Here is a 144,179-nt window from a genome sequence, read left to right as displayed (position 1 = left end):
GATGAAACGGAAGAATTCTCAAAAGAAATTCCAGGAAGTAGGACAGCCAACGAATTGATCAAAACCATTTTAAGCAATATAACTGAACAAGAATTTAGAATAATAGTCATAAAATTAATTGCTGGGCTTGGGAAAAGCATTGAGGACAGCAGAGAATCTATTGCTACAGAGATCAAGGGACTAAAAAATAGTCATGACGAATTAAAAATGCTATAATGAGGTGCAAAATAAAATGGAGGCAGCCACAGTGTGGACTGAAGAGGCAGAGGGGAGAATAGGTGAATTAGAAGATAAAATTATGGAAAAAGAGGCAGCTGAGAAAAAGAGAGATAAAAGAGTACGAGGGGAGAATTAGAGAACTAAGTGATGCAATCAAATGGAACAATATCCGTATCATAGGAATTCCAGAAGAAGAAGAGAGAGAAAAAGGGGCTGAAGGTATACTTGAACAAATCATAGCTGAGAACTTCCCCAATCTGGGGAAGGAAACAGGCATTGAAATCCAAGAGGCACAGAGGACTCCCTTCAGGCATAACTTGAATCAATCTTCTGCATGACATATCATAGTGAAACTGGCAAAAACACAAGGATAAAGAGAGAATTCTGAAAGCAGCTAGGAATAAATGGGCCTTAACATACAAAGGTAGACACATAAGAGTAGTAGCAGACCTATCTACTAAAACTTGGCAGACCAGAAAGGAATGGCAGAAAATCTTCAATGTGATGAATGGAAAAAATATGCAGCCGAGAATCCTTTATCTAGTAAGTCTGTCATTCAGAATAGAAGGAGAGATAAACATTTTCCCAAACAAACAAAAACTGAAGGAATTCACCACCACTAAACCAGCCCTACAAGAGACCCTAAGGGGGACTCTGTGAGTGAAATGTTGCAAGGACCACAAAGTACCAGAGACACCACTATAAACATGAAAACTACAGATATCATAGTGACTCTAAACCCGTATCTTTCAATAATAACACTGAATGTAAATGGACTAAATGCTCCAACCAAAAGACACAGGGTATCAGAATGGATAAAAAAACAAGACCCATCTATTTGCTGTCTACAAGATACTCATTTAAAAAAATTTTTTTTACATTTATTTATTTTTGAGAAACAGAGTGAGACAAAGTGTGAGCAGGGGAGAGGCAGAGAGAAAAGGAGACACAGAATCTGAAGCAGGCTACAGGCTCTGAGAGGTCAGCACAGAGCCTGATGCGGGGCTCGGACCCACGAACTGTGAGATCATGACCTGAGCCGAAGTCAGACGCTCAACCGACTGAGCCACCCAGTAGCCCCAAGAGACTCATTTTAGACCTGAGGACACCGTCAGATTGAAAGTGAGGGGATGGAGAACTATCTATCACGCTACTGGAAGTCAAAAGAAAGCTGGAGGAGCCATACTTTGATATCAGACAAACTAGACTTTAAATTAAAGGTTGTAACAAGAGATGGGAAGAAGGGCATTATATAATAATTACAGGGTCTATCCACCAGGAAGAGCTAACAATTATAAATATCTATGCACTGAATTTGGAAGCCCCCAAATACATAAAACAATCATAAACATAAGTAACCTTATTGATAAGAATGTGGTAATTGCAGGAGACTTTAATGCTCCACTTACAACAATGGATAGATCATCTAGACAGGGAATAAATAAAGAAACAAGGGCCCTGAATGATACATTGGATCAGATGGATTTGACAGATATATCTAGAACTCTGCATTCCAAAGCAACAGAATATACTTTCTTATCGAGTGCACGTGGAACATTCTTCAAGATAGATCACATACTGGGTCACAAAACATCCCTTAATAAGTATAAAAGAATTGAAATCATACCATGCACACTTTCAGATCACAATGCTATGAAACTTGAAATCAACCACAGGAAAAAGTCTGGAAAACCTCCAAAAGCATGGAGGTTAAAGAACACCCTACTAAAGAATGAATGGGTCAACCAGGCAATTAGAGAAGAAATTAAAAGATACATGGAAACAAATGAAAATGAAAATACAACAATCCAAACCCTTTGGGATGCAACAAAGGCAGTCCAGAGAGGAAAATACATCGCAATCCAGGCCTATCTCAAGAAACAAGAATAATCCCAAATACAAAATCTAACAGCACACCTAAGGGAACTAGAAGCAGAACAGCAAAGACACCCCAAACCCAGCAGAAGAAGAGAAATAATAAAGATCAGAGCAGAAATAAACAATATAGAATCTAAAAAAAACAAAAATCAAACAAACAAACAAAAAAAAAACCAGTAGAACAGATCAATGAAACCAAGAGTTGGTTTTTTGACAAAATAAACAAAATTGATAAACCTCTAGCTAGGCTTCTCAAAAAGAAAAGGGAGAGGACTCAAATAGATAAAATCACGAATTAAAATGGAATTATTACAACCAATCCCTCAGAAATACAAGCAATTGTCATGGAATACTATGAAAAATTATCTGCCAACAAACTGGACAACCTGGAAGAAATGGACAAATTCCTAAACACCCACACAATTCCAAAACTCAAACGGGAAGAAATAGAAAATTTGAACAGACCCATAACCAGTGAAGAAATTGAATCAGTTATGAAAAATCTCCCAACAAATAAGAGTCCAGGACCAGATGGCTTCCCTGGGGAATTCTACCAGACATTTAAAGCAGAGATAATACCTATCCTTCTCAAGCTGTTCCAAAAAATAGAAAGGGAAGGAAAACTTCCAGACTCATTCTATGAAGCCAGCATTACTTTGATTCCCAAACCAGACAGAGACCCAGAAAAAAAGAGAACTACAGGCCAATATCCCTGATGAATATGGATGCAAAAATTCTCAACAAGATACTAGCAAATTGAATTCAACAGCATATAAAAAGAATTCTTCACCAAGATCAAGTGGGATTCATTCCTGGGCTGCAGGCTGGTTTAATATTCACAAATCAATCAATGTGATACATCACATTGATAAAAGAAAAGAACTATATGATCCTGTCAATCAATGCAGAAAAAGCATTTGACAAAATTCAGCATCTTTTCTTAATAAAAACCCTCGAGAAAGTTGGGATAGAAGGAACATACTTAAACATCATAAAAGCCATTTATGAAAAGCCCGCAGCTAATATCATCCTCAATGGGGAAAAACTGAGAGCTTTCCCCCTGAGATCAGGAACACGATAGGGATGTCCACTCTCACCACTGTTGTTTAGCATAGTGGTGGAAGTTCTAGCATCAGCAATCAGACAACAAAAGGAAATCAAAGGCATCAAAATTGGCAAAGATGAAGTCAAGTTGTCACTTTTTGCAGATGACATGATACTGCACATGGAAAACTCGAAAGACTCCACCAAAAGTCTGCTAGAACTGATACGTGAATTCAGCAAGGTTGTAGGATACAAAATTAATGTACAGAAATCAGTTGCATTCTTATACACTAATAATGAAGCAACAGAAAGACAAATAAAGAAACTGATCCCATTCACAATTGCACCAAGAAGCATAAAATACCTAGGAATAAACCTAACCAAATATGTAAAAGATCTGTATGGTGAAAACTATAGAAAGCTTATGAAGGAAATTGAAGAAGATATAAAGAAATGGAAAAACATTCCGTGCTCACGGATTGGAAGAATGAATATTGTTAAAATGTCAATACTACCCAAAGCTCTCTACACATTCAATGCAATCCCAATCAAAATTGTACCAGCATTCTTCTTGAAGCTAGAACAAGGAATCCTAAAATTTGTATGGAACCACAAGAGACCCCAAATAGCCAAAGTAATTTTGAAGAAGACCAAAGCGGGAGGCATCACAATCCCAGACTTTAGCCTCTGCTACAAAGCTGTAATCATCAAGACAGCATGGTATTGGCACAAAAACAGACACATAGACCAATGGAATAGAATAGAAACCCCATAACTAGACCCACAAACGTATGGCCAACTAATCTTTGACAAAGCAGGAAAGAACATCCAATGGAAAAAAGACAGTCTCTTTAACAAATGGTGCTGGGAGAACTGGACAGTAACATGCAGAAGGATGAAACTAGACCACTTTCTTACACCAGTCACAAAAACAAACTCAAAATGGATAAAGGACCTGAATGTGAGACAGGAATCCATCAAAACTCTAGAGGAGAAAGCAGGAAAAAACCTCTCTGACCTCAGCCGCAGCAATTTTTTACTTGACACATCCCCAAGGGCAAGGGAATTAAAAGCAAAAATGAACTATTGGGACCTCATGAAGATAAAAAGCTTCTGCACAGCAAAGGAAATAATCAACAAAACTAAAAGGCAACCGATGGAATGGGAAAAGACATTTGCAAATGATATATCAGACAAAGGGCTAGTATCCAAAATTGATAAAGAGCTCACCAAACTATACACCCGAAAGACAAATAATCCAGTGAAGAAATGGGCAGAAAACATGAATAGACACTTCTCTAAAGAAGACATCTAGATGGTCAACAGGTACATGAAAAGATGCTCAACGTCACTCCTCATCAGGGAAATACAAATCAAAACCACACTCAGATATCACCTCACACCAGTCAGAGTGGCCAAAATGAACAAATCAGGAGACTATAGACGCTGGAGAGGATGTGGAGAAACGGGAACCCTCTTGCACTGTTGGTGGGAATGCAAACTGGTGCAGCCACTCTGGAAAACTATTTTGAGTTTCCTCAAAAAATTAAAAACAGACCTACCCTATGACCCAGGAATAGCACTGCTAGGAATTTACCCAAGGGATACAGGAGTGCTGATGCATAGGGGCACTTGTACCCCAACGTTTATAGCAGCACTCTCAACAATAGCTATGTTATGGAAAGAGCCAAAATGTCCATCAACTGACGAATGGATAAAGAAGATGTGTTTATGTATACAATGGAATACTCCTTGGCAATGAGAAAGAATGAAATCTGGCCATTTGTAGCAACGTGGATGGGACTGGAGAGTGTTAGGCTAAGTGAAATAAGTCAGGCAGAGAAAGACAGCTACCATATGTTTTCACTCTTATGTGGATCCTGAGAAACTTAACAGAACACCAGTGGGGAGGGGAAGGGGGGAAAAGTTAAAAGTTACAGAGAGGGAAGGAGGCAAATCATAAGAGACTCTTAAATACTGAGAACTGAGGGTTGATGGGGGGTGGGGGAGAGGGGAAAGTGGGTGATGGGCATTGAGGAGGGCACCTGTCAGGATGAGCACTGGGTGTTGTATGGAAACCAATTTGACAATAAATTATATATAAAAAACTAATAATTTGTGCAATTTATAAATAAACAGTGTAAAGTACTATTCTATATAATTTACAACCATGAGTTCATTTAATCTTCATAACAACCCGACGGGGAAACCAATGCAAAAGTTAAGTTTGTTTCTAAGAGTCACATATCTAATAAATGGACGATGCAGAATTGAAACTCAGGCAGCTGAGTCCTGAATCCGAGAAACTAAAGGCTTAAGCAATCCAAAACAAACAAACCAACCAACCAACAAAGAAAAAAAAAACACAGGTAAACCACAGGTCTGGTTAATATATTTCTTTTTTTTATATAAAAAAGTATCAAATTTATTTCAATATCTAGTTCCGTTTTTAAACTAAAGCTGGTGGACAATTTTTTGTAATTTAAAATTTATTATCAGAGGGGAGGAAAACATTAATAAGCTATCATATACTGGCAGCAAATAAAATTACTGGACTATGCATTTGTAAAAGCCTGTTTAATAGTAAAAAGTTCCAGTTATCTACTTAACTAAAGGAAAGATCCTTTAGCTCTTTATTTCTAATTTTAACACATATCTCATTTTGACATAATTTACCTTTTTCATCCAATTACTGGTATGATGGCCAAAATTTTTCCAAATGTTAAACCTTTCTTTACCACTTATGAGTTACGACTTAACTATTACTTTTTAAGAATTCCTTAAAAGAAATTTGAAATTTTAATTTTCACCATGAACCTGTTTCATCAGAAAGCAGAATATCACTACTAGGTAAGTTAAAACAAAGAATGGAATTAAAACACAAAAATGGCATCTATATAATGAGCAAATTATCTGATAAGACATTTTAACTACTTCACATTTCTACTTAGCACAAGAAAGAGTAAACTGGTTCCAAGGTAACACAATGTTTGGCATTTTTACTGCAAGCTTTAAATCATAGTGTTATTCTACTCAACAAGACATCTCTAAGAAAATTGCAGTGTTCATAAGTACAAAAACTGTTATATCTGGTAGGTGGTATTCTATATAGTCAATAAGAGAATTCTTTATAAAATTAGATTTTAAAAAATGCAGAATGTCTGATAATTATCTTAAAGGTTAAAATGAAAAAATGCAGAACACAAAAAGTCATTAGTTAATATGTGGCATTGAGAAAGCCAGAATGATTCTATTCCAAGAAATAAGCAATAATGATAAAAGATAGAATTAATATACTATATGCCTTTTAAGCCAAAACACACTTTTCACCTCAGGACAGTTTTGATTTTTACATTCTTAACTCCTTTCGTCCAGAAAGGGCCCCATTCTAAGCCATTATTTGAAAAGAATTCATAATGTATAGTCATTTCTCTCCACAGGATGTTTTCGTTTCAGTACATAAGCTGCAAAATGGCAAATGACTAAGTCAGTTATAAAGAATTTATAGAATAAATGCCAATTTACAATAACTGTCAACAGACTTCTACACCAAAGCCTAAAAGTTGCAGTAGTAGAGGTCACAGCTAACATGATCCTTCCATGTGCTCAGACTTCATTGACTACAAATTACTGTCATAAAAATCAGAAAAGAAACCTCAGTGGGTCCTTCCAGAGCTGCTTAATTTTCCAAGTGATTTTTCTCTGGTTATAGAGCCTGTTCATTCCTTCAATCCTTCTTTAGTCGTTTAGCTTTTGCAATATGTTCTTGACGTTTTTGTTTCTTCTTTTGTTCCTTTTCCCTGGCTTCAATCATCTTGGCCAATTTCCAGGACAGTATAGCACTTGCTAGAAACAATGGAGTAAGGGCCAAAATAACCGTTGTAAGGAAGCCATATGGGTCCTTTGCAGCCCATTCCACAACATACTCAGCCCAAGCCTTTATATCAAACATCTTGGTAGCGTCTTATGTTTGAGTAGTTATTTCCAACTTTGTCCTGCGATTATTAGTGAGCCAATCACAATTTCAGATGACCCTTGCTTGTCTTCTTCTTCTTTAGCTCTACCATATACTTGTGAGAGAAGATTTAAATTCTATATACTCCAGGTCGGAAGCCCGGTTCATAAATTTCTGTATAGCTCTTGGCTTTACAGCAGGACAAATACGGGCATGGATTTGAGGTGTGATTAATGTGAGTGTATATATGTTCCTTAACTTAGTTTCAGAATACTCAACTTACCAAGTGATAGTCTATGTATGGATTTCACTAATATGAAAGAGTTCAAAGAGTTAAACACAAAGGTGTACAGCATAGTCTGATATAAAGCAGCAGAGGCAACAATTGAGAAGAATCAAAACTTTCATTAAAAAAAATGTTTATTTACTTATTTTTTTGAGAGATTGAGAGACCGAGAGCAAGCAGGGGAGGGGCAGAAAGAGAGGGAGATACAGAATCCAAAGCAGGCTCCAGGCTCCGAGCTGTCAGCACAGAGCCCAATATGGGACTCAAACCCACCAACTGTGAGATCATGACCTGAGATGAAGTCAGATGCTTAACCGACTGAGCCATCCAGGTGCCCCAAGAAGACTCAAAACTTTAAAACAAGTAGTCCCAGGCTCAGCCAAGAGTAGAGAACAGTGTTTCCTTTTTTTACCCCCATGAAAAAGTAGTCACTTGCTCTTTCTCCAACAGACGGACGATAGATAGATGGCCAGGTAGAAGATAAACAGATAACACACAGATGACCCTTACTTCCTCATGCCACCCAGATTTCTCTTCTGTTCTTTTTCTCTCCCCCAAACGGGATAACTTCAAGCCTGAGTTCATGAATGTCTCTCTGGATACCTGCAGTGTCCGAAATAGTAGCCATGAACCACAAGTGGCCACATAAATTAATTAAAATAAGCAAGCTAAAAATTGAGTTCCTCAGTCCATTCACTACATGTGGCTAGTAGCCACTGACAGCACAGATATGGGAGCTGCTCACCACCATAAAAACTTCTGCTCTAGAGAAAGACGGGAGCCACTGTCAGTTCTGTCCCCTGAAAGTGGTACTGACGCATCTTTTCTGATTTACTCTATTTTTGTGTCATCACAGAGCTACACAATTAAGTTTAAGAAACCATCTACTATAAACATTGAAATTATTTGGCAACATTTACTTTATCAGACATTTCGTTCAGTCTGCCAACATTCCCTGATCAAAATCATTGGCAAGATTCCGTGGATTTTTTTTTTTTGCCTTGCATGACATCCTTCCAAGTAGCTAGAAGTAGAGAGTTTAATATATATACTTCTTTTAATCAAAGAAAATACAACGCATAGCTTATTGTTTTCTTTACCTAAAAGTTTCATCTAATGTCATGCATTATTAGGAAAACATCACCTTTACCATTTTGTCTATCCTGATATGTGCTCACCTCACCTTGTCTCTCAGAATTGTATCCAAATGCATCAAACATTTTCTGTATTTAATTTCCATAATATTATATCCTTAGTAGACTGGCAACAATTAAGCCACTGAGTCAGCAACTAATAAAATTTAGACATGATCATTTTTCCATAAATATGGGAAGAGTTCCTCCATAATCTCTTTTGCTAAAGTAAAGTGAGTTATAATATCTGTTAATATTTTCCTCCATCAGATACTTACTTATCACTTACTATATGCCTGATAATGTATTAAATGTGCCCTCAAACTTCTTACAATACAATTAAGCTAAAATTACTAAAATAAAAAAGTGGTATCTGTTGCCCTTTGAGTTCCCATAGGATGAAGATGCCTGCCTAAATTCAAATCTCTGCTCACTTTCTCCAAAAACCACACAGATACAAAAAGGGAGCAAATAAAACCATCCATCATCCATGCTTACAGAATAACTGGGAGACAAAGATTGTGACAAATTGCAACTTATATGTAAGTAGGGTAGAAGCATCCAAAGCTTCTTAGAGTGGAGAACCACTCTAAGGCTGGGGCCACAGCAAAAACAAGGAGGTGAGAGTGGGATACAGAAGCAACAGAATCCACCAAGATATAACATCACTTTCAGAAGAAGAAAGTTCCAGCAGGCCTGGAAAAATGCCAGAACAGAGATAAGACCTGCTGGATCAGAGCACTGGCTCCGAGAGAACTGAAGACAAGGGGCAGAAAAATGCACAGGAGCGGATGCAGCAGTCCTGGAAGAGGTATGGCCTCTGGGGGAAGGGAGGGCACTTGGCCCCCCGGGGGGCATCCCTTGGAGGCCAGGTGGTAAAGAGAAAGTAGCAACAAGTGTTGAAATTAAGGAAAACTAAGAAACCAAAGAGAATCAGGACGAGAAGACACACCAACTTGCTTCTCTGTGGAGAGAAAATTGTACTTTCGGTCCAACAGAATAAGGCATTCTCAAACCAGAAATGTTAGTGAACCGCTCAAATCTCTCACCTCTGCACAGGGAATCAAGGTGATACAAAGTAACTTTAAACCTGTAACAGTCCAGAGAACACAGTCCTCATGAGCCTTCCCTTAGGAATCTACTAGAGGGTGAGCTTCATCCAGTCAGATATGAGTTGAGAAACTTCAGCAAAAAGACCTTTGGTGAGCACTGAAGATATTCAACATCTATACCTAATTGCAGATTTAGGACTACAATAAAGGTGGGGGAAAAGATTAAAGATAGAATATACCTGTTATATATTCTGCCAGAATTTAAAAATGTAACTAAAGACATGGGAGGAGAAAAAAAGGGGAAAAAAAGGAAAAAAATGAAACACATTTTACTGTGTTTACACAGTTTACACAGTTTTACTATGTTTACATTTACTGAATACTGAATAGTGAAAAGAGGATATTGTTTTAAGCTGACAAATCAGTTAGCGGAAGCCTAAAAAAGGAATTAAAGGGACTAAGGTAATAAACGTAATCATTAGGAAAAAAAAAGAAATGTTCCTAAACCAAATTAAATACTCTGTCTACCCCAGACCCCTGATAAAAGAAAGGCAAGGAAACAGACCACATGGTGAAACATAGTATCTAAAACAATATATACAGTAAATATAAAAAAATAATAAGAGTTGATTACTGATGTGACCAAACATCTTAGTCACATTAATACATATAAATAAGCTTGATTTACTTGTTAAAGAGATTTTCAGATTGACTCACAAAGTAAAGCCCAACTCTATGCTACATACCATCAACATAACTTAAAGAGGTTCAGGAATGTTAAAAATAAAGAGTTGGACAAAATTTTATCAGGCAAATATAGGTAATAAAAATGCAGGGTGCCCTAGGATCCTTGCAGCCCCGCTGGCATGTCTCAGGCTGACTTTGACAAAGCTGGTGAGGATGCTAAACACCCCAAGACCAAGTCAGCAGATAATGCGATGACGTTCCCCTACAGCCGCTACAAACAAACAACTGCAGATGACACAAACAGCGTGGCCTGGGCTGTCGGATCTCAAAGGCAAGGCCAGGTGGGATGCCTGGAATCAGCTAAAAGGGACTTCCAAGGAAGATGCCATTAAAGCATCAACAAAGTAGAAGATCTAAAGAAAAAATATGGAATATAAGCGACTGGATTTGGCTGCCAGCAGTGCATTTCATTTAAACTAATACAATGCCTTGTTTTTCTACTACTGCATACGACATGAACTAATGAAAATAACCAGTTAACCTAGATCCTGAAGACTGTACAGAATATGGCTCTAACAGAGTACAGCTGAAATGGTTATTGACCTTTGCTGAGTAGTTTTTATCTATAGATCTAAGGTGCATCTGTTTCAGTAAGTAAAAAAAAAAAACAAAAAACTTTTTTTAATAAAAATAAATTAATGCAGGGTTGATATCTTGATATTGGACCAAGTATAAATCATCACAAAAAGCATTAAATGAAACAAGGAAAGACATGTTAAAATGATAAAGGTCATGCTTCATAACAAAGATAGTATTTTTAAATAGCCATAAACACTACCACCACATTTATAAAACAGAAAGTCCAGGAAATGCCAGGAGAGACAGTCAGAAACAAAATAATAATAGAAGACTTTAATGTATCAATCCCAGACCAAGAAAATCAAGTGAATAAAAATAAAGGAAGGATATAAAACACTTTTCACACCATGAATAAGGGTGATCTTATGAAGCTATATTGAATTTTACCACCAATAACAATTTACATACCTTTTTCTCAAAGGCATATGGAAGATTCACATAAATTAATCATGTTATATCACATAGAAAACCTCATTTTCATAATACAGACATAATTCAAATGACATTCTCTGATTAGAGTATAATATTAATAGAAATTAATAACAACATTTCTAAAGTGTCTTTTCTAGCTGAAAATGTAAAACTTGCTACTGAACAACTCTGGTAAAGGAAAAATGCTAAATTAAGTTTCAGAATTTCTTTTAAAAATAATAATAATAAAAACAGAATGTATGGGATATGATTAAAGCTGCGACTGAAGAGGAATTCATAGCCTTAAACACTTACATCAATAAAAATAAAGAATGAAAAGAAATGAATTAAAATCCCAACCTGAAGTCCTTGGGAAAAACAAAGACACAAACGTTGTAAAGCACAAGAAAGGAAATGGTAAAAATAAAGCAGAAATTAACTATCAGAAAAATATTAGAATTAATAAGTTAAAATGCTGTTTCTCAGGAGTGGAAATCACTTGGTAACTTATTTAGGGATAAAAAGCAGAGGCGGGGAGGCATGCCTGGGTAGCACAGTCGTTTAAGCGGTTAAGCATCTGACTCTTGATCTCGGTCCAGGTCATGATCTCACAGTTTGTGAGTTCAAGCCCTGCATCAGGCTCATGGTGCAGAGCCTGCTTGGGATTCTGCCTCTCCCTCTGTCTGCCTTTCCCCTGCTTGTGCTCTCTCTCTCTCAAAATAAATAAATAAACTTAAAAAAAATTTTTTTTAAAGGGTGGGGGGGGAAGCATAATACACACAATAACAAATAATCACTGAAAGAGAAGTAGTTAAAACACTAAAGAGACTATTTTGTACAGTTCTATGCAAATAATACAGAGATGAAATAGTAATTTCCCAGTAAGTTTAATTGATCAAAATTGATCCCATTAAATATAGGTGGCTTAAGTACACTAACTTCCATGGGAAAAAAAAAAAAAATAGAAAAAATTATAAAAACCCCACCTCCTTAAAAAGGCCTCAGGCCCAAATGGCTTCACAGGAGAGTTCTACCAAACCTACAAATACCAGATAATTCTAATTATGCTTAAATTCTTCCAGAACATAGAAAAAGAAAGAATACTTCCAAACTTTTTTTTTTTTTTTTTAATAAAGCAAGTAGAACAGGGCTAATTAAGCGTAATGAAGATACCAGAAAAGCATAGTTGAATTACTTACCACTACAAACATAAGACATTAGACATTGTTCGTTCCCAGCCCCAAGGCTTGGGAAGGGATTAGTAATGGAGAGCCCTGAGGTCAGCTGCCCACAAGCACTAGGTATCTACACTGCCCTTGTTTGCCCTGCTGGGGATACCTGAACCAGGTGTCAGTTGCTGCAGGCACAGGGCCAGCCTGGCATTGCAAATTCCAAAGGAAATGAAGGGAGAAGATTTTTTTTAAATGTGGTATTTATTTTTGAGAGAGAGAGACACACACACAGAGCGTGAGTGGAGGAGGGGCGGAGAGAGAGAGGGAGACACAGAATCCAAAGCAGACTCCAGGCTGTGAGCTTTCAGCACAGAGCCCAATGCAGGGCTCAAACCCCTGAACTGTGAGATCATGACCGGAGCTGGAGCCAGACGCTTAACTGACTGAGCCACCCAGACGCCCCAAGGGAGAAGTTTTTACTTTAGCCTCCTACAACCAGGCTGAGCTGCCTCCTGCCCCAGGCCAGTGCTACAGTTCCACATGGGTTCAAACCACTCTATCTCCCTCATCCCTCAACTCAGGGGTTTCTCATGGTTTCCTCCATTTTTCCCTCCCTTGTTCCTCTGGGGTGGATTTGAGAAGGGGGAAGGGAAGAGCCAGCAGTCCTACTAGGTCCACCTCTTGGGCGGAACTGAGCTCCAGCAGAGAAAGGACATTTGATGGGTTTGACTAAAACTCAGAATTCTTGAAAGGATGTGCTGGAAGATAAAGCTAGCAAGTAATTTCAAAATTATGAAGGCAGTGAATGATCTGATTTGGGCTCTAAACTAGATTTGGTAGATCCCTGAATGTTTTCCAGCAAAGGAAGACTTATTAAAACAGTGTTATAGAAAGATCAATCCAGTGATAACCATTTAGGGGGATGTTGCAGTATCTAGAGTCCCATCCTAGTCAAAGTACAGGCCCCAAGCCAACAGCATCGGCCTCACCGGCATCACCAGGAACTTGTTACATTGCAGACTCCCAGAACTATGGAGTCAGAGTCTGCGTTTTAATAAAATCTTCAGGAAATTTATGTGTACATTAAAGTATGAGAAGCAGTGCCTTGGGCATCATAAAATACCAGCTGAAAAAAGAAGAGTTGGATGCAGGAAAAATTGTATTTAAAAGATATGGGTAAGGTTAGAGAAGACAGTAAGGTTTCAAGATTGGGTCGCAGGGAGTGTATGAGACCTGGCCCCAAGAACAAATTCATAATGACGTTGACTATGGTTAATGGCTTACAGCTACATCACCACCAATTTTCAAAATAATCTAAATTGTTAAATCATAGTAATATTTCAATTTGGAAAAAAATTAGAAATCCTGCTATTACTCCTTTGACTCTCGAAGATTTTACATGGCTTATGTTTTTAATGAAACTATCCATCTGATTTTCCATTTTCTTTCTTACAGTGTGGTAGATTTAGAGTCTTTCCCCAAAGTTCCCTTTGTCACTAACCTGGGCATTTTTCCAAGCCCAAAGATAGTAGTGAAAATTATAGGCTCTTCCTACATGCTTTTCTTTTTTAAGCAACTAGAACTGGGTTCCATATTAGCAAGCCTCAATCTTTCCCTATTTGTAGAGGTTTTTTTTTAAACATCTCCTTTTTTTTTAAGCACCTTCACAGTCCTGATCAAAACACAGAAGACTTCTTCAAAAGGAGCTAAATTCATTAGTGTGCAATTAAGGAAGTTGGTTTATATGGTTTATATAATTTCTTACTGAACATGCATGCAGCTTTGTAAATATCATGATAGAGAAATTTGAAAGCATCTTAAACAGTCAAGTGTTGAAAGAGCTACTCATTAATACAGAATGTCAATTTAGTTAATATAATATAAATAATATAGAAATAACAATATAGAAATAGAAATCATAATCAAGATAAAATGAGTCCCTCTGTGAAATACGAATGTACCACATCACCCTCAGCATGTTTTACCTCTCTGTTAAAGTTAAAATTAAGAAAATGCAGTTGTCTTCAGTAACAATCTGGCTCATTAAAAGCCTAATATGTCTTTTAATAATAAAATAAAAATAAAAGTATTAAAAATAAAAGTATTAAAAATAAAAGCACTCTTCATTAATTGGAATATATCACATATACAAATATAAGCAAAGAAGCATATCACCTTCAGATTAGCAATAATTTAAAAAAAAGTCTCAGTGCTGACAAGGATGCAACAAAATAGATACTATTTACATCAAAGCTGGGAGTCTAAATTACCACAAACATTTTAGAAAGAAATAAAAAATTATCTGTTAAAATGAAAATGTCACGTACTTTTGACCCAGGAATCCTATTTTACTTTTAATATAGCTAACCAAAAAAAAAAAAAAAAAAAGCATCATTGTAGTGGTATTTCTATAGTGATGTTTATTGTAGTAGTATTTATAGTGATAAAAATAAAAACTGCACAATCAGCCCTCTGACACCCTCTCAATCTGAATAGATACCAGCCCTCCAGCTGTAAACATCTGTTGGAAACTGATAAATATCAGCTGTTTTTAAAGTTTAAATATGTTGACTCATTATATCTTTAAAAGAGTTCAAATATTTTACGTGAAAATGTTACACTACATGGAATCTAATATCCCACTAATGAATTTACCTTTGGCAAACGATTCGGTTGTCCCTAAGAGCCTAGCTGCTAATGGATATGGCATATTTATGTGACAAGAAATAATACTAACAGTAGAATTTAACTGATTTGCAAAACAAACTGTTTTCACATACAGAACAAGAAATATATACATCTACTCTACAGATATTTATTAAATGCCTCCTACTTCCCAGATACTCCCCTACATTCTGAGCATGCTGCAAAACAGATTTGATGCTGGCTTTCAAGGAGCTCATGATCATGAGCAAGACAGACATCAATCAAATAAACAAACAGGTATGTACACAATTAGAAATTGTGAACAGGATGCTATGAAAGAAAGTAATAAGGAGGGGTTTCATTCTATAGATTAGGAAGTTGGGAATGTGCACTCTGGGAAAATGACATTTCATCTATTAGGGTTGAGAAGTCAGCCTTACAAAAGTAGGGAACAAGTCCTCCAGGCAAGTCAAGAAGTCTCTTATTTATTTATGAGACTGGCTTATTTTTTTAAAAATGAATCACAATGTCTAATTGGTACTTCATTAAAGCTCAATATTTACTTATTGAATCCAACCATGGATGCATGCTATTCCATCTCTCTTAGCAAAGGGCTATGTGTTGAATTTTGGCACAATGGGGCACGTGAGAAAAGCTAAAATATTTTGAAAGTGAGTACCACATATTTATTTGCAACTAACACACCGATTATAAAAGGCCTAAGGCATACATACAAAAATTGACATAATTAAACATATATGCAATTAACCCTTTATAGAGCTGTGTTTTTATGGCTCCTGTCTCTTCTTTCTACGTGTCCATAATAGTCATAGTTCAAAACCTTACTCTCCATATCATCTCTAACTACATGGAATGATTTCCATCTGGGAGAAAGACTTGTGAGGGGTCATAGAGGTCTGAATCAGAATGAGTGAGGATCCTGTGCAGTTTGAAAAGTATTCCCCAGTTCTAGGGAGTAGATCCTTTTTCCCTTCCCTATTTAAGAATACATAAGGTTTTATGATCACTGTCATGGAACTCAGTTCAACAAGTAGAGCATTCATTGTGTACATCCCCATACCATACCCAGCTCTGTAGGGGAATCCAAAAGCATGTTTTGTTTTGTTTTTGTTTTATTTGAGAGAGAGAGAGAGAGAGAGAGTGTGTGTGTGGTGTGTGTGTGTGTGTGCTTGACAGCAGGGGAGGGGAAGAAGGAGAGGGAGAGAGAACGTTAAGCAGGCTCCATGCTCAGAGACTGTGAGCTCATATCTTGAGCCGAAACCAAGAGCTGAATGCTTAACCAACTAACCCATCCAGGCATCCCCCACAGCATGTTTATTCTCAGCTCACTACAAGACATGTTCCATGGATCTTTGGAATCTGGCCTTCTAGTTACATTATTCAAGTGTTACTTTTCCTCTCAGACCTATTGTTAGCTAAGCTCTTTTGACCACAACTTCCTTTTATCTATCTTCTCCCTTGGCATTGGCACAAATGCCATAACCACAGTCCTGGACACTTTGCTTTCCTGGCTCATCTTCCTCTCTTTACCCTCTACATAGCTTTCCCCAAAGTTTCATAATTGGCCATTTAATGTGGGGTATCTCATACCCACTTAAGAGTCTACCATCAAGCTCAGATGGGTCCCAAATCCTTATCTGTGGCCCAGATCTCTCTCCATACTCCACATTCTGATCTCCTATACTCTCCTCACATGACTTGGATGCCTTACAGACAGCTCATGATAGACCCAGACACTTTCACTTTGCCCTGGTTCTGTTCTTCCTCCTTCATTTCCTGTACTCACAAAGACTCCTTAAACCATTCAGGATTCTAGAAGTGATCCTAGTCTCTTCCCTCCTTTTCACCTTCCATATCCAATTGATCACAAGATCCTAACAGTTTTGCCCTCTTTATATCCCTCCATTCTTCTCCTTCTCTCCTTGGTTAGACTCTTAGGTCTTGCATGGAGAAATTCAACAGTGATTTTTTAAGCTAGTCTCTGCCTTCCCTTTCACTGTCTCCGCAAACCACCCAATGTATCCTCCATAATTCCATCAAAGGGGCTGTGTTAGAATATCAAAGTACAGTATTGGGGCACCTGGGTGGCTCAGTCAGTTAAGCCTCTGACTTTGGCTTAGGTCATGATCTCATGGCTCGTGAGTTCAAGCCCCATGTTGGGTTCTGTGCTTACAGCTCAGAGCCTACAGCCTGCTTCAGATTCTGTGTCTCCCTCTCTCTCTGCCCCTCCCCTGCTCACACTGTCTCTTTCTCTCTCTCAAAAATAAATAAACGTTAAAAAAATTTAGAATATCAAAGTATAGTATCAAGTTAAATGTAGTGTTTAATGACAACACTAAAAGGTTAAAAAATTCAGGAAAGAGAAAAATATATCCATTTTCCTCCCCATTAACTCCCTCTGAAAGCATTAGTTTTCTAAGAAACAAGGTCACTTGAAATATCTCCCTTGTGAACTCACCAGAAATTTTAGCCAAAAAATCCTCATCATTAGGATTGGCTATTTATAAGGGCAAAGGAAGTAAATAAAGAGCACAGACAGGTATGTTTCAGGACTAGTCTCCCCACGAGTGCCCTCACTGGGGTCCTGATAAAATGAGACACAAAGCAGGAAAATTGGAATAGTGACATAGAGTGGCAAAAACAGGTTCCGGGAGATCAGGATTCCACATACAGGGTTTTATCCCAAAGACGCCCTTCAGGTAATTTACCACTAACTCTGTGCTTGTCCTGCTGGTATCACCTCCCACTTCATTTAACTGAGGAAGTTTTTGTTGAACGTGTCTTCTATGCCCTATTGTGAGCACTGGAGGGTAGGAAAAGGGATGTAAAACATAGCCCCTGTCCTTACGAGTCTACATTCTAATTGTGGAGTTAACACATTAAGGCAAACATCCATGAAAATATGCTAAATGAGAAGCTACAAAAATAAATGGTAACAGAAGGTAGGCAAGTGCAGTAAGATGGACAGAAAAAGAGGCTGGAATAGGCTGGGTCCACAGGCGGGTCCTGGTGAGAGGGAAATTGGGCCTGTATTGGTGTTGTTGCCCAAAGATTTTGTGATTTACACACATTTGTGTATGGAGCATGTTAGAAGTGTCCCCACCCCAGAAGGTGATAATGTAGGCCAGAAAAAAGTACATCAAAAATTTATTTAAAAAGCAAACCATGAAGGGCTCTGTAAATGATAAATTTAATTTTTCAGTGGTCAAATTCTCTGCCTAAGGACTGGTGAATCAGGCGGAATCATTTCTTCTGCTCTTTGAAGATCAGTCAGGGGATGCTGGGTTTCACTGCACATATCTGAAGATTTTCTACACCCATTAAGCCCTCCAGCTATAGCTCAGCATTGTGTACCACTGGACATTCGATCTTAAAAGAAGTAAAACACTACCCTCTAGTGTCCAATGAGCAGAACTGTGAAAATTTAGCATGTTTCTTCATATTTTTCAACAGTAGCCAAGGCCTAGGCCGAGAGCAGTATTCAGTATTCAGGTTTTAAATGGGTTTGCAATTAAAAGGACTAGAGCACCTTAATAGGATAAAAGTAAACCCTTCAAGAAATGAAATTCTGAATCAGAGAAGATTAAATTGTTTCAAAATGGGCCTAAAACTCTAATTACTACCATGACTCTGCATTTATGCAAATTTTTCCTCTAAGGAATTCAAAATTTGACTTAAAATCCAGAAACCTTGACTCCTGGTCCAACCCTTACCATGTAGTGAAAGCACATTCATTTAAACTAACTGTTCAGTAGGACATTTATTAGAATCTACCTCTTCTTGGCCCTAGCCACATGTGTTCTTTTCCTGCTCTAAATTCCAATAAGACTTGGGTCTACATTTGTTCAGGTCTTGTTTCCTGGTGGCAAGCAATATTTTTAGTTCCTCTGTGGCCCCTGAGATGGGCATGGTATGTAAAGTGCGTTTAAAAAATGTTTGAATGAGGGGCGCCTGGGTGGCTCAGTCAGTTGGGCCTCTGACTTCAGCTCAGGTCATGATCTCACGGTTTGTGAGTTCGAGCCCCACATCGGGCTCTGTGCTGACAGCTCGGAGCCTGGAGCCTGCTTCGCATTCTTGTCTCCCTCTCTCTCTGCCCCTCCCCTGCTCACATGCTGTCTCTATCTCTCAAAAATAAATAAAGATTTTTAAAAAAATTTTAAAAAAGGAATAGTACCGAGAATTCACAAAAAAGGTACTTGTTCTTTAAAAAAAAAAGTTTGAATGAATGGACAGATGGATATGTGATAGATGGTAAAATAATCACCCTTATTTAAAGAAGAGAAAAAAATAGTATTCGTTGTGCAATTACAAATACACCCACAAAGCTCACTGCACTGGCTCCGAGGCCATAGCATACAACTAATAAAGAATATCAGGAAGGCAAGAATGGCTCCAAATCAAGCCTGGGAGCTACTACTGTACTCTGCTGACATGAGGAATGGATACTCTAGCTCTGTCTGCTCCTTGTGGAGGCCCTCTAAGGATTACACAGACATGTGAGCACAAAAGGAGAGAAGAAATCTTGAGAAAGTTGGAACAGGTACCTCACCCTACTATCCTCAGAAAACACTCTTCAGGGTTTAGTTCAGTTAGAACTAAACACACACAAGTCAATGCTTCCTTGGAGCTGGGTAGAAATGTCATAAACAATGGCTCCTGTAGGCACCACTGAATCAGTCAATCCTTGAGTTTCTGGTTCTGGTTCAGTCACAATTTCTGGTTCAGGCGCTCTGTGGGTGGTGGCTGGGAATGGTTGGGTGATGTTGGTGGTTGAAATGCAATAACGCAATAATATTGGATGACTACCTGGTTCAGACTCTTTAAATGCTCTTTGCTTTCTCTTGAAGGAGCAAGCTAAAAAGTGTAAACGTATGCAGTAGGTATGTATACTTGCCCAGAGACTTCTCCAGACAAGCTCCACTTGTCTCCTCCACAGCAAGTTGCTCAAAGATTTCTGCTCTTTGATCTCATCACATGCAAAGATGACACTTCACGTGTCCTTCCTCGATTTCTATAGTTCCCTTAATCCCTCATTTCCACTCCTACAATTCATTTGAAAATTGTGCAGAACCCAACAACTTTTCCTCCATTTTCATCTCAGTTGATTTTAATCAATATTCAACTCTACTAATGTTCTCCTTTTCCTTGAAACTTTTCTTTTTTCTTTTTTTCTTTCTTTCTTTCTTTCTTTCTTCCTTTCTTTTTTTTTTTTTTTTGTGGCAGTTTTATTCCGGTCAATCTTCTGCATTTCTTTCTGATAGTTTCTTTTCAATTCCCAGCTGTCAACTCACAAGAGTTTTTCTTTGGTTCTCACTTCTCTCATATATAAGCTGTAGTTCACATGGCCACATTTTGTATCTCCTTTCTCTGACATTTCCTAGACTTAAGCACATGGGGAATTTTTTTTCTCACCATGCACCTAAAAATAGGGGTTTATCTACTGGAGAGTTAATGGGCAAATGCTCTCTCCACAAAGGGTTATCGCAGGGCCTCTAAAAATTCAATATTGTTCTCAACTATACTTTCTCCATTTTTATTATCACTGGAGATTAAACCCACAATTCTCCACAATAACAACTCCCCTCACAGAACTGCCTAAGAAAATTAGCCTGATTAGACCCCTAAGATCTAACGGATGTTTAATAATACACATATCACTGCATCTCTTTTCTCCTTTAGAATATCAATAGCAACTTTCATTTGGGGTAGAAGCAGATGTTTAAAAAATTGTAGCAAGACAATCCTTTCACTGCTGAAGTAGATGCAGACGTTGCTCACTTCTGCCTTGAATTCACCCATATAACATTGAATTAATGCCGTGTTAAAGGAAACATGTGAGAGCGTACACCTAGTAACTAAGGTCCCAGCTAAGTCTTGGTGGGATAATTTGAAGGGAAACCTGGGCATTAAATAAGATAAGGGGGAAAAATCACATTAAACAAAGTCAGCCACGGATCTATTCTTAGTTTCAGTTCTGTGTTATCAACAGTCCTGAAACCCAGGAGCAGAAGTTCCACGATGACCGCACCTGAGAACTTCAGGGTAGCCCAATGTTGATGCAGTCTTGAACTGGGCAGCAGTTGTCTCACTATATACAGGCTATCATTGTCATTGCTATTTCTCCTAAGTCATTGCATTGCCCCATGCTATGCTACATTTGAGAAGTTCCTGCTTGAACCATGAATCTCTTTCCTCACTCCCAGTAATTTTTTTTTCAGAAAAAATTTTTTTTCACTTGGGCCTTGTATAGCTTCATGTTCAGGATATGTACAATATGAAGGTGACACCTCAACGAAGGACTGATTCCAGAACCCCGAAAGTCTGTGGGAGACGTTACCAAAGTCTCACTCTTCCAAGTCACGATGATAATATATTTTATAGCTAAACACTTGGTGTTTCTACATCAAAAGTTCATCTTCCTGGTATCTGACACTCTGACAAATAATTATGGGTTATTATTTAATTCCATAAGTTTCTACAACTCATAATTTCAGCTTAGGACCTCAGGTTCTATCTCACTTATACACATTCATGATTATGCTCTCTTGCAATGGTTAATTTATCTTAACATATCTCAAGGGAAAAATGCTCAGCACACATTTTTAAATGACTCTATCATAGTAGCATTATTCATAATAGCTAAAAGGTGAAAGCAACCCAAATGTCCATCAAAGGATGAATGGATAAATAAAATATGGTGTATACACACAATGTAATATTACTCAATCTTAAAAAGTAAGGAAATTCTGACACATGATTCAACATGGATGAACCCTGAGGACATTACAAGAAGTGAAATAAGCCAATCACAAAAAGACAAATATTATATGATTCCACTTACCTGGGCTACCTACAGTAGTTAAAATTGTAAAGCCAGAAAGTAGAGTGGTAGTTTCTAGAGGCTAGAGGAGAACCGGAGAGTTATTTTTTAAAGGGTATAGAGTTTCAGTTTTGTAAGATGTAAAGAGTTCTGGAGATGGATGGTGGTAATGGTTGTACAATAATATGAATGTACTTAATTCCACTGACCATGTAAATAGTTAAGATGCTAAGTTTTATGTTATGTGTATTTTACCACAATAAAAAAAATAGGGAAAACCATTATTCTGGTGCCATATCAGTCATCCTGGGACAAGGGTGTCTCATTCCTTCCCAATGCAATGTTTTCTCATCATAATACAGAGTACTCATCTTCTCAAACACCCCACTCACACTGCATAATCCTGGTTCTTATTTCAAATATACTCATTCCAGTGGTGGATGACAGTTTCCGTTAATTCCACCTGGTACAGACTGAAGGATGGCTTACCAAACCTTCAGATAACAAAAGAAAAACAGCAGAGTCCTAAATAACCTAGCTGGTGACCACTTGCCCACCTGGTGTTTATATTTACTCACCTCACTGACTAGCCATCTGTCTTTTGTCTAATGAACCTCAGCCTTGTTAATCCACCTAGCAGCAAATATGTTCACAGCCGGCTCTCATCAAAAGGTGCTCCAGTTTTAACATGGCAGTTTGGATTTGTACAGAGCAGCGGGAGTCCAGATCTATGCTTCTAAGCCACTCTGCTATACTGTCTCTGTGAAACACAAAAATACTTTTTAAAACATAATTTATATTATCAACAATATATTAATACTTTAATTATAATTATTATATTAAAATGATTTGAGAATCACTAAACCTTTTAAAAAGAAAAATCTAAATCACTACGATTAACTTCATAAGGACAAAAATGTGTATATCACATTCAGAAAGCAAACAGAAACAATAACAGTAAATTGACTCCTTTAAATGATAAAGGGTGTGGGTGGGTAATTTATAAAGTCAACTTGAGAAACTCTTTGAGAACTAAAAGGATAGAGGATGTAGTTGAAGATAATATAGAAGTTAAGAGCTTTGCCAAACTGTGGTACATCCATACTTTGGAATACTACTCAGCAATAAAAGGGAATGAGCTGTTAATACTTTCCACAACTCAGATGGCTCTCAAGGGCATTATGATGAGTGAAATAAGCCAATCTCAAAGTCACATACTATTTGACTCCACTTATATAACCTTCTCAAATTACAAAATTATATCAGTTGAGAACAGGTTAGTGGTTGCCGGGGGCTACGGATGGTAAGGGTTCAGGGTCATGACTGTACACAGAGAGGAAGATGTTTGTGTTGGTAGAATAGCTCTGTCTGTATCTTGATGGTGGTGGTGATTACACAAATCTATGCATGGGACAGAATGGCACAGGGCTATGCATACACCCTGGTTTGATACTGTAATACAGTTATATAAGGAATAAACATTGAAGGTATATGGATGAAGCACACAGGACATTTCTCTGTACTATTTTTGCAACACACCGTGAATCTAGAATGATTTCAAACAAAAAGTAAAAAAAAAAAAATTTACTTTTTTCACTAAATGGAAAAGATCCAAGACACATATAAAAGGAAGAAGGGGAAGAAGGAATAATCAGGAAGGAATAGAAAAAAATATGCTAAGACAAATATTTGTTCCTATTTTGAAAGAGCCAATCAAGCAAAATCAATATAGGATAGCCCACAGCTACAAAAATCTTTGAAGTATCTTTGGTTTTCAAGGATAATAAGTGTTACAGGCAGAAACTACAAATAACATACAAAAGGAAAAATAGTTGGGACTTAAAATTACACATTCTTTTTATGATACTAAATTTTAGTAATGCTAAGAGTGATTTCTATGCAAATAGTTCTTAAATTGTGAAGTTACTCAAAAGCTTGTTTAAAATGCATATTCCTGGACCTTATCTCCATAGATTCTGAGGCAGATGGCCCAAGAATCACATTATTTGAATAAGACTGGTCTACTGAGTTATGCAGAGAAAAAAATTTATGGTGATAAAATATTAACCTAGGGTCGTATGGGTGGCTCAGTCAGTTAGGCATCCGACTCTTGATCTCAGTTCAGGTCTTGATCTCAGGGTCATAAGTTCAAGCCTTATGTTGAGTGCTGCACTGGGCGTTATGTTTACTTATAAAAAAAAATCTTAACCTAGCCAAACTTTTGTTACGGTGAGAAGGAATCAGAAAGTGTGAGGCCCCATTGACCCTTTTGGGGGAAAAAAGTACTGATGTCTGAAAAAATACCACAGCTGATCTACAGCTGATGAAAAGAATAAATAAAAACTACAAAATCACAAGAGGTGATATGGTATTAAAAAATTGGTAATGTGTAATGTACCCATTAAGATTATCATTAAATTTTAGGGGTGCCTGGGTTGCTCATTTGGTTAAGTGACCGACTTTGACTCAGGACATGATCTCACGGTTTGTGAGTGCTGACGGCTCAGAGCCTGGAGCCTGCTTCAGATTCTGTGTGTCTCTCTCTGTCCCTTCCCTGCTCTCACTCTGTCTCTCTGTCTCAAAAATAAATAAACATTAGAAAAAAGAAAATATTTAAAAAATAAAATAAAATTAGCATTAAATTTTAATTGGTAGTTTTTAGCACAGCTTTGTTATATAATTAATCTATAAAAAATATTTCTTGGGAAAGAACATATACAATACTAAAAAAGAAAGTCTTAATGTCAAAGAATTTAAATAAATCTTAATTAATTAATTAATACATGTTAGGAGGGAGGAGAAAAGGGGAAGGTAAGTATATGAGTCTCATGAGATCAGTAGAAATCTTGTATTTTCGTCATTGGTTTAAAATTACATATATATACATGAAACTAATGCAACATTGTGCATCAATTATACTTCAATAAGAACTACATATTTTGTATATTAATCTATGTATTTATTAAGTTATACATGTATACAATATGTGTACAATATGTATACATATTATATGTATTTTAACTATGCATATATTAAAGCTAAACACTGTAGAACTTAAAATGAGACAAATGTACTGTATGTTCTACAAATACTTGTAGGAAAAAAATAACTAAAAGGAACAAAGAAAATCTTCAATGATATATAATACATAGGGGAGAAGAAAATGATAAGTATAAACCATAAATTATAAAATAAAATGGCGAAATAAGATCATATGTCACTTTTTATGGTATATGTAAATGACTTAAAAGGAAAATACCATCAGATGGCATCGTAAGGGAAATCAAAGTCACTGCTTATTAAAAGAAGAGTACATATAAACAAAATGACAAAGAAATGTTGGAAATTAAAGAGGTTTTGAAAATTTCTCCAGTCAAAATGAATATTAAAACATCAGAGGAGAAGAGAGGTAGAGAAATTAGAATCAAAGTATCATGTATTGTGGCAAAAACTATGAAATGGGTAGATGTGTAACTATACTATATGTAGTATTTTATAGATGTATAAAAGTCACAATGCACAATGTAAATATAATTATGAACAATCCATATGGTAGAGAAATACATACAATATAAACTATTAAGAAAGAAAGGAAGATTTCAGTTAAAATTTAATGTGGCTCTAATAGATATATCAAGGACATGAAACAGAATTTCAGAAGAATTATAAGAATTGTAAGAAGAATTATAAAATATCATTCAAAGGCACGATTAAGCTTTACATTTATACAGAGAATATACACTTTTCTACAACATCCACAGAACAAATATTAAAATTGTTATGTTTTGATAAAGTAGTATTTTTACTCAACCAGCCCAAAGGGTACATTCTTTCCAGATCTAATGTGCAACCCAGGAGGTTAAGAAGTAATCACTATTCTCCAATGCTTAAAAGTTCTTTCTTAGCCCTAATGCGAGGAGTTAGCCCTGATTCAGTCATTGTCTCCTGAGGGTCTTAGAGATGTACAAATAAAACCCACATCAGCTCTCTATGCATTTTACCTCACTGTACTAGGCCTCCAAATACACCCCAATCCTAAATCCTGAACTTACAAATATTACCCTACATGGCAAAAGGGACTAGGCAAATATGACAAAAGATCTTGACATGAGGAGTTTATCATGGATTGTCTAGGTGGGCCCTAAATGCAATCACAAGTGCTCTTATGAGGGAAAGGCAGAAGGAAATTTCACCACAGAACAGGAGAAAGCAATGTGACTGCAGAGGCAGAGATTGAAGTGTTGTGGCCACGAGCCAAAGAATACCACAGTCACCAGAAGCCAGAAGAGACCAGGAATAAATTCCATCTTAGAGCCTCCAGAAAGAGCGTGGCCCTGCTGACAACTTGATTTCAGTCCAGTGATGATGATTTCAGACTTTTGGCCTCCAGAACTGTGCGTGAATAAATTTGTGTTGTTTTAAGCTATCGACTGTGTGTTTTAAATCACCTGCCACAGGAACTAGTATGCTGACACTCTCATTACGTCCACACAGTTCCTCTCTCTGGGACTCTCAACATATCAGCAATGGTACCATTGTTTTCGTTGTCACTCAATCACCATGAATTTCTCTCCCTCTTACATCTATATCCAAAATGGGGGAGAGGGAGGGAGGCAAGAGTCAATTTTTATCTCATCTCCCTTTGGGGGAAATAAATTAAAGAATATCTCCACAAGAGAAGTACAACTGCATACCCTTTTAAAGTAAAATTATCTCAGTTTGTATTCTTGTCCTCTCTCAATGAAACTGCTAAAAATGAAGAACACATCTTAGCAACCTACAGGCAATGGAGATAAAAGAGATGTCAGAAGAACACAATGCCTAAGTATTTAAAAAAGAGTTCTGGGGGCACATGGGTGGCTCATTTGGTTCAGCATCTGACTCTTGATTTCGTCTCAGGTCATGATCTCATGGTTCGTGGGACTGAGCCCCATATCAGGTTCTGTGCCCTCTCTCTCTCTGCCCCTCCCCCACTTGCTTGTGTGGATGCACACATGTGCACACACCCTCAAAATAAATAAACATTAAAAATTTTCAAAAGAGTGCTGTACTTGTTCTCTTACCAAAACGTTAAATTGCTAATATATTTTGCACCATAATTTTATTTTTAATTAATACTTTTGGTGGAAAAGCAAAGCATTTGATAGATGTAGAGGCCATAATAAAGCCAACTGCCCTAAGAACCATGCAGTTCTTCACGAAAGATTTCCCCCACCTTGATTTACATGGACCCTGTCAGGAGATTCAACATGGCAGCTTCAATGAAAAAGTGGATCCTGTTATGTCCCTCAGTATTGGACCTGGAGGCATATAAAACAAACATTTCTTTTGATGCCAACGTCCACTGTAGGAACAAGTTTGGGCCAGTTCAGTTAATGTATCCATGCTTATGTTTTTCTTTCTCAATTATTTAAAGTCCTTTCAATGCTCTTGAGCAAATAGGAGGTGAACACTGTGGACTAGTCATAGTCTAGCTAGGAAAACAGAAACCATCTCTAGTATTCACAGAAGGAATGGAAAGCACAGGTGGTCCATGGAGAATGGAGAGGCTAAAAGTTACACAGGGAACTGTATAATAAGCCTGGGCATTGGCAATAGCAGAAAGTCTTTACCATCCTTAAGCTGGAGGGACAATGGGAAAACATGCAATTACTAGAACCAAGAGGCCAGGACAGCCCTAAGGAAACTAGGTACATCAGGATCCAGTGAGGCTGGAGCGGCAGAGGAGATAAAGCCACTAGAGAAGCCATCCCAGGCTGAGAGAAGAGAGTGTCTTGATTTCCCCCTCTCCCTTCCCTTGCCCTCCCGTCTCCCAAAATTGACTTAATCCTGTTGCTACTAAGCCAGTTAGGGTCGATCTGCAGGGGATCATCTGTACCCTCCTAGTACAGAGCAGAGCGGGAGAGGCGCAAAGGACAGATCTGCCTGGGCAATCAGGCCCAGGATCAGAACACCCTCTAATGAAATAATTTTATAGTGTTAGATAATGTGAAATATCGTTTCATTCAACCTTTCCATTTTACACGGAGGAAATGAGGTCCAGAGAGATTAAACCATTTATCTAAATGTACACACACAGCAAGCTTTTAAGTCCCAGCACACAGCGAGCTTTTATTAGGATCTAGTATTTATTGTGAAACCATTCTTTGTTTAATTTAAGCCACATTATGAAGTGCGTGGTAGCTGGGCCCATTTCACATTCATTCCCAGTGTATGATTCAGTATTTGGTGCCTAGAAAACACTCAAGAAAATATGCATTTGACTAATACACTGAAAGAGAAAATGTAACCCCTAAGTGATTTAAAGTAGCTTTAAATAATTTCCAATCGAATATGGGTCACTGAACACGTTAAAGAAAGGACACCTTCTAAAACTAGGTCTCTTAAGTGTTTTAAAAGAAAGCACACATTTTCATTGGCTTGTGATGGTTTTCGCTCTCTACCATCCAAACAGCGGCAATGATATGGTCTTTCAACCATCATACCATTCTTTAATTTGAAATAATTGATAAATAAGGCTGTAGAGGTTATACAGAACACAGATATACAAATAAACTAATAAATATTTATATGGTCATGTGTGGGAGGCGTTGCCTAGAGCATTTCCTCCACAGTCATGACTATGGAGCAGAAAAGGAAACACAGGAAAAAATATACCCGAAGAGGGATATTTAAATACTATGGTGGGCAGCTGGGGGAGCGATGACTAATACGGCTGCTAGTAGTGGCTTAGAAACAAAAGATACAAGTTGGCTAGAGACCTTCTGTTTTCTTCTGTTACCATTCCTCTTTAAAGCTAATACTGGAAGGGAGGGAGAGAGGGAAAGAGGGATGGAAGGAGAGAATCAAGGAAGGGTAGGCATTAGAGAGAATGCAAGCCAAAAACCCATGTCTTGCCTTTAGAATATACGTTGTAAGGCTCATCTAGAAGGCAGCATAAGTGGAATTGATGAAGCTTCTACAGTGCTTAAAACTTGACTACTAGTTCGCTTATCCATAGAAACTTAACATGCATTGAACTAATGTAATAACATGTGATGGAAGTCAAAGAAAATACAGTTCAAAGTTTTGGGGAAAAGAAACTATCAATTAATTTGAACTGAAGAAAACCTGAAAGATAAAGAGAGAAAGGCTAAATAAATTCAAAGGGTTTCTTTAGAAATTTGCAATTATTGGGGAATATTGTTTAGGAAGCTTCCTAGGGATGAGTGAAGCTCTGAGCCCTAGTCATTAGCCATATGACCAATGGCTGCTAGTTTAGGGGTGAGTGGAAAAGAGATCAAATGTATAAGAAGGAAGAAAGAGAAGGAGAAAGAGAGAGAGAAACAATTCTGTTTCAACAACACTAGACAAAGCAAAATTCCATTACAACTTGTTGAGAGAAGTCACTTTGAGGAAAGATGTGATGGTAGGTTTGAACCTTCCACAAAGAATCCAAGAAAAACACTGATTTTTTTTTTTTTTAATTTAAGGTTATTTTTCTAGGTGTATAAAATAAAATGAAATTTTAAGTACTTTACATGTTAAGTAAGTTGTTTTCAACAATTTATGTCAATGGATTTGTGTCAGAAGAATATAGATAATGGGATTAAACAGAAGGAAATTATTATTAACACCTCAAAGTGCAGTATAAGAGATGAGTAACTGAAGGCAATTTCAGCTACATCAGAAAGGCTTTCCCTTTTTTTTTTTTAATCTTTTTTAATGTTTAGTTATTTTTGAGAGAGAGACAGAGTACAAGCAGGGGAGGGACACAGAGAGAGAGAGGGAGACACAGAATTCGAAGCAGGCTGCAAGCTCTGAGCTGTCACCACAGGGCCTGACGTTGGGCTCAAACTCACAAACTGAGAAATCATGACCTGAGCCAAAGTCGGTCACTGAAGTGACTGAACCACCCAGGCCTCAAGGCTTTCCCTTTCTTTTCTTATGAATAAGAATATAATTTTATTATCCTATATACAGGCAAATAAACTAAAACAAAATCAGGAGAAAACATTCAAAATTTGCACAAATTAGGATAAATTCAAGTTAAAAAAAAAAAAGCATGTTCATATTTCATCTGAGTGCCAGCTGAAAGGTAAGGGCATTTCTCAGAAGAGAGGCAATATTAAAATTTTAAACTATAGAAGTCTACATTCGAAAGACACATCGGGCACCTGGGTGGCTCAGTCGGTTGGGCATCCGACTTTGGCCAGGTCATGATCTCACGGTTTGCGGGTTCGAGCCCCCCGTTGGGCTCTGTGCTGACAGCTCAGAGCCTGGAGCCTGCTTTGTATTCTGTGTCTCCCTCTCTCTGCCCCTTCCCTACTCACACTCTGTCTCTCTGTGTCTCTCAAAAATAAACATTGAAAAAAACAATTTTAGAAAGATACATCATCATCTATGTAGTATTTTTGCCCCAAATATTTTGTCTAAATGTAATCTTTAAGAAATAATCAGACAAATCCAAATTCAGAATAATCTGTAAAAGGAATAACCTGGACTCTTTGTTAATATAAACACACAAAGTAGAGAAACTGACCCCCTTCCTGCCCCCTTGCATCCATATGGTAGGACTGAATTTCCTCTGCCCTTTGGTTGGGTGGGGCTAGTCCTTGCCAATCAGTGATGAGTAAAAGTAACAAGCCACTTCTCCACTAGAATATTTCATGGTTGAGAAATCCACCCGTCTTCTGTCTTCCCCACAGTAGACTTGTAATTCTCTAGGTAGTAGCTGCCCCATCACATTAGTTCCTGATTAGTTCCAATATATCAGTTCTGAGCAACTAGAAAAAAGATTTACTACATATGATTAATATATTATATTAATAACATATACATTACTATATATATTATCTCCTCAAAAGAAAAGGAAAAAGTTCTGTTTTGTAGAAGGTATTGGTCTCTTTGTCAATCAAATGAAGATAAATTATTCATCAGAATTTAATCTGAGAAGCGCCTGGATGGCTCAGTTGGTGAAGTGTCTGACTCTTGATTTCAGCTCAGGTCATGATTTCCCGGTTCAAGGACTCAAGCTCCACATCCAGTGCATGCTGACAAAGTGGAGCCTGCTTGGGATTCTCTCTCTCTCTCTCTCTCTCTCTCTCTCTCTGCCCCTCCCTCATGCCCTTCCTCTCTCTCTCTCTATCTCAAAATAAAAAAATAAATATTTTAAAAAATAATTAAAAAAAGACTTTAATCTTAAGGAATCCAAGAACTAGAAGCTAATGGACAACATGTAACTAAAGAATAAATTAACTGAGCTTTATTTAGACCAAGAACCATGTAATTTTAGCCAGCTCATTCAAATGCTTTGATTTTTTTTCATGTGTGGATAAGATTACCTCAGGACAACCAGGCCTAAAAGAAAGATCAAACCCTTGACAGTCCTTTTACTTAAAGTGAAAAATTACCATGTTACTTGGATTATTTATTTATACTCCCACCTTATTTCAAAAAAGACTTAAAGTAGATTCCATATTATTATTTTATTAACACTTTAAACATCCCTGAGTAAATCTATGAGGATTTTAGAGTTTTCCCATAAAACAGAGTATTTTAAGCATATTGTAGAATTTATTCACTCATGACTTTTATACAAACTGAAGTGAACATCTCTTCTCTAGAATCCCATAATACTTAGAAAGCATAGCAACAAAGAAAGAGGAAGATCATATTTAGAGGAAGTAGGTGTTTTCTGATGCCCTGTCCCAAACATCAAAAAAGTTGCACTTACTCAAATACAAAATCTTCAAACTCTGTGAATTAAGGATTATGATTCGATTATATATTTTACATTTATAGAATATGTGTAAATGATATCTTTTATTTTACCAACTGGTAGAAAATATTTAACATTTGTTGTGGTTTTAGTCTTCCAATGTATAGGTACATGATCTAAAACATAAAAACATCACTAACATTATACTATAAGTAAATATCAAAGGTGATTAACTTTAGCCCAATAAATTTTAACCTAATTTTAACTCTTCAAAAACTGGGTAAATATTTGAGAATTATTCCTTTTACAAAATATAATTTTATAGGGTGTTATGAACTGAAAATCTTTTATACTTATGGATTTGCAGAGGTCTTCATAAATATTAAATCATAAATTCTTATGGATTTCTCAATTGTTGAATGTTTCCTTTCATGAGCTATTTGTAAATATTTCACACACACACACAAAATGTTTTGGACAGAGCATGGGCTTCAGAATTAGCCAAGCTAATTCTGGTGCGCTTACCAGTGATAGGGTTTAGGACACACTACCCCAAAATATGGCACCTTGGCATACTGAATATCTTAAGCTGAAGGAGTTTGAGAAAATGGCAGAAGAAGGAAGGTCACTTAGATCTCCCCACCACCTCACCCTTCTTCCCTGAAACAGATCATAAAACTCCCAGGTGTAAGGTGTGTAAGGTATCCTCCCTGTACAAGGAGGAAGGAAGGCATTCTTATCACCAGAGATGGATAATTTGGGGCTGAGAAATCTGTACAAACGAACCTTGTTAAACTAACCCTCATCTTCCTAGTTATTTCTTCACCACTTACTACCCTTAACCCAAATCCCTCTGCCTTGTCAATTCCTCACAAATTGTTTCTTTGTCTAAAGGGAATAAAATCTTCCCACCCTGGTCACGTCAGGTCTTCAGGTACATGTAAAAATTCAATAAAAGACATATGGTTTCCTCCTGTTAGTATGCCCTTGTCACTTTAATTTTCAGACCCAGCCAAGAATCCTCAAGTCCAGGAAAACATTTCTGTCCCCCACACCAGCTTAACTAAGCACATATTGTATTAACCCTGGATAATTTATCTACTTAAATTGAAGAGCTTCATCATCAGCACTTCTAAATTGGGGATAGTATCAACTACCTTTAAAAGACACTGTAAACAATAAATGAGGTTATTCAATTACATCCAGTAAGTTGACACATTGAGAAAAGTGTCCATGATGCAACAATAAAGTTATACAGGTAAAGCACCTACCGGAAATCAAGTATTTGCTAACCAACCCTTACTTAACCTTACCTCAACCCAAATTTCTAATAAATGTACAGGGAGAAGGGAACATTTTAAGAAACTTTCTTCAACGCATATAAAATAGGATATTTGAGGATTCGCTCATCTATCTTAGTCTACAGCTTGTTCCACAACTATTTTTGTGACTAAGGATACCAAAACCAGACATTGCTTTTATCTCTAAATTTCAAGTCAGTTGTTAAAAGTTGTGATTAAACTACTCAAGTAAAGAATTCTAGAGGAATAATGAACACTGGCTACAAATTAAACTGATGATCACATATTCTATCTAGTGATTTGAGAGTCCACTTCTCATTGTACACTATAATTCATGAAAAGAGAGTACACAAACCAAGTACTTAGGAGTAAGAAAAATTCAGACTTAAAACGAGCTGTCAATGTAATGTGCCGTGTTAGAGATGAATAATAATTAAAATGTGCCTCAAGGGCTCTTCCCTCCCCTTTTTTTTCTGTTACAAATATTAAAGAGGAGGGTTTTAGGGGTTTTTTTGATAAACAATTTAATCAAAATGGCCAAATCAGTGATGCTTACAAGAGTTTCCTGTTCTTGACATCTAAGCCTTATTATAATGCTCTATTTCCTGTATCTCCTTGCTTAAATAGAATCATGCTTCAGGCAACTTTTTTATCTGAACTTTTGTGTGTAAAAACCAGAGACTCTTATTGAATTGTTTCTCACTGGCTACTTGATCTTAACAAAGCACTGAGATGGTACTGATGGCCTGTGCAACGGGGTGTCCCAGCCTACCAGTTAGTTGAACACCACACATCCAGCTCATTTGTGTCAGGGCTAAACGCAATTACAGGATTCAAAACTAACACGCAGAACACTTCTCTTCTAAGCAATCCATCTCTGAATTGGTTAACCCTTCGCTGTTTATAAAATAATAACAATGTAGGAAACAAGGATACTACCTAATATGCAAGTGTCCCAAAATAGATACTTGTTTCAAGGTTCATTTTTTTCAGTAAGTTATCTGGAACTTTCTCATGAAGGGAAATAAATTTTGAAAGATGATTATTTTCATCACAGAGCTAAAGTTTGCAATGATAAACAGGAAGAAATAATTGTGACAAAACAGTAACTGAATAAAACATAAATTCAATAAAATGCTATAGAAAAATCAGTGTTTTAAATTTATCCAGATTTAAATGTAAAGAGAATTAAATTGAAATTGAGAACGTGTGGTTTCTAATCTTTGTTCTGCCACTACTACTAATGTCTTGAGCAAACTGCCTGGAATCATATTTGGAAAACATGAGAAAAAGCAACTTTTTTAAATTCTTGAGAATTAATTTTTAGCTCTCCCCTTTGACAACATGATCAGTAACTGATAAATATGAGATAACTATTTAAATTTAACTCAAATTCTTTATGAATTATATTTTCTATATCTAATTTGTATGAGTTCAGCAAATATTTATTGACATTTATTGACATAAATCATAAATTCTTGTGGATATTGCAATTGTTAAATATCTCTTTTCATGAGATATTATGTAAATTTTTGCATGGTGTATTGGACAGAGAATGAACTTCCAAATTAGCCAAGTCTGGGTCTATCAGCTTAACCAAATACATATTGTATAATCTTGGTTGGTTTACTTAAACTGAAATAGTCTTTTTAATTACTTTTTCTTTAAATTCTGGGTCTTTCATATTGTGAATACTGTAGCTGGGAAAAATATTTTAAGATACTTGATAAAAGAAGATATATGATGTTCAGTACCATAAATCATCAGTAAAATACAAATTAAGGGGCACCTGGGCTGCTTAGTCAGTTAAGCATCGGACTCTTGATTTTGGCTCAGGTCATGATCTAACAGTTGATGAGTTCAAGCCCTGGAGTGGGCTTTGCTCTGACAGTGTGAAGCCTGCTTGGGATTCTCTCTCCCCCTTTTCTCTCTGCCCCTACCTGGCTCATGCTCTCTCTCTCTCAAAAATAAATAAATAACCCTCAAGAATTTCTTTAAATATAAGTTAAAATCGGGGCTCCTGGGTGGCTCAGTCGGTTGAGCGTCCGACTTCAGCTCAGGTCACGATCTCATGGTTCGTGAGTTCAAGCCCCGCGTCGGGCTCTGGGCTGATGGCTCAGAGCCCGGAGCCTGCTTCTGATCCTGTGTCTCCCTCTCTCTCTGCCCCTCCCCCATTCATGCTCTGTCTCTCTCTGTCTCAAAAATAAATAAACATTTAAAATATATATATATATATAAGTTAAAATCAAAATGGGATATCACTGTATAGATCAACTAATATTTAAAAATCTGACAGTATCAAATATTGGAAAGGATGTAGAGCACCTGAAACACTCACACAATGCTGATGGGAGAGTAAAATGTTGCAGCATTTTATAAGGCTAAACATACATTTACCATATTACCTAAAATTACCAAGTATTTACTAAGAATAAACAATTGTCCACACAAAGACTTGTCCGTGAACGTTCACATCTTTTCATAATAGCTGAAAACTGAATAAAGCTCCAATATAAAAGCAAATCAATAAGCAAATTGCACCATATCAATTGAATGGAATACTCTTCAACAACAAAAATTAATGAACTAATAATACACTCATTGATATCAGTGTATTTTAAAATCATTATCCTAAGTTAATGAAGCCAGACACAAATAATCACATACTATATGATTTCATTTGCATGAAATTTTATAACAGGAAAACCTATCTCATCCATAACAACAGAAAGAAGATTAATGTTTGCCTGGACTTAGGGATGCAGGAAAATTGACCGTAAAGGTGCACAAGGGAATTCACGGGGGGTGATGGGAATATTCTATATCTTAATTGGCAAGAGGTTATAGGATGTGTATCTTTTTCAAAACTCATAGAGCATGCACTTCAAAAGTGGACTGCCAGCCAGTTTGCCAGGAGCTTCTGAGGGAGTAAACAGCAAATAGAAACTGTGCACATGAGTTAGGCTGTAGGTAGCAACTAATAGTGTTAAGAAGAGTTAACCTTTTTCTTATTCTACTGTATTTAAAGTACAATGAGAAGGACCTAAGTTCTCCTGCTGAGAAATAGTAAAGACTTGATACAAGTCCCACCAGAATGGAATCTAGTCTCTGGGAAAAGATGAGGAAGGAAGAAAAGATTAAGGAAATTGGTGGAGAGAAGAAGGAAAGGAAAGGAAAGGAAAGGAAAGGAAAGGAAAGGAAAGGAAAGAAAAGAAAAGAAAAGAAAAGAAAAGAAAAAGAAAGAAAAAAGGAGGAAAGCAGGAAAAAAGGGAATTAACAGATTCTTTTTTTTTTTTTTTTTTTTTTTTTTTTTTTTTAATTTTTTTTCAACGTTTTTTTTATTTATTTTTGGGACAGAGAGAGACAGAGCATGAACGGGGGAGGGGCAGAGAGAGAGGGAGACACAGAATCGGAAACAGGCTCCAGGCTCCGAGCCATCAGCCCAGAGCCTGACGCGGGGCTCGAACTCACGGGCCGCGAGATCGTGACCTGGCTGAAGTCGGACTGCTTAACCGACTGCGCCACCCAGGCGCCCCAACAGATTCTTATCTAAGGTAAACTTTATTTGGGCTGGCTAGTGACATGATGAGAAAAATTTTTTAATGTTTGCACCACATTCTGGACCTCAAACACATCACTCCAGAAGTACTGTGTAGCCAAAGGGACCACCTAGAAGGTCTGAGCTCCCCACAGCATCAATCCCAGGACCTGAGCTTTCTACTTCTTTAAGGACCATGGGTCTTGCAAAATGAATTGTGAATCATTTAACTACTAAGGACCATGCTTCTCTGACCGTGAATATTTTTATAATCACTGAAACCACTGAAGCAGTTAAATTGCTGCTTTTGAATCTTATCAGCTGACACATCACACACAAAAGGATTTCAGTTAGTAGCATACCAGAAAAGTGACCAAAGATAACCTGAACCAACACAGAATCTTATCAGGATTGTGGGATATTAATGATTTCAGTCTGTTATGTTTTCCATTTCATTTTAACATTATTTTAAAATATACCTTTCCCCATAATATTTGGGAAGTAAATAACAAGAGAGACATATAAAACAAGTATGTACAGTCACATGATACTTAAAGTAGAAAATTTTTCTGAAAGGAATTTCCAACAAGGAAATATTTCTTCTAACCAGAGCACAGAAAATACACAAATTAAAAAATGTACTTGTGGGGCGCCTGGGTGGCGCAGTCGGTTAAGCGTCCGACTTCAGCCTGGTCACGATCTCGCGGTCCGTGAGTTCGAGCCCCGCGTCAGGCTCTGGGCTGACAGCTCGGAGCCTGGAGCCTCTTTCCGATTCTGTGTCTCCTTCTCTCTCTGCCCCTCCCCCGTTCATGCTCTGTCTCTCTCTGTCCCAAAAAAATAAATTAAAAAAAACGTTGAAAAAAAAAATAGATAAAAAAATGTACTTGTTTTCCCCTGTAGCCAAATCAGTGGACTCATGGTACCCTGCTAAACACTGGCTATTTAAGTTAAAAGGAAAAAGTGCACATGATTTATTTTCATTCTCTGACCGCATGTAGTTTGGGATGTGTGTGTGTGTTTGTGTGTGTGCGTGTGCGCGTGCATGAGGGGAAGTATGTATTTTAAAATTATTAGATTGTTCTTATTTTTTGCTCTTATTTTTTACCAACATTACCCAGGTGGAAATTCTATAGGCTTTTGCATGAGATATACTTCATACCAAAAAGTTCTCAGATTGTTATGATTAAATTTTAAAACACACGCACACACACACACACACACACACACACACACACACACAACAATGCACACAGTGTATTTATTCTAGTTGTTGCTACTATTCTACATTTCCAATCCTTAGGTCCGTGGCTTCTTCCTTTCAGATAATTTACATTTTAATTGCAATATGTTTTATATTATTTAATTACCATTTTTTCTGCCTTTTATACTGGAGACATTTAAGGTCAAGCCAACGTCACGTAGGCAAAGACTCTGTATGGGCCTTACTGCACTGTGCTTCCCGCCACATCTGGGTTGAGTCCCTGCAAAGCAAGGTCGTGAGAATGTGGCTGTTGTCCACCCTGCTCCTTCCTAGTCCTTAGGGAAATGCAGGCCATTTTGGACATGAGGCTGAAGAAGGTAGTAGTATTTAGAACAAACACACATGGATTCTTATCATTCTTGCTCATACTATTCAAAAACTACTTTTTATAATAAGGTTGAGTTCCTCACTGGCTGTGTGGCAAGAGGCTACTTTGTTCACACTGATATTTTTCTAGAAAACCTCTTACATAAAGAGTCTTGCGCTGAGAACAAGAGAGGTTCAAAAAGTTGTGAGAAAAAAACATAGGTGAGGAAGGGAAAATGAAAGCAAAATGAAATGAAATTAAAAACAAGTGTCTTTTAAAAAAAGAAAAAGAATTCAAGTAAAAAAAAATGCTTGCTTCATTCTTGTTTTCACTTCATATTCCCATGTGGCTTTCTGTAGAGAGAATCAGCCACCGATAAGAATGAAACTGCTTATTGCAATATATCATTTTCAATTTCATGAAACACTCTCAGTGCTTTATATTTAAAAAAAACATTTTATATCTTTGAAAATTGACACTATTTCTACTTTCTGTCTAGTAATACATGGTATTATATGGTGCATGTAGGTACCTTCATAGTTAACAGGAAGAAAGCATGTAGGAGAAGACAATATTACAAACCAAAAAGTAGTAAGAAATAATAATAAAACTAACTGGAAAGAATGAAATATGGCCTTTTGTAGTAATGTGGATGAAAATGGAGAGTGTTATGCTAAGTGAAATAAGTCATACAGAGAAAGACAGATACCATAAGTTTTCACTCTTATGTGGATCCTGAGAAACTTAACCGAAGACCATGGGGGAGGGGAAGGAAAAAAAAAAAAGGTTAGAGAGGGAGGGAGCCAAAACATGAGACTCTTAAAAACTGAGAACGAACTGAGGGCTGATGGGGGGTGGGAGGGAGGGGAGGGTGGGTGATGGGTACTGAGGAGGGCACCTGTTGGGATGAGCACTGGGTGGTGTGTAGAAACCAATTTGACAATAAATTTCATATTAAAAAAATTAAAATAAAATAAATAAATTTTAAAACAAAAAAAACTAACTGGAATCTATCTTATCTATTTCTAAAACAACCCTTTCTCTCTCTCTCTCTCTCTCTCTCTTTTTGATGTTTATTTATTTTTTGGAAAAAGAGAGAACAGGGCAGAGAGAGAGAGGAGGACAGAGGATCCTAAACCGGCTGTGTGCTGACAGAGCCTGATGCGGGGTTTGAACTCACCAACTGTGAGATCACGACCTGGGCCAAAGTTGGATGCTTAACTAACTGAGCCACCCAGGTGCCTCTCTTTCTTATTTTATTTTGCTCAATAATACATGTTTCTGCTTTATTTCCAATATTAGAAATTGCCATAACCTCCCCTTATCTTACTTTCAATCATCAAGGTCCAACTCAAATCCTACGTAGCATCATGGAATTGGGGGGTTACAAATTTCAGAAGAAACTTAAAATTACTTAGTGTTTCCATATATACTGGTCATGGTTTAGGCCACTGCCCAGGCCCACCTTTAGCTCAAACCACTTTCCTCAACGCTATTCCCCAATGCTTGGCAGAGAAGCCACAGTACCTGATCCAATGATCAGGCTATTGACTGGATGAGGGACTGGAACCTAACTCAAGAAGAGCACATCCCTCTGCTGGCAGCATCCCAGGAGGTGGTGTGGTTCAAAGGGCTGTGAGCAAAGAGCACCTGGGTGGCTCAGTTGGCTAAGTGTCCAACTTTGGACTTTGGCTCAGGTCATGATCTTATGGTTCGTGGGATCGAGCCCTGTGTTGGGTTCTGGGATGGCAGTAAGGAGCCTGCTTCAGATTCTCTATCTCTCCCCCCCCCCCCTCTGCCCCTCCCCTGCTTGTGCTCACTCACTCTCTCTCAAAATAAATAAATAAACATGGAAAAAAAAAGTCTGTGTGCAAGAACTGAAAGCATTAAGTTGAGCATGTCAGACTCACTTCCTCCAGAAATTACCTAGGAGAATTAAGTGTCTAGCTGGTCAGTTGCAAGAGAAGAATGGATAAAGCCACAGAGAGAAGCCAGAATTCCATGAGATAAAGATAAGCTAGCCATGATAGAGAAAGCAAACATCCAGGGCTATCTGGAACCCTGCCAGGTTTCTAGTCCTGAATCCAGTATATAAATTCTTCTAACAACTATCCCTCCCCATTCCTAGGGAACACAAGTTTCTGTTACTTACAAGCAAAATATACCCAGCACCCTTCCCATCCTTCACCGTTGCCTACAACACTCATAGTACATTCCTGCCCCTTGGTCATTTAAAGATTTCTAGTAGAAATTATCACTAAAGTTATCCCAATATATTTCTAGGTGATTAGATTATAACGCTATTTCTTATATTGAGTAAACCCTTAATCCACCAATCTTGTATTCTCCAGCTGTTTGAGCTTCATGAAAGCTCTCATCATTATGATTCCTCCCTTCTGAAAATGTCATCGTTTATCTGTAAATTTTCCAACTGTGGTTTCTGCAGCTGAAAATAATACTCCTCCACGAGTGATGTAACCAACATAGATGGTATGAACTACCACCTTCCTTGTTCTGTGTCGTACATTTCAAGTACTGTTGCCTAAAACGGAAGCAGACTTTTTTCAATGACATTGTTGAATCACTTTAAACTTATTGTTAATTGTAAGCACTAACTTGTTTTGAAATGAGTTTCAAGTAACCCACATATTCCCACCTTACATGCATGTAGTTCATTTTTTAGATCCCAGGTCAGGATTTAGGTTGACAATTTCAATTTAAATCTTTGCTAGGCTAAACTTTTGCGTTTCCAGTCTCCCGTTAAATGCCCCTCACCACCAACCACAGTCTTTGTGATCACTCGATCCTCTGAATTGCTCTAGCAAATAGTTTCACTCACTTGGTGTACCATTTATATTACCTAGTCAAATTATTCTTCTTTTTAATGAAGGTTGTCTCCAAAGTAAAGAGCTGATATACCTCACTCTCACAACCTATATAGTGCTATACACAAAGACTTTACTTATAGTAAAGCAATAACCAAACAATAACAAAAAAGTATATTCAGCGGGTCATACACTGTTTTCTAGTCAGTACCCGTGAGCTTCCTTGTATATGACCAGAGTGGGGCTATGCAGTACAGCCTAGTACATTCTTTCCCCTCTTCATACAGGATGAGTGGACCATCCTCTCGAAACATGACTAGATAATATGTACCTTCAACTTTTAGTATTTGGGATATTTTGACACTTTTTTAGATATATTTCTTTTTTTTTAATGTTTATTTATTTATTCCTAAGAGAGAGAGAGCGTTCACAGGCAGAGGAAGGGCAGAGGGAGAGGGGGAGACACAGAATCCGAAGCAGGCTCCAGGCTCCAGGCTGTCAGCAGAGAGCCCGACGCGGGGCTTGAACTCATGAACCACGAGATCATGACCTGAGCTGAAGCCAGATGCTTAACCGACTGAGCCACCCAGGTGCTCCTAGATATTTCGACTAAACATTTGTAAGACAGACAGTGCCTGTCACAGGTTGACAAGGTCATTTGGCTTGAGTCTTCAATTTGGCTTAAAGAGTCTCAGATTTAGACTTAACTCTAACTGAAGTTATACATACAGTTTCACTAAAGAGATTAAATCATCTGTCACTCAAACAATTTTAAACTCATGTCCCATTAAAACACCACCCCAATGTTACACATTATGGATAAATATATTTTAATATATCCTATAATTACCATATGAACAGCAGAATGGTATCACACTATATTTGGGGATTAAAATCAAAGCATTAATTTGTTAAATGAAAACATTTAAAACCATGTGAAAACTGTGTATCACCAGTTTTTATAATTTCAATATATAATATTGAATATCAATATTATTTTTAAATATTCTGACTGCATTAATAAATGGAGATGAAGCGGGCCTTTCTCAGAAGCCCTAAAGGCAAATGAGCATCATAATCTCATTACTGAAATGTTCTCCTGACAGCCCTTATTTCCAGCCACATTAAACTTATTCTCACTTAACAAGGCTTTTTACTAGCTGATTCCTCTTGAGATTATTTCTTCTATTTGGCACATTTTTAATGAGCAGCAGTAATTGTACGAATCCTTATGCTAGGCTCAGTGAAGAAAAAATAACATCAACAATAAGGACACTATAAATGTGATCCTTCCCCTCAAGTAGCTTACCATTCCCACAGACAGTCCACAATTATATACAACACAAAGTTAAGGAATAGAAATTGCATTTTAGGAACAAACAAAATTACCCAGGACCAGAAAGAAAAAGACATAGGTTAGGAGATGTGGAAAAAGTTTGCCAGCCCCATATTTCTACACTGCGGGCAATTCTGGCTCTACTCACCAAGTTCTTTTTGGTCCCTTTACTCCCATTTCCTAATTTTAACCCCACTAGCCCTTTTTCATGACAAAGTGTATTTCTGGCACACATCACACAGGAGAAGGCAGTGATCCAGCTAGAAGAGGACACGCAGCCACAGCTGTCCCTAACACTTCACCTGCCATGGTCCCACCCTACTCTGCTCCAGTCCTGGAGCTGATACAGTCAAGAGTGCGATCTTGCCAAATCTCTGGTCTTCCTAGGCAGCCTATCCGAGGCATACACAGTATCCTTACTCACAATTTATTTCAACTGATACAGGCATAAAATATGGCAAATGGAACTTTATTAAAACAAAAGAAAAAGAAAGATCAAAACAGGTAAATGAGCTCTTATTCTAGGGTAACCATCATAGATTACCTTAACTAAAATGACTAAAGAGTACGCAGCAGCCAATTTCATGTCTTCACCTCCGTCACTTGAGGGGTGCTTGGGAATATTTATTAATGGGTGATAAAAACTGGCACTATCTGAGGGTCAATCACAGCTTGCCTGCCTATTGTTTCATATCACGTTCACATTACAGTGGGCATGAAGTGACCAAGCTGTAAGAGCCTCTATAACCTCCAGCTTCTGGAGCTTGGGAAATGGTTCTGATCTTACAAAGTAAATATTCTCAACTGCAAGCACGAAGGGTCAAACTTGAGTTTTTATTCCCAGTACAAATATTTTCTCCGTGGAGACTTAAAATTACATTGTGTATCACATATGTAGAGAACGTCAGCACTAGGGCAGAAGATACCAAAAGTGCCCTCAAGGCAGAGTCAGAGATGCAGTTTTTCTGGGTCAGTCCTCAGGTTAATAATCAAAGACCAATGACTCTCTGTGGTAAGAGAAGCAGACCCTGAAGCAAGACATGGGCAACCAGAGCTGAGCAGACACCTACGTACCTAAAAATAAGACCAACATGGGACACAGAGGGAACCTACGACATGTTGACAGAGAGAGTATATATTAGCCAAGGTTCTTATCAGTTTGTAGTGAGGCAAAACTAAAAATATCAGGATCTAACGGCTTCTAGTTTATTACATATGAATAAATAGTAAACTGCCTACATTTATTAATATAGAGTTTAAGCACAGTGAACCCTCTTATTATTCCACAAGGGCCTCCATTAAAAAACCTCTTTAGGGGCTGTTATACATAAATATCTGAATTGGATGAATCTTATTTGACAACTGCAATCACAGTTTTGGTACCCAGAGGAGGTGTGATAATTAATAAGGATTAGACTTGTCCATAAATGACAGAAACAAGACTGAAGTTTATTTCCTTCTCACATTACCTGAATAATCCAGATTGACATATCCAGCAGGGGCTCAGGCCCCTTTGTCTTGTCACCCAGCCATCTTCACTACGTCCAACAGGTGGTTGTTCCAGGATAAAGCTCCAGCTTCAATCATCATGTCTCTGCACTCCATCCAATATGAAGAAACAAAAGAGAGTTAAAAAATAGTAACCTCCTCTTTAAGGACATTCATTCCAACGATATCCTCCTGGTCAGAACTTAGCCACAACCAGCTGTAAGTGAAGATGTGAATTTCATTCCTCTTTCTAGGAGGAATGGTGGCCATGGCCCAGACAAAAATAAGAGGCTCTATCATGGTGGAAGTAGAGACAACAGCTGTTTATAGCCAAATGGCAGTTTCTGATATAGTAACCCAAACCCCCTCCACATTATGCAATTTTGCACTAACAAAGTACTTTAAAATGTCATTATGGATTGAATTGTGTCCCCGAATAAGATATGTTGAGTCTTAATCTCAATACGGACTCAGAATGTGACTGGACCCAGTACCTCAGAATATAACTTTATTTGAAAATAGGATCTCTGCTGGTGTAGTCAAGTTAAGATGAGGTCATTAGGGTGGGACCCAATCCAATATGACTGAGGTCCTTATAAAAAGGAAAACTTGGGGGGCACCTGGGTGACTCAGTCAGTTGAGTGTTCGACTCGATTTCAGCTCAGGTCATGATCCCTGGGTGATCACTAAGCATGAAGCCTGCTTGAGATTCCCTCTCTCTCTCTCCCTCTGTCCCTCTCCCCTGCTCGTGTTTGCTCTCTCTCTCTCTCTCTCTAAAATTAAAAAAAAAATGTTTTTAAAGGGGAACTTGGACAAAGACACAGACATGCATGGACGGAAGAGTCTGTGAAGGCACACAGAGAGAATGTCATGTGAAGATGAAATGTTGGAGTGATGCACGTACAAGCCAAAAAACATCAAAGATTGTTGGCAAACTACCTGGGGTTAGGAAGAGGCAAGAAAGGATTCTCCCCTATTGGTTTCAGAGGGAGTATAGCCCTGTTGATACTTTGATTTCAGACTGTAAGCTCATAGAACTGCAGGAATAAATTTATGCTGTTTTAAGTTACCCAGTGTATGGTACTTTGTTACAACAGCCATAGGAAACTAATACACATAGGTTATCTCATTTAATTCCCACAACTACTGCTATGAAAGAGGTACTGTTTTCTTTCCCCTTTGTACAAATAAAGAAATTAAGGCTCAAAAAACTAAGCAACTTGCCAAGATCCCTTGAGCTTTGGTTCAAACCTAGGTTCTTCTGATTCCACAGCCAAAACTCCTGATCTGCTACACTAACTAAAGAATTAAGAAAAAAAAAATGTGTTTTGGGATCTTCCATTCCATGTCAACTTGGACATCACTAGAGAAAACCGTGAAGTGCTATGCAGACATTAGGTGGTTTTACCACCCCCAAGTGCATTTGTAGCATGATATTGTAGCCTATCTTCCAAACTGGGACACGTTTGAGAATGAAAAAGATGCTATTCATAAGTACATTGGAACAAGAAGGTGAAGCAAGCACTGCCTTGGGAAAACCAGGTCTTACAGTCACACTATTTTTAACTCATTCCTCAGTGTGCCCTCCCCCTACTCCAAACCAGAAATGACAACATAGTAACTTTACCAAATTCTAATAATTACAGTTATAAAACATCAAAAATACCTTAACTATGAAATAATAATAACATGGCACCACAAAAATATTTCTTGATAAGGAGCAATATACAGGTCATAAAAGATAGTTATAAGAATGATTTTGTAAGATGATTAATCCATAAAAAGAAATAATACATCTTGACTATTTAGCCAAAAGTATCTGAGAAGTCCTTCCAGACCTCTAAAGACTGAAGACCTCCATCTCTGGAAAGCTGAACAAGAAAGAAAGCAGTCTACCTTGTTTGAGACTCTGCATATTAAGGTGCTGTTAATAGTGACTAAGCCAGTAACCTAATAAGATGGAGAGTATCAAGCATACATTTTTACAAAAAGATGAAATTGCCTCTCTTCTAGACTCCTTTCCAAGGTTGAAAAAAAAGGAACTTCCCCAAGGATGTGGATTGAAAATTGTTACCTCTAGTCTCACACAAACTTGAGCTGTAACAATGTCAGAAAGGAGTCAGGTTAGTCGACAGAAAAGAACTCTGTAAGTTCGGAATTCTGCCAAGATAGAGGCTTCTCTGATTATTTCCGAGACAGCTAGGTGCTCTTGGAGGTCATCTAGTTTGACTATAACCAAATAATAAAGAAAAGTAATAATCCTCCACAAGCACAGAATACTATTACATAATTATATAATCTGATAAAAAAGCTCGAATTAAGGCTCTCTACATTCCTGAAAGTTTGGCTCCCATGGGTTTTATCTGGGGCTAAGACAGACACAATAGAACTGTCTCTGTGCAGGTGAATATGCACTTACCCTGCACATCAAACATTGTACAATCTGAGTAAACTGCAGGGTTCTAAAACACTAATTGTGTTTACCTCTACATGAGAGGATTTCCAGTCATTCTGTGTTCTACTTTTTCATGTCTTCTCATTGAGAACATAGTACTTTTGAAATTATAATAAAAAATAATACTTTTGAAATTAGAAAAAAAAGGTATTTAAGAAAGATCATTAAAATATGAATAGGGGTACCTGGGTGGCTCAGTCGGTTAAGTGTCTGATTTCTGCTCAGGTCATGATCTCATGGTTCATGAGTTTGAGACCCTTGTCGGGCTCTGTGCTAACAGCTCGGAGCCTGGAGCCTGCTTTGGATTCTGTGCCTTCCTCTCTCTCTGCCCCTCCCCCACTCATTCTCTCTCTCTCTCTCTCTCTCTCTCTCTCTCTCAGAAAAATGAATAAACATTAAAATATGGATAAAGAACTTCCAGTTTCTTTAGAAAACTAGTCTAGCATATAAAAAGCTGGAAAAAGTCAATCCATCTTAAAAACAAGTAAAAGGCTTACCAAACTGAAAAATCAACAACTCTTTAGATCCTTCAGGGAAGTGAGGTCATAGGGCAAACTGATGTCTCCCAAAATTAGACAGACCAACAGACAAATACAGAGAATCACTAACCCCCATGGGAACCAGTGCCAAGGTAGGGAAACCTAAACTATAATTGATGAATTGCTGGAGGCTTAGCATTACATGTCTGAGAGATAAAAAGTCCAGGGAGACCCAGTCATCAGGGGTCCCCATACTTTTGTGAATTTTACCTCCAGGAGCTCAATCAGGTTCTCACAATAAATACTGAAGAAAAATCTCCTCTTGTTTATTGCAGGAGGAGGGGAAAGGAATCATTTTTAAATATTGAGAGCATTCTGTTCTTAACAAGGTCTGCCCTCAGGAAAAGCTATTTAACCAGAGCCTAGCCTGCTATTGTTTTATCTGAGCCTAATTGACCTGGGGGAAAGAAAATAAATAACTCTACCTCCTCTAACCATCCTATCCACCTAAGGGGGAGGGAGTACTGAGAAACACATGTGGAGTTCACAATCCAGAGGTACAGGCTCACTAAAGACATAGACCTACTCATAGAATTATAGAATGCTTCCCCTCCTGCCTCTTCACCATCACATCACTAAAGGCCTATTTATAGAAGTTCCTTTTATCCAGGAAATCATGTCCAGCTATCAAGCCAAAAATTATAAGACCTACCAAAAGGCAAAAAACACAGTCTGAAGAGACAGAGAAAGCATGGAGATCAGACTCTGATACAAAAAGAATGTTAAGATTCTCAGATAAGGAATTTAAAACAACTATAATTAAAATGCTAACAGTTCTAGTGGATAAAGTAGACAACATGCAAGAATCAATGGGCAATATCAGCAGAGAATTGGAACCAAAATGAAATGCTAGTGATAAAAAAGAAAACCCTCTGTAACAGAAATGAATACCTTTAATGGGCTTATTAGTAGACCAGATGTTACTGAGGAAATAATCTCTGACCTTGAGGCTATGTAAATATAAACTTCCAAAACTGAAAAGTCAACAGAAAAAAGATGAGAAGAACCCAGAACAGAATATCTAAGAACTGTGAACAACTATGAAAGGTGTAACATACACATGACAGTAATACCAGAAGGAAAAGAAAGGGAGGAACAGAAGAAATACTGAAACAAGAATGACTGAGAATTTCCCCAAATTAATATCAGACATTAAACCACAGATCCAGCAAGCACAGAGAACACCAAGGAGGATAGAATGCAAAAACTGCAACTAGGAATATCATTTTCAAACTATAGAAAATCAAAGATAAAGTTCTGAAAAAAGCCAGGGGGACAGAACACCTGACCTATAGAGCAACAAACATAAGAACTATATAAAACTTCTCCTTAGAAACTATACAAGCAAGAAGAGAGTGGAGTGAAATCTTTAAAGTATTGAGAGAAAAAAAAACCCTCACCAACCTAGAATTCTGTACCCTGAAAAAATATGCTTCAAAAGTGAAAGAAAAATACAAAATTCAGAGAATTTGTTACCAGTAGACCTGCCTTGCAAGAAATGTTAAAATAGGTTATTTAGAGAGAAGAAAATGATATGTCAGAAACTTGGATCTACATAAACAAGAGAAGAACATTGGAAAAGAAGTAAGTGGAGGTAAAATAAAAACTTATTTTTCTGGCACCTGGGTGGTTCAGTTGGTTAAGCATCTGACTCTTGATTTCAGCTCAGGTCATGATCTCATGGGTTCATGGGTTTGAGCCCTACATCGGACTCCACACTGACAGCACAGAGCTGGGATTCTCTCTCTCTCTCCCTCTCTCTCTGCTCTCCTTCTCTCTCTCTTCCCCTCCCACTCTCTCTCTCTCAAAATAAATAAACTTTAAAAAGTATTTTTCTTATTGTTAATTGATCTAACAGATACTAATTTGTTCAAATAAGAGCAACAATGTATCCAATCATATATGCTTATAGGTGTAATAAATGTATGTATCCTAATGTATAAGTGAATGAATGACAGAAATGATACAAAGGATGGGAGAGAGAAATTAGGATTTTAAGTTATTACAAGGTACTTGCACTACCTATAAATCAATATAGTGTTTTTTAAAGTGGACTTGGATTGGGTGTAAGTGTATTTTGTAAATTCTATGGCAACCACTTAAAAGAGTAAAAAATTAAGTACAACTCATATGCTAAGAAAGAAGAGAAAAGGGAATCATACAAAATTCTCAAATAAACCATAAAAGACAGAAAAAGTGTGGAAGGCAAAAATAAGAACAAAGAACAGGAGGAACAAACAGAAAAAAGCAAATAAATGTGGTAGATATTAAAACAACGATATCACTAACACTTTGAAAATCAGTGAAAAGACAGAGATTGTCAGAGTGAATAAAAGACTTATATTTTGTATACAAGAAACCTATTTCATATATAAATACATGTATAGATCAAAAGTAAATGAATGGCTTGGGCTCCTGGGTGGCTCAGTCAGTTAAGTGCCCAACTTGGGCTCAGATCATGATCTCGTGGTTCACAAGTTCAATCCCCATGGTGGACTCTGTGCTGACAGCTCAGAGCCTGAAGCCTGCTTCGGGTTCTGTATCTCCTTTTCTCTCTGCCCCTCTCTCCTCATGCTCTGTCTCTCTCTGTCTCAAAAATAAAAATAAATAGATAAAAATAAATGTTAGAAAAATAAATTAAAAAAAGTAAATGAATGGTAATATACTATACTAATATTAATCAAAAGAAAGCAGGAGTAGCTATACTAATTTCAACAGGGTAGACTTCAGAACAAGGAAAGTTATCAGGGATAGAAGAGAATTGCATAATGATAAAGGGGTCTCTTCTCCAAGACTCATAACAATCTTTAACATGTATTTGCCTAATATGGAGCATGAGAATATGTGAGGCAAGATAGAACTACAAAAAAAGACAGATAAATATACTATTATAGTTGAAGATTTTAGCTATATCAGAAATTGATACATCCATCAGGCAAAAAACCAGTAAGTACATAGTTGTATTCAAAAAATACAATCAATCAACTGAATATCATTGATGTCTATAAACTACACCCAACAACAGCAGAATACATATTTATCTCAAGCACACATGGAACATTCATCAAGATAGATGACCTTCTGGGCTATAAAACACACCTTAACAACTTTAAAAGAATAGAAATCATACAAGGTCTGCTAACAGACCCAAACAGAATTAAACTAGAAATTAATGACAGACGAACAGCCAGAACATCCCGAATATTTGGAGATTAAACAACACACTTCTAAATAACACATGGGTCAAACAAAAAATTTCGAGAGAAAGTTCAAAATGTTTTAAACTATATTAAAAATTAAAATATAATTTATGAAAATTTGTGAGATGTAGTAAAAACAGTGATTACAGGGAAATTTATAGCACTCAATGCATGTATTAGAAAAGAGAAAAAGCTAAAATCAAACATCTAAGTTTCTACCTTAGAAAACTAGAAAACCAAGTGCAAATTAAATCCAAAGTTGGCAAAAAATAGTTAAAAAATTAAAAAAGAAATGAATGAAATTGAAAATAGGAAATCAATAGAGAAAATCAATGAAACCAAAAGCTGGTTCTTAAAAACACTGACAAAATAAATAAGCCTATAGGTTGGTTAAATAAGAAAAGAGAGAGGGCACAAATTTGTAATTTCAGAAATCAAATTAGCAATTTCAGACATCACTATAAATCCCATGGACATTAAAATGATAATAAAGGAACACTATGAACAACTCAATGCCCACAAATTTAATAACCTAAATGAGATGGACCAATTCCTTAAAAAATACAATCTGCCAAAACTTACAGATGAAATAGACAATGTGCATAGGCCTGTATCTATTAAATAAATTGAATCAATAATTAACAAGTTTCCCAAACAGAAACTACCAGGTCCAGATGGATTCACTGGCGAATTCTACAAAGGATTTAAGGTGGAAATTATACCTGCTCTCTACAATTGCTTTCAAAAAATAGAATCAAAAGAACTACTTTCTAACTCATTCAAAGCCAGCACTGACCTACTACCAAACCAAAGACATAACAAGGAAAGAAAACTACAGACCAATATCTCTCAGGAACATAGATTCAAAAATTCTCAACAAAATAATGAATCATTTCAATATTGTTCAATTAAATATTATTCAATTTCAATTAAATTGAATCCAACAGTGTACAAAAAGAATTATACACCATGGCCAAGTGGGATTTATCCCAGGTGCCAGGCTAATTCAAAATTCAGAAATCAATTAATGTAATCCATCACATCAACAGGGTAAAGAGGAAAAAAAAAATCACATAATGATATGTAAAATAATTACATGGTTTTCTCTTATAATCTATTAATGTGCAAAATTACATTTATAGATTTTTTTTTAGTTAAGCCATCCTTTCATACTTGGGGTATACCCAACTTGGTCATGATATTGTTAATTTTTCATACACTGTTAGCATCAATTTGCTAATACTTTACTTGGAATTTTTGAATCTATATTTTTTAGTAAAATAATGCTGGAATTTTCTTCCTCTTAATGAATTGTATTGGGATTGAGATTACTAATTTTGAGTATGTCACAATTACTAATTTTGCTTAACAAGAAACTGCCACAAACAGTTAAAAAAAAAAAAGGCTGGGAGAAGATATGTACAAAATATGTAACTGACATAAGTTGGCAAGCCAAATATATAAATAACTCAAACAAATCAATAAGAAAAAAAAGACTAACAACCAAAATCAAAAGGGTAGAAGATATAAAATGAAATTCACAAAGAGGACAACCTAAATATTTAATTACATTCATCAAATATTATAAAAAGATTCTCAACTGCACTATAGATTGGGACAATACAAGTTTATACAATAATTATATAGCATTGTAAAACCCATCAGAACAACAAAACTTAAAACAAGGAAACAACAAAGTCCTGGTGTGGTAGACAGTGCAGAAAAATAGGAGTTCCATCTCTGCTGGTAGAAGTGTAATTGGTACAACTAATTTGTAGAGCAATTGGGAATATTTTGTGAAGTTGAAATATGCATGACTTAGTTCCTAACAATTCTACTGCTAGAAAATCTGTCATTCAATATACACCAGAAGGGTGTAAAATGAGAACTTTAACAATCTTAATTAATTATAACAACCTTAACATCTGTCTTTCAGTAGGAGCATGGCTAACCGAACTGTGAGAAATAAAATAAATAAACTGTCCTGCTCACATCTACATAATACATCTTGAAAACTGTATATTGGGTAAACAAACACTAATGCTAGGGGGAAAATAACATGTACAATATGGGACCATCTTCTGTAAATCTTGAAAACACACAAATCAATGTTATTTATTATTTATGACTACAAATGAAAGAATTAAAATATAAGTATGGATAGGAAGATACACACCAATTTCATTAATTAGATGACATCAGGGATGAAGAGAAAGGAATGGGGATGGGCGAAGGGGTTTCTATCGCAATACTAAATGTTTATTTTTGTAGAACATATGACAAAATGTTAACATTCAGTTTGATATAGAACTTATTTTATAATCCTCTTCAGTTTTTTCATGTTTTGAAAATGTTTCTTGATTTTAAGTAAAAGGACTTCTTTAATAAGCATTTGATAAGTACTTGTATTATATTACCACCACTCTTACTGTCCCTCAAACCTTTCTCTATAGGATTCCTTTTGTGATTTGAATATTCCCTGGGACAGTTTCCTCATCTGTAATGTAAGAGTGAATAGGTGACCATGAAGATTCTATCTCATATATTCTAAGTGCTTTCTCTTTCCCATCCTCCTTACACCTCCCACTTCCCTGTTTTTAAGATTCACTACCTGAATCCATCATGAATCCATCTTTTCCACTCTTAAGTCTCCTTTTCCGAAGTCATCAGGAAACATTTGACCAAAGCATGCTCAGTAATCAAGTTTGCTGAAACTCTAGAAAAGTTTTTTGTTGGGTTGGTTGTTTCCCATTTAAAATAAAAGTCCTACATTTTCGTCTGTCCTCTCTAACACAGAAGATGTGTAGGGAGGAGGAGGTGGTGGGAATAGAAAAGATGCTCCATGGGAGCAGGGGTGCTACTGCGTTCTTACCTGGACGTAAGACTCCATCCAAAGAGCAGCAGCTAACTTTGGAGTGGACTAAAATGAAGCCATCGTATCTCTTAGCACAGTCTGGGTAGGGCAGCACAGAACAAACTGTACTTTCCAACTGGAGGTGGGGCGCGGGTGGGGAAAGACTGGTGAGGGGAGAGAGGGCTGCCCAGATCAGAAGCATCCCGTGTAGCATCCTGCCTGAGAAGGAGGGTGCATTGGCTGGACGAGCTCCCAGAAGAAACCATCCGGTGCTGCTGCAGCCCAGAAAGCTCTGGGCTGCAGCCCGCGCCCCCGCTGAACTGCGGAGGTGGGGCCAGGGGCGGCCGCGGGACAGCTCGCTCCCCTCTCCCGCCACGCGGGCCCCCGGATGTGCGAGGTCGCAGGGGAGGCTGGGAGAGCAAGAGTGGGCTTCCCAGGCCCGCAAGCTTTCCGCTTGCCGAGGACTCTGTTGCAGCCATGGGCTACCAGGCGCAGGGGCCCGTCATCCTGCCTCAGGTAAAGCTGGGGACTGGGGCAGCTTCTGAAGCCAGGTCCCTTCCAGTTTCATTCACCCTGCAACAGAGGTCTGCTGCCTTGGGTTTTAGCACTGCAGAAAGCCCTCCAGGAGAAAAAGTTTTACCTTCCTCTGACTTTTGTTTTGTTTTGTTTTTTTCTTGGCAGGCACTTTTCAATATACCCCTTAAATCTTACAAAATCGCATCATTGGCTCCCTAACTGAGCCTGTATTCTGGGATTCCATTCAGCAGTCCGTGAACTTGGTGCAGCTATAATTGGGACATTTTAGGATGGAATTTGTTTACAATGCTCTGTTCCTAGCTGTTATTGTTGCTCTTTATTATTATTATTATTATTATTATTATACGTTATATTATTATTATCCTACTCTCATTATTTTCTTACCGTTATCCTACATTGCATATTTATCTGACACTTTTCTAATATTTGACCTAGTAAATATTTAATTGCCATTTTATATATCAAAATAGAGCAATCTGGATGACAGAGAAGCGCTCGTTTCTGAACATAAGCACAAAGGGAAAACTTGTCGTCAGTCCACAGCTGTTTTTAATGTTGTCAACTCGATTATAGGATCTGGTATAATAGGTAAGTGTTGTTTTATTTTGTTTTAAGTTTTAAATGAAAAGACAAAATTTAAGGCTCTTACTCTGTTGCTAGTATTCACTGATTATTTTTGAGGAAAAAATATTAAGTATTAAAATTGGTAATTTTTTCCCATAAAATCACCTCCTTTTTTTCCAGTGTAACCATGTGCACTTTTATGCTGAAGATGAGGTTCTGTTCACACTCTTTCCTCATTTGAGAGCATCTTCCATAAGTGGCAGATAAAGTTGGAGCTGCATATGGGATCTGCTGAATTTATTTTTATGGGCTCTATGGTCAATTGATAATAAATAAATAATACTATACTTTTTCCATCTTCCTGAAGTGTCCACCATTACTTGAACCACCTTTCTATGACCTATAGTGTAAATCTCCAGATATTTGGAAATATTGAAGGTACATAAGTTTAATGTGAAAACATAATAATCTTGTGAATAATTAAATCATACAGTATTTCCTTGCCTATCTATCTAGAGTTAAAGTACAAACTTATGATATATTAATTTTAAGTATCATTTAATTAATAAGTAGATATTGGTTAAATGAAAATACATAGATTTTTTTTAATGAAGGAGCCAAATAATCAGAATTGAAAGAAATGAGCAGCTCATATTTTCCCAGTTTGAAGCAAGGGGAAAATTCTGACAACATTAGGTGCGTTGCATTAGAGTAGTTAAGGCAATTATTTTTTCAGTGCTTATCATTCTATTTGTTCTTGGAAAACATCCAATTTAAGAAACAGCAAGACAAAACAAAATCCTGCAAAAGTCATTGAGAATACTACTTTTTCCTGTAAAGTTTTGACCTTTTAGTTATAGTCATCATTGAATGTTCATCTGGATTGAGTTACTTTTTTCATCTGTTGCAAGCTGATGTGTCTCTTGATTTTACTTGATTCCATATATAGACAATTCTTTTTGGTGGTACACAGAATAGAGGTAGGTGAGGCAAAGTAATCAAGTAGGGGCAACGATTTGTTTGAAATTCTGCCCCCATGAACCAGAGAGGTGTGGGCAACTCTGCCAGGCAGAATTCCGGAGTTAATTCCTAATGTGAACACTTTTAAGCTGATTCGTGTCAGCAGCATTGAAAAGTGCCTCTTAATTATGTACAGCAGATTTTTTTAAGGAAAAATTTTTCATGGAATAAATTCTTGATGGAAATATTTTAAATACATTTTATCTTAAATATGTATTGTCCATAATCTAAAATTGACCATTTCCCAAAAAATTCATAGGAAATACTTTTATTTAACCCTTCAGCTTTATAGAAAATACTTTTGCCTTCTCATTTTTTTCTCCTTTTCCTACATGGTTACCATTTTGATTCTGGCATTAGTCTTTCCTCATATCCCCTTTCTGTAGCCTTATTACCTTCTCTGCTTTCCCAGCTAGCACGAAAGGAAAGCTTTAGGTCATTACTTTCCACATATTCAAGGTCACATTCCCCTCACCCTGAAGTGAACATTATTTGTGTGAACTGGCATCTTGCTGCTTTCTTATTCTTATTCTGTCACCTCATAAATTTGCTTTCTTGACATGTCCTTAGCTTGCATTTTATTCTGAAATAGTATTAACATACTAACATTTGAGTAGCCTTGTGCACTGTTTACAACCATGTCCTGTAAATATGTCACTTTATGAGCTTGTTATATATAGGAATTGGGGGGAAACTTCTAAATTTCTGTATGTTTTATTAATGTGATGGGTGGGGCATTTTATGTTTTTTCCAGGATTACCTTATTCAATGAAGCAAGCTGGCTTTCCTCTGGGAATATTGCTTTTATTCTGGGTTTCATATGTTACAGGTAAAATACTATGTAATTGCTTTTTCCTGCAACTTAAATTGTGCAATGATGATTACACACACACACACACACACACACACACACAAATAATTGAATTTCCTAATTAAGAAGTGCATCAAATAATCCTAAAGAATTTAGACATTTATGTCCGAGAAGATTTACTTTGCCTACTAATCCTCTGAACAGATTAGAAAAGCATTATATATCACCAACCCTAAATCCTTTTCATGTGCCTTTTTTCACTTTGTGCAGAGAGCGGTAGATGGGGGAGTCATTTTAAAGGCTGGGAGAGACTGCTCTGAAAGTGTAGACATCAGGCCTTCCTCTCCCACAAATACCTTAAGCAGATGCACATGAATGAGCAATATTTTCTAGCTATTTTTGTGCAGGTAAGACTGAAAGGCCTGGTGCTCAACCAGCACCTTTCAGGGTGTCCACCACCCGCTCCCCACGGTGCCTGCCCAGGCTCCCTACCTACCACTATCTTAGAGGGCAGCAATAAGGTGCCTCTCTATCACTTCTCTTCTGCTTCCCCCTTTTCATGTGACATGTTCATTCACACTCACGTTTTGCTACTTTACAACTCATACTCACCTCCTCTTCCTGTTGTTCTCATCCCTGCCCTTTTACCCGCCACCCCCCCCCCCCATGACAACCACAGGGTCCTTCCTCTACCTTAGGGTCACTGTGAAAGAGGCAGTGATCAAAACCAGATACCCACTTGCGGTGGCTGTTGGTATGGTGGCTGCTGTGTGTGGTCACTTGGATGCCTTTTACCAGGCAATGCAGAACTCCTCAGCTGTCTGTTTCTTCAGTTGACCTGGCTCTCGATGGTGCCACCTTCCTGTGAGGTAATGATGCCCAGCCTCTGGCCAATGACTGACTGGTAGGAACACAAAAGCTGACCTCCCAGCCTCCGGGAGACACCAGTGAGTGTTGCAGGTGTAGCTCCAGAGGGCCTCCACCACAGGGATTGGGCTGAGGATAGTCTTCACCTGAGACCATGCGCTGGCTGAGCTGTTTCCCTTCCCCTGTCCTGTTCTTCCCCTTCTCTCGAGGGCACTCCCTCAAATCCCATGCCCAGGAATCTCTGGTCAGCTCTGCTTCTGGAGCCCAAGATGCCATCCCCTCACAAAATCTCAGGTTTCCAAGACCAGCCTTTAACTCTGCTGTTTTTTCCCTCAGGCTGAGGAAGAGAGAGTAAAGCACACAGTAGTTACCACAGTAGCTGCAGGAGCACTGGGCTGCTTTCCTCCCTGCTTTCTTCTCACCACCTGCTCTCCCCAAACCTAAGCTGCTTTGAGCTTCTAAGCTCTTATTTTGTAGCTTAAGACCCAAAACTGAGTAACCCATGGGACCCATAACGTTGTGCTTATTCAGAGTTTCTGGTGTTTAAAAATTGCATTCTATTCATGAGAACATTCATCACACTAAAAAATCCCATTCAAGGATTACTCTTGTCGTTTTTAATTTCCTGTTTCCCAGTCAGTCATCACTGACAAATAATTTCCACCCAGGCATAATAACCGTGGATTATTTAAGCGCGCTGTAAACATTTACACACACTGTAAGCCAGTAGATAGAAAAAAAGTTAAAAATATATATCACCTAAGAATTAAATACTTGAGAATTGAGAATTTACCCAAGCCAAATCACATTATACATAAATAAATCATAATGTGAATAACTGTCTCAACTAATGCCATGCATAAACTTGTAGCAGTGACTGTGAACAGCCTTTTTGCAAAGCCATATATTGCAAAGTTACTAATCAGTAGAAATTAGTTACTCTTATTCAGTTGCATGATCAAAATATTTAAGTAACTTTGATGAATAAAGGATGACCACACAGAAGCAAAAAAAAAAAAAAAAAAATTACAGACTGTGATTCCTTGTATTTTTTAATTAGGCCTTAAAGAGGAAAATCTACAAGTAGGATATAATACTGAATTTTTCTTTCAATTGACGCTGTAGGGGCCCCTAGGTGGCTCAGTCAGTTAAGCTTGTGACTCTTGATTTTGGCTCAGGTTACAATTTCTCATCTCTCGGTTTGTCATTTGAAGCCCCACCCCACCCCCCACATCCCCCCAATCCGATGGGTTCTCTGTTGACAGTGCAGAGCCTGCTTGGGATTCTCTTTCCCTTTCTCTCTCTCTCTCTCTTTCAAAATAGATAAGGGGTGCCTGCGTGGCTCAGTTGGTTAAGCCTCTGACTTCAGCTCAGATCATGATCTCACAGTTTGTGGGTTCGAGCACCATGTTAGGCTCTGAGCTGTCAGCACAGCCTGCTTCAGATTCTGTGTCTCCCTCTCTCTCTGCCCCTCCCCCACTTGCACACATGCTCTCGCGCTGTCTCTCAAAAATAAATAAATTTAAAATAAACTTAAAAAAATAAATTGAAACTGTAATTACACAATTGTTTTTCTTTATAATTATTCTTTTTTTTTTTTTCTTTTTAAGGCCTCTAATGAGATATGTCCAGCTAGGAGGTGGTTTTTCTGTTTTCATATTTTTGAAATGTTGGGAAATAAAAACAAATTGTAAATATTTACAACAAATGCTTTAGTTTAATTTGTTTAAGATTTTTATATTTGTTGATTAGAGTGTAATAATTTTTATTTTTCAAACATATATACTGATTTAAAAGAAAATTTTTATGTTGGATAACGTAGACTCATTCATGGATTTATCTAAAATTTGTATGCAGTATATTTAAAGTGAGGTCGCAATGTTATGGTGATTGATACTTAAGATTCCTAAAGCTTTTAAGATATATATATAGCTTGTTTTACAGGCAGATAAACACATTTTTTATTGATTAGATTCTTAGCAAATTGTTAACTTTAAGCAGTATATTTTGAACTTTTATAAAACTCAGCATTCTCATCCCAAGCATATAGTTGTTCACCAAAAGTTGACAATATCTATGAAACATTACCCCCTCTCTGTTACTGAGGTCCTCATTCATTCTCTTTCTTGATCAATAAGTTGCTATTGAGTTTTCCTACATATAGCATCTGTCCACTTTCTGATCAGTCGTCCATATTGCTGCAGAATTACCTTTATAAAACCTCAGCCTGGTCTCTCTTACTTCCCCAGTCAAGACATTCCAAGACTGCATAATGACAACAGAAAAAAAAAATAATATTGCATTCAAATTCCTTCATAGATCAGCCACAATCTGAATTTTTCGTTTCATCTCCAACTAATCTAGCATCTCTTTCACATTGTCACGAACATTACCATGTGTCGAAGTTATGTTTTAGCTATTCTGGAATATTCCATTCTCTGCAGATTGTGCTGTCATGCTGCCTTCCCATGGATAGTCTTCCTGCTTGACATTCTTTTTCTTCTCTACCTGGTGAAATCCTGTATATCCTCCAAGGCTTACTCAGCGCCTCTGTGAAGCTTTTCCTGGTTTTAAACAAAGGCAATATAATTAATTTCTATGTCTTTTGTGATTTTAGAATTTTTTTAAATATACTCATTAGGCCATTTATTACATTGAATTTTGATCAGTTATGTAGACATCTAGCAATCCTGCTGTATTAATTCATTCAACAAATATTTAGTGACAACTGCTGTCATTATACCAATGAAGAACATTATTCCTGCCTGTATGAAGCTCACGATGTTGTGTCAGGCAGACAAAGACATAGAATTATAATACTTTATGAAAATGCCATAATAAAAATACATAAATATGTGCATTATGATACGGATACTGGCACTTAACCCAGTCTCAAAGGAGCAGTCATATTTTGGGAATGAAGAGACACCTCCACTGACTGTTGATGAGTGAGCAAAGAAAATGGAAGGGTACTCTAAGCAGAGGGAAATGTGGAAGTGCAAAAGGAAGCTGTGTAAGTGATTCCATCTGGCTAAAGCATAGGGTTGATGTTCGAAGGGGAGAGAGATGAAGTTAGAGGTTTTGCAGAGGCATTTATGAAGGCTCCCATGTAATGATCATCATTACTGCTTCCTGCGGACTGGCTGGATCCTAAGCGTAATGCAGCCACTGTTCTTAATCCTTCATAAGTAGATATTCTACTTCATGGAGTATGTTCTACTCTTTCAGAGAAGGAAATTGAGCCTTTGATAGGTTAAAAGACTTGCCCCAGGTTAGCAGTTATTGACAAGAAAATTGTAACTTTGACTAAGTGCATGGATTCTGGAGCCAGACAACCAGGATCTGAGTCCTGACTCTTCCTTTCTAACCCTGTGAAGTTCAGCAATTTGCTTACCCTTCTGTGGCTCACTTTTCTCATTTTTTAAAGGCGGTGGGTAATAATTGCACCTGCTTAGAGTTGCTGTGAGAATTAAGCAAGTTAATATGCATAAAGCATTTAGGAAAAAGCCTGGCACAGAAAAAAGTGCTGTGAAAGTATTTGCTAGTATTTTTCTGGCTGTTATCATTATTGTTATCAGACTCCAAATACAGAGCTTTCTCCACCACCACATGCAGCCTATAGAAAATAACCAAAAGTAGCACAAATTCCCGTTCATTTAGCCTGTATAGCATGCTAGGCATGGTGGTAGACATTTAAATATCATAATCCTCACAGACTCCTCAAGATTTGTTGGTGTATTGTCTTACTTTACAGCTGAGATTCGAGAAAATCAAGTCTTTCACCCAAGATCACACAGCTAATAAGTAATTTTTTCTGCCTCATGAAAAGGATTTTTTAATCCAAAAGCGTTGGAGGATTCCCCGGGAGGATTTTAAGCAGAAGACATGATCAGGTGTATGCTGTGGTCAGTTCCATCTGGTAGAGGGGAGACGTCAAGAAAATCTTGGTAGGGAAGGCATGTCAAAAGTATCTTGAAGAGGGGCCAGATGGGTGGATGGGAGAACTATTAGGAGTTTTTGCAGTAATCAAGGAAAGAAATGGTAAAAGCCTAAGCCCTCAAATAAAACATATTAGAGATTAGAAATGAGGGGATACTGTTGAATAATTTATGGTGCAGTAGTTAATGGACTTGGTGACCAAAAGAATATAGCAGGTGATGGGTAATGAGAAGTCTATGGTGATTCTCAAATTTCTACTGATATTGTTAATAATTTGGAGAAATATAGATGGAGAAGTAGGTTCCAGAACAAATCTATAAGTTAACATTTGGGCATTACAAAAAATAAAGATGTCTATGAGATGTCCAAGGTAAAATGTTTATTAGCCAGCTAGATATAGAAATTGGAGTTTGGAGGAGACTGGTTTAGAGATACAATGATGGTGGTTAATAACAGCTGTATGAAAATTACAGCCACAGGCATGAGTAAGATCACAGTAGTTCATTTTGAGGAGTGAGAAAAAAGTCCCAAGAATCCAGGTTTTAAACAGAATGAAAGAAACTGGTAAAAACAAACAAGAAAACAGAAAACAAAAAACTGTATGATTGGTCAAAAGGTAGGAGGAAATCCGCTCTTTTGCAGTCAGCGCTCAGAGCAATGCGCATCTCTGGGGACAAGTGGCACAAGCACCACAAGACAGGGGGCAAGAGAAAGCCCTACAAGAAGCACAAGTATGAGCTGGGATGCCCACTGCAAACCCTGATTGGCCCTGCCGCATACACACAGTCCATGTTGGGGAAGGCAGGACCGTGCCTTGAGACTGGCCGTGGGGAACTTCTTCTGAGGCTCCCAGTGTTGTACACTCAAAACAAGAATTATTGATGTTGTCTGTAATGCATCTAACAACGAACTGGTCAGCACCAAAACCCTGGTGGATAACTGTATCGTGCTCATTGACAGCACACCCTATGACAGTGGTAGGAGTCCTACTGTGCACTGTCCCTGTGCTGCAAGAAGGGGACCAACCTGACTCCTGAGAAGCTTTAAACAAAAAACAATCAAAGAAAATTCAGAAGAAATATGATGAAAGGAGAAAGAATGCCCAAATCAATGGTCTTCTGAAGGAGCGGTTCCAGCAGGGCAAGCTTCTTGCATACGTAGCTTCAAGACCAGACAGTGTGGCGGAGTAGGTGGCTATGTGCTAGGGGACAAGAAGCTAAAGTTGTATCTGAGGAAAATCAAAGCTCGGAAAGGCAAATAAATCTCCCTGCTTCCCATCTTTGGTCATGCTTATTGTTCTGTCCAAAAAAAAAAAAAAAAAATGGTAGGAGGAAATCCAAAAGAAAGTGAAGTCACGAAGGCCAAGGGAAGGTGGTTGAGGAAGAGGGGAATGATAAACAAAAAAATGCTAGGGCGCCTGGGTGGCTCAGTTGGTTAAGTGTCCCACTTTGGCTCAGCTCAGTATCTCACAGTTCATGAGTTCAAGCCCCGTATCCCACTCTGTGCTGACAGCGCAGAGCCTGATGCCTGCTTAGGATTCTGTGTCTCCCTTTCTCTCTGCCCCTCCCCACCTGTGCTCTGTCTCTGTCTCTGTCTCTCTCTCTCAAAAGTAAATAAACATTAAAAAGTTTTAATAAAAGAAAAAACTTGAAATAGCAAGTTAGATTAAGATTTAGGACGTGTCAGTTGGATTTATCAACTTGAAGCTTATTGGTGAATTTGTTGAAAGAAGATTCAAGAATGTTGGAGGGAATCAAGGTAGAAAGCATATTGCATTGATTTCTGTTTTTTCCTTTGTATTTTAATGCATTTCCAAATTACTTAAGGGATAAAAAAAAATCACCTGTGCTGGAAGCATGAGCAACAGAAGAGAAAGAATCATACCCTGTACATAGCTGTGTACCCAATGCACCTTCAATGTCATTCATTTAGTATTCAAAAAACATTGATTTAAGTGGGGGGGAAGGAAAGAGAGATCAACTTTTAATTATATAATTTCTATATATTTGTGTCTTCAAATCCAACTCTAAAATGAGAGCTTAAATCTTTAAAATATAAATTACAAAAAAAATTCTTGGGGTTCTCTCTTAACCACAATAACTGTAAAATAAAGTTCCTACTTGTACTTTGTTATAAAACAAATGATCTGATTCTCCTCAATCTATTTTTTTCCTGAATGCTTGAATCATTTTTCATTCTTGGTTTTCACACATTGAATGTCTATGAAATATTTGATTACCTACATTCTGTTCCTTGGACAGTTGAGCCACATCCTTGTAAAAGTCATTACATTGGTTAGGTTAGGAAAGTAAAATGGAAAACTGATGCTTTGTTTCTAGTCTGCATACTTCCTTCTGTCCAGGTCATTGCACAGATATGTTAAGTGTATTTGCATCTCAATTGAAAAATATATGACTGGAAATAGTACTGTTTCATGAAAGGTAATGTTTTATGAGAAGAAAGTGAGCCTTGTCATGCCAATCTACTGTGGCATTAAATTAAACTCTTCAAAAAGTTTCTTTGAAGTCTTTAAGTCAAAATATTTTTTAAAACTTGTGTATTAAATGCAATCTGACATTGTTTAATTGCTATTTTTGCTGCAGACTTTTCCCTTGTTTTATTGATAAAAGGAGGGGCCCTCTCTGGAACAGACACTTACCAGTCTTTGGTCAATAAAACCTTTGGCTTTCCGGGATATCTCCTCCTCTCTGTTCTTCAGTTTTTGTATCCTTTTATAGGTAAGTTGATTCCTTTTACAGGTATATCCTCATAGGTAAGGTGACAATGAATATTGGAATTATTTCATAAGCATACAACTATTTTTGAAGAAAGTAGCTTTAATAGTAGATTAAAAGTGAATAGGTAAGGGAAACCTGGGTGGCTCAATCGGTTAAGCATCCTACTTCAACTCAGGTCATGATCTCACAGTTCGTGAGTTTGAGCCCCATGGTTCATGAATTTGAACCCCGCATCAGGTTCTCTGCTGTCAGCACAGAGCCTGCTCCTCTCTCTGCGCCTCCCCCTCGCACACTCTCTCAAAAGTAAACATTTAACAAAATAATAAAAAAACAAAAGTGAATAGGTGAAATAATAGATTTCTTCTAAAGCTGAAATACATTTTTTGAAAACCTAAGGGTCTGTGGAAGCCATGTACAAACAAGGCCAAATTGCAATTTAAAATTTGTGCCATACTGGTGAGCATGTCTTCTTAGGTGCGTTGTTAACGTTTGCCAGTGGTCGAACTGACTTGATTTTTAAAATCAGTAATATAGAAGCTATTGTTCAAACCAGTAGCTCCTTATGTCTTCATGGAAGGCTAAGACTATTATTTCCCCCAAATCTTATTTTTTTAAATGAGGGGGTATTTGGGAGCCTTCACAAGTTTCTATTATTGTTCCTTGTTTTGAGCAATGCATGTGTTACAGAAAACATGTTTGGAAACTGAACTTTAGTAACAAAACAAATCACATTTTAATTTTAATTAAAAAAATTTTTTTAATGTTTATTTTTGAGAGAGAGAGAGAGACAGAGACAGAGGTGTGAGCGGGGGAGGGGCAGAGAGAGAGGGAGACACAGAATCCTAAGCAGGCTCCGGGCTCTGAGCTGTCAGCACAGAGCCTGATGCGGGGCTCGAACTTGGAAACAGTGAGATCATGACCTGAGCTGAAGTCAGATGTTTAACCGACTGAGCCACCCAGGTGTCCAACAAATCACATTTTAAACGACTACCAAAACTCACTATTATTTAAAGGTGTTCTGTCTGGAAAAGAATCGATTTGTAAGGTGAAAATGTTTTTGTAATATAAATTTATATTCTCCCATAAATCTGTTATCTAGTTATTTTTGAAGTTGTACATATTCATAATCACAATACATATTTGAAAGATGTAGGAGTATGCCAATATTTGGGAATAACATTTCTTTGAAAATCAGTGATGGGTATTAAGGAAGACACTTGTGATGAGCACCAAGTGTTATATATAAGTGATGAATCACTAAATTCTATACCTGAAACTAATATTACACTGTACGTCAACCAACTGGAATTTAAATAAAAAATTGGAGAAAACACTGCTAAATGCAAAACAAAATTTTAAATATTCAAGATGAGATATGCGATGGCTTATCAGTAACTGTATTATTTTAATTATGTTTTTAGCTATGATAAGTTACAACATAATAACTGGAGATACTTTGAGTAAAGTTTTCCAAAGAATCCCAGGAGGTGAGTCAATATATTTATTTATGTATTATTCATAGTTAATGTTGTTCATAATAACTTACAAGCAAAATATTTGCAAGTGGAAGAATTGGATGACTTCAGATATCTAGCAATATCCATGATCCATTCTGATCCTAAAGTATTAATCTACCTTTATAGACAGTTTAGTTCTTATTTAGCTGTTTAAAGGATATCATTGCTATTCATATACTTAGAATACTTTGTATTTTAAAAATCTTGTGCTACATATCACCAATTCTCTGTAGTAACATTTTTCATGTACTGTTTTTACTATGCTGTTTCTTAAATAAGCAAGCTGACTTTCCCCCATTATTTGTATTAAGATATAATTTAATACAGTAAAATTAGCCCTTTCTAATGTATAGGTCTGTGAGTTTTGACAAATGCATAGCCATATATCCACAATCACAGTCCAAATACAGAACAATTCCATCCCCTCAAAAAATTTTTCCTTATTTCCCTATGTAGTCAAACCCTCCTTCATGTACAGCTCCTGGTAACCACTATACGATTTCTCTCCCTAGTTTTGCTTTTCCCAGAATGCCAGATAAATGGCATCGTATATAGGTAGACTTTCAAGTCTGGCATCCTTTACTGAATATAATGCATTTGAGATTCATCCAAGTTTGGGGATGTATCAGTTGTTTGCTCTTTTTTTATTGCTGAGGAGTGTTTCATCATATGGATGTACAGCAGTTTATCTGTCACCTAGTTGAGGGACATTTGGGTTGTTTCGTTTGGCCTGATATTGAAAAACCACTATGAACATTTCAAGCAGACCTTTTCAACATGTGCCACAACCCCACTCCCTGTTTGACTTTGCACTATATCATGGCACGTTAAATAACTTAGAGGTCACAAGTCTTTTTGTCTTGAAGAGCTTCCCGTCCAAGCCACATAATCCTCAGTTCATGGTGACCTAACTCTACAGTTGTTATCGTCGTTGACAGCGATGCAGATACACCTTTCCTCTCAGTGCTGAATCACTCATCCTACACACATACAAACCGAAAGAAAACAAAACCTAAAACTAGAAATCACACCTACTCCTTTCACAGGGTTTAGTGGAAACGGAGATCAGGGAGACTTGGCCATCAAATCACAGACACACTGTTTGCTGGCTGTGTGGCCTTGAGAAGGTTAATGCCCTCTCTGAGTTCTAGTCTCTTCATCTCTCAATTACGAAGTAGAGTACCACCTGCTTCATAGAATTGTGTGAAACAACAGAGGTAATACCGATGGTCCTTGGCAGATAGCAGGATTACCCAACACTGTTAGCTCTTATCAGCAGCTTCTGTTCTAGCCCCCAGCCTACAAATCATGTTTTCATAAACTGAGATCATGTGAGTGGAAGAATGCCGTGTATAAAATATGACCTAATTATGTAAACTTTCTATTTTCATCAACAACTAAGGGAAAAAACAAGAAAAAATACATTCACATGTCAGCTGTGATTATCTTTTAATTGGATTCATGAAGATTTTTTTGTTTCCTTTGTTACGTTTTATGTCTTCAAAGGAACATATATTAATTTAGAAAAATCTTTTTATCACTTCATTTTCTTATTTGAAAAATATATATATTTACTAGGAAATAATAGAAAACACAGACAAAATAGAGGAGATAGAGCATACTCATAATTTCTTTGTTTGGGGAAAACCAGGTAGGGACAATTCTTCCAACAACTTTCTCCCTACTTTCCTTCCTCCCTTCCTTTTTAACATATACCTCCAGAGTCTTAAGAATATGTATGACTTCAGATATTCACATGACTAAGATAATACTATACAACTCATTCTATAATGTGCTTTTTCTCTTAGTAGTATAGTAGGGACACACTTTTATATCAAATTATAGATACCTATCCTATTTGCTTTGATGGCAGTTCAGTATTCTCCTGTATAATATCGGCTGTACAACAAAATAGACCAAAATTAATTTAAATTTCCCCAAAAGAGAAACATTTCGATCACATTTTTGTTGTTTTTTAGTTATAAATAATATATGGATATATACTCTTCACATAAATAAAACACCTTCTACAAAGCTAAAGTTCCCTTTAAACCTCCCTCCCTGGTTATTAAATTTTTAATAATCAAAAATGAATTTAAAAAAATAGGCCACATAGCAAAGAACACACTTTATTCTAATCACAGTTTTTTAATTTTTTTGTTTATTTTTGAGAGAGAGAGAGACAGAGACAGAGCATGAACTCTGGGGCGGGGCCGTGAGAGAGGGAGACACAGAATTCAAAACACGCTCCAGGCTCTGAGTTGTCAGCACAGAGCCCGACGCGGAGCTTGAACTCACAAACCATGAGATCATGACCTGAGCTGAAGTCGGATGCTCAACCGACTGAGCCACTCAGGTGCCCCTTATCACAGTTTATTTATCATTGTTGAATGGAATATTTTATAATGTGTGCCTTGTTTGTATATTTTATAAAGTATAAGATGATGCCAAAATACTTTTAGAAGTAGATAAAATCCTTAGCTGTATTTTTTCCCCTGAAATATATCACCAATGTCTTAGACTGGCAAGTGGGAATTGCTTATATTTCTCTCAGATAACCAAAGCTTTGGTACAAGTCTAAGTAGTAAGAAATGTTGGTATAAGAATGTGTATGTTTAGATGATTTTGAAATTTCTCAAAAATCTTACTATAGTTTAGAGGTGCCTGAGTGGCTCAGTCGGTTAATATCTGACTCTTGATTTCAGCTCATCTCATGATCTCATGGTTCCTGGGATCAAGCCCCACGTTAGTCCCTATGCTGACAGTGCTGAGCCTGCTTGGGATTCTCTCTCCCTCTCTGTCTGCTGCTCCCTTGCTTGTGCTCTCTCTCTCTCAAAATAAATAGATTTAAAAAAATCTTACTATAGTTTAAACACTTAAAATACTTATTCAGGTGTATTTTTGTTAGAAGATCAGTATAAATAATAGATCTCATCATTAGATCCTTATTAAAAAATGTCCTTTATGGTAATAGAGAGCCTTTGTTACTAGGTTCGTCTCTGCTATTCATAGGATTCTATTTCAGTGTTTTTTAAGGACTTAAAATTTCCTAGTGAAGAGAACCTATACTTTCTACCAAACATATTAGTAGAGCAAATTATTCGAAAGGGTAAACAGAAACAGATATGCAAATAATTTAATTCAAATTATGTTCACCAGAAATATGTAAGTAGTTGAGCTCAGGGTTCAGGAACTTGAACTTCCTGTTTTAGTATTTTGATTTCACAACTTTATGATAATTGTTTAATTATGTCTGAGTTAAACAAATATTCATGATTATTTTTTATTACAGTATGTACGTGTGTGTGTTTGTGTGTATATTTATACCACTTTGAAATTGCATCTGAGAACTTCCCTGTAAGTTAATTAGCCATATGAGAAAATTAGAAAATGAGTCTCACTTTTCCCAGTAATAGCTTTTTTTTTTTTTTTTTAACCACACTCACTCACTTATTCTATAGACCTTAGACTTTGCACAAATTAATGAACAAAGACTTGGTATCACTGGGGACCTTTCAAAAACCTAGTGGTAGGATCTCTCAAAGAATTCAATATGAGCTCAAATGTTTAAGCAGTGGTGTCTTCCTTGGAATGGATATATAGCTCCTGAAGTTAACACTATGATTAGCACAGCTTTAAAATGATATAAACCCTTGCAAGTATGTTTTATTTTATGTTTACAACTTTTGCTTGTATTTGATGACAGGCACACGTGTGCACATACACCCCCCCCACACACACACACACAATTATTTATTCATTATGATAGCCAAGAGTCTGCAGTGTATACTGGTTTCTGCAGAGCTTCCCAAAGACTTCCCTACACAAGTTGTTTCTGTCTACTTTTCTTCAGGGAGACCACTGCTTCTCAACAAAAGTGTAGAAATAGAATATCTTTACCTAAAGCTTGATTTTTGAAATGTTAAGTTTTACTGCTCACGTCTCTTTTTAATACTGAAATTAAAAAAAAAAAAGAAAAATCCTCAGAACATGCCCTGTCCTCTTGTAGCTTACTTCCTATTGAAGGGATTTGTCATTAGAGAGTTTTGAACCAACAGTGACATCATGTGTTTAACCTTTGGGAAGGATCTTTGTACTTTCTGGGTTATAAGTATACTCTAGGGGGACAAAGGAAAGGTAAAGCAGGAAAACTGACTAGAAGGCTATTAAAATGATTTGAATGAAACATATAAGATTATTTGAACTAGGGGTGTCTGGGTGGCTCAGTTGGTTGAGTGTCCCACTTCAACTCAGGTCATGATCTCATGGTTCATGAGTTTGAGCCCCATGTCAGGCTCTGTGCTGACAGCTCAGAGCCTGGAGCCTGCTTCAGATTCTGTGTCTTTCTCTCTCTCTGCCCCTCCCCTACTCACTCACTCTCTCTCTCTCTCTCTCAAAAATAAACATTAAGGGGTGCCTGGGTGGCTCAGTCACTTAAGCATCCGACTTCAGCTCAAGTCATGACCTCACAGTCTGTGAGTTCAAGCCCCGCGTCAGGCTCTGTGCTGACAGCTAGAGACTGGAGCTTGCTTCAGATTCTGTGTCTCCCTCTCTCTCTCTGCCCCTCCCCTGCTCATGCTCTGTCTCTCTCTCTGTCTCAAAAATAAATGAAAACTTTAAAAAATAAATAAATAAACATTAAAAAAATTTTTTTAAAGATTATTTGAACTATAGGTTCATCCTTAAGTTATTTTGTATTTATATTTTTGTGAATAATTTCTATTTTTACACGATTTTATGGGATTTACTCAAAATCTTTGTCATTTAGGTAACATTTAATGTTGAGTTATTTTTGCAATTAAGTATTTGGCTAATTACTTGTATCCCTGGTGTGTTACTCATATCCATAAAGACTTTATAATATTTGTTGTGTTTTAGTTGACCCTGCAAACTTGTTTATTGGTCGCCACTTCATTATTGTGCTTTCCACGGCTGCCTTTACTCTGCCTTTGTCCTTGTATCGTGATATAGCCAAGCTTGGAAAGGTAACTTTTACATTTTAAAAAGGTGCAGACTGAAGCCAAGAGCAGAAATGAGAAACCAAGAGCACACTTTACTCACTGTATGCTAGCCAATTTGACAATAAATTATATTTTAAAAATAAAAAATAAAAAGGTACTGAAGTGTACTTTGTTACCTGTACTAATTTTGTGAAACTATCTTCTCTATGGCCAAGTTCTTAATTATAATATTTATCTTAATTTCTTTTAGTTTACTTATAATTATACTAGAGTAAACTGTGCTTGAATATTAATCTTATTTGTGGGAATTGATGGTTAAATAGTTAATGATTATGAAATAAATATGTCCTTTACTTTCCTTTTTTTAAGGTAGATACTCTGAAAGCAGACAGCATACTTTCAATTTAGAAAATAAAAAGAATTATACTTGCACAAGTCTAATTTACTGAAAAAATGTTCTATCATTTTTACAGATAGTAGTTCAAACAATTTAAAGTTAGACTAAGTTTAAGAGTAAGGATAACTCACTTCATTGGCTAAAAATTTTTTAGTAAACTACAATGTGTTTCATCCAGTGAATTTAAATGTCAGTATGTTGATTGATTCATGAGAATTTGGCCATTGTGTATGATTCTTATTGCTAAAGAGAAATTATGATTTATTTTTAGTGAAACCAAACAAGTAATTATTCATCTCACCATATACGCTCATCTGCATGGGTTAGCCTTTATCTACTTATATTTTTATTTCATTACTCTCAAGGAGTGTTTGTATTTTATGCAAAATATTATTGGTGTTATAGCTATATTTTGCCAAGCATTCTGATGAATCATTTTTAAAGAGAGTTATTTATATATTTTTTATGTTCTAATTTGAAGAGTTCAACACTTGAGTGAATTTTACTTTTTACTGTGATGTTTCATGTGTATCTGTAGTTATGGATCCTTCCATAAGGATCATGTTATGGGTCCTGTTACCCACAGTCCTTCCAGATGGAGCTGAGAGTGGAGATGATATTCCAAAGTATCCTGACCACTCTACCTTCATTCCCTAACAGACTTCCAGAAATAAACAAGAGCTTTTTTGTGAAAAATTTTAAATGGCTGAACAGTTTTCCATTTCACATGTTATAGACGTAAATGTTATTTTCTGAGAGCAGAAGGCTGGGCATTCATAAAAAGAAAGCTAATATTCTATCATATTATTAATACCTGGACATTTTCCCTAAATTCCCTTTAAAAGATTCATATTGAAATATCTAAATAAACCTCCCAGTGAGCAAAGCACAGTAGTTAGGAGTCCTGGTCTGGAGTCAGGATGCTTGCATTTGAATTCTCCCTCTGCCATCTTCTAGCTGTGTGACCTGGGGAATGTCATTTAAAATCTCTGTTCCTCAGTAGATCAGAGGACTCATAATACAACCTTCTTTCTAGTTAAAAACTAGCAACCCAGGAAACAAGGTTAATGACAATCAAATGAAATAAAAGCAGTTTCATATTATGTTTCTCTTATTAGAGAAAGAAGTCTAAAATGGGCGTATCCATTAAAAAATTAAGGGCAGAAACACAGATCTAATATTGAGTGCACAGAACACATATACACACAGACCGGTTTATATTTTAACCATTGAAATAGTGACAGAAGAGAGGGGAAAAAGCAAAGACTGTAGAAACAGACCAAAGGGCAAAGCCAAATAGGAAAAATAGACTAACAGAGCTAGAGAATAGAAGGGAAAAGGGAGAGGACACCCAAAATGTGTGAAAGTGAGTATGTGTGGGGAGGGTCTTATGTTGAAAGGGAGAGGAGAAGGTAAAGACAGAAGCAGAAGAAGTAATTATAGGTAGAAAAGAAGCACAAGCCAACACCAAAATAGGACCTGAAGAAAAAAGAAAACAACTTCCCTTTCACTTTCATGAATGAAAATCACCAGTTTTGTATTCTATACAGTAAGCCACTAAAAACATTTCAAGCCCTGTTGCAAGATTAGAGCACTCATATATGGTACTTGTCCCCTATTTTGAGAAAAAAAGTAATACTGTGATCTGATAAAAAGTTACATGCTTGAGATTATCAACACCAGTCTGTAAGAATAAACTACTATAGGATTGTGTAAACAAAAACTGTATATGTGTTTATACAAGTAAAAAGAGAAACACCTAATATTTTCAATACAACGATTTTTCTTCCAAACTGACAACATCTTTACATTTTCTTTTGCAGATCTCTCTTCTGTCTACAGTTTTAACAACTCTGATTCTTGGAATTGTAATGGCAAGGGTAGTCTCACTGAGTCCATACATGTAAGTTTTATTGCTATCTTGGTTAGTTTTTAATTTACAGCCTTCAGTAGATATTTATATACTATATTGTAAATACTGAAGTATAAAGTAATCATGGCATTGGAAGCATTATTTATCTTTAGTATTTGACAAAATGAGAGAAAATAATTACATCTAAGTAGACAGGCATTTTTCATCTGGACCCTGCATGCTGATGTGATTAAACTGAGGTTACTTTTTATGTTAATGGCCAATCCTAAGAATTAGAATAAGAAAGGGTTTTGAATAGTGAGAAATAGGAATGAAGTCCAGCACTCAGGAGGAAAAATGGTAAATGGCAGAAACTTTTTATCTATCCGAGAGAAATTTGCCCTTAACGAAGTTTCACCAACATAGGCCGAAATGAGAATAAGGAATATAGTAGATGTTTCCCCACTACAGGAATATAGTCACTTTGAAAACCACCTTTTATTCTCTACTAAGATTATATTCTTTAATTAATTTGTGTGAAGATGCTTTGTCACTTGTGAACTGATGTTAATTGCTGACCGTGGCATTCATTTGTTTTGAATGTTATTTGGCCAAATAAAATGTTGATAACTTAGTATTGGTTCCCCAAATTTTAAAAATATTACTTATCTATAAGACAAAGCGTGGATACTGCTATTTCAAACAATTCCATTTTTATGCCTTGATTATAGAGTAGATTCTCCAGATAAGGGTTGGAGAGTTTATTATCCAGAGTCCCAAGAGAATGCTGGAATGAAACAAGCTTAAATTGGTCTTAAGACAAAATAAAATTAACTTAAGACAGTGTCTATAGCACAGTACAAAGACTGTACTGGGTCTTTAATGAATGTAACCTGTGAGGGAGAAAAAAGGAATCCTGATAAATAACTATCTTTGATAACAAGGTCCCCAAGATAACTTATTCTTTCCTATTGATTAATTGTTCTGAAAGATCACATCATTTTCAACTTCATATGCTGATGTCTGGGTTCTTAGTCAACCAGGAAAATACCAAAAATTATGCCTCTAATTTATTTGGGAGGAATTATGAAATATCTAGTCTAATTGCATTTGATATAGCCTTTCCTTTGGGAAAAAAAATGTATTTTTTAAAGGATTAAAATAAAAAAGCATAAGTAAGCATAAGTATTAATATAGCATTTATATTAATGTTCTCATCAAATAACTTAATCCCAGTTCATAGTTGTATTAGCTTGGGGTGCCAGAACAAAATACTGTAGACTGGGGTTCTTAAACAACAGAAGTTTATTTTCTCATAGTTCTAGAGGCTGTCAGTATGTTCAGGTTTTGGCGAGAGATCTCTTCCTGGTTGCAGAAAGCTGCTTTCCTGCTGTGTCCTCACAGGGCAGAGAGGGAGAGAGACAGCATGCTCTCTGGTATCTCTTTTTTTTTTTTTTTCAACTGATCAAGATATTTATTTGATTTCAACAAGTCACAAACCCAGTATTAGGCAATTCTGAATGGCACTCATATCTCTCTTCTAGAAAACACCTAGCTTATGCATGAGACAGATGAAAGTTTAAAAAACTTAAAAATTTTTATATTTATTTCAGTGGATTTCAAAATCCAGGGGCGCCTGGGTGGCTCAGTGGGTTGAGCGTCCGACTTCGGCTCAGGTCACGATCTCGCGGTCCGTGAGTTCGAGCCCCGCGTCAGGCTCTGGGCTGATGGCTCAGAGCCTGGAGCCTGCTTCCGATTCTGTGTCTCCTTCTCTCTCTGCCCCTCCCCCGTTCATGCTGTGTCTCTCTCTGTCTCAAAGATAAATGTTAAAAAAAAATTAAAAAAAAAAATCCAAATGTGCATCTTAACAAATAAAAAATTCCATATTCAGTAAGGGCTTGAAAATTATTATATAAGCTTTAACATATATAGTCAAAATAAAGAAAAACTATTTAGCTTTATTTTAAAGTAACTTGTATATTTGGGAGATGATTTTCACAAACATTTACATACTAATACCAACAATAACTTAGCTCTTTATAAGGACACTAATCCCATCAAGAAAGCCCTGCCCTCAGGACCTCCTCTAAACCTAATTATCTCCTGGAGTCCCCATCTCCAGATACCATCACGTGGGGTATATGAATTTTTGAAGGAGACACAACTTAGTCCTCAGAAATCGTGGTTTTGAAATGCACCCAGTTCACTTCATTGTGGACATTCGTTCTTTCATTTAGTAAACTCTTACTGAATGCCTGTTGTTTCTAGCTATTTTGCCACACCCTGAGAGTAAAAGAGCAGAGAGGCATAAGTCAGCACCTGGTGTAAGTTGTTCACAATCAAGTAGTGCAAATGGACTTATTTTAAAAACAAAAGAAGAAAAGAAAAAGAAATGGCAGTGCAGTAGGAGAAGTGCAAACTACAGGCATAAATGCAGTAGCAGTGCCAAAGAAGAGAGGGCTTAATAGTTTGAATCAGGAAGGGCTTCCTGGAGGAAGAAAGATATGATCTGGGTGTTTTGAAAGATGAGTCTGAATTTTTTCAGGTAGATAAAAGTGTGAAAGACATTCCAGGCCCAGGAAAGGTAAGCATAAAAGCACAACATCATATATTAAATTCTACTGACCTTGATTAGTATCTACTATATGGAACTGTATTCATCTCTGCTTTTCAGAAGCTGAATTTACAGCAACAAAAAACTAATAAGTATATTGAACAGAATACAATAGATAATTGTTGGTTAACATTTTTAATTGTGTAAGACAGAACTTTTTTAATTGGAGCTTTTATTATAAAAAGTGACTCTAGAAAATAAATTATTAGGTTATAATAAAAGGCCTTATAGGGTTGCCTGGATGGCTTAGTCAGTTGAGTGTTGGGCTCTTGATTTTGGCTCAGGTCATGATCCCAAGGATCACAGGGATTGAGCCCTGTGTTAGACTCCGCGCTGAACTTTGAGTCTGCTTAAGATTCTTTCTCTCTGCCCCTCTCCCCTGCTCGCTTGTGTGTGTGCTGTCTCTCTCTCCCTCAAAAGAAAAAAAAAAAAGTCTTATAGATTTGGCAAATACAGTACTATGAGGCAATATTGAGGAAAAAAAAAAACAAGTAGCTAAAAGTTGGAGGTAAATAAATTAATCTTTAATTGAGCCCCAGTGGACAGTTTAAAGCAATGATTTTCAACTCTAGCATCGCTTTAGGTTTACCCGAGTAGCTGTCAAAAATACTGATGCCAGGACCCCAGCTGCAGAGACTCTGAGGGAATTGGTCTAGGAAACAATTCATTATTTAACAGTTTTGAGTCTGTGAACAAGGATCTAGAGCCTCTTGGTTTAAAGAGATTTAAATCACGAGTACACGTTTTTACTGACGTATCATTTCTAAAAATACACCACAGATTTTGTGTTATTTTAGGCACTGTTGTGCCATTATTTTTCACAATTCATTCTCTACTTATTTTTTAGTTTTTAAATGCAAAACGTATGTGAGATACTATTGTGAATACAAAGAGAAAATATCTCTGTTCTCAAGGGGCTCGCAGTTATTGGGGAAGATAAGGCAGCACAAATGACTGTCATATGGGCAAGTGTATCTTGATACAAAGGAAAGAGGAAGGAGAGGCCATTTCCTGGTGGCACTAAATGAATTGATTTTATGGCCAAAGAGCTATTTATTTCTGTTGTAAACAAAATGTGGTCTGTATCTTTCTAACCTTCCTCTAGTGGTGATATCATGCTTCATCTGAGCCTTTGCAATTTTTCTAATAACAGGGATTATTTACTTAACTCTTTCAATATTTAGATGTTAAAAAAGTATTTTTTTTCTAATATTGTGCTGCCTTTTATTTCTGTTTGAATACTACTGCAAACAACTTCTGTTTGTCCAGATTTACAATCAGGCTAATCAAATCCCATGTTCGAGGGCTGGCATAATAGCTAGTCAGGCAGTCTTCTTTCTGAAAATATGACAACCATAAATGCTTATAATCCATAAAACATGAGAAACTCAATACTCCATGTGTGTTTTTCCTCATTTTTGGTTCAGAGGAATGATCAGAAAAGCTGTACTTTTTCATAGGGCTTTTAAAATGGTATTTGGAAAAGATCTTTAAACCCACTATCAGCAAAGAGGAAGGTCTGTAATGGCTACTGGTATTGACCTTGTTACTATGGAAACACCTTTTTAGTCGTTGTGTTTTAAAAATAAAACACACGATTCAATTTCCTTTTTCATAACTCATAAGGCTATAAATTCTGCTTTTTGATATGATTTCAAATATCTTATAGTCCAATGACTTTCAGTTCTCTTTGGAAATAATGTTCATTTTTATTGCATTTTCCAACCTTTTGCTTTCTAAAAACTGAGGTGGCAAGGCAATTTAATTGCTTTCTAGAAAGTGTGCTAGTATCAAAATGCAATGACAGTTCTTCCTTTTTTTTTTTTTCAAACTACCATTGGAGGCATTATCACTATGAAAACCTTCATTCTGTGCCTCATTAATATTCCATTGTTTACATTCAGAATGGAAATGATAGCATGCAGTCCAAATTTACAACTATTTTCTCTTCATATAACATCTCTTTTATAGCAGTTTAATCATTAGTGTGGTGTTCCAAACATAATTCCAAAGAGTGTGTCCATACTTTCAACAGGCTTTTATGCATATGAAATGTGCCTTCCTCAAGGATCTTAATATGTATTAGTTTCTTTGCCCCTTATCCATTCTGATCCTAAAATTCTACAATTTGATGCTATACATAAAGAGGACCTGGAGGGGATTAAAGGAAGGATTAGAAAAAATGGGTAAAGACAGAGGAATAGTGCATTTTTTAAAAAGGCAATGATTAGTTCTGTCAAATACAAGCCATCGATTTTTTATGACTAAATTATTATCCTTTTTTGTTGCAAATGACAGCAACCACAGAATCCTAACTGCTTGAAGCAAAAGAGAATTTATTGTCTCACATAACTACAAAGTTCAAAGGTATTCCCGTTATTAGATTTGATTGTATTTAGCAGTTTAATCAATGAAATCAGACACAGTTTCTCTTTTCCCACTTCTTGGCTTTGCTTCCTGTTGTGGCTCCAGTTTCTGAAAGGCTGTCTCCTCATTGTGACAAGATGGCAGTAGCAGAACCAGCCTACATCCATTCAAGTCCCAGTCCATGAAAAGAAAATGAGGTTTCTCTTTTAGGTTACCTCCAACCTTACTTCCACTGTTAGTTCTGATTGCCTCTAATGGGGACTGGTGATGATCCCAAACTCTATCATCATAGCCTGTGTTGACTTGCTCGTATTTGTTACATGCCTACCCTTAATGCTAAGGATAGGGTCACTCCCACTAAAGCACATGGATTGAGAGTAGAGGAAAAAGAGGTCCCAAAAGAAGTCAAGGCAATGATGCCAGGAGAAGAGGGAGTAGCCACTGTATGATACAAGCTACGGATGTCCACCTCAGGTGACAGGAGGTTACTGGTAACCATTAGGAACATCAGTCAAATGATATTAGTGGACATCAGGTTAGAGAAAAGTAAGATGCAAGTGAATGGTAGGGAAGTGAATTGGGCAAATACATACCCACCTCTTTTTGTTTTTTAAGAGCATCAATGAATGAAAGTAACATGGCAAAACAGTAGCTTGAGACAGGAAGAACTCTAACAGATACATTTTTGTTTTTACAATGGGAGATATTGAGCATGTTACAGGTCAAGCCAAAAAATGGAACCAAGTCCCCCAGGAGATCTTGAAAATTTGGAATTTAAAATATAGAGTAATCCCTGACGAGGAACTGGGATGCTTCTTCCTCTTGAAACAATAAGATCAAGTATGGAGAGTAAAATATGGATACATTCTGAAGACCAGAGAAGGGCATTTGAATGTGCATGCCCATATTTTTTCAGAGATGAGATTATTATCTGAAAGTGTGGTAGACAAAGGTATGTTCAGAACATGAATATTTTAGTTGGTTATATTTAGAAGTTTCACCATGGAAAGTAAGAAGGGATCTGTGCATAGGAATGAAATAATCACACTATATGTTAAATTATCTTTATTCATATTTTATGTTTTCTTGTGTATTTTATCCCTTTCCCACAATTGCAAGCTCCATGAGAACAGGATTGCATTAGCTCTTTTCACATCATATACCCATGACTCAGCACAGAACCTAACACAGAATTAGAATTGCAGCAAAAGAGTGTTGAATGATCAGTGGAATAAATGAATGAAACTTTGTGCCTTCTGCTTTTAATTGCTTCAATTTGGAGATTAACTATAATTTTGAAGTAATGAGACAGTAAAAATTATCATGAGACAATAAAAATTTCATGCAAAAACATTCCCTGTCAAAGAAAAATTTACTAAGCCTACTTCCATGCCAGCAAAATTAGCTAACTGATTTACTAAAATACCATTTGATTCCAAGTTCTGCAGCAGTGTTAGAACTGGTACATTTTGCCAGACAGATTGCTCACATGAAGCAACAAGTAGATCCATCGTTTGACTTGAGTCTACATGAAAATAGGAAAAAACAGCTGCAAGACAATGTATTCTCAGGAAAGATTCATCCAGTCACTGTGCTAGCAGAGCTGGAGAAACCGCTTAGGCTACTCGTTGTTAAGAATGTATTCTACTCATCATCAATTATTTTTTTAAATGGCTGCCGTAGTGAGTTTTTCACCTGTCTGTTATTTCCAGTGAGAAGCCAGACTGGCATGTGGTGTGATTCACAAACAAAGGGCAAAAATAGAGTAGTCTGTTCTTCCAGTCGACAAGCATTTATGAAAAGTCTAGTTAATGTCAGTCTCTCTTCTAGGTGTTCAGGCTATAAAGATGAAGAAAGGACAGTCCCTGACCTTAAATACCTATAGTTTATGGATGGCAACAACAGACATTTGAAAGATAATTTCAATATAATGATGAGTAGAATTATGGGAAAGAACTTAGAAATAGAGACAGGGCCCTTAGCCCAACCTGGGCAGGCAGGTAATAATATTTCAAGATAAAAGAATATATGATCTCCTGCTTGAAAAAAAATGTACTAATGTTAGTTGGGTCAAAAAGGAAAACGGGGAGAGGTTGGAAGCTACTGTTGGCCGAAGTGTGTGAGGCCCAGACATGTGATGTCTTGAACATGTGATGTGTAGAATGGCAGAAGCAGTTCAAGGTTAAGAGGGATACTGCCATTGGTTTGGGAACTATCAAAGGAAAATAAAGTGCTGCCCTTGAGAATTTTCCCAAAAACTCTATCTTGCTTTAAATCATTCCTCAAATATATATTTTATCACAGTTTTAACAACAGCCATGTCTCCATGTTACCTTAAGAGATCCTTAAGGTAACCTCATGTTACCTCATTTGAAAAATTACTGAAGATGGTGCTTTCCTAATCCACTGACCCCCATTCTCCTATCTCCACCACCTACGTAGCCCTCTGTGTTTAGGAAGTAACTAGACTTTGGTGATTCTGAGCTGAGAGTTTGACTAGGCTATGCAAATAAATGACCATAGACAGGCTGGCAGAGACCAACATGGAAGGAAAGCTTCATGTGTAGTGTTAAGAAATTTGAATTTGTTGTTTAGCTGATGGGGCATTGGAGGTTCTTCAGCAGGAGAGCAACTGCAGCAAGTCTCCCTATCAATGGACTAATCTTACAGCAGAGGTGAGTATAGATAGAGGTACAAAGACTCGGAAGGAGTCTATCTATAGCAAGCATCCAGGCAAAAGACAAAAAGGCTGGCAGAAGTGAAGAAGAGGAAGAAGAAGAGATTGATGTCAGAGTGTCCAGCTTGGACAACTGGACTGTTAGATGGTCTAGAACTCACCACCAAAAGGAGAAAATGGGAGAGTCAGTTCAGTCAGTAAGCATTCGCTTACCAGGTCAGTTTCTTAGGATATACGTCTGTGAAGATCAATATAGCACAGTTCCTTTCTGCAGGTCTCACATAACTCATTGGGGAGTGAGGTAGGGAAGACAAATACATAAAAGATAACCTCAATAGACTATTTCATAGAATTATGAGCATGGTGTTATGGAAACACAGAGGAAGGACGCTTGCTTCTTTTAAGTTGTTAACTCAGAGAGGAAGCAGGTCTGGGAAAATCATAGGAAACGTTTAATATTTTAATATCTTGATTTTGAGTAGCTCTTGGAATGGGGAAGAAAATGAAGGAGTAGAAGTCATTCAGTGTTTTGGAAATGCAGGTTGAGTTTAGGGAGAGTCTGGTATGGCAAAGATTGTACAGGAACAATGTGTAAGGTGAAGAATGGCGTAACCCAAGTGGAACCCACTGGAAACAATTATCTGGAGCTCACATCTGAAATTACCTTTATTTTAATATGAACCCACATTATATTTTAATTTAAAAACATTTCATGAAAAACAAAGTAGAGAACCCAGACAACACTCATAATACTAACAAGTTTTCATTTTACCCAAAAGTTCAGTCTGTCCCCTCCCACCCACTCTCTGCCCTTTCAGTCCCAACTCACAAAAACAGTTAACACCAACTTGTGAAGAGTTCACAGAGGAATTGGAGCCAATAGTGGGAAAGAAGAAATAAGTAGGTAATAGAATAAGAATCAAAAGTGATTGGCATCCCAAATGGAAAACAAGAAGTATTTGTGATGTTAATGGTACCACGCTGTGCAAACTTTCATATAATTCATATAAAAAATAAAAATTATATTTTGGCAAAAAAAAAATCAGCATAATGTTTTATGTAAATTTTAGTTCAAGATCAGCTTGGTGTAAAATTTGTTTTTTTAAAAAAGGATCAGCTTTGATGTTTAGAGTGATTCCCAAGAACTTTCCTGAACAGCTTTGTGTGTCCACATAGACCACAATTGTTTACAGAAGAGAATCAGAAGAAATGTGAGCTGGGAGCAAGGAGGTGGCAGAGAGCTGTCAGCTGATGCCCAAGCCGGGGAAATGGGCAGACCTGCCTATATCATTAATAGCTTGTGGTGTGACGGGAAATGTGGAGCCTTTGTTTGTGTGCCTGCCAGAGCACTTAACTCTCAGATGTGTCTGGCTGACAAGGTTAATATGTAAGGATCTCTTAACAGAAAAGCAGGCTGTGCCGAGATTGTATGATTGTATGCCTATGTGTAGCCGAAAAGAGTTTGGGCAGGTACCACAGAGAGGTATCATGTTTGATCCTCTCGATCAGAGGTGTGATGTGCTCAGGATCAGAAGCAATCCCCTTGAAGCTTGTTTTCATTAAGTCTGTGAAGACTAGAGATACATTGGATAGGACCGGCTTTCTGCTGCTTTGCCTTATAAATGCTTAGCTGTTGTGAAGATAAGGTGGAGCTTGCCTTTCAAAATAGGAAGAAATGTCTGAATCCAAGAATCCAAGTGGAAATGATGTTGCAAAGTGAATTTATGTCCCTGAACCTCCCCACTCCCATCCCCCTCCACACATACAAAACGTTTCTAAAAAGAATATAATTAAGCATCTGACTGGATTTTTTTCTTTTTTCGGAATAAGAGAAGCTGTCATTGTTTTGAAAGTAATTTGCTGTACCAAGGTTGCAAATTGCCATAAGCCAGTCTCTATTTGTGTTAATAAAAAAATATATTAAAACACTTGAAGCATTATGTCTTGAATCCTCTGAACCTGATGGTAAGCCTCCATTATGTTGCCATGATCCATTTGAAACTTTGTAAGACATTTTATAGGATCCTGCTTCTTCCCAGTACTGCTGTTATTTGGTTTTATTTTTTCTCAAAAGAATACATTCATATATTTTTACAAAATCAAATATTACAAATGGCTTTTAATGAAATAGAGAAACCTTTTTACCAAATCCTTTTCTATTTCATCTCTATCTTTTGACATTTACATCTTTACCTCTGCATAATGTGCTTGTAACTGTTATTTCTGGATTCTCACTCTTTGCCTATATAGTAGATGAAGATTTATCTCTCTCAAATTATCTTTCCTTTTGACCATATCCTAATACATGGAGATATAACACCATGTTCAAAATTAGTTATATTTCTATTCTTGTATACTTTTTCCCCCCAGAATTAATACTTGCTTTTGATTGTGTTTCTAACCAGATTTAGCTGGACGTCCAAGTTAGCTTTTTTTTTTTTTTTTCTTTTGGTAAGGCTTTGAGTTTTTTGAGGCAGTTTTAGGTTCACAGCAAAGAAGAAGGTACAGAGATTTTCTGTATACCCACTAACCACACACATGTGTGGCCTCTCTTTGTCTACACCCCCCATCAGAGTAGTACATTGGTTACAATTGATGGAACCAGATTAGTACATCATAATCATCAAGGCCTGTAGTTTCTATCAGAGTTCACTTTTGGTGTTGTACATTCTGTGGATTTGCACAAATGTATAGTCTCATGTACGCATCGTATTATCACGCAGAGTATTTTCACTGCCCCCAAAATCCTCTGTGCTCCACCTATTCACCCCTTCCCCTAACCTTCCAACACCAAACAACCACTGATCTTTTTTGTCTCCATAGTTTTGCCTTTTCCATAATGAAATATAGAATCATACAATATGTATACAGCCTTTTCAGATTGGCTTCTTTCACTTAGCAATATGCATTTTGGATTTTTCCATGCCTTTTCATGGGTTGGTGGCTCATTTCTTTTTAGCACTGAGTAATCTTCTATTGTTTGGATGTTCCACAATTTATCTGCTCACCTACTGAAGGACATCTTGGTTGCTTTCAAGTTGTGGCAGTTATGAACAAAGCTGGTACAAACATCGTGTGCAGGTTTTGTATGAACAGAAGTTTGCAAATCCTTTGGGTAAATAACACATAACTCAATTGTTGGGTTGAATATTTCGAGTATGTTAGTTTTGTAAGAAGCCATCAAACTGTCTTCCAAAGTGGCTGCGTGATTTTGCATTCCCTCCAGCAATGAACGAGTCCCTGTTGCTCCACATCCTCACCAGCATTTGGGGTTGTCAGTGTTCTGGATTTTGGCCATTCTGGTGAATGTGTTGCGGTGTCTCATTATCGTTTTAATTTGCATTTCCTTGATGATATATGATGTGGTGCATCTTTTCATATACTTATTTACCATCTGTATGTATTCTTTGGTGAGGTGTCTGTTAAGCTCTATGGCCCATTTTTAATTGGATTGTTTGTATTCTTGAGTTTTAAGTGTTCTTTGTGTGTTTTGGATAACAGTATTTCATGAGATGTGTCTTTTGCAAATATTTTTTCCTAGTTTAGCTTTTGATTTTGATCATTTTGTTACTCTTTCTTCAAATGCTCAAACATGTTAGATAATCTACCGATTTATTTATTTATTTTTTCCTGGAGACCTCCCACTCAGAGCCTTCTAGCCTTCCACCCTGTTGTTCCTTTCTGAATGGATTGATTTCTGTTTGCAGCCCCACTGTCATCCTCTTTTTTGTGTTAGATGCCTTATATCCAGGATCTCATATCTTTCATTTTTCTTTATTTTCTCCATTTTCCAGGGCATCCCACATAGCTTTCTGTTGTCTCTGAGTCTTACACACACACAAGTTTTGCAAAAGGAATCAATTCTTTTTCATCATTAGCTCTCTCTCTGTGGTTGTTACTTCTTCCATTCTCAGCAGCTAACCACATAAGCATCTGCTTTCTTGTTCTCAAAATGTCTTCTCCACTGATGTCTCTTTTCCATTATCCCCTCCCCCATGAATTTATTCCCATTTTAAATTCCTTTAATATCATTTTCATAAGGTCTGAGGAGAGAAAGAAGGTATATTTCCTTTTTTGTGGGGCTTGCAACTATGCCATGAAGGGAGTAGACCTTACCATACAGGTGTACAGGTAGGGGATGGTTAGAAAGTCCCATCTCGAAATGTATCCAGTTACTGGATTATCTAATCCCCTTCCCTATCTCTTAGTTTACAGCTGCTATTATGCTGTTCCTGATCAAGAGATTAGGAAATAAAAGAAAGAACAACTATCGTATGTATTGGCAATTAACTTATAGCTTTGGGAAGAGATAGCTGTGAAAACCAATGACTAAACTAGGATTTTATCTTGTTTTACTGGGTATTTCTCTAGCACCCAAAATTGGGAATTGATTATTTCTGCCCGTCATTTATGCATTCAGCAAAAGTTACTGTGTATTCAATATGGTAAAAATTGTGAGAGATCTATTTCCTATTGCTTCCAAAAACTATTACACACACACACACACACACACACACACACACACACACACCTCGAGTTTATAATATGTGTAAGGCCATTTCACCTTTTTAAAACAAAATGCAGGTCCCCCTACGTAATTCCACAAAGTGAAACTCTTAAGTTTCCTGTTCAGGTAGGTAGCCTCTGACTGTCTCTAAGAAGGTAGTGGTAAGTGTTCAAGAAATAAACTTAAATGTCACTGTACTTCTATTTTCTCAATGCCAATGATAAAATATAACTATATTCTTTTATAATCTTTGTGGTAAAATACAAAAGGAAGAACTTTTAGTAATATGGACAGAATAAACCCTTTCTGTAATTTGAAATTGAAATAACAAAAAAATAATAAGAATAATCCTTAATTTGTGTATGTGTTCATGCGTGCATGTATGTGTAGATAGAAGCTTTAAAATGCAAAAGGTTAATTTTTAACTGTTTTTTTCTTCTTTTAAGCGATTAGTCTATTATCCAGTGATTAAATAATCAGGCAGTTTGCCTCTCTACTCATCTTAGATGTCACATATCTTCAGGTTTAATGAATGCCCTCTTTTATTCAAACGTTTAATTATCTTCCATTGGTGGTAGTCTCCACACCACGGTAGCAAAATTTATCATATCGACACAGAGCCCCAGCTCAGCTGGGGAGACTGATGGCTGCGCTAAGATATAAACCCTGGAGTAAGGTGAGCAGCTCCACGTACCCTGAGATTGTCTAAAATGGCCTTAGGCAGCTGGAAGGTGCACCAGTTTGACAGATGCAGTTGTGCAGAATATCAGTATATGGGACAGAATACTGAATATTTACTGTGAATATCCAAAGCATAAATGAGCCTTTTCATCTTTTTCATCATTATCAACCAAATGGCTGCCTATTTGGTAGCATATGTGTCTATTCTCAAGATTAATCATTCACTTATTTTAAATAAAATAGCTCAACCTCCTCAAGGTCCCTTTATTCTCTGAAGGAATTATGAATACTATGATGAAGATGGCATTTCATGTATTTGCAGGTTCTTACAGCCAGACTAAGACATGCATTGTTACTTTAATGATAACACAAGGAAAGGGAGAAACAGTGGGAAGGAGGTCTTATCCAATACTGATTGTCCACTATATAACACACTCATTTATTTTCTAATTTAACCCTGTGCCAGATATGTAAATAGAATTATTAATAATGTGGAGAATTATTAATAATAATGTGGAGAATTATTAATAATGTGCAGAGAAAATTGTGACCAGTGTCATTGTAATCTGCCCCAAGGCACTCTGCTAGTATATCATAATGCTAAAATTTAAATCCAAGTTTGTCTGACCTCAAAGCCCGTATTTTTTTCCATTACAGCTTTCTGTATTCCATATGGTTTTTCTCAGCTGTGAGTAAGGTTGTCCTTCATAGAGGAAATTAAGTTCATTGTTGTTTTAGTTGTCCTTTATTAGTATTAACCACAGTTTGGTCTGTAGCCAGAAAATAATCACAGTAAATAAAAGAAGCAGGTAGGAGCCAAATCGAGGTAAAAAGCTAGTCCATTCATCAGCAGGTAACAATAACACTGAAGAGACACTATCGACCTCAGTGGACTAATTTCAGAACTATTGGCTTCCATTGCAAACTCTAGACACACACCAGTGAATGCAGTTGGTTTCAGTTCCTCAGGGAAATAAACTTCAACGGTAGCAATAGAAGAATCTAAACCAAAGACAACTGGGGAGTAGTTCTTATTTGGGGATTTCTTCAGAAGAAGACTTGCCTCCTTTTGTACAAAATAAATATTCTAGAAGAGTTGTATGTTAATTAATATGTTTGAATTTGAATGATCATTTGAAAGCCATTCCCAGTTGACAGGTAATTTATTGTGAATTATACTTTAAAATTCAAGAAAGAAAAAGGAGGGGCACCTGAGGCTCAGTTGGCTGGGCATCCAACTTTGGCTCAGTCATGATCTAGCAGTTCACGAGTTCAAGCCCCATGTTGGGCTCTGTGCTGACAGCTCAGAGCCTGGAGCCTGTTTCGGATTCTGTGTCTTCCTCTCTCTCTGCCCCTCCCCTGCTCATGCTCTGTCTCTCTCTCTCTCTCATTCTCTCTCTCAGAAATAAATAAAGATTTAAAAAATTTTTAATAAAAAAAGGAATCCTGTAATCATTTTGTAATAACAAATTAAATTTCACTTCATTGATTCATATTTCATAGTATTTCAGCATGACTACAATGTACTATATCTTTTCTGCCATGTCTGTAATCATGATAACAATTTTGTTTGTTGGTTTTTTTTTTTTTGCTTTTGCTTTTTGCTTTATTTTGAAGACTCTCTGATATCCATGATTCTTTATACGTTAAAAAAGTACTCTTTCTGTTTATTGTTATATTCAATTCTTCCATTCTTCTACTTGCCTTTCAGAAAATTCAAGTGGTAAATAACAGCTGAAATTTACAACGTAAGCTACACTACAGGAAAAAAAAATTAAACCTCTTTGGGTAATTTCTTTAATTCTTTTAGACATTAGAAAATAATTACGTCTCTGAACAAAAGTTATCAATATGACTCCTTCTAGATCTGTATTGTCCAATATAGTAGCAACTAGCCACATGTAGCTATTCATTTAAATTACATAAAATTAAATAAATTGAAAACTAATTCCTCTATCATACTAGCCATAATTTCACAGTCTCAATAGCCACATGTGGTTAGTAGTAACCATATTGGACAGCACAGATATAGAACATTTCTGTCATCATGGAAAGCACTATTATATAGTGCTGTTCTAAATTATGATATAGAATATAGACCAAGATGACTTTTTTCATCTTTTTTTTTTTTCTGCACGATCCCCAGCAATTTAAAACAGTAATTGCTAGCTAGGTAGTGGCCAATAAATACTTGTTGAAAATTGAATGAATTGAATGAGTGACTGGAAAACAGGAAGAATGTAGTTTCAGTTGTAGAATATTTGTGGAAATTTATGGTTAAAAATTAGGTTCAGATCCAGAAAGGTTTTATGCAGTAAATATTGTATAATCATACAAAGTTTGGGAAGCAGGAAATTGGGCTAGATTCTTTTGAAATAATTTTCTATATTTATTGCCAATATTTGCCAGCAATAGATTATCATATTTAAAAGTCAATTCATTTCTCTTTCTCTAGAGATAGCTATTATTCTTAAGTTGGTTTAAATCATTCCTGTTTATGCTTTTATACTTTACTATGCATTTATGTATTGACAATAATATCTAGTATTGATTAGTATGTTTGTAAAAATATATATAAATAACCACTATGGTAGGGGCGCCTGGGTGGCTCAGTCGGTTAAGCGTCCGACTTCGGCTCAGGTCATGACCTCGCAGTCCGTGAGTTCGAGCCCCATGTCAGGCTCTGTGCTGACAGCTCAGAGCCTGGAGCCTGTTTCAGATTCTGTGTCTCCCTCTCTCTGTCTCAAAAATAAATAAACGTTAAAAAAAATTTTTTTTTTAAATAACCACTACGGTGAAAATATTGCACATTCTCTTCTATAATTCATGATTTTTCCTTCAGTGTTATTTTTCATATATTTCCATTTTGATAGTACTGAGTGACTCTTTTTCATTGTTCTTATAGCACACAATTTTGTTTATGTCATATTTTACTTATGGATTTATTTATCAATTTTATTGCTTGAAATTGAGAGAGTTTCCAAAGTTTGGGTAATATAAACAACGTAGTAGTGAGCATCCTTATCCATATTTTTGTGTGTGTGCATGTGTGCACTTTCCTAGCCTAGGTCATATATGTAGAAATATAATTGTTTGCTCACAAGTTTTGAGTGCCTTCAGCTTTACTAGATATTATCAAGCTCTTCTCCAAAGTGTTTTACAATTTACAGTTCTCTCCATAATAATTGCAAGTTGTCCTTTCCCAGCAATTTATCAACATTTCTGTGGTTGAATTAAGTGTGAAATGCCTGTTTGTATGGATTTTATTTGAGTTTCTTTGATTATTAAGGAAACTGAGCAACTTGTAGCATAATTATTCTCATTTTCTTTTCTGTCAATTGACTGTTGTTCATTGCTTATTGGAATGTCTTATATACACAACAAATCTTGTTTCCAAGTGTTTAGCTTATCTTTATATTTTAACTTTGTATATGGATTATTTTATTATACAAACATTCTCATGTTTACCAATCTTTACATTGCTTTTATGGGTTTTTTAAAAAATTATTTCCTCCTTGAATGTCATATTTTATTCTTTAAATTTAAATATTAATTTGGGGGAGAACTGACATCTACATGATATTGAGTCCTCTTATTCATATATATGGATACAGTACATCTCTCCATTGATTTGTATCTTTCCTTAAAATTATGTCATGCCATTAAGGTTATGCATATCTTCTAAAATATGTAGTGTTTTTATTGACACTGCCTTTTAAAAAATATTTTACTTGCTTATTTATGTACATCAACCCTATTGATTTTTGTGTATCAATCCTATATCCAGTGACCTTGCTGAATACTCTTATTAATTTCAACAGGTTGTCAGTAAATTCCCCTGAGTTTTCTGTGTACACAATTCTGTTGGGTACAAATAATTTATCCGTTTCCAATGATTACATATCTTACGACTTCTTGTTTTATTGCGTTAGCTAGAAATTCTAGGAATATAGTCCAGAGGCAGTGATAGTAAAGATCTTTACTTGGTTTTCACCTTTAATTATAATATTTCTAAATTTTCACTTTTAAGTGTGTCATTTGCTATAGATTTTGGTAGGTATTCCTATCAGGTTAAGGAGGTTCTATTTTATTAATAGTTTGCTTAGCGTATTTTTCAAATGAAATACTGGATTGTAGGCTTTTCTACAGATTCTGAAATGCTCATAAGCTTTCTTCTTCCATTAATTTGTTGATGAGATGAATTAACATTAATAGATTTTTGTTATTGAACAACCCTTGCATTTATTTGAAAAACTCTGCCTACTCAGGATTTTTTCTTATACATTGCTTGTTACATTTGATAATATTTCATTTTGTATTTCAGCATCTCTAGTCTAAAATCAGAACAGTTTATAACTTCATTTTCTCAATCACGATGGGTATCAAGTTTTCAGAAATCTCAAAATATACTGAGAAACTTTCTCTCCCTCTCCCTGCCTCTCACTTGCACGTACATGTGTCTATAGCTGGTTGATTCTGGAACTAATTTCAGGCTCCTTTATAAAAGATTGGAAAGCTATATTTAATGCCTCTTTCTTTCTCTTTACCTAGATTTGGACCCACATGCATTCTATCAGTAACATCTTTTTTTGGTATTTTTCATCTTATGAAATCAACATCGCTAAGCTGAATACAAAAAAATCAAAATTATCTCTTTGTACTGTTTCACACTCCATCTTATCTAAAAATATATTCAATGAAACATATGGACCAGGAAAGATTTTAAAAACTTAAGTGGAGGAAGAAGAATGAAAATCAAACTCATACCTTTTTATTACCAATAAAAGAAATAAAAAGTAGAACAGTACCATAATCTGTACTGAAGGGAAAAATGAGTTGTATTATCCATGTGCAAATACAGCAAGAGAAAGTAGATATTTTAAAACCTATTAAAAAGTTTAAAATCTTCCAAGTTTCTGTAATTTTTGTTGGTTTTAAAATTTTTTAATGTTTATGTATTTTTGAGAGAGATAGAGAGACAGAGCATGAGTGGGGAAGGGGCAGAGAGAGAGAGGGAGACCCAGAATCCAAAGCAGGCTCCAGACTCCGAGCTGTCGGCACAGAGCCCGACTCCAACTCACGAGCCGCGAGATCATGACCTGAACTGAAGTCGGACGCTTAACCAACTGAGCCACCCAGGCACCCCCAAGTTTCTGTAATTTTTAGTGCTGCTTTTCTACATCATTTCTTAAAGACCATGGACAAACTATGTATTTTTCCATGTTAACGTTGGAATTTGACAGGTACTCTGTTCCCAGTCGATGTTCACTGCAGTAAGAACAGTGGAGGCAGCAGGTGGCAGCAGTTCCCACTCAAAAAACTGGGAATCACGGCAAGCCATGTAACAGCCTGAGGCCTCCCTTGTAGGCTAGCTGGTTCTTTTGTGTAACTGCTCATTTCAAATATGGGGGGGAAATCGATATAATGCATAAATCCCACTAACTTTGACAAAGCAAATGAGACTTTTTTTTGCGTGCCTATTTTACGCAGAGAATGAATAACAAATTTATGAATTAGGTGGGTGTACAGCTATTGCCTTTATGCTTTCTACGACCCTCCTTCCTCTTTTCCCCTCTTCTGTCCTAGTGTATTCTTTTGGGTTTCACTCAAGCCTTTCCTTTTTCAGGGAAGCCGGACATCTTTTAACATTTCCCTACATTTTATTAAATGACAATGAATTACAATAATAATAAGCTGATAATATTAGTGACCACTTATTGAACACTTATTATATGTAAGGCTCTCTTCCAGAAGACTTACATATTTTATCTCATTTAATTCACACAATCATTCAATGGAGTAGTTACTACTATTATTACCCACATTTTATAGATATCAAAGCTGAAATGCAGAAAGGTTAATAACTTGCCTAAGGTCACCCAACTAATAGGTAGAAGGGGCTAGAAGACTAATACCAGCTATCTGACCTTGGAACCTAGGCTCTTCACCATTATTCGGGGATATGTTAACCAGGAGACAAATCTCTACCAATAGACAGACTGACAAATATTTTAATTGTGCTAAAGAATAGGGTAATTTAAAGTTCATATATTCCAAAACGTCTTTGAGAAGTACTTCCACAGGTAAGAATTTGAGGCCACTAACAGTTCAGTATGAAAGGGATGGGCAGCAAATCTCAACTTCTTCACTTACTATCTGTGGAAGCTTGACAAGTTACACCACCACCCAGACGTTAACTTTCCTAATGTATTAAATGGTGACAATAACTCTTGAGTGTTATTATGAAGATTGAGATATCATAGGATAGTTCCCAGAATACAGTTGAGTACATCCTCAATTAATATTAGTTCATGTCCACCTTCTTGAGTAAAGTGTAGTGCCAACTATGGATTTCCCTTGGGTAGGATGAGCCTGGAGAATGAGTTAAAGGGGAATGAAGGGAAGTATTCATTAACTGAGGAAGAACATTGCATTATGAGTTTTTGTATTTCCCTCAGTGAGTATCTTAAATGATGAGTGCATAACCAATGTATCTTGTTAAGCTGATGACTAAATAAAGTCACAAAATTAAGTAGTCAGTGGATATTTTATGTATGTACAGTCTTTTCAAGCATTTGACATGCATTTTAGAGGACCAAGGTTACCATTACATTCATGTTCCTGAGAAATTATTCACAATTAAGGAAGATTAATGGGAGCCCCTTATTAATTTCTGACTCAGTTTTCATTGTGACAGCATTTTGTGTTCTCTGATATGCTTAGGCTTGTGTTTGTTTGATCATTCATTAAATACCTGATTTATCTTCTAGACCAAAAACAGAAGATGCCTGGGTATTTGCAAAGCCCAACGCCATTCAGGCTGTTGGTGTTATGTCGTTTGGTGAGTATATGGTTTCAAAGGCCCTTTCTCAATATGGAGTCTTCTGTATAATGAAAAAAAAGTTTCGTATTTGTGTCTGGAGAGCAGATGTCCTAAGTTTTAGACTTCCTATTAGCAGCATATGATCTAGTTTGTGCCAACATAAAATTAGGCTCAAACTTTTCTCACTCATCACTAAAGTTTGATTTAATTTGGACAAGTCTCTTCCTCGTGCAGACAACTCATTAAAGTCATCTTGTTTCTTAACTTGAAAATGGAGCAAGTGTTGTTATGTGCTTCTTCAAAACCTTGCACACAAAGTATTACAAATTGGCCAGATGTCTAAAGCTACTCTGTTATATCCCAGATTGGAAAAGAAGCCATGGACTGGAAATATAGTGTTGTTTAGATTTCCCTTAAAACTGGAAGGCCAGTAGGAAATGGAAAATAGGAGAGAAAAGTTGGATAGGCCTGGTTTATATCAAGAGTGACATGAAGAGACTACATAAGCCCAATGTGAGTGAAATTTCTCATTCCTAAAGCCGTTACAAAGTTATTTTCTGACATAGCTAGTAAATTAATGTATTTGAACTTCAGTAGCATTCCAAAGTCATATACATCTCCGAATTTTCAGAAGAAAAAGAGAACCTTAGTGTTTGTTTTAATGACGCTTGTTTTGTTTTGTTTGTTTTGTTTTGTTTTGCAGCATTTATTTGCCACCATAACTGCTTCTTAGTTTATGGTTCTTTGGAAGATCCCACAGTAGCTAAGTGGTCCCGCATCATCCACATCTCCACCTTGGCTTCTGTATTGATCAGTATTCTCTTTTCTACATGTGGATACTTGACATTTACTGGCTACACCCAAGGTAAAATGAGAGATTCAGTCTCATCATATTTTGCTATTTACATGGAGTGGTTCTGTCACTTCTCATTTTGGGTACAATTATACCTAATGTTCTACTCCGAAGTATCACTTATCTCTTCTACCCATTCTCTCCTCAACCTTCCTGCCTCTGCTGTTTCTGTTTTGTGATTCTTTCCCTTTTAAACTGCTAAACTTATTTCTGTAGTTCATTCTCTCTCTTCTTCCATGCTTTCACTTAAAAGCACTTGAATTCTGGCTTCCCTCCCCACTACCCCCTGCAGCTTCACTTTCAGAGATATCAGTATCTTCCTGATCTTCAAAGTGAATAATCTTCTTGGTTCTGATTCTCATGCACCTCTGTGAGTCACTTAACGGTTCTGAACATCCTGTCTTTTCTCCCATAGGAGAAGGAGCACCATCATATCATCATTCACTCTGTTCATATTTTTTTTTACTCCCGGAGTGATTGCTCTCTGCTTTTTCCTACCTTCTTTCCCCTTCTCCCCCCACCCCACCCCCTCCATTAACTGACTCAGGCAAGTTGCCTTCTTTTCTCTGAACAAATTCTCTGGAGATTGCCCTTGTTTTAAACTCTAGTCCAGACTTAGCCTTTCATTTCCAGTCTCTTGCCTGCAGGACATACCTATTTAGTTGTCCTGTTCTTACCTTAAACACAGAACATCATCTTTCACACAAAACCAGCCCTTCCCTCCTTCCCTCCTCCCTCAGGGCACCACTCCACACTGAATTTACTTCTCTTTTCCCTGTTCACCCAGGCCCAACAACCGAATGGCTCTCTCTTCTGCTTCCTTTGACCTGTGCGTTCACCCCTCCGTGTAGTGTAATATCCAGGGTAATCTGACAGCCCGCTAAATGCTGTGATTCAAACATGTCACAGCTTTTGCAGGTCTATTATCTCATTTGACCTTGAAACAACCCTATGAAGGTAAGTGGAATAACTAGTTTTACCCCCTGCTTAGAACACAAAGAGGTGAAGGAACTTGCCCAAGCTGGATGGTGACAAAGTAGAAAACAAGTTTCCTGACTCCCAGTCCAATTTTCTTTCCATTCTCTCTTGCTGTCTACCCCATTTTGGTCAAGTGTGACCCATTAAAAGCTGTCTCTTATCCTCCAGACCCTCTTCCCTTAGTTGTCAGATGACACTAGGTAGTCTTGAGTGAATGGTCATCGTTTCAAATAGAGGTTACTGGTGACTATGATGATAGGGGGGCATTTTTCAAATAATGAAAAAAAGTAAAAATGCCTTCAGAACAAAGTGGTTAGTATAATTCCAGTGCCATCAAAAATATAATACACACATATGCCATGAGAGTGCAGTAACAAAGTGATTGTGAACATCCTGATAAAAATTGTGTTTTAGAACATTGCCATATATCACTGTTGCTGTATCATTTGCCAAGGTGAATGGCCTGTAGGCTCCAGTCTGTACAAAACCTTGGTTTTTAAATGCCTTCTCTGTAAGACATAAATCCTTTATCTTAGTCACACCTTCCTAATGTTGTTATCAGTGGTAATTGCTTAGATATAATTAAATCTTTATATAACAATGCTGACAGGTTGGTTTGGGTTTGGGTTTTTGTGTTTTTTTAACCTAGCTATAATTCCCGAAAATACACTTAGACTCAAGCTGGAATAAGCTGCCACTGTTCCTTCAGGCTGTTTCATTTGAGGCAAATCTGGTCTTATCTGTGCACGCTGCGTGCTTCCTTTCTTTTCCCTCTTAGTAGATAAATTTCAGCTCGTGAGGCACTAAGGACTGCAGGTTGCTCTGGACGTTCCAGGCACTTTTGAAAAGGGGCAGGGCCCATTTTGTAGAGAAGATTAGTGAACAGGGACTTTTAGTCCTCTTTTCTCAGAATGGTGGAACCTTTTCAGTCAACCTTGAAACAGGCCTCTGCCACGACTGCTCTGTGGTTTAATCCCTTCTGCCCTAAGGGACACTAGACAGGAATGTGCATTTGTTCTAATTGACAGGAGGAGGGGAGAAGAGTCATTAGAGTCTTGGCAGAGCCAAGTCATTTAGCTTTTTAAAGAAAAAAAAAAAGGACAGAAATACAGTTTTGTTTTCTTTTTAAACAGTATGGTAGTGTGTGACTTTGATCTGATATCCTGTTCAGTCTAATTGGAAAACATGACCAAAATTTTAAAATGTAAGCATGTTATATTTAGGAAATGAACAGGCCCAAATATTGTTTGTTTCAGTTCTGGGAAGCTTTTTGCCGCCATGACTTCTGGGCCCTCGTTAGATCCCTCCATTTCTTCATAGATGTCTGAGAAAAGACAGTGTCGAAATAGGAATTGGTCCAGGGCGCCTGGGTGGTTCAGTCAGCTAAAGCATCCAACTTCTGCTCAGGTCACCATCTCACGGTTCATGAGTTCAAGCCCCGTGTTGGGCTCTGTGCTGACAGCTCCTTCTGTGTCTCCCTCTCTCTCTGCCCCTCCCCCGTGTGCATGCTGTCTGTCTCTCTCTCTCTGTCTCTGTCTCTCTCTCTCTCTCTCAAAAAATATATAAACATTAAAAAAATTTTTAAAAAAGAATTGGTTCAAGGTGTACATGGTCCATTGTTTAGTGTGGAACTAATTAAATATAATGCTTTTCCTCAGAAACAACCATATTTCCACAGTTTTAAATCAGTGCTCTTACACCAAGGTTGATCCGATACCATGAAAGGTAAATTCTTGCTGTGACAGGGGGTTTGTGATTGAACCCTATAGCGTGGTCTACAGGAAATTCAGCTCCCCAGATGTACGGGTCTACTCTTCCTTTCAGGATTGCCCTTGATCTAAGAATAACATTTCAAAAGGAAATTTGTTTATTTTAACATACTTTTTTTTTTTTTTTTTTTTTTTTAATAACGAAGTCACTTATTTACCAGAAACAAAGACCAGAAGCAAGTTTATAAAACCAGTGTACAAGAATTTAGGGAGTTGATTCAGGTGTCAGAAGACAATGGATAAAAGTATTTTTCAGATGTTGATACAAATTTAAGGCAGATCTACTAAAAACAAACAATGAGAGTAAGGGAAAAACTACTAGTTATAAAATCATCTTCAAGTTGGCACAGGTACTAGTTTTAATATCAGTCAATAATTATAGAGTTATCGAATGCAAACATGCTATATTTAGACTTGGCAGTCTGTTCCATTGATTAAATGAAGTTTCTGCAGCTCGACTTACATGATAAATACCCATTATCTGATTTGTTAGGTGTTTATCTCGAATATTCAGTTGAAATACATCTATTTTATATTATTCTCTAGGAGACTTATTCGAAAACTATTGCAGAAACGATGACCTGGTAACATTTGGAAGGTTCTGTTATGGAGTTACTGTCATTTTAACGTACCCAATTGAATGCTTTGTGACTAGAGAGGTAAGCACAATTCCTTTCCAACACTTTATCTAGTTGATCCCTCTACTACATTTAATTCAGGAAGACTTGTAAATAATTTAATTCTGCAAATTTGCAAGTGCACGATGAGGAATAGAAGTTATAAAATTTTCTTTTTCAACCAGTGTAAAGAGAATTTCATACTCAAATGCTTACAAGTTATTTTTTTCTAAAATTGGATTTGAAGATCACGTTTGGTGGTTTAGTTTATATTAGCATAAGTATAAATATTTATACAACTGCATTCCAAAATGAATGCCAGCCTTTAATAGGGCCAAACTAAGTTGTTTTTCCTTAAAAACATTTTTACAGAGAAATTAAGTACTGAGATTTAAAACATGTTTTACAGAATTGTCCTTTTGCTAAGATTGTTTTAGAAGTCAACATGTATTCAGGCACCTTGGAACAGATTTTGATCAGTTGTGTTATTTTTAAAAAATGAAAATATCTTACTGTACATGGAAAACCAAAATCAATTTAAGCCATTAGTTTTACAGATATATTTCATTTATATATTTATCCAAGTATATTTATCTCTATTTTACACCATGTAAAATGATAGAGATGGTATATTACATATATATGTTTTTGTGATGTATTTGTACTATATATATATATATATATATATATATATATATATATATGTGGATTTGTGAAGGATGATTAAGTGAAAAAAGAACTCACTCTTTTTGTGTAAACTTGGATAACATGGCTTGTTGGGAATCCCTTATACAGTCAGCGAAAAATCCACTGTACGAGTCAGCAGAAAAACATGATCCTGTTTCACAGTGGTTCTTTCAGCAATCACACTGAAAAGGGCTTAGTTTTAGGATCTATTCCTAGAGGCTGTTTACACAGTGCGCCATGTGAATGGGTCTAATGTGTGAAGTGAAATGCCTAAACGCCACAGAGCTTTAAATACACTAACTGATCGGCTGGCTTCTAGACGAAGACCAGTGCCTACCTCACGCCTTTTCTGGGGTAAGGAACTGCTCAGGGAAATGGAATAAGGAAATATTAAGCACTATGTATGTCCTTTACAATTAGCACTTGTCCTCACTTACAAATGTGTAAATCACAGGCCCGTTCTCCAACTTGAATATAAGAGAGAAGTATACTGAAATTTACTTTTATGAAGACTTTTTAAAATCTAAGGGCCTGTAAAGTATTTGCTGTTGTTGGATGCAGGAAATGGTTTTATTTTAGCTTCTGCCCAGTACTTTGGGTTCAAATCTGATCTCTAGATCAGCAGTAACAGATGGTACATTCTCGTGTGGTTTCTGGTGAACTGCTTATGGACCATCTGAGTCACTCCACCTGCACAGCTTATGTCTTCAGTACTTGGAACTTGTGTTTCCTCTCTAGCTGCCATGACAGGAAGACAGAACTAAATCAAGATCTCTGCCATGGTAGCAAATACGAGGCAGAGGAACCTCAGATATACTTCATTCATTCACTTCCTTTTTCTCTCTCCTCTGTCTACACACACACACGCACACACACACACACACACACACACACAGTCAAAGCCATTTCTATTCATAGGTTAAGTAGCCAGCCACATAAAAGGATGTCAGAAAGCCTGCCCAGACCCCTAATGAATGTCTCTCACTAGCCTGCTGCACTTTCTACTCTTAGAATTTTGTCAGAGGCATCTACAAGAATGAATTTTAAATATTTGGAAAAACATTACCAATTGTAAAATCATAAATAAGTAAAAGTTATTAGTATCCCCATTAATTATTAGCAGAGTATGGCAGTATCCAGTCTGTGGGGAATGCTACTTATCTAGGAATATTACTTAGTACAGCTTGGAGGGTTGGCTTCATTAAGACTTTCTAGGGGCGCCTGGGTGGCTCAGTCGGTTACGCATCCAACTTTGGCTCAGGTCATGATCTCACAGTGCGTAAGTTCGAGCCCCGCGTCGGGCTTGTGCTGACAGCTCAGAGCCTGGAGCCTGCTTCAGATTCTGTGTCTCCTTCTCTCTCTCTCCCCTTCCTCTGCTCATGCTCTGTCTCTCTTGTCTCAAAAACAAATAAACATTTAAAAAATTAAAAAAAAAAGAATTTCTAGCATCTGACCTTCTACCATTTTCAGCTCTTGTCTCAGAGGTTCCCTTGCACAGAGTCAACCCTGTTCAGACTGTCTCCTCCTTGTCTCTCATAGGTATCTTTCCTGTTCTTCTTACCTCTTTTGCTCTTTTCACATTGTTGCCTCAGTCTGTAATTCTGCTCTAAATCCTACCCGTGTTTCAAACCCTATCTCAAGCCAAGGTCAGACAGGCATATTTCAGAATTGCTGTAGAGCCAATTACTCTCTAAGAAAGATGGATCTAAGTAACTAAAGCTCTTTCTGTTCTAAATTCTATTTGATTATTTTATCCAGTCATAAATTGATCACTATTTGCTTTTTTAGATGGGTTGAATCTCTACAATCTACTTTCATTCAAATAATCTAAATAGCATCTGTAGTTTCTATTAGTGGCAGCCTTATTGAACTCATACTTTTTAAGGTAACTTCCCAACATCATTCTTACACTTAAGAAATAGTTTTTTTCATACATTATTATACCATGTTCTGAGGCTGTAAGATAACCTACTGCCTATATAATAATTCAACAAAGAATATTTGTTGTTGAAATGTGTATGCATATGTGTGCAAGTACTTCAGAAATATAGGATGTTCATATGGCTTAAGATTTGATTGATTGCCTTACTGGTAGTGTTTTATGTAGTCCTAAATGCTATAATATGATATACTTACTTAATAAGTCCTCCATGCCTCTGAGAATCCCTCTCTAAATAATGTGTTTATTTGGCAGGTAGTTGCCAATGTGTTTTTTGGTGGGAATCTTTCATTGGTCTTCCACATTATTGTAACAGTGGTTATTATTACCATAGCCATGCTTGTGTCATTGCTGATTGATTGCCTTGGAATAGTTTTAGAGCTCAATGTAAGTACAATTAAAATTTACACCTTCTATCCTAAAAATAAAAATCTCTTTAAAAAGAATGTTTACATTTAACAAAGGTTCTATTTTCCTTAACAAAGGTTGCGCTTTCTGAAATGGAATGAAAATGTGTTCATTATGTTATAATAAATATTAGAGTGATGATATTGTCTACTTTATATAACTATATACTTTTTTAAATGTTTACTGATTTTTTTTTTTTTCAGAGGGAGAGAGTGGGGAAGGGGCAGAGAAAGAGGGAGAGAGAGAATCCCTAGGAGGCTCCATGCTGCCAGCACAGAGCCTGATGTGGGGCTTGAACTCACAAACCATGAAATCACAACCTGAGCTGAAATCAAGAATCAGATGCTTAACCGATTGAGCCATCCATGCACCCCTATAGGACTATATACTTTTCGAGCAGTGGTTCTCCAGTGGGGGAAATTTTTCCTCACCCAGCAAACATTTTTGGTTGTCACAGTTGGGTATGTGGGTACCACTGGCATCTATTGGGCAAGGTCTAGGGGTGCTGCCAAAGACTCCACAATGCACAGGACAGCCCCCATCATAAAGAATTACCCAATCCAAAGTGTCAGTTGTGCTGAGGTTGAGACACCCTGGTTTGGAGCACTTTTTCATATTTTATTTTCTTTTTTTTTAATGTCTATTTATTTACTTTGAGAGAGAGAGGGAGGGAGAGAGAACGAGTGGGGCAGAGACAGAGAGAGAGAGAGAGAAAGAGGAAGAATCCCAAGCAGTCTCCACACGGAGCCTGACACAGGGCTCAATCCCATGGCAGTGAGATCATGACCTGAGCCAATATCACGAATCAGATGCTTAACCCACTGAGCCACCCACGCACCCCTCATATTTAATTTTGTGTAATAAATAAACATTACTAGGGGGCCTGGGTGGCTCAGTCGGTTGAGCATCCGACTTTGGTTCAGCTCATGATCTCATGGTTTGTGAATTTGAGCCCCACTCGAGCTCTGCACTGAAAATGCAGAGCCTGCTTGGGATTCTCTCTCTCCTGCTCACTCTCTACCCCTTGCTTGCTCTCTCGCATCCTCTCTCTCTCACAAAAATAAATACACATTTAAAAAATATTACTAAAAATAACTATATATTATGTGGATCTGGAAGTTCCCTTGTTAAGTAAGAGTAGGTCTAGAGAGATTCATTAAATATGTGTGAATGAAGAGTTATACCCCACATTCACTTACCACAGCCCAAGTTCTTTTTCTATAACATATTTTTTTTCCTTCTCTAGACCTTTCCCTTGTAATCTGTATTGCCATCTCCCAAATCTAGGTGCTTGTGATACCACATCTGAATTAATACTGGTTTTTTGCTTCAACTAGCACATATTTAAGTTCTGCTTCCAGTGTATCATAACAATGCTTAAAAATGTCTACTTTCCTACCAGAGCAGGCATAAATTCTGTTGCCTCTATAATCTGATGCCGTGCCTTCTGTGGGAAGTTATTTACCATTTACTTCCCCAAATCTACCCTTAGCTCTAGTCAATCTTATTTTGGGCCTCTGAGTAAGCCATATTAATTCTTTCTTTCATCCTTTGGCTTATATATATTCTTTCCTATAATTATTATTTTCCTTTCATTTCCATCCAAATCTCACAAAGATTTAAGATCTAGTGCAACTTCTAATTCACGTATTTGTTGATCAAATATATATTATTCCTATATAATTGAAATACAGTGATGGGAGGAAATCAGAAAGGATCCATGCTTTCACGGAACATACAGTCTCACAATTAAACATGAAAAATTCAACTACTATATAAGTCATGAAGAAGAGAAATGAAAGTAGATGGATTCCCAGAAAACATTTATAAGAAAAGATTGACAGGATTTGGTGGCAAAGAGGGATAGAGGGACACATCAAGAATGACTCCTTGGTTCTACTTTGTGGAGCTGGGACAATGATGCCACCTGATGTGAAGTGAATCGAAATGGATCTACCACTTTAGAGTCATTAATCTTCCTCTTCTACAATCCTTATGGAATTTCTGCTCAGAATCCCACCACTTGGCATTTATTAATTATGCACCACAAGGAGGGCGGACTTTTACAGATGGAATCCCAAGTCATTATTTACTCACTCTATTGAGAGTTGAGGGATAGATGAAGGCATTATTGTCTGTGCAAGACACTGTTCCCTCCAAATGCCATTTGGATTTGAAGTTCCAGACAAAAGCAGTGGAGAATTCAGTTAGTAATACACTACTAGGGATGTTCTTATAGCAGAATATATGAAAAGTGAGGAGTAGACAGCTTCTCAAAACCACAGGATCCTGGGGAATGATCTATCCCACCATCAGTGGAAAGAAAGCTCATAGGAGAGATACACAAATATTAAAGGTAACTTTCACCTACTTCCCAATTTTGCATAAACCAAAGACTATTAGGTTCATTCAAAATCATTTTATGTTCCAACCTTGATCTATGATCTATGTCAGTGGATGACTACTACCTTAATGCACTAACTTGATTTGTGTATTGTTATCATGTATCGTGTGTTGTTTAAACTGTCTGTAAGCTTGCCTTCCCTACCAGAGAGTAAGTTCTTTGAAGACAAGAATGATACTTAGCTATTTCATCCATCCTCCACAGTATATGGCATAGTACTAAGAACACAGTGCTCAAATTACTGCATGGGCTATTGCCCCTTGGGATCACAGATCAGGAACTATTTCTACAATTGTTCCTGAACATAAGGGGTATTCATCAGCATAGCACCAGGATACTAAGTGTTACCAAAAAATGATGGTATTGACAGTGACATTAATCTTTCATCTGTGCTGAGGATATGATCAACATAATGATCCCCAGGTCTGTTATTTCTTACTTTGTTAGATGTCTCATTTGAATTCATATTTGGTTGTGTGTGGGCTTTTTTAATATTGTAGGATTTTGGTATGAAAAATATGTTTATCAACTGCCTGATCACTTAGTACATGTTGATAGCCTAACTGTTCCCTTTAAGTTAAGCAAGCCTATACACATTACTGATTTTTTAGGAATGATCTATTTTTGTAAATTTCACCATAACCTTCTGTTAATTGCTTATCTCCATGATACTTGCACAATAAAATTGTAAGCACTTAATTACATTAAAGAGTACCTATTGTACTTATGTTGAAAATTATTTGCAGTTAAGGCAGAATTCTAGTATTGTAGAATAATCAGAGAAGAATATTGGGTGAATGTCTATTATAAGGTCAATATCTGAGCTGTTTTTAGAAAACGTTTTACAGATTTAAAGCATGATTCTAGATCTTTAGCTTTTTAAAAACCTGGACATATAGTTATTCATAAAAAGACAATTAAAGAAGAGTGCTAAGTTGTCTGTTATGATATACTAACCCAAGACAATTACACTAGTTTTAAAGAAATGAACCCACAACTATATGGTCAATTAATCTTTGACAAATCAGGAAAGAATATCCAATGGGAAAAAGACAGTCTCTTCAACCAATGCGGTTGGGAAAACTGGACAGCAACATGCAGAAGAATGAAACTGGACCACTTTCTTACACCAAACAAAAAAATAAGTTCATATTGGATTAAAGACCTAAATGTGAGAGTTGAAACCATAAAAATCCTAGAGGAGAACACAGGTAGTAACCTATTTGATATTTCCCATAGCAACTTCTTTCTAAATATGTCTCCTGAGGCAAGGGAAACAAAAGCAAAAATAAACTGTTGGGACTACGTCAAAATAAAATGCTTCTGCACAGCGAAGGGAACAATCAACGGAACTATAAGGCAGCCTACAGAATGGGAGAAGATATTTGCAAATGGCATATCTGATAAAGGGTTCATATCCAACATATATAAAGAACTTACAAAACTCAACACCCCAAAAAATGAATAATACTATTAAAAAACGGGCAGAAGACATATAAATGATGGCCAACAGACACCTGAAAAGATGCTCATCACACATCATCAGGAAAATACAAATCAAAACTACAAGGAGATACCACCTCACACCTGTCAGAATGGCTAAAATTAACAACACAGGAAACAGCAGGTGTTGGCGAGAATGTGGAGAAAGGGTAACCCTCTTGCACTGTTGGTGGAAACTGGTGCAGCCTCTCTAGAAAATAATATGGAGGTTCCTCAAAACATAAAAAATAACAACTACCCTATGATCCAGCAATTACACTACTAGGTATTTACCTAAAGAATATAAAAACACTAATTCAAAGGGATTCATGCACCCCAATGTTTATAGCAGCATTATCTACAATAGCCAAATTATGGAAACAGCCCAAGTGTCCATCGACTGATGAATGGATAAAGAAGATGTGATATGCATATACGATGGAGTATTATGTATCCATAAAAAAGAATGAAATCTTGCCATTAGCAATGACATGGATGCAGCTAGAGAGTAGAATGCTAAGTGAAATAAGTCAGAGAAAGACAAATACCATCTGATTTCACTCATATGTGAAATTTAAGAAACAAAACAAGCAAAGAGGAAAAAAGAGGGAGACAAACCAAGAAACAGACTTAACTTTAGAGGACACACTGATGGTCACCACAGGGGAGGCGGGCAGGGAATTGGGTTAAATAGGTTATGGAGATTAAGGAGGGCACTTACTGTAATGATCACCTGTGATGTATGGAAGTGTTGAATCACTATATTGTATACGTGAAACTAATATCACACTCTGTTAACTAACTGAAATTTAAATAAAAACTTTAAAAAAGGAAAGCTGAGATGGGCAAAAAAAAAAAATAAAGCATTTTGTGAGAATGTAATAAAATTGAGGATCTCCATTCTTTTGTAGATCACCTGAGCATATGTTTTTTCAATCGACAGAAGTCTTTTGGCATGCAGAACATGTGCAGGTCTTGACTCAACTCCCTTCTGTGTGGACATTTGTCATGTTTAATAGAGCCAGATGAGGTGTTATTTCTCTCAATAACTAATGTAGGCTGGACCATGCAACACTTTGGAAGTACCTCAAGTATGCTGTGTTCCACTTCCGAATGACAGTGTGAGCTAATATGTACTGATTATTTAATCCGTACAAAGTGTTTTGCATGCATTATCTTCCTTGATCTGTATTAGTTTTACAGATGAAGAAACTGAGGCACAGAGTGATTAAATAGAGTAATTAAATAGTTCAGGGGTGCCTGGATGGCTCAGTCGGTTAGGCGTCTGACTTTGGCTCAGGTCATGATCTCGCAGTCCGTGAGTTCGAGCCCTGCATCGGGATCTGTGCTGACAGCTTGGAGCCTGGAGCCTGCTTCAGATTCTGTGTCTCCCTCTCTCTCTCTGCCCCTCCTCTGCTCATGCTCTGTCTCTCTCTCTCTCTCTCTCTCTCTCTGTCAAAAAATAAACATGAAAAAAAAATTTTTTAATAGTTCACACTAGTTGTAAGTGCAGAATCTAAATTTGAACACAGGCTTTCAGACTCTGTAGTCCACATTTTTTTAAAAAACTTTCTTTAAATTACGTAAAATCAGTAAGTTCATTTTTCTGTCCACTTTTTTTTTAATTTTTTAAAAAAAATTTAAATGTTTATTTATATTTGAGAGAGAGACACACAGAGTATGAGCAGGGGAAGGGCAGAGAGAGAGGGAGAGACAGAATCTGAAGCAGGCTCTGGGCTCTGTGCTGACAGCTCAGAGCCCGATGCGGGGCTCGAACCCACTATCTGTGAGATCATGACCTGAGCCGAAGTCAGACACTCAACCGACTGAGCCACCCAGGCACCCCACTCTATCCATTTTTTAAGTTAAAAATCGATGCACTGAATTTACCTATAAGTGAGGTTAAGAGTAATCCATAATATATATATATGGTTAGACTTTAATAATGGGTTAAAATAAATACCAGATGAAATAAAATGGGACTGAAAGTTTTCATCTAAATTGATGTTTCACTAATATCTTTTATCTTAGTTAATAATTGTACTTTAAGAATTCTACTGTGGCTTCTGAATCGTCACTAAGTAAACTAATGATCTTCACTGATGAGATAATGTAATAGAATCAAACCTTCGGTTTGCAAATTTAGGGAAATGCTGTTACTGTAACTAAAACAATAGAGGATAAATTATTTGGGGGTATATTAGTTATTTAATAAAAAGCAAAACCCTATTTAGAGCTTAGCTTCCCTTTTATTACATTGTTTTTATGGCAGTAGACAATAATGACGTATTTTCCAAAGGAAATGCACCCTCAATTTTAAAGGATTCATTTTAGAAGCAAATAAAATAAATGTAAGTCCCATTCTTGGTAATAAAAATCCAGCTTCTTGGCACTGATGTTGCTATTAGAGAAAAGAGGTATCTGCAGTAATTGGGCCCTATGGGTTTCTACTTGCAGCAGTACAAAGAGAAAAGATGAAGCAGCTGGGGCCTGTGGCCAGAGTAACCAGCCCAACAAGCATTCTGTACAGCTTAAAGTAGAAGGAAGCAAGCAAGCCAATTACCCAGTGAGAGCGAACGTGGAGAGATACAGTCATCAGGATGAGCAAGGCATAGTTGGAGCTGCCAAAGACCTCCTGAGCTAGAGAGAATTTCTCTTTAAGGTATAGGAATCCATTTCGTGAGTCCAAATTGATTATGAAGTAGAAATTCAGAAGACGTATAAGCATTCTTTTGTTTAGTTTTCAGCTTTCTTGCATCATTTGAGAGGTTTCTGTTCTGGTAGGAAAATTTAGATACTTTTCCAATTTGAATTGCCAGTGAAAATCATCAACACCTTCTGTCATTTTCTTTAGCAAACTCCAGAATGCCCTGGAGTGAGCTGTGTCATTATCAAAGGATAGTGCTGCCCTGCCTTTATAAATAAGGCTGTATTTTATTGTCCCTTGAAGAGAGACAGACAGAATCCCAAGCAGGCTCTGCACTATCAGCGCAGAGCCCAACATGGGGCTCAAACTCACTAACCGTGAGATCACAACCCGACTCAAAATCAAGAGTCGGACACTTAACCAACTGAGCCATCTAGGTGCCTCTTATTCTCCCTTAACGAACAGTTAATCATAACTGTTCAATTAATTAATAATTAATTAATAATTAATTATTATTAATTATTATTAAATAAATAATTATTATTATATTAATTATTATTCTATATTAATTATTATTATATAATTAATAATTAATGTAATTAATTAATAATTTACATCCTGTCAAGCAGTTCCAAAAATTATTCCAAAGCCAGTGGTGTATATCTCACACAAGGCTATATTAAATAGATCAAAGAAGCTGGACGAATTTACAGGGGATAGAGCAGATGGAACCACTCTGTAATTCTACTGATGGTCTTGGGTCCTAACAACAACTTCTAGCAAGACTGAGCTTTCAAATATTAAGAAAGTAACTTATCTAGACAAGATACCCAACTGGACTTCTTCCAGTACAAACATCAGCTATATAGTTTTCCCACTAATTGCTACTTTCTCAACTCTTAAGAATTATAACATAAACAGAACACCCATTGCTTTGGACTGCCCAGCAAGTTAGGTTTGGAAGAGTCCCAAAATGCTGACTGATGACAGCTTCTTAGCAGCAGCTGGTGGCGGTTTTCATCCTGATAGTACTCTCAACACTCTGAAGTTCCAGATGAATTGGCATTCCCCGTTTGTTCCTGTAAAAAGAGACTCTGTACATATACACATCCCCATACCCACATACATATATTTATATCTTAATTACTTTTTCATTGTTTTCAATTTTTTTTCAAAGAAACCAAAGGGTAATAATTATCATAAACAGTATTTTTCATAACTGGGTTCTACAGTATTTTTCATAACTTAAAAACATTGTCAGTTTCAAGTGTTATGATACAGCCTAAGGAATCCATAATTAATTCAATTCTTGCCAAATGAAAACTAATTCTTTATATCTGTGTACCTTGGTAGGTACTTATTTTTATGCAGTTTCTATGAATGACAAAATTACAATGTCCTTATATTTTGTATTAGAATACAATGTGGGGTGGCGGGGGTGGGGGGTGGCGCCTGGGTGGCTCAGTTGGTTATGCATCCAACTCTTGCTTTCGGCTCAGGTCATGATCTCATGGTTTGTGAGATCGAGCCCTGCCTTGGGCTCTGTGCTGAGTGTGGAACCTGCTTGGGATTCTCTCTCTCCCTCTCCCTTTGCCCCTCCACAGCTCATGCTCAGTCTCTCTCTCTCTCTCTCCCTCTGAATAAATATATAAACATTAGAAAAGAAAAAGAATACAATTTGGCACTCTTTTCTCATTCTTTATCTCTGACTGTAGACGTATTTTCCATGAAGTGTGGTCCCTCTTAATCTCCAAATTTTTAGATACTGCCTGAATAGTCTCATTTCATTTCTCTGCACTTCTATTTTTGAAAAAAATTTAAAAAAAGTTATAGTTTTGGATCATAGTCATAATATTTCTGGTATGAGGATAGTACTTAGTATAATACTAATTTTAGTAAATGATAATATTGAGAAAATATTTCTTCTAAAACTGTTTTAAGGTTTAATCTGTTTTTACATCATCCAGCTTCAAAATCAGTTTTCTGTGATTTTTCCCTGGGGAAAATCTGCTAAAATCATGTATCAAACCATAGGTGATAGGTGTATAGGGTTTCATTATACTATTCTTTCTACTTTTCTGTGTATTTACAAATTTCCATTATAACTGTTTCAAATATAGCAAAACATATTTTAAGGAAAGCTTTTAATTCTAAACCAATATCATATTTGCTATTTAGTGTGCTTTTAAAAGTTGTGTTTTATGGCTTAACAGAATGTCATTTGTGGTGCGCCTGGGTGGCTCAGTCAGTTAGGCATCTGACTTCAGCTCAGGTCATGATCTCATGGTTTGTGGGTTCAAGCCCCACCTGGGGCTCTGTGCTAACAGCTCAGAGCCTGGAGCCTGCTTCGGATTCTGTGTCTCCCTCTCTCTCTGCCCCTCCCCCGCTCATGTTCTGTCTCTCTCAAAAATAAATAAATGTTAAAAAAAAATTTAAAGAGAGTATCATTTGTTGTGTAATTATATTTGTTATATCTTAGTAATATGTGTTATATTTTGTTTACTATATAATTCACATTTAGTATAATTTAAAAACTCTATATTGCCTAAAATGCATTAAATTTTAACATTATTTCATGTGTTAGTGTCTAGTGCATATTTAGCCTCAAGGGGAAAGTATCTTTTCTTTTAAGTCAATAACTCTTGGTATTTTTATAATAGACAACACTACTGCCCATAATTTTCAATCTGACATGCCCCCTCAGGTTGGACTTACCCATAAGCTAATGTGGGGGAGGGTGAATGAGTCATAGTCATTTAGTTCTGTCAATTTTCTAGAGTAATTAACGTGTTTGGTTTTACTTGAAAGAGAATTTAGAAATGTTATTTCATGTTAAGTGCCCTCGGGTGATAGTTATCTTTTTTTATTCCAAGGGGCACCTACTTTCATACACAATGAAAAAAGAGGAAAGATAATATCCCCTACACACTTCCCAATAGTCCCCTCTTGTACACAAATGACAAATAGACCTCTCATATTTGAACAGCATAGTAAGTACTCAGTAATTTGAGATAATGAGTATAAGGAAATATGATGTGACTGAAAACATGGGATGTTTCAAGAGTTTGCCAGAAATTGACCTTGCCATCTGCTTTATTTTCTAAATTATTATTTTCTGATCATGTTTTTCTTAGTCTGATATACTATTATGTTATTTTACTATTCTCATTTGTAAACACATTATCAGAAAGGGGAAAACCTATTCCTAAGTCTCCCTTGGATTATTTTTCTTTCCTTTGTTTGATTCAACTAAACCTATTAAACTTTTAATATGTACAATGACAAATATATTTTGTAAATGTTTTTTTAAACCTGTCCAAGGAATGCTCCGTTCAGTAACATATTGTTATTTCTCGTTTTCAATATGCAGGGTGTGCTCTGTGCAGCTCCACTAATTTTTATCATTCCATCAGCATGCTATCTGAAACTCTCTGAAGAACCGAGGACACACTCAGATAAGATTATGGCCTGTGTCATGCTTCCTGTCGGTGCTGTGGTGATGGTTGTTGGGTTCGTCATGGCCATCACAAATCCTCAAGATTGCACCCACGGGCAGGAAATGTTCTACTGCTTTCCTGACAATTTCTCCCTCACAAACATCTCAGGTTCTCATTTTCAACTGACAACACAACCTTCCATTTTAAATATCAGTATCTTTCAATGAGTTGACTACTTTAAAAAGTATGTATGTTTTCATAGACTTCTAAACTGTAACATTCACACGTTTTTAGTCTGTGTACTACAAAATTATCATTTTGGCATTTATCAAGATTTGGTTTTCTTTAGTCTTTAGACCAATATAAAAGATAAAGAAGAAAAGAAAATTGTATTTTATTATTTTATTTTAAACAAAATAAAAAATTTTTTAATGACTCTGCTGCACTAATCTTAATTGCAGGAGGAAAAGTGAAGGCCTTGGCACTTGCTGCCATCCTCTCAAAGCATCATTCTTGTGTTTGATAGGGGAGCCAACATATTGCATTCCAAAATAAGTAGATGATTGTGGGTTGGAACTTTGCATACATATCCTTTACAAGAAAAAATCGTTGTGTGTTTTAAAGTTTACGGAATCGAAGAGAAAGGAAAGTGAAAACTACTGAAGGGAACAGATATCCCAAGAGCAAAGTGAACGTTTCCATTATAATTTCAACAGCATCCCTTGTTTAGAAGGGAGTGAATCCCTGGAGAAGTGAGTAAAGTTCTTCCTGTGTTAAGAAGCATGAATAATAGACTGTATAGAGCAAGATGTGTGAGGAATAAACATTACCTCTCAAGTTTGGATCCTGTGGGAATACAATAGTAGTGCCATTAAATAGATTATAAAATGGGGCGGGGGGGAATCCACAAGTTTCTCTGAGGCACAAGCCCAAGAGATGGGTTATGTGTCAGCTTTGGACCCGTTGATTTCAAGTACTGGTGAGAGTATACAACTGGAAGCTGAAATCGGAGACTAGACCCTTGCAAGAAGAATCGGGGCTACGGAAGAGGTTTTCTTACTCCTCAGTGATCCTCAGGGAGATTCTCAAGAGTGCTTGTTGACTGGATTTTCCTGAATAGACACTGAAATGGAGTTTGGCATGCAGGGTATTTATTAAGGATCATCACTAACAGAAGAGAGGAGGAATGCAGCATCAGGAGGGCAAGATGGAACTGTAGCACAGGCCAACAAAGCCTCCGCCAAGTCCATGGGGAAACTGGAGCATCTGTGGCCCTTCAAGACTTGTCCCTGTTCAGGTGAAATAGCCAAGTTGTAACACCACTGCCTCCATCGGTCCTTGAATGTGGGCACTCGTGGAGGACGAGCCCGTGGACTGGGAAGCTCTTGGCAGCTGAACAAACCCTACAGGAACTGAGAGTTGGGTGCTGTCTTTTGGTGGCTGGGGCACCACATGCTTCCTTGTAGGGGAACTGGTAGGCACAGCTGTGTCCTCCACAGCTGCCCTCAGTTTTTAATGAGGATTTTAAAATATCTTTTCATGAGGATTTCATATCTTCAAATCTATGACAATCTTTTAAAAGTAGTCAAACAAAATTTGGCCACCCTACACCAAATCGCCCCAAATTTTATTTCTCACTTTTTAATTTGTATTTCAAGTTGACAATACATGGCACTTTATTAACCATTGCCAAACAGAAAATACCACAAGCAGTGTTAATACACGATGTGTTTGTACAAATCTCAGTCACAAAACAAAAAATAACAAAACACAAAACAAAAACCCACAGGAAGTATATAACGGATAGTTTCACAGTAGTTTGAATAAAGAGGTGAGAGCTGAGTCATCATGTGATTCAGACTAAGACCTGTGGATAGCAAAGAAAGCTGTACTTTAGGCAAAACCATGCTCAGGCTTGGAGTATGATTTTTGCTTCAATAAAACATTATCCATGCCCCTCAATTAGTTTAAATGCTATGGGCTGTATAGCTTTTCTGTAGTTGACTTGTAGATTTGTTTTTCATAGTTGTTTAAGAATCATAAGGTTAAGTGGTATGTGCCTATTTTTAGATTGATACATGTTTTGGTAAAAAAATAAAATACTTTGATTCCATACTGAGGGAATATAAAAAATTTTTACAACAGTCTATCTCTGCATTACTCAAGACTGAGAAACACTGACCTACATAGTTATTAGATAAAGTCAGAAGAGATGAGATTCCAAGAGTGTACAAAGAGAAACACATCAAGGATAATGTAATTTAGCACTTAACCATCTATTATCTTGTTGTTTGGGTATTGCTTCAGATACCAAAAGTTAAATTAACCTTGATTCTTCAAGTAGGTTACAAAAAAAAACAAAAACAAAACACCCTCCTGGTAGGAACTGAGTATCGCATTAATGCCTAATCAATACTTTTTCTGTTTTTTTTGTTTTGTTTTGTTTTTGTTTTATTTTTATTCCTAATCAAATGTAGAACAAAACTGCCCTGATCCCAGTTATAGCTACATCTTTCTTTTTTTTTTTTAATGTTTTTTTTTTCCATTTATTTTTGAGAGAGAGACAGAGACAGAGGATGAGCAGGGGAAGCCAGAGGGAGACGGAGAAACAGAATCTGAAGCAGGCTCCAGGCTCTGAGCTATCAGCACAGAGCCCGACGCCGGGCTTGAACTTGTGAACCGTGAGATCATAACCTGAGCCAAAATCGGCCGCTTAACCATCTGAGCCACCCAGGCGCCCCACTACATCTTTCAAATTATGATAGAATAAATCTTTGAAACACATCTATTTTTTATTGCAATTATTTTTTGCAATTATTATATTGCAATATATATATGCAATATATTATATTGCAATTATAAATAAATTTATTTATTTGCAATTATTTATTGCAATTATTTTTTATTGCAAATATTCTATTTGCGAGAATACTTGTTTCTTCAGTTTGCTACCATGCAAAACTTTGAGAACTTACCCCCTTCTATTTTCTACCTCAATTTAATGAGAGATTTCTACTTAAACTCATTCCCTCCTTGCTACTTGTTGCCCCTAATACAGCAACTTGAGGACTTTAAACCAATTTCTCAGGTTATCACTATAATTGGAAGTATAAAGTGTTTCTTCATTTAAGAAATAAAGAAAGGGAATAGTATATTGACACACTAATGTAAACATCTAGTAATACGTTTCCTTTAAGAGTACAGATTGGATGGCACCTGTGTAATTTGCGAATTGGGTCCTTGTCCATGTTACAATTTATCATAGGATCTTTCATCTCAAGCTGACTTGAACCATCTTCAAGTATCAGCAGGGAGACCTCCTTGCCTCTATCTCCAATGGTGTCAAGCTGTAATGGTTGCCTCTTGTCTTTCCTAAAAGGACCCTGAAATCCAGGTTATACAACTAAGAAAACCCCCACTAGTCCTCTGCTGAAGACATACTGCTTACATCAGTTTAATTAAAGATTAATTTATCGGACAGAAGCGGTCCTCTTTCTGGTGTATCTGCTGCCATCTTCTCAGGAAAGCAGTATTAGTCTGGTTTGGGTTCAGTTTTGTTTTGTTTTTTGTTTTGTTTTTTAGCTGAGCTGGCCACTGACAGGTAACCCAAGAGTGGCTCAAGCATGGGCCAGCCAGTGATCTTGGGGTGGGATGCTCATAAATACTAACTGTGGTAAGGGCAATAATTAGCTACACCAATCAGATAAGCTTCTTTAGGAATTTATACTTATTCTGAAAAGTGTATAAAGAATTTGCCCTGATGACAGAGCAAACATGCAGAATGGATGAGAGACACCATGAGTTAGGGAACCACATAGACTGGGACAGAGAAACGAGCATATTCTCTGGAACAGTGGTTCTCAAACTTTAACATGTGTCTGAATCCCTTGGAGGACTAATTGAAACACAGATTGCTGGGACCCACCTTCAGAGTTTCTGGTTCAGTGCTCTGGGGTGAGGCCTGAGAATGTGCATTTCTGAAAAGTTCCCAGGTGGTGCTGCTGCTGTTGGTTCAAAGATCACATTTGAATATTGTTGGAGGTTGGACATAAGAGAGATGCTAGATGGTACCATCTGTTTAGAGGCTGGGCAAAATACAAGCAAGAAGTAGAAATGCTGTGCTGGAGCTCAGGGAGAAAACTGAGGCTAGAGACAGAGGGAGGAAAGCTACTGGCACATATTAAATGTCCTTATCCTTTGTTTCTTTGAAAAATCATTTAGAGAAGCTTACAGAGGGAAGAGGAGAAACCAAGACTGTAAGATTAGTGAAGAGTAATGACAAGAGAGGGGAGGAGAGTTAACAACAAAGAAGAAAACAGAGATTACAGTCTAAAGTCAACACAGCTGCAGTGGTTAAGCTGAAAGCCTGGTGTGGAGCCTACAGGCATTCAGAGAAGGTTGCCTGAGCTTCATAGGAAGAAAAGAAGGAAGGAAATATTCCAGTTCCTTGAAAGTACACCAAGTTTTCCTAGGACTAAACTCTCAGTGGAATGTCTTACTTGGAAAATTACATAGGGAACACAAGTATAACTGGGCTGGACTCATAACATCATGCAGATAAAGAATTCCTGTAGTAGTGTTGTATAGGACACTTCTAATAATCATTCCACTAATGTTTGCTCATCCACAATAAAGATTATCGGTAAATTTAGTTTTGGAGTTTTTATTATATTATTCATTTATAAAAATATGCTAAGTGCTCTATGAAAACATACACACACACACACACACACGCACACAGATTTAGTCTGTCCATTTCTAACTTCCACCTGATTCTGGATTCTGATCCTTATCAACTCACACTAGACTAATGCCACAGCCTCTTAAATAAGTATTTGCCTGTGGTTTCTTTTCCATTCAAGGTGATCACTCTGAGAATCATCGTATTAAACTGACATTATTACACTGATGTTTAATAACACCACTTGCTCAAAATCTTTCCATGGAACTCTTGTGGTTATAGAATAAAGTACAAACTCCAAACTCCAGCCTGTATTCAAAACTTTCATAATATGGCCTCAACATGGCATTCTGGTCTTTTGTTCCATGAACCACAGGAAGGGACTCTTTAGTCTAACATAACTAACACATTCCTTTACACTAAAATTGATCTTTGCCACTTTTGCCCCTAAATTCTTGGCATTCTCTCACCTGAATATTCAACCCCTCCCTCTCATCAAAATTCTATCAATTCTTTGATCTTCTCCCTGTTCTATACCTGACAACTTTAGCTGCAAATCAGTTCTTCCTCCTTTGGAATTCTGTGATTCTTATATTTATGTTGCATGAGGAAAGCCCCTCTCTCTGTCTAGCCAGACTGAAAGCTAGTTGAGGACCAACAGTGTGCTTTAAAGCTTGTTTTTATTCTTCATATCTCATGGCAAGGAGACTTGAATATAGTAAACACAAGTATTTGAAGTGAGATTGATGGCGTAAAAGGGAAAATGGTTAATTATACCATATGTATTATTTTATTGAATTTTTTCCGGCTATAAGGATTGTCATATAAAGTAAAGTAGCATTTTAATGTGATGTAGTCATTCATCTACCAAGCTGGTTTAAATAATTGAGTTGGGTTTCTTGTTTTGCTTTATTATGCACAGAACCTACAGAGAAATTATTTGGGATAGTCATAAAAGGACTCTTCAAGTAAATACCAATCAGCACATCTTTTCACTCGTTTTTGACAGCTAACTAAACATTTACTTGTATCTTTCTTAATTATAAGCTCTTTAAGACCTAAGACCATGTCACATTTAGTTTTCTTTTTTTGCCACTGTATGCTCATTTTTTACTCATGCCTGATAAATATTTAATTATTTGAATTTATCTAATTTATACATATCTACTTCCATTTTATAACCCATCAAGAAAACTTACATTAACCCCTTTATTTAATATTATTCCTAAATTTAATATTTAATGTTATTCCTCATGGTGTCTCTCATCCATTCTGCATGTTTGCTGTGTCATCAGGGCAACAACAACTAAGTGTCAAAACTTTAAACCAAATATGTTTATGATTTAGGTACAATTATCACCTTGCCTAATCTCAGCAAATAGCTCAGTAATTGTATAGAGCACTGAAAACAAGAGGTGGTTTAGGAACACAGACAAAATTTAAGAACACTTTGGGCAACTATCAGTTTGAGTTTTAAGTTTGAAAGGCTTTGGAAATGTTTATATCCAAGACAGTGGCAGCTGTGTATTTATCATTTTTAAATTTTGTTTTGCCAGAGGACAAGGCCAATTCCAGAAAAACAAACCCAGCCCAGGCTTCTTAGAGTCAGGTCCCATTGTAAAACAACATTGTTCTTTAATCTTTACGTTCTGAAGGAGAAAAGAATAAAGCATACACACACACACACACACACACACACAGCAAAGAAAAATTACTTTATCCCAGAACAGCAGTCTTTGGAGGACTTCTGACTTTTCTTACACAAGTTTGCATTCTTGTAAAGTCTTAAAGAGAATTTTCCAAGTTACAACTTTTAACTATTGTTCCTCCTTGTACAAAATGTAGATAAGCTGGAAGTTGAGTAATATAACCTTGGGTTTTATGTGCTCTGTGTCTCAGTGCGTTTTAGAATGAATTTAGATTTAAAAAGTTGTAAGAATAGACAAGGGAAGGAAATTACCTTTAAACGTTTGGAAAAATAGGGCTTAGAAAACCCTGGGTTTTATAGAAGGGGCTGCTTGATTGGATAAACACAATGGGAGAGGCTCTTTTTTCTAGAAGACAATCTGACCTTTTAAAGCAGACATTTCCTTATGTATACGTACCCTGTGATTTATATTCTGAATTGCATTTCTGGTGACTTTGCTCTCCATAAAAAGAGAAGCCCAGAAGACTTCTGCCTTGCATAAAATTCAAATGTGGGTTCATGGCTTTAAATAGGAGCTGTCTATCCAAATGGGTAACAGAAGGTTGACCACTATGGTTTCCCAACAAAGTTAACCCACATGGCTTAAAGTTGTTCCCCCTGAAGGCCTCTACTTTGTGTCTTCAGCCATTGTAATTTTTCACCTCAACACCAGTACTATTCTCCAAACAACAGCTGTGTGTCTGCCCACTTCTTTTACACTCTGGATAAATCTGGCCTTTCAGAATTACATTAGAGCAGGCCTAGCAGTAGTGGGTGGATAATCATCTGCTTTATAAATGAGGAAAATCTGAAAAGTTTCTCTATTCATTTTCTCAAATATCTTCTATGAAATGATACCAAGGCATCTGACATATTGTTGATGGCTTTTCAGTGTTTAGAACAGAGTCATTCCTTAACACTGGGGATAAGTGAAAGGATCCAGAATAACAATTAGGAAGAGTAGCTCTAAACTTTAAGGGTAGCTCATGAGAATGCTGCCCTCCACACTTCTCTCCACCTCCCTGAATTCCAGCAGAACTTCAGATTTTTCCCAAATGCCTCCTCTTCTGAAAAGTCTTCCCAGTCTTCTCCGGCAGACCATAGCTTTTCTTCTTCTGCAAAACTAAGGGTATATATCTGATGGTTAATAGAAGGAACAATCCAGTGTAAATTAGAACTTTCTAATAATTAAGAGTTCACTAATGTTGGCATGGGCTACTCTGGGACTTGGTGAGCCTTCTGTGACTGAGACAACTTGGAGGCTGGAAAAACAATTGCCTGTAATGTCACAGGGGCAGTTCACTGCTGAATAAAAACTGAACTTGATGATCTGCTCGTCAAGGTGTCCTCTAATGCTGAGCCTCTAGGTACTGCCTTGTGTTCTCTGCTGTTCTTGAAATTTTTCATTATTTATTTTTGCAACTCATTTAATTTTTTTCTAGATAAGTATTAAACAGATTAAGAGTGGCAATCTTTTGATTCCTTTTCAGTGCTTAGACCACCTTGTACAAAATAATTGTTAAAAAAGAAACTTACGAATTGAACCATGAGAGCTAGTTTTGAAGGGAGGACAACCTGGAGACAATAAACCAGATATAGAACAGCACCTAAGCACCACATTTCTAGGGATCAGGTCCCACTGAAGGATGGGAGCTCACAGGAAGTTAGAGCAATTCGTCAGCAACTTCACTTATTCTATCATTAGGTCAATGTAGAGATTATTGCTGCCATTGCTGACCAGCATGCAAAAACCGTTCTCATTCTCTTCCTTCTTGTCACCATTCCCGATTTTCCACTTACAAGAAAGATATTTGCAGGAAACACTACACAGAATGCTTAATAATTGTGGCAAATAGATCCATAAGTTCTTTAATTGCCCCGCTTTGATTGGAGGAAGTTCCATAAAAGCAGAATAGAACCCAATCACAGACAAGATAAACACAAATGTATTAAGCCCATAATGGGGTTCACAGATGTGCAGTATCTACTGTTGATTAAGAACTAGGAGGTGGTTATACTGCTTTGCCCTGAGAAGTATGGTTTATGGATCAGCAGCATGGGCATTACATGGGGGCTCTTTAGAAATACAGCATTTCAGGCTCCACTTCAAACTGACTGAAGCAGCATCTGCATTGTAACAGCCCAAGGTTGTTCATGTTCAAGTTTGAGAAGCACTAATGTACCAGGCCTTGTCTTTTGGGAGGGGGGCTCATCAGAATCCACTAGGAAAATTAAAGAGAAAAACAACCCCTGGAGAATCTGTTATGCCCAAACAAGGGCTTCCATTACTCACGAGAATTGTGGTAACACATTTCTTGGGGTTTGGGGAGGAAAAGTGACTGTAAATCATGATCCATGGCTATAACACTAAAGCCCGTTTCTGTGTATTGTGTTTTCTCCCAGTCATGCAATCAAAAATGAGGTTTTTTTCCCAACACTGTCTAAAATTGAAACAAACTAGTCATACCTTTTCTTTAGATAAAAATTGCAATTTCTTTTTAACTATGATAAAAACAATATTACAAATGAAAAATTTTAAGGCATCCTGTTGACTTCTAGCTTGTGTGTAAAAAGCCCTAATGAATAAGTCAGAAAGTTTCTACCATGGGAATGTGCTTTGAATTTATGGTCATATCTGGGAGGTAGAGAGCAGAAAGGACTACCACTGCATTAAATATTTAAAGCCTGAACATAGCAATTATATTTAAATGCATGGAGAGGATAACTTAAGAGATAAATGTATGAAAGTCACCAAAAATATTCCTTATGTCACTTCTAGATTAAATGTTTGATTAAACAAAATATTCACTATCTTAAGACACATTCTCCAATGAAGAACAGCTTAAAATACATTTTTCCTTAATAAAGATGAACCTGTATTTACTTTAACATTTTTTTAACATTTTTAACGTTTTTATTTTTGAGAGAGAGAGAGACTGAGCGCGAGCAGGGGAGGGGCAAAGAGCGAGGGAGACACAGAATCCAAAGAAGGCTCCAGGCTCTGAGCTGTTAGCACAGAACCCGATGTGGGGCTTGAACTCATGAACCACGAGATCATGACCTGAGACAAAGTCAGATGCTTAACCGACTGTGTCACCCAGGCACCCCACTTTGTTAACATTGAAAATTTAAGGAGGGGCACCTGGGTGGCCCAGTTGGTTAGTTTGCTGACTCTTTTTTTTTTTTTAATTTTTTTTTTCAACGTTTTTTATTTATTTTTGGGACAGAGAGAGACAGAGCATAAACGGGGGAGGGGCAGAGAGAGAGGGAGACACAGAATCGGAAACAGGCTCCAGGCTCCGAGCCATCAGCCCAGAGCCCGACGTGGGGCTCGAACTCACGGACCGCGAGATCGTGACCTGGCTGAAGTCGGACGCTTAACCGACTGCGCCACCCAGGGGCCCCAGTTTGCTGACTCTTGATTTCAGCTCACAGTTCATGGGATCTCACAGTTCATGGGATCAAGCCTGTGTCTGGCTCTGTGCTGACAGCGTGGAGCCTGCTTAGGATGCTCTCTTTGCCTCTCTCTCTGCCCCTCCCTCACTAGTGCAGGAGTGCTCTCTCTCTTTTTCTCAAAATAAATTAAATAAATAAATAAATAATGAAAAAAAGTATGCTCTATTTTGAAGCAAACAATAACTGAGTAATATAATTTAATTTAAATTCAGGGAGGGTCTGGTATTCAGAGAATGGAGAATATTTCTCATTCTAACTGCAAGAACTCTTGACTACAAGGGTGAGCCACAAAAAGCCCTTATCTAAGTGGCAGCCACCTGGGTTTCCTCAGTCATCAGCGTGAGAAGGCAGGAAGTCTGGGTCCAAAGTTAGAAGGATGAATCTCAACTTTGTCCTTATTCATGTAAGAAAGTGATTTAACCTTTTTTTTTTTTTTTTTTTAAATAGGCCTCACACCCAGTGCAGAGCCCAATGCTGGGCTTGAACTCACATCCCTGATATCAAGATCTGAGCTAAGATCAAGAGTCAGATGCTTAACCAACTGAGTCACCTGGGTACTACAATTTAACCTTTTTGACCCTCACTTTTCTTATTTATAAAATGAAGAAATCATTATATAGTAGGTTTCTGTGAGAATTTTTCTTAGGCTTATTGATAATGTGTATTACTATATGTACTATATTGCATTTACTTATTTTCTCTCATTGTGGTTTTTTATTTTATTGGATGAAATGATATCATGCCTTTATAAATAATGTATGAACTAACTTTAAAAATTTGGTATTTAACTTTTAATTTTGGTAATCATTATTTTACCAAACAAGTTTTTCATTCTATATAGCCAAATATTTTGTTTTTAAGGTTTTTCAATAGTTTTCATAAAAGTCATTCTTCAGCTCAAGAAAGGTAATACTTTACAAAACTAATCTTCTAGATTTGAATTATAATATGCTCATCTTTTAAAGTATTTTTGTTACAAAATTATAAAGCGCAAATTGTAAATAAAAATATTTTGGTTTTGCTAACATTTTGTTATATTATTGTTAATATTTAGTCTATTACCTTTCAGTCATTTTCTATGTAGATTGTGTCCAAAACTGGAACAATGCTATTGTGACATGATAAGAAATATATATTTGGTCTCTGCCTCCAGTTCCTGACACAGAGCTCCTAAAACACTCATATTTTCTTTGAAGTGATAGAGATGCTATGAGCATCTTTTGTTTTAATATTTGGTCTTTAGCCCAGATTCCTGGTCCAAAGGCTTTTAGACCCTTGGAATCTCTGGGGTGATAAGAGACTTCATATGCTAATGAATGATGGGGTAGTTAGTGGTTCCTAGATAGCTTTGGGGAACTCTTCCCCCAAATAGTTGTCTGTTCACCTGCAACTATTGTTGTAGGAGGGTTGTTCACCAGAAAGACCAAGGCCTAAGTAGAAGGTTGAACCTCTGGGGAGGGGAAATAGGCTGGATTTAATCACCAATGATTTAATCAATTATTCCTAAGTTATGGAACTTCCATAGAAACTCTAAACAACAAGATTCAAAGTGCTCCCTGGCTTGGCTAAACATGCCTGGAGAGGGTGCGGAAGCTCTGTGCTGTCCACCATCCTGAATACCTTGCCTATGCATCTCTTCCATTTGGCTGTTCCTGAGTTCTATCTTTCGTAATAAACCATTATTAGTGAGTAAACTGTTCCTGACATCTGTGAGCTATTCTAGCAAGTTATCTAATCTGAGGAGGGGATTATGGGAACCCCTGATCTATAACTGGTCAGTTAGCAATATGAGAGCTCTGGACGTGTGACTGGCATCTGAAGCGGGGGCAGTGTGTGGGGACTGAGCCCTTAATTTGGGAGATCTGATGCCATCTCCAGGTAGATAGTGTCAGGATTGAATTGAATTGTAGCACATCCAGCAGGCATCAGAGAATTGGTCGGGGGAGGGGAGGACGGGGGGGAAACCTCACACGTTTGGTGACAGGGAAGTTTTGATGTCAGAGAAATAGGCTTTCCTTTATAAAGTTTGGTGTCGAATTTTTTTATATGTAATATTATGAGCATTTTCACTTGAGATTAAAAGTTTTCATGGTAGATAGATTTTTAACTGCTGCATAATATTCCGCTTTATATATGTTCCATAATAATTCTCCTGTTGGTCTGTTTTTAAGATATTTCTCATTTTTATCATAAATAACATCAATGAACATTCTTAATGTGACTATTTATGCCATATTTCATTACATTCTTATGATAAATTCCTAGGAATAGAATTAAAAAATGGAAGAGCATAAACACATTTAAGGCACCTGTTTGTTACCACAAATCTAACACCTACATGAGCTATACTAATTCAAAATTTCACAAGTTTTTGTGAAGGTCTATTTACCACACATTAACACTGAATATTACTCTTTAAACAAACTAGCCATCAGAGACTAGCTCTTTTAGTTTTAAATGTTTATTTATTTTTGAGAGACAGAGAGAGGGAGAGAGAGCAAGAGGGGCAGAGAGAGATGGGGACAGAGGATCTGAAGCAGGCTCTATGCAGACAGCACAGGCTCCAACTCACAAACCAAGAGACCATGACCTGAGCCAAGCCGGACACTTAACAGACTGAGCCACCCAGGTGCCAGAGAGGAGCTCTTCTAAATGACTTTAGAACACAGTATTTTGACTGTACATCCCTAGAAAGATGTACTTTACAAAGATGTACTTTACAGACCAAAAATATTTTTTAGCCCTACATGTTTATATAATCCTATTGATTATATTTGTGGCAGCTATGGGCATTGTTATTCCAAGGTTACTACGTGGATATTGTGACTCCAGACAAGTAAGCAGTTATAACGACGTTCATAAGAATCAGGATTTTGGACATTATATCAATAACATTTTGTAAAATTCCTGTGGTCCTAAAATTGAATTAAAAATATATGCCTCAATTTGAAAGTATTTTATCTTAAAAGAATTTAAAACTTATTTCCTGGCTCTGTCCATTGTAAAGACCTAGAAGTAATGACCAATACATAACATATTGAGCACAGCAATATAAAACTGTAGTCTCCATATACCATTCCCACTAAAAGGAATAAGGGCTCCTTGGAAAAATGTCTCAATGCAGAAGTGGAACATAAATGTGCAAGCTAAGAATGGAGCATGATTTGATAACAGAAAACAAAGTAACAGAACCTTCAAAAGAACTTGGAAGTCAACTTGAAGAGGTTTGTTTTTTTTTTTCCTTTGGTCAAAGATGGGACAACATGAGCATCAATCAGGATAATAATAGGAGTGGTTTAAAATAAAAGAAAGGATAAGAAACATATGATTCTCTCAATAGATGCAGAAAAAGCATCTGACAAAATACAGCACGTTTTGTTGATAAAAATCCTCAAAAAAGTAGGGGTAGAGGGAACATACCTCAACATTATAAAGGCCATATACGAAAGACCCACAGCTAATATCCTTCTTAATGGGGAAAAACTGAGAGCTTTCCCTCTACAGTCAGGAATGTCCATTCTCACCATTGTTATTTAACATAGTACTAAAAGTCCTAGCCTCAGCATTCAGACGAAAGAAAGAAAGAAAGAAAGAAAGAAAGAAAGAAAGAAAAGAAAAGAGAAAAGAAAATGAAAGAAGAGAAAAGGAAAGAAAGGAAAGGAAAGGAAAGGCATCCAAATCAGCAAGGAAGAAATCAAACTTTCACTATTCTCAGATGACATTATACTCTATGTAGAAAACCTGAAAGGCTCCACCAAAATATTTCTAGAACTGATAACAGGAATTCAACAAAGTCATAGGATACAAAATCAATGTACAGAATTCTGTTGCATTTCTGTACAGCAATAATGAAGCAGCAGAAAGAGAAATCAAGGAATTGATTGATCCATTTTACAATTGCAACAAAACTATAAGATGCCTATGAATAAACCTAACTAAAGAGGTGAAAGAGCTGTACTCTAAAAACTATAGAACACTTATGAAAAAAATTGAAGAGGGCACAAAGAAATGGGAAAACATTCCATGCTCATAGTCTGAAAGGACAAATATTGTTAAAATGTCTATACTACCCAAAGCAATCTACACATTTAAATGCAATCTCTATCAAAACACCAACAGCATTTTTCACAGAGCTAGAACAAACAATTGAAAATTTGTATAGGACCACAAAAGACCCCAAATAGTCAAAGCGATCTTGAAAAAGAAAAGCAAAGCTGGAGGCATCACAATTCCAGATTTCAAGTGAGATTACAAAGCTGTAGTCATAAAAACAGTATGGTGCTGGCACAAAAACAGAAATATAGATTAATGAAACAGAATTGAAAACCAAGAAATGGACCCACAACTATGTCATCAACTAATTTTTGATGAATCAGGAAAGAATACCCACTGGAAAAAAGTTTCTTCAACAAATGGTATTGGGAAAACTGGACAGTAACATGCAGAAGAATGAAACTGGACCACTTTTTTTATACCATACACAAAAATAAATTCAAAATGGATGAAAGACCTAAATGTGAGGCAGAAAACCACCAAAATCCTGGAGGAGAAAACAGGCAGCAACCTCTTTGACCGTGGCCATAGCAACTTCATCCTAGACACATTGCCTTAGGCAGGAGAAACATAAGCAAAAATGAATTATTGGGACTTCATAAAGATAAAAATCTTCTTCGCAGCAAAGGAAACAATCAACAAAATTAAAAGGCAAACTACAGAATGGGAGAAGATATTTGCAAATGACATATCTGATAAATGGTTAGCATCCAAAATCTATAAAGAACTTATCAAATGCAACACCCCCAAACCCCAAGTAATCCAGTTAAAAAATGAGAAGACATGAACAGACATTTTTCCAAAGAAGACAATCAGATGGCTAACAGACACAGGAAAAGATGCTCAACATCACTCATCATCAAGGAAACACAAATCAAAACTACAATGTGATACCACCTCACACCTGTCTGAATGGCTAAAATTAATAACACAGAAAACAACAGATATTTGCAAGGATGTGGAGAAAGGGGAACTCTCTTGCACTGTTGATGGAAACTCATGCAGCCACTATGGAAAACAGTATGGAGGTTCCTCAAAAAGTTAAAAACTTTTTAACTTTAAGAACTACCCAAGATCCAGCAACTGTACCACTAGGTATTTACCCAAAATACTGGATACAAAAATACTGACTCGAAGGGACACATGCACCACAATGTTTATAGCAGCATTATTGACAACAGCCAAATTAGGGAAAGAGCCCAAGTGTCCACTGACTGATGAATAAAGAAGATGCGGTATGTATGTGTGTCTGTGTGTGTATATTATATATATGGAATATTACTCAGCCATAAAAAAGAATGAAATCTTGCTATTTGCAATGACGTGGATGGAGTTAGAGTGTATTATGCTAAGCAAAGTCAGTCAGTCAGAGAAAGACAAATACCATATGATTTCACTCATGTGAAATTTAATAAACAAAACTGATGAACATAGGGGAAGGGAGAGAAAGAAAAAGAGGGAAGGCAAACCATAACAGCCTCTTAACTATAGAAAACAAACTAAGGGTTGTTGGAGGCAGAGGTGGGCAGGGCAATGGGTTAAATGGGTGATGGGTATTAAGAAGGGCACATACGATGAGCGCTGGGTGTTATATGTAAGTGATGAATCACTGAATTCTACTCCTGAAACCAATATTACACTATATGTTAACTAACTAGAATTTAAATAAAAACTTGAAAGAAACAAAAATATTAAAAAAATAAATAAATAAGTAATTAAATAAATCCTGTTTGTGTTCAATAAAAAAAACACACAAAAACTCATTTATCATCTTTGGAGTACTGGAAAGAATGAATGTATTATTTGATAACTAATAAGCAAGGAGGAAATCGAGTACTTTTGTAGTCTTTCCTTTACAACCTGTATTACTGGATAACCAAAGAATTGGTGGGAGAAAGTTTCTCTTTATTACAGTATTTCAAATAATAAATGAAAAGGGAATGATCTAATTAAAATATCACCATTTTATGACCTCTAATTAATGAATAAATGCAAGCAGTTATCATCAATAGTGCTAACATTACAAAAAGAGATAACCTGATATTGTTGATCAGCAATGGAAAACCACAGTCCCACCTACCTAGTGGTCAAAAAATAAAAAATAAAAATATAAGTGAACCTGAATTATCAAGCCTCTAAATCTAACTTCTAATTTTTAGAAAAGAAAAAGACAGAGAAACCTATTAAATGATATCATTGGAATGCAACTGGCAACATTCAGACTATGGAAAATTCTACAGAGCAAAGGACTTAGTTTCTTCAACAAACTGTAAAAATGAAAACCCCAGGGAGAGAAGGAGGGAATGAAAGGGAGGAGGAGGAAAGACAGAGAAGAAAACTGATTAACAGAATCTGAAGATTCTTCAGTTTGTACTGTACTTCTTTTTTTACAGATACACACTGAAGTATTTATGGGTGAAATAATATCTGAGATTTGCTTTCAAAATAATCTGTCAGGTAAAATTGGAAGTAGATGCAGGTATAAGTGAAACAAGATTGTCCAAATGTGACAATTTTTGTATAAATGGGTGATGGTGACATGGGCCTTTATTATCCTAATCTCTCCTTTTGTATGTGGTTGACATTGTCCACAATGAAAATATCTTAAAAATGGGGCACCTGGGTGGCTCAGTCAGTTGAACACCTGACTTTGGCTCAGGTCATGATCTTGTGTTCATGGGTTCAAGCCACACATATGACAGCTCAGAGCCTGCTTTGGATTCTGTGTCTCCCTCTCTCTCTGCCCCTCTCCTGTTCGTGCTCTGTCTCTCTCTCTCTCAAAAAATAAAATGATATGTTAAAAAAAATTGAAAAAAAATCTTAAAAAAGAACAAAACACTCTTGGAGTGGAGAGGAGGGGAGAAGGAGTGAATCTAATCACAAATATCCTTTCAGGCCCACAGAGAAGAAATTGTATAGCTTGAACTTTCTGAACTACTTTTTGAGCATTTAAAAAAAAAATGTGTAAGCTTGTAATCTTCTGGTCCTTGTGAGAAAAATGTTATCCTTGAGGAAACATGTGTATCCACCTTAAAGAATAGTATAAGACAATGAAGATAGCTCTTAGGAATTCAAATGATACTTATTAATGATACTTACTTTCTTGGGTGCAGAAATGAAGTAGAAGTGAAAATACCATCATCAAATATTCTCCTTTCTTAGCTCTCTAGTGTCTCTTTTTTAATGTTAAAAAAAATAGTTCACTAGAATACAGACTAAGTCAGCTTATCCTCTATGTTGAAGACTTACAATTATTATCTGCTGTGAAATTTTTTAATATAAACAGTTTGCCCATATTCAAATCAACTAAAAGACACAGAGCCTCCAAATGGGGTGCTCAAAATAAGGCACAAATAGAAGTCTCTCCTCAATGGGTTCCCTCCAACACTTGCTTTGAATATGTTTCTGGGTATTCACAAAGCAGGACAGGTGCCCTCAAGATCACACAGAGACCATCACGGTCTTTTGTTTTTCCCACTTTTTCTTCCCAGCTATACCCAGTCTTGTGCTGTCCCCAGAAACACAGCATCCTCAGGATGCATTAACATACACAGAGCCATAGACTGAAACATTTGAGAAGGATCTAAATCTCTGTTATAGTGTGAGAAAATTTCAGAATACAAATTATTTAGTTCTGAGGTAATTTGCAAATATACAATCACACATTCCTCAGTTAACTTGGCCCAGGTTTAAAGCCTTAGTTAAACAGTCTGTTCTTGGATGGTTTCACTTGTATTGCCCCCGGAAGGCAGCTGTTCCCACCTTTGGCCTTGACTCAGGGTCACTGTCCTTTTTTGCTAGGCAAACCATCACCTCAGGCCTCCCCCAAGTTTTACTCTACAGATTTTCTGAGCCTCCGGAGAGCCAGGCTCCTTTCCAGCCTGGGGCCTAATTCAAGTTCTCTGCACTCACATGGAAAATGTTCTGGCAGCTCCAGATGCAAGCTGAGAATTTTCTGACCAACATTCCTCTGGAGTCTGGGCAATGGCAGTTTACCTGATCTAAACATCCTCCTTAATGAATATGCTCTGCATATCTTATAATTATTTTACGTTTTTCCTCTCCTTCCTATGCTTCAAATTTTCGAAAACCATCTATCATCCTCTTTTTTCTACTCCTTATCACATACACCTAAGGGCTTCCTATCACCACTCTCCACTCTAACTTCCAATCACAGCTTCCATGAAAGTGCCCAAGCTCTAAATGTATCCTGGGACTTGTAAACTCTGCCTCACAGTTGAACCCTTATCACACTTTGGCCCAGCAAAAAATGGAGAATCACATTTCCCAACTTAAATGAAGATCTGTGACCAGGCATGGGTAGCAAACACCCCTGGGGACCACCCAGGCCCTTAGATCCTCCCTTCAGAGGACTGACCTTGAACTGCTAGAGCCCCTTCTACTCCTGTTCTTTGCACAGAGAACCGTAAGTGCTTGAGAGGCACTATATTCCTGGAAAAAACCCATAGCCAAATACTGACTTGTGTGGGAGTTTGACAGCCCAGACTTTGCCTCAAGGTGGGACATGTCTGAGATGTAATTTATGTTCCTGAGTACCCAGTGGAATCAGTCTGAGGCTCAGAAATCACTTGAAATTTCTCTCTTGCTCATTTTCTTCCCCCTTTTCAATATTGCTTCCTCCACTCCCTTACCTGCTTCTCCTGAGAGCAATTCCTTAATAAATCCTGAATGTTTATATAGGAATCTTTATCTCAGGGTCACTTCTGGAGAATTCAACCTAAGAACCCATGCCATAGAAACATTTAATTAGGCAACGCCTAAACATTAATTAGGCAATGCCCTGAATTAGGCAAAACTGAATATTCCAGATTTACCAAAATTTGTACCTCAGTACTAGCTGAAAACTTTAGAAATAAAATTATTCCCCACTAATTTTTTACAGTGTATATTTTCTTTGGTCATGTGCCTAATTTTCATATTAAGAATAAAAAATTAGGAGTGTGTATATGTTTAGTATAAAATGCCAAGAACAAAGGAAGGACTTAATTTATCTTAAAAAGCAGCCTGAATACAATCTTTTGACTTGTATCTTTGCTCCCAAACGCTATGGATTATTTTTTGTAACCACGTTTCAGAAATACGATCACTTCCAAAAGCCATTGCAAACAATTGGCTTTTGGTTTTCCAAGTTTATGATGTAACATTTAAATATAAATATGTATATAAAATTTTGTATTTTGAATTTTTCATGGAATATTATATCCTCAAAGTTTTTTCATGTTACAAACATATTTTCAGATACATCAAAATCACATTAATGATACATTTTTATGGTGAATATATTCACTTTAATTTTACTTTTTCCAATTTTTTTCAATTATGAATATAAATACATCATAAACATTTTAAAACTATATAAAAACTCTGGAAGGAAACAAACCAAAATATTATATTTATATTGAAGTATCCTTCTTTTTTTCTTCTTGTCTATATTTTTGAGATTATTGTCAAAAGAATATTCTATTTTTATAATGACACATTTTAAAACAATATAGCCAATATAATCAAAGAAAATAGCAAAATTTCTTAAAATATGTAAGCTTACATAATTTTTATTGATTTCCCAGTACACCCACTCTAGCCCATAAAGAAAATTTAAAGTATGGTTGTTTATATTGAAAATCACAAGCTATGCTTCCTCCACCTAGTAGATGGTCTGATCCTGGAACACAACTCATATTTGCTAAATAAATGATGTTTTATGGTTAAAAATAGCTTTTATTTCACTTAGTGTTCATTAACGGATTAGGCAAGATATTTCACAACGAGTAACACTAGCTGAGGCAGGCTTTTTGGTACTTATATTACATATAGAAATTCAAAATTTATATTCACACACAAAAACCCTTAATAAAAAAAAGGAACATCTACTCACATGAACATATTGAACATTAAACAAAAATACAATACAAGAATTTCATATTTGTCTCCTGTAAATGCAAACATTAATGTGGTAATTATTTGTTTGAGATTTACATTTATTGTTATAATCTCACTATCATTTCAAATATTTAGTCATTACTTTATTGTCACAGTTCTAAGGAAAGCCTTTAGTTTAGAAAGTGCTTCATTGACTGTTGAGCACATTTGACTTCAATTTCAGGATCCTCATACTTCAAATGCAAACTTGACTTAATACACTGGAAAGAATGTAGACACTTATGGAGCTAATTAAAGAAATTGAGTACTTTTACTGGAAAAAAAGTTGTGTTCTCATATCAACACCAGATATTTCCAAATGACATATCTGATAAAGGATTAATATCCAAAATATATAAAGAACTTATAAAACTCAACACCTAAAAAATAAATCATCCAATTAAAAAAATGGGCAGAAGAGGGGCGCCTGGGTGGCTCAGTCGGTTAAGTGTACGACTTTGGCTCAGCTCATGATCTCACGGCTGGTGAGTTCGAGCCCCGCATCGGGTTCTGTGCTGACACTTCAGAGCCTGGAGCTTGCTTCAGATTCTGTGTCTCCCCCTCTCTCTGCTCCTCCCCCACTCATGCTCTATCTCTGTCTCTGTCTCTCTCTCTCTCAAAAATAAACATTAAAAAAATTTTTAAAAATGGGCAGAACATGAACGGCCATTTCTCCAAAGAAGACATCCAGATGGCCAACAAACACATGAAAAGACGCTCATCATCACTAATCATCAGGGAGATGCAAATCAAAACTACAATGCACTATCACCTCATACCTGTCAGTCAGAATGGCTAAAATCAACAACATAAGAAACAACAGGTGTTAGTGAGAATGTGGAGAAAGGGGAACTCTCTTGCACTATTAGTGGAAATGTAAACTGGTGTAGCCACTGTGGACAACAGTGTGGAGTTTCCTCAAAAAGTTAAAAAAAGAACTACCTTACAATCCACAATTACACTTACTGGATATTTACCCAAAGAATACAAGAATACCAATTCAAAGGGATACATGCACCCTGATGTTTATAGGAGATTTATTTGCAATAGCTAAGATATGGAAGCAGCCCAAATGCCCATCGACTCATGAATGGGTACAGAAGATGCAATATATATATATATATATATATATATATATATATATATATATATATACACACACACAATGGAATACTATTTAGCCATACAAAATAATGAAATCTTGTCATTTGCAATGACATGGATACAGCTTACAGGGTATAATTTTAAGCAAAATAAGTCAGTTAAAGTAAGACAAATACCATACAATTTCACTCATATGTGGAATTAAAAAAGGAAACAAACAAGCAAAGGCAAAAAAAAAAAAAAAATAAGAGTGAGAGAGACAGAAAAACCAAGAAACAGACCCTTAATTATGGAGAACAATCTGATGATTACCAGAGGGGAGGTGTGTGTGGAATGGGTTAAATAGGTGATGGGGATTAAGGCGTGCACTTGTCATGAGAAGTACCAGGTGACATATGGAAGTGTTGAATTACTATATTGTGTACCTGAAACTAATATAACATTTTATGTTAACTAACTTGAATAAAAAAATCCCAGTTAAAACAATAGGCATCAGATAAATCTTCGTAGAACAAACAACAATAAAAAAGTATGATTTACTATGAGACAGGCTACCATAGCAAGAAGGTAGGGATAGTCTGTCTCAGGGCATCTGAATAATAGAATAACTGTCAGTATGTAGTGGGCAAATCTGGCTTCAGGATGAACTGTGTCATTTCTTGAAGACCCTTCCAATAACATGAGCTTGTGATTATTCATGGAGGAAACTCTTTTGTATCATTTACAAAATTTGACCTTGACAACGTTAGCTTTATGGAAAGAGTGAGACAATCTTATTTTCCAGGCAATGATTTAAGAGGGAAAACTATTTACAAGGTACTAGATTGTGATGTCTTTCAATGCAAGGTGCAATAAAACAAGTGAGTTTTTTCTTCACTCAAGAGGTAGTTTTCATTGATTCAGATTTAAAAATATATAGTTAAATACACATGTACATTAATGAGGTATTTAAAGGGAGAGTTAACATTTTAATAGTACACTTGATTAATGATGTCTTGCATGAAGTCAAAGCAAGAAAAGTCAGTGTGAATGACCTCTGAATTGAAAAAACTGCAGACTGAAATGTCTTCAGTAATTATTTTGGCTGCATAAAGTCTGAAGCAACAGAAGAGGTTTCAGAGTTATTTTATAGAACCCATAGGACTTAATATATCATAAGCAGTGAAGTCTTGGAAAGAATTAGGGCCACTTATTTATATTAAAATATGACAACTAGTAATAACATTATTCTAGTTGCAGTCATCATGCACAACCCATCTTTGCCAACTTCATGAAGCAATGAAAATCAAAAACAAAAACTTTTTATTGAGTTATTCTAGTAATTCTGAACAGCTGCAACTAGTCTATAAGAGTAAAATTTCTGCCAAAGATATTTTGTCAGCCCTTTATTTATCATCCAGTTCAATACTCTATATTTAAATACCAAGTAGGGGCGCCTGGATGGCTCAGTCCATTAAGCATCCAACTTCGGTTCAGGTCATGATATCGCGGCTCTTGGGTTTGAGCCCTGTGTTGGGCTCTGTGCTGACAGCTCAGAGCCTGGAGCCTGCTTGGGATTCTGTGTCTCCCTCTCTCTGGCCCTCTGCCACTCATGTTCTGTCTCTTTCTGTCTCTCAAAAGTGAGTAAATGTTAATTTTTTTTTAAATTTAAATACCATGTAATCTTCTTTCTTATTTCCCAGAAATATGAATGCAACTAGACAGGCCAAAGATGGTGTCAAGCTTTTCATACTGTCTCTTATTCATTAATCACACAATATGAAACACCTAAGATACTTTGCTAGTCAAGAGCAGCACAGAGGTTGAAATCCTGGCATGGTTCGTTGCCACAAAGGATGAAATGTAGAGCACCCAGGAGGCCAAGTTTTTCTCCCAGCATGTGAAGGCCCATTGTAGCATTCTTTTAGCTTTGGCTGTTTGTTCAAATATAAGCAAGTACGTTGAGAATCTTAGCTCACCTATTCCTTAGCCAGTTTCCTTTGTCCTACATCCCTCTACTACTTAGTGATTCACCCTAGCTGCCTCTTCCAACTCTAGTCTGAGGAGTACCCTTTGTTGCCCTGGCTGCTCACCAAATTTACCCAGGAAAGGCCAAAACAAATAGCACCATTGAGAGACATTACAAAATGCTTGTCACTTTGCCAGAAGCTCCAGGCAACTCACAAGCCCTCAGGGGGTCTCTAGGGATTAGTTGAGTCTAACATTCAAGTCTCCAGACTCTCTGGAACTCTGCTGCCCAAGGATCAATGCTCTTCTCATAGGCGGAAGGTAAGGATAATTTCAGGATGATTTTTCTGACTCATTTACAGAGCTTGCCCATGGCCTCTGAGTATGACAGAGATAAAGACAATGTCCTTTCAAGTGCAGATGGGTAGGTAAACGACTGCCCAGTAACACCGGGAAACCAACAGCACTTCAAACATACTGAGTAATATTTAAGCCCGCCCAATAAAACACATGGTACAGTATTTTTGAGTAATGTTGGGCTTAACTAACAATGGACAACCACTAGAAGGCCTTGAGAAGAAGAGTTGTGTTTTTAAGAGGTTATTCTGGCTGCCCTGCAGAATATAGACTGAAGAGGATAAGAATGGGAGGGATGAGATGAGTCTGGAGTCCACTGTAGAGGTATCAGTAAAAGAAGATGGTGCTTGCTGTAAGGTGCTGGCATGTGCACAATGTCTACAAGAAAAGTGTTCCACTTCACAAGAGTTTATCTGAGGACCTTTTTTGTGGCAATAATCACATAGCATAACCGATTACAAAGGCCACTTCTAATACCCTAACATACAACTGTGTCATCTGTATATAAGAATTTGCCTATTAGCTAATCTCTCTGTGCTTCAATTTCCTCTTCCATAAAATGGGTTAATCATTCTACTTACCCCATGAGGTTGTTTTTGAGAATTGAAAACATTAATACATGTCAGAGTTTTGCACACAGAAAATATAAATAAATACAGCTATTTTTAACTTTATCTCCTCTATATTACAGATTGACAAAAGGGAGGATATAAATAAAAGTTTTTCAGAATCTGCATAATATCACTGGATTTTACATTATAATGTAAAAGAAAAGATAAAAAGACAACCTTGTTTACCCCATCAATAAATATTATGAACCAGTCTTTCTATTTATTGACTCTGACCTCGCAGATTGTTGCTATTGAACAAAATTCAGTTTAGCTCATGGCTGATTCCTGTCCTCAGATTCAAAACAGAGAAGTCTTTGAAAGACATAAGCAATATTTTGTTATCCTAACAATTTTCCTTACAGGAAGAAAGTGAGGGTATTTTTTCTTTTCTTGTGTCTTAAGGAATCTTTTGACAGTGCCCATGGCTCCCCCATGGCTCCAGCTCTTGGTAGCATGCCCCAGGCCTTGCCCCCAGAAATCACTGGCCCCCTCATCATGGGGACTCATCCTGAGTCCAGCTTCTGGTTTTAGGCAACCACATATTCATATGTTGTCCTTTCCAACTGAGAGTGATTAGAACTTCTCTGGGTTGCCTTAACAAACCCTTGTTTAGCCTCTGTTTTCCATCACCTGGGTGATCAATTCCCTGTATTTGAAGGATTGAGAGTGGCTTCTGTTTTCCGGGCTAGTTGCTGAATGATAGAATAGTCATGGAACTGATTCAGTAGAACACACTGGCAAAGATCAGAGGCCACTATTCACAGAATTACATAGAGAGGCAGGAAATTTGGGGGAGATACTTTACCTACCATGAACTTTCAAAAACAGTTTAAATAATGTTTAAACTTTTGTTATAAAGATATGGCTGCTGGGGCACCAGGCTGGCTCAGTCAGTAGAGCTTAAGACTCTTGATCTCAGGGTTGTATGTTTGAGCCCCACGTTGGGTGTAGAGATTACTTAAAAAATAAAATCTTAAAAAAAAATAAAGATATGGCTGTTTATTTTAGAAAAAAAAAATCAAAAGTGTCAAAAATAAAAACATTTCTATTAATAACTATTAATATATGCCTCCTATATTTACTGTGTATTTTATAGTAGTATTTGGGATATCTGACGGGGGAAACAGTATTTGCTTTTAACCCACTAAATTTCATCTCATTAGATCTGAGCTATTTAAGATAGAATAGATACCAGCTTAACATTAATTTTATGACAGCACAGCTTGAAAGAGGTGAGAAGGAGAGAAATGAGGATCTATTAATCAAGATTCATTTGACCCCCCCTTCCACTAAATGAAAGACTAGCAGGAGGCAGTAGCAGTTACTCTGGGAGGAACAAGCAGGCTTTATAATCCAGACGCTTTCTGCTAGCATCAAACAAGAAAACACAGAGGAAGAGAGAAGATAGTTCCTTTCAAGGGCAAAATGGATATATTCCTTTGAAATATACTGAGGCTACCAACTTCATATTCTATCTGAATTCCTAAATAGTTTCCCTTCAAAGACACATCTGTTGAGCTTTTTTCTTTTTATCCATGAACACTGTTTGTACATTGCATATAAGACTACCAAGATGTTGCTCACATGACTTCAATTTAACATTACAAATCAATTATATTCTTCATGATAACCAGATTATTCCAAAGACCTCAAAAAATGTGAATTAAATGTTCAAGAATCACTCAAGTTGAAAGAACTTATGTCCAAAAATATAAAATATTCTAGAATTTGAAAGAATGTAAAGTGTTTATCACATCAATCATTCAGTCAGCCAAGAAAGTCTACACGCCAACCAACAATCATTGGGAATTCATCTATAAAAAAACATCATTAAAATGCACTCCTTAATTTCTCTTTCATTACTTGCTTTCTTGTTAGTGGCTACTCTATTAGCTTAGGATTCCAGAAAGAATCAAATTGCAAATGGGGGTCTTGCCCTCAAAGGGAAAACTTCCTTAAGTTTCACAAAGGCTACAGACAGCCTGCCTTCTGTGCTGGAGGTCAGAGAAGAGCAGAGCAAACTCACTTCACTCTTGCTGCTCAGGCAGAGTTGAGTCGGCAGCTCTCTCCTAATGACTGAATTCCAAGGCCAAATAGTTCCACAACTTCTTGTTGCATTAGCTTCCATCTCATGGAGCACAATTTGGAGTGTTCCATTTTTTAAAAGATTTAAAATAATAATGTTTTACAACTTTCTACTAGAGTAGTTTAAAATCAGAATATGTTATCAAAGGCTATCTCAGTTTGAAGTTGATAATAAAGCATCAAAAAGCATTACAGTGTAATTAACATTTTCCACTGGAAAGCTCTATCTCTTGCTTCTTCTTCCTCTTTCTCCTCTTCTCCTTTCTCCCTTTCATTTCACTTCTCTTCCTTTCTTCTCTCCTCTTCTTTCTTATTTCTTTATTTAGCATAAACCTGGTCCCTAACACTCCCTCAAGTTCCAACCCCAGTCCTACTTATTTCCTTCTCCACAAAACATCTTAAAATTTTATGTATACTCACTTCCTTGCTCTTCAAACCATTTGAAATTGAGACTTCACCACCACATTTAAAATTTCAAATTGTTGGGGTGCCTGGATGGCTCAGTCGTTTTAAGCATCCGACTCATGGTTCAGCTCAGGTCATGATCTCACAGTTCATGAATTCAAGCCCCGTGTCGGGCTACGTGCTGACAGTGTGGAGCCTGCTTGAGATTCTCTCCCTTTCTCTCTGCCCCTGCCCCATTTGTACTCTCTCTCTCTCTCAAAACAAACTCAAAAAAAATTTTTTAAGTTAAATTGTTAATTGTGAAAGTTAGTGACACTATCCCAGTTACCAGCAATTGACAAAATTAATAATGACAATGTTAAAGTATTATTTAAAAAATTCATTCACATTCGTTCAAATTGGAAACTAATTATGATGTACCACATCCCAAATGTAATCTATACACTATACTTGGACTATAATCAGGTTTTGTATTCACATAACAAAATTTCTGTAAATATCAGAGTAACTCACTTGGAGTGATAGACTAGTCAGGGCCGTAGGTTTACTAGGGGGGAAGCCTGGGTGTCCCTTAATTGTCATTATCAATCACAGGAAATAAAGAAATGAAGCCTAAGGGAAGGAGGCCTTATGATGGGGTGAGGAAATAAATATTTAGGGCTGGGAGTCTATGTGGAAATTCTGGTGGTGGGGGTGAACTGCCTGGTCATGTGGCAGCTGAGAAGATAAAGCTGTAAGTCAGTGGCCCTGGACCTAGAATAGTTGTAAAGATTCTATGTGTTTTCCTTCCATTTCATCGTCCCTACTCTTTCACTGCTTTTTTAAAAAGGCATATCCTGGTCTCAGTTGTGCAAGGAGTACTTAGAAAAAGATCTGTGGCTCGGTCTGGACTGAAAAGGTAGTGAATGCAGCATTGCCTCCCCCAAGTCTGGAATGGGCAGAGTGGCAGTATCAGCAGCATCAGAGGCGGCAGCTCAGGGGGATAATGAGGCCTTGCAGAAGAACCAGGCAGAAGTGGCCTCGTTTCTATGTACCTCTGAGGCAAAAATCAGAAACTCAGGAAAAGCTGAGGGATTTAGTTCCTGACAGAAGCAATGGGAGGTCAAATCATTGTGCCTTGGATTGCATTTATGTCCATATCAAATTTAAAGAAGATTAAAACAAATTCATAGGAACTCCGGTAACAGAAAACTATACGGTGAATTTTATGGATTTTAATCCAACCCAGTAAACATTCATTCAGCGTTTTTTTATGAATAGGGAAGGAAGTTATAGACTGTGTTTTTGAGGAATTTACAATACAAAATTCCAAAGAAGAAGAGAATTAATAAAGGCCTTCAAAGTAGTTCAGAATTTAACGGCCATACACAAGGAAGAAAATCTTATTTCCGAGATGGGGATTCAGGTAAGGTTTAATTGGCATCATGAAGGGGGCAGTGATGATGGAATCCAAAGAAGTCTCATGCACACCTCATGCACCAGTTGGAAACTGGGCTTAGGTATAAGCAACAGAAAGCCCAACGTAAGTTAACCAAATTAAACTTTAGTCTTTTTACCCAACAAGAATTTCTGGACAGGTGACAGTGCAGCAGCTCTCAGTACCGTCAACACCCCAGGCTCTGTCGCCTTTTTCCTCTACCTTCCTTAGTGTTCCAACTCCCATCCTGACAGTTCCAGGATGATTCTTGCTTCACTAGGCATCTCAACTCTTGCTTCCTAAAGGAGAAGGAGGAAGAAAGAGATATGGAAGAGATAAGAAAATGTTGCCAAAACCACCACTTAGGTCTCCTTGGCTAGAAGTATGTCAAAAGGGCTTACTCCTTGTTTTCAGCGAGATTAAGATATGTAGTTTTTGTGTTCTTTTTGTTTTAGCTGGTCACACTATTATCCCCCTTCCAAAAAATAAAAATTAGGGTTCTGCTAAAGAAAAAAAGCTGGAAAGAGTATTAGATTAGTAACTATTAAGATGTGCCAACATCCCACTTATTAATTCTGCAGCCTAGGATAAAAATCAGCTAACATTTCTGTATGGCAGTTTCTTTACCTGTGAAATGGTTATAATAATATCTTCCTAGTAAATGTTTGGGTGAGGATCAGGGACCATGTATTCAAGATGTTCAATATAGTCCTGACAAGTTAGGAGAGCATAATAGAGTGTAGCTGCTGTTACTGTTTAATTGGTTTTTTGTTTGGTTTATTAGAAATTGAAGGAGGAGTCCAATTTCAATACATAAATACTGGAAGAATAAAATTTTAGATGAAGGAAACAAGATCACAAAAACATGGACTTAGAAAAAAATATGTAAGGGGTGCATGGGTGGTGCAGTTGATTAGGTATCTGACTTTGGCTCAGATCATGATCTCATAGTTCATGAGTTCAAGCCCTGCATCAGGCTCTGTGCTGACAGCTCAGAGCCTGGAGCCTGCTTCGGATTCCATGTCTCCCTCTCTCTGCCCCTCCCCTGCTTGTGTTTTTTTTTTCTTATTCTCTCTCTAAAATAAATAAAATAAACATTTAAAAAAATATGTAAGAAAATTTAGAGTGTGTTCAGGAAATTTTACATAGTTTAGGAAGACTATCACTCATGTGAAAGGGAAAAAGTGAATGGTAATACTAGGAGGTCAGTATTCTGGGTCATATGATGAGTGTTGGCAGTGGGGGGCGGGGCTGGAACAGGGGTATAAGAGGCAGGCCAAAGGGTTTGATGCCTCGGCAGATAATGTAGAAGCACTGAAGTTTTCAACACAAGATTAAGTCCAAGCTATGCTTCATGCTGACCACTGTGACAGCAGTGCATACGATATACTTGGCAGCTGGAGAAAAACCAAAGCAAGAAGAGTAGGGGAATTAATTTATACCCAAACAAAACATAATAAAAGCCTGAAGTGGGATAGCAGCAACAGAATAGAAAAGAGGAACTGATTCAGGAGTCATTTTTAAAACATTACTTACAGAATTTGGCATCCAACAGAATAGAAAAGGTCAGGGAAAAGACGGTGCCAAGGTAGTGAGCTAAACTTCAAGCTTCGTGGTGTCATTAGCCAGGGTGGAGGGTAGAGAGCAGGCCAGGGAGAGAGAGGACCACATTAAAAAGGTGGAAGGAAAGAATGGAGAGTGAGGCTGAAGGGAGAGATGGAAAAATACTGAGAGTAGAAACATTTAGTCATGTAAAATAAGATGTATAAAAACGGTTATATTCCAAGGGGTTGTTTAATCCATAAAAGGAATTTTCTCAGGCGAAGTAATGAATCTGTGAGAGCAAGATGCCTAATCCGAGTCATGCGCTAATCTGACTGTGTGGGGAGGCACCACCCATGTGCACTTTAGAACATGTACTTGCTGTTCAATGGCATTAGCATAGAAATAGTCCAAAAGTATGTAAACGTGTTCCTGAAGAAAATTCCCACTACTTAGTCTTTCGCTCTCGTTAGGATGCAAAATTATTCCTCTGGAAATATTTGGGCACGGTTTGCCCTTCCTAGAGGCAGAGGAATGAGTTAATTTACCTCTTTAGGATCCCTCGCAACGACGTTCAGATCTTGTGATCATGGGCTCTGGGCTCAGTTTCAGCAGTTAATGGTCACAATGGAAACCCAAAGCGAAAGCAGACTGGGGAATCACTGCTGGAATCAAGGCGCTTTGTCACTTTGAGAAGAACAGAGTAAGGAACATAAGTGGCCTATTGACAGAATTGTTTGCTTATCATATTTGGCACCTGGCATTTAAAACCGGGCAGGAAACACCTTTGAAAAATGATAATCCCAAACAGTTTAGACTTAATACAGTACTTTCATCTCTGTTTCTGGGATTTGGGGTCATTTAGATTTTAACACTCTAGCCATAAACCATCTAAATACATTCTTAAGGTTGCAGTAAGGGATAATTAGATTCTAGGGTCATAGTTTTGAAGAATTTATACAGACACAAATCTTTTCAGTAATTATTCAGTATTATTTCAAGTCAAACACTAGTTTGTTTCAAACTTCGGAAACCCCTTTGAAAAATGTTATGTGTTTTCTTCCAGTATTTTGGTTTACTTTAGAGATACTCATTTCCCCATAAATGAAGTCACTGGAATTTATTACCGAATTTAATTTGGTACCTGCTCTGCCCTAGACACTTCATCAGCACTGATGTAAAAAGGTACAATCTGATTATGCTAAATTATCTCACCTGTGATTAGGAATAACTCATTTCAGGAGTCAAAGTGATTGTAAATAAATTCGTATTAGAGGGCTGAATAATTGCAAATCGTGTTTTTCTCATCTTTTAAAAATTTTATTACACGTGAGGTTACAGGTCCCATGAGTTTATGGCACTTAACCTAAAGGCAGTAAAAGTGCTAAGCTGGGTATATAATGATATTCATAAGTCACCTTATACTAGAAAAAGACTGTTGGTAGCTGCCTACAATGAAACTAAACTGTCCTCTTTCCTCCTTCATAGTTGTGCAAGTACCCTGTTAGTGGGAATCTCACTTGAGGTTCCTAACTGCTAAAGTAATAATGTCTTGTATGTATACAAGACCTTACTTGTAGAGTTTTTTTGCCCAAAAAAAAAAACAAAAAAAAACAATTGGAGATTTTTGTTACTATCTCCTTCTACATTCCCATAACCATATATTTTATAGGCTTAAAAATTAAAGATTAAGTCAAGGTCATCCAGTGAGAGATTAATTTTTTAATGCAAAGGCTAGTGTTCCATTCATTATCTTATCTCTATTACCTTAAAAATCACATTTAGCATGTATCATAAGTTAAAACTTTGTAAATCACCGGTTAGCATCTGACTCAAGGTATCATGCCTCACAAGCAGCTTTCTTAATAAACCCATTTGCTCAGCATATAACGCCAAGTTAAAAGAATTTAAAGAACTCGGATTAGGTTGCTTTTTAGTAGTTCTCATTGTGACTTACTAAATTAAATGACAAACTGAAATGCAGCTGAAATAACTCCAGAACTGGTTCTGTTATGGTTAATGAAAAGGTTTCAATCTCTAACGCTCATCTCTGGAACGTTTATTTTCGTGAAAGTGAGTTCTGTTCAACAAGTACTAATGAGACATTTGTAGGGCTAAAACTTTGCATTTGAATTTTTTTTTTAAGAAAATCACAGCAACAAGTTCAGAGAAGTATGGGGTATGGATGGGATGCCAATTAGTGCTATTCAAATTAGCATTCATTCCAATTAGTGCTATTGATCTTCAAGTACATGCCAGAGCGTGTTCAGGCTCTTTCATAAACATTATGACATTTAATTCTCCTTCAAACATGATGGGGTAGGCATGGCAAACTCTGTTTCATAAATGACAACATTTCAGGATTCTGAGATTTAGTTTGATGTTCTGTCCACAAGCTTCATGGTAGCAAAACAAGTTGTCTGAACCTTGCATGGGGACCCAAGGATAGACTAGCATATAGTATTTATTCTAATGATAATATTTATCATGAATTGGTTAATTCACTTATAAATTGGGCGGATATTATTAGCAAACAAATAAAGTTATACTTGAATAAAATGAAACTTCAGCAGGGCTGTGGCAATGGAACATATTGTGGACTTTTATATATTTCTATATGGCTTAAATGTTATTAGAGTAAATGGTAATTGTAACTAAAAACAAACAAAATACAAGAAAATGGAAGGAAAACTTTGGTTAGATTTACCTGAAGTCTGGGACTGTCCACTTATTTTAATTTGATACTGGGTCTTCATACTATGTGTGGTGGAAATCAAGAACAACAAGAACAACAACAATAATAATAATTGAAAACATGTATGTTGTATATATTCAAACATGTTACTGCATGGCATGTATGTCCTATATATATCAACTCATTTAATCCTCACAACCCTTTGAACTAGAGATAATTATTATCGCCATTTTAGAAATGAGGAAATCACAACACAGAGAGGTTAAAGAATATTCCAAATTTACACATATAGGAAGTACACACATCCCAAGCAGTATGCCTCATAAACACAGGCGCTTAACACCTACTCCCTATTGTCATACATCTTGGAACTCACCTATGGTCTAGTTCAATGACTATTAGGTAATGCATTGTTTTGATAGTTGCACTTTGGCACTGAAATCACAGCTTCCTAATCCTGACCTGATTTAGAGAGAGCTAAATTACGTTTAATTCCCAATTCAGTACATATTTGTTGGGACCCTGTCAGGTGCCAGATAATCTTCTGGATGCTTGGATGTATCGGCTACCTTTGGGCAACTGAAGTGGTAGAAGAAGAAAAAAAAATATTTGCCTGAATTCTTCATAAAGTAAAGTCCGTGATCAAGACTTCTTGTAAGTGTAAGTGGATAATTTAGGAGTATTATTTGAGTGGACAAAATTAGGGACAAGAGGAATAAAAGAAGTATGGGTGAGGAATCAATTAATGGATGCAGTAAGTTGGCCACCACTCTCTTATTCTATACCTATGAGAAACTTTGTAAAAGGCATACAGGAACATTTGCCTTAGGGAACTAAATGCCCAACTCCCTGGCCAAGGATAGCCCTGCAGGATCAAGTTCCCCCACATTCAGGTTACACTAATTTTGAATCCAGCAAGTTGCCAAAGGAAGTCTGCACTGTCAGAGAAGCCCTAAGACGGTAATTTAGGATGGAAGTCTGAGGTAAGGCACTTCATGCCTGAGTCAGGCTGCAACTACATGAAACTCATCAAAGTCTGCAGGCAGTTCATGAGATTGAGCCCCACACTGGGCTCTGTGCTATCAGTGCAGAGCCTACTTGGGATTCTTTCTCTCTCCCTCTCTCTCTGCCCCTCCCCTGTGCTCTCTCTCTCAAAAATAAATAAATAAAAACTTAAAAACAAAAGCCCACAGGGAACCAGCGGCCACTGCCAAAGCCAGAATCATAGGTGAGGCCAGCAGGATTGAGAGCTGTGTATCAGCTAAGGAATGTAACAATGAACAAACATAAGAAAATAACAGTATTTGAGAAAGTGACAAACGCTATTGATAAACAAAAAACAAAATAAGGCAGTTAAGGAGATTTGGAATGAGAATGGTGAAAGAATTAGGCTGAAACCTAAATACAGTGGTCAGCATTGCCTATAATTGAACAATGACTTGAAGAAGGTGAAGGAACATGTCACGCAGATAACTGAAACTTGAAAATAATCTGAATACTGTCAATTATTAAGAACTGTTGAGGAAGGGAGTTAAGATGACAGAGAATCCTGCAGACCCTGAGCTTGTCTTGTCCCTGAAGCAAAGCTAGATCAGCATGAAACCATTTTGAACACCTAGGAAATTGATATGAGGATTAACACAACAATCCACATAACTTGGGCCACAGAACTCAGCAGGTACATGGTGTGGAGAGGTGAACTAAAGGAGAGAAAAGCCGCAGAGGCTAGGGAGCTGTTTTTGCAGAGAGGACAGAGAAAAAGAATGCGGGAGAGTGCAGTGCATCAGGATTGTGCAAGAAAAGCACTCCCCCAAAAGTAGCTGGAGAGAAAGAGAATGAGTGTAAGCACTCACAGGGGACTGAACAAGAAATCTGTTCCACAAAACCATTTATAGGAAAAAGGAAAGAGTTTCAATGCCACCAGGATTCTATAAACTGTGGAGCACAGAGTCTGAAGTTTTGGAGCTCAGTGCCTGGTGGTGCTCTGGTGAGGAAATAGGGTGAATCCCCAAGAGCAGGCAGCAGGGTCTGAGGGGACTGTGTACCACATGGGGAGAAGTGGTTCCCTGTTTGGAGTGAAATTTGGTAGAGGCAATATGGCCTGTCCACAGGCAAAGGTCCCAGCAGACCCTGGAGAGCAGCCACGTTTGCTGGTATTGGGACAAAGATGCCAGAGTGCAGTGAAACCTGGCACAGGCTGTGTGTTGTGACTTGCCATAATCTCTGAACCTCTACCACTACACAATTGCATGAATGTTTTCTGAGGCAAGCAGGCACCCAGGCATTGCTCAACAAGACCCTTCCCCAGAAAGTCAGGGCAAGTCCAAGCCACAGGGGGTCTCTGAAGCATGGGTTTTTAAAACACAACCCCATCTGAGACAAACTCTGGAGGGAGGTGCCACCTGGCAGACAGATAGATTTGATATGGACAGGGTAGAGGCAAGGAGTGGACAGAGGCCTGAGACAAAGGAGGGGTACTTGATCGTGGATTGGTGAGAGCAGGAAGTTCCTGTGCCAGAGACTAAGGAGTTGGATGAAGCCATTTCCACCTCTCCCATGTACCACATTGATCCACTCAAGTAAACTAAGCAGTGCCACATAGTGGAGAACAGAGCTGTTACACTAAGCCCTGCCCAACTGTGTCCTCCAAGCACAACCCCTAGAAGACCAGCACAAGTCACTCTACCTGCTTAGTGTACAGACTATAAAAGTCTTCACAGTTTCAGTTCTAGGGGAAAATGGATGTAACTTCATTCAGGTTTCATTCTGTTTGCTGGTTCATTTATTTGTTCATTTTCTTTGCTTCTGTTTTTCCTTGAATTGTTTTCTTTTTCTTTCTTTCTTTCTTTTACTTCTCTCTTCCTCATTCTTGGATACAAAAAGAGAAAATTTTATTTTTATTTTATTTTTAATTTTTTGTTTGATTTCATTTTCTTTATTTCATTTTATTCTATTTTATTATGTATTTTTTTAATTTTTAAAGTTTTTCTTACCTTTTTTTTCCCTTTTCTTCCCCTTTTTTCTCTATTCTATCAAGCTTCTTTCAACAAGCAGAGCAAAACACACCTAGGACCTATCTTACTTTATTTGATTTTTTTGTTTTTGTTTTTAATTTTCATTTTTTATGTTATTAATTTTTTTCTTTCTCCAAAGTGACAAAATGAACAAATTTACTCCAAGAGAAAATAGAAATGACATCCAGGGCTTAATCAACACAGATATAAACAAGATGTCTGAAATAGAATTTAGAACCATGGTAATAAATAAGAATACTAGCTGGGGTTGAAAAAAAAAACATGGAATCCCTTTCTGTGGAGATAAAAGAAATAAAATCTAGTC

The 144,179-nt window shown here is 36.9% G+C and overlaps 2 protein-coding genes, 1 long non-coding RNA gene and 1 pseudogene across 6 annotated transcripts; 2 read left to right on the top strand and 2 right to left on the bottom strand.

The window, feature by feature from the left end:
• Positions 1-6,848: 6,848 nt before the first annotated feature.
• Positions 6,849-7,219, bottom strand: LOC122228405 (small integral membrane protein 15-like). The gene has a single exon (XM_042953433.1). It carries the CDS (start codon positions 7,091-7,093, stop codon positions 6,869-6,871), a length of 225 nt encoding a protein of 74 aa, XP_042809367.1. The 5' UTR covers positions 7,094-7,219; the 3' UTR covers positions 6,849-6,868.
• Positions 7,220-10,433: 3,214 nt separating this feature from the next.
• Positions 10,434-10,691, top strand: LOC122228453 (annotated as a pseudogene).
• A 42,546-nt stretch (positions 10,692-53,237) lies between these two features.
• SLC38A11 (solute carrier family 38 member 11) lies at positions 53,238-109,087 on the top strand. Its single transcript, XM_042948989.1, has 12 exons — positions 53,238-53,283; positions 53,775-53,892; positions 55,643-55,717; positions 63,109-63,243; positions 64,665-64,730; positions 69,639-69,745; positions 71,942-72,021; positions 91,587-91,657; positions 92,343-92,504; positions 95,786-95,898; positions 98,738-98,869; positions 108,794-109,087. Exons 1-12 carry the CDS (start codon positions 53,245-53,247, stop codon positions 109,085-109,087), a joined length of 1,392 nt encoding a protein of 463 aa, XP_042804923.1. The 5' UTR covers positions 53,238-53,244.
• On the bottom strand, positions 106,097-143,634 carry LOC122226191. 4 transcript variants are annotated; one of them, XR_006205516.1, is made up of 5 exons: positions 143,527-143,634; positions 140,853-140,902; positions 138,694-138,832; positions 136,743-136,902; positions 106,097-106,502 (listed from the first exon to the last, which is right to left on the bottom strand). It is a non-coding gene; the product is annotated as an uncharacterized LOC122226191 (long non-coding RNA). The 4 variants fall into 4 exon arrangements; XR_006205515.1 differs by lacking the exon at positions 106,097-106,502 and adding an exon at positions 114,596-116,351; XR_006205513.1 differs by lacking the exon at positions 106,097-106,502 and having other exon boundaries at positions 136,710-136,902.
• Positions 143,635-144,179: the final 545 nt, after the last annotated feature.

This window comes from Panthera leo, chromosome C1 (genome assembly GCF_018350215.1).
Source record: "Panthera leo isolate Ple1 chromosome C1, P.leo_Ple1_pat1.1, whole genome shotgun sequence".
NCBI classification, from domain to species: Eukaryota; Metazoa; Chordata; class Mammalia; order Carnivora; family Felidae; genus Panthera; species Panthera leo.
This window is presented reverse-complemented; position numbering and strand designations above follow the sequence as displayed.

What these genes read in the sequence shown, in the direction of transcription:
- LOC122228405 (XM_042953433.1), bottom strand. Translation starts at nt 7,093, where the DNA reads ATGTTTGATATAAAGGCTTGGGCTGAGTATGTTGTGGAATGGGCTGCA.
- SLC38A11 (XM_042948989.1), top strand. Translation starts at nt 53,245, where the DNA reads ATGGGCTACCAGGCGCAGGGGCCCGTCATCCTGCCTCAG. An exon ending in GTCTCACTGAGTCCATACAT is followed by an intron (nt 72,022 to 91,586) that starts GTAAGTTTTATT and finishes TTTATCTTCTAG; the next exon opens with ACCAAAAACAGAAGATGCCT. An exon ending in TGTTGGTGTTATGTCGTTTG is followed by an intron (nt 91,658 to 92,342) that starts GTGAGTATATGG and finishes TTTGTTTTGCAG; the next exon opens with CATTTATTTGCCACCATAAC.